Below are 122,130 nucleotides of genomic sequence, written 5' to 3'. Positions count from 1 at the left end.
ATTACCTATACATAGCTCCATACATCATTTACATTTAGCACATATTTTACACTCTTTGCATCTCTTTTTCAATGTTGTGAGGAAACAGACATTTACACTCAAGTTTATTTTTTTAAGTCTGGTTTGAACAAAATGGATTTGTAGTTTCTAATTACAGTGTGGTTTAAATCTCTAAATATAACTTCTATATTGTCTCCATTTCTGGAGCCAGGGGAGCTGCTAATATGCAAAACAGATGATCTCCTAAGTCAAACATGCTTAATATAATTTGAAGTCTGTGCCCTCCCTGCTTTCAAATCACTATCAAATCAGTGGGAGCCAGGCTGTGTTTGTGGCTATCTGCATCATGAATGTACAATATATATGTGAAGCGCTGCGAAAATTGATGGCGCTATACAAGTACCTGTAATAAAAATAATAAAATGTTTAGGAAGAAAAGTTCCCATTGATTCATGAAACCTTTAAATAAAGTAAATCATTCATTTAATATTGTTACCTTTAAGCTTTATTTAATAACTTTTTTTTACATTGGCCAATAAATGGTATCACTTAAACAACACCAAGCTTTCTACATGAATCGATAGCTAACATGGTACAATAATACTGGCTTTGAAAACGCCTAATGCCTTGTACACACGATGAGAATATCAGACGAATGATCATCTGGGGTTTTTTGTGCATGCTAGTCTCTCATAGCTTACTAAAGCTAAAAAAAAGGATTGTAAAACAGAATACAAGGTCCCATGATGATGTAATGTATTGTATTTAATGTATTCTTTCATTTCCAAGAATGCACAGTCTTGGCCACTCAATTTTTTACGGACTAGTACTGTATTGATTACATGGAAATCATTTGTTCTGTTATCTTACAAGAAACATTTCCATGCTCCTTTCTTCAAATAATTTCACATGAACTGTTAGATCTGGAAAGCTGTGTACGAACAATCAGATTATCGGAGGATCGCTTTGAAAGTGGTATTTTTCATCTGATTGTCTCATCCGGTGTACTAGGCATTGGTATGTATGTCAGGACTAGGTAGATCCCCCAGGGCAGGGACTGATGTGAATGGTTAAAAGTAAATAAAGTACTGTAAGTAAACAACAGGTAATTGAACTAGAGTAGGTACAGCTCATCTTGCAAAATCCTGGCCTACATGCAATCCTTATGAACTAGACTTAGGAAACAATACCAGAAAATGTTAAACGAGAAGTTTGGCTTTTTTTCCCCCAATGTATACTTACCTAGGTGGATGCAGCTTCAGTCCAATGCTGCATCTGTCCCCATCTGTACTGCTTTAATGAGCATCAATAGAAAAAAAATTAACAGAACTAATATAACAATTTTAAATAATTAAAAGGGGATTGTTTTAAAATGGCACTACTTTACTGGTTTCTGTCACATGCATTTTCACAAAGACACACAAACTCGCACACTAAGGAAAGATAATTCCTGCCAGTCTCAAAAAAATGAATAAACAACATTTTCTAAGTAGAAAAACCAACACACAACAAATAAGTTTCACAAAATGCATGCCATATTCAATATTGCACATTATTTACAAAATGGAATGCAAGAAAAAAAAAACAAGAAATAAAAAACGCTTGTTTAATTAGCGTCAGCAGTAAATATATTTCCCCTTTAAAGCTAAATATTATTTAATATTTTATTGGAAATATGTGAAAAAAAAATACTTAAAATATAAAAATGTGTTCTGTACCTTGTTTAATTGAGAATAACGTACATGCGGTAAGTTTAATAAATTATATTTTATTATATAAAATAAACCCCTCACAATGTGCTCTCTGAACTTTGGCTACTCTCAATACCACCCACGTAATGTTGAGAATTTGAAATTGATATTCTTTTGACTTTCATAAATTATTATTTCAACACTATGATTTCATTGCAGGTGGAAAGACACATCGCATAGGAAAATTCTAAAGGTAATCAATATTTTGTAATGCCTCATGTTCATAAATATAAAGCTGGCCAAATTTCCCTTTTTTCCATTGCATCATTCCTATGGGCTTTCATTAGGTTTAGTTTTCTCTTAAAAGGACTAGTCTTATACCCCTTTCACACAAAGGGTCTGATTAGGTCTGCCTGTCAGTTTTTCAGGTGGACCTGATCGGACCCTCCATTCACCCCTAGGGACCAGTGGGTGTAAATGGACTTGTATCCTTTCCCACCTGCCTGCCTCCAATCCAAGCTGGTCTGCTAAAGAAAAATAGAAGGGGATCCATCTCACTCCATCTAGGCAGACTCGGCTGTCTGTTTTCTCCTGGCCTCCAATACCGCAGAGCGGGCTCTGTCCATGTCTGCTCTGCATAAACTGAGCAGACACAGACTTGTCACCCGCCAGCTCTCCTTTGATCAGCAAGGGATCAGCAGACAGATCCCCTGTTGATCAAATTGGAATCCATGTGAAAGAGGCCTTGTAGAACAGCTAAAGACCTACTTTAAAGAATAAGTTTACTTTTTAACAAAAAATAATTTTTTTGCAGGTAAAAAAAATGTACATTTACTATTTTTTGTTTTGGGAACATAAAAAGTATTACACCAGCAATCAGCTGGTTGCTGGAGCCATGCAGGACTCCTACAGACCTGTCAGTGTATCTGTCTGCTCGTACCTAGTATGGGCAAGCAGATACAAACAGACAGGAAGAATCAATGAACTACCACAGCATTCAAAAGGGCTGTGATAGTTCATTGAGAACTACAAGCCGACAGCCACAGAGGTTGTTGGAATTTGTAGTTTCCCATTCACAGAATAATGTGAATCAGTGATGCGGCCAGGAGGGCTGAGACCCACATGGCCACTTTTTTAAATTGTGACAGCTAATGTTGGGAGTGGATCCCCTGCCAGCTGTCACAATGGGGAATCGGGGGGATGTTACTTTGTAACATGTACTGAATATGGGTATAACATGTAACATGTTACAAAAGGTGACCTATCCTTTAATCTTCAGATCCGGCAGTGTTGCAATATATACATTTCAATTCAGTTTTACATCTTGTGATCTTGGTAGGTGTATGGTTGCCAAATATTTTAAAGGATTACTGGAGACTTTCTATGCACGTGTGTACGTCTCAAAAGAATTTATACATGTAATGCATAGGGCACAGAAACTGCCCACATTTCACCTTCCACATGCTTTATAAATATCCCCCACACATTTTATCAGCTGGGGACAGGATCACTTTTTAGAAAATAGGCTCTATTCACAAAGCTTCAACATAAGGCTAGCGTGACATTAATTTTCAAATCTCATTGGATTCAGCTGAAAATAACTTTTTCTTCAATAAGAATCCTTATCCCTAGACTGTTTATAAGGGAAATCTCAAAATATTACAGTATATATTAGAAAAGTAAACCGTATCTTGGCACTTGTAAACATCCACACTATGCTAGGTTTAAGAAGAAAACCTTCATTCTAAATGTCTTAAACTACCACTCTTCAAATAGACACTTTCAACATGTGTTCTATAAGCCCCACCTTTTCAGTTTGAAGGCCACACCATATATTTTACAAATATTTACAGGCCGAATAAAGGGAATAAGGGAATAAATACAATTTAAATGAATGAACATGTTTATATGGATCAGCATAATATGATTCAGAACAAAGGAGAAAACTTTCAGCAAAGCATAACAAAGAAATTCCAAATAAACATGAGCTATTAATAAAGGGTGAACAAAAATAAATCCAGTCTACATCTTTTTTTATCAGATTCTCCTTTATATCACAGACCCCCATCAGAATCCTTCTTTACATTAAGGTCCCCATCAGGATCCACATCAAACTCATCCCTCATGTCAGGAACCCCTAAATCAGAGTCCCCCTTACATCAGTTTCCTCTTCCATCAAAGTCCCCAGTCCTAGTGGTCCTAATAAACAATGATGGAGGCGATGTCAGTACAGCAGGGGGAACCTATGCTGGAGACTGAAGGGGGTAGAAGCAGACCTGAGAGCACAGAGGGCCCACATTAAGGATACAGTGACCCTAGCTGCAGGATGGATAAAATCTTGTAACGGGTTGGATTAGGCCCACAGGCCATAGTTTGGGGACCCCTGTTCCATATAAACCCCTTAAAATGGTATTAAATGTTCGGATTAAAAAAAAACAAACAAACACACTGGTTTTGCACAGCAGCCCCAATCCTCTTCTCAAATTCTCATGCTGGTGCTCCTGGCTCCTCCCCCTTGACCAGTGCCTCCAATAGAAAGCCGCTTGCTATGGGGGCACTGGTGCATGTTGGCTGTCAAGCCCGGCTGTATGCGTCCATAAGACACAGAGGCACGGCTCGGCCCCATCGCCTGCTCTCTCCTCATTGGCACACTGGCTGTGATTAACAGCAGTGGGAGCGCATGGCTCCTGCTGCTTTGTCAGCCAATGATAAGAGGGAGTCCAGGGATAGCCAAGGATCTCATGTACATTGCTGGATCGAGAGGGGGCTCAGGTGAGTATTGGGAGGGCTGTGGGAGGAGCAGCACACAAAAGGTTTTTTACCTTCATGCAAATAATGCATGAAGGTAAAAAAACCTTCTGCCTTTACAACCACTTTAACTTCTCTAGAATAACTTGAAAGTGGGGCTTTAGGATAATCATGGTGAACACTTACAATTTTAAATGTTAATTTTCTGAAATCCATCAGAAAAGTCTCCATTTATCATCACAAAAATTAATTTGAAAAAATGATGACAATTAATCATCATTTTTTTAAAATAAACAAATGGACACATTTATGATTTCTGAACCAACAGCACTTATACTGTATTAATAATATTGTCCAAACAAGTTACTGTATATCATTTAAATTTAGCACAGTAACTAATTATTGCAATTGTTAAAAAAGGATTAAACCAAACTATAAATAAAAAGCACAGGAAACCCTTTAATCAGCATCAAAACACTCAAAGTGTTATTAGTCATCTGAACAGCCCTTCAAAATGAAGTAACTTGCATATTCTCAAAGTATTCCTCTTCTCTTTGGCTAAAACATATATAATAATATATAATAACTCTTCAGTTTAGATGTCTAAGCTACAGCTTTATTTCACATAGTCAATTAGAAGAAACTTCAGTTACTATATTTTTTAGACAGAACATTCACAGGGTATTTGTGCGTGAAATTCCTTTAGGCAATTTTTTGAGAGTTCAAAGGAATTAAATGTAATAAGCATTACAACCAGTCAGATGTTTTACTGGGCCTAATTTAAACAAGTGTGAAGCTTGGTGAGGTGCGGTGAACCTGTGCGTACTTCAAACATTGAATGATGTACAGAAAGATTTGAAGCTGAAATCCAGCCAGATTTAAAAGATTGATGCAACTCTGTATTCAATATATCAGTCTCTTGCAACCCCTGAAATGTAGAGCTCAAACTGGAAGAAGGAGAAGTAGCAAAAATAGCCAATCAGATGTGGGTCAGTACTCATGAACTAACAAGACACGTGCTGTTAGAAAGAAAGTGACAAAGAAATGAGCTCATCAGTATGTTACTTCTCATTTTACTAACCAGCCACAGGCTAAGGGAGAGATAAGATCTGTAAGCTTTATTTAATTGCAGCAGAGAAAGACCAGGTTTCTTGCCCTGCCAGACAGGGTTGTGCTACATGACAGAGCTGTGTAAATCTCAGGACTAGATGAAAAAAAAAAACAAGTCCTTTGGCATGTAAAACAGCTCCCATATACACCGATCAGCCGGAACTTTATGACCACCGACCTAATGTTGACTAGGTCCCCATTTTGTCACCCAAACAGCTCTGACCTGTCATGGCATGGATGTCACTAGACCTGTGAAGATATGCCGTGGGATCTGGCACCAAGCCTTCAGTAGCAGATCCTTTAAGTCCTACAAAATAGGACCTCTGTGGATCGGGCTTGTCTTTCCAGCACATCCCACAGATGCTTGATTGGTTTAAGCTCAGGAAAATTAGGATTCCCAGTCAAGCCCTCAAACTCGTTGTTGTGTTCCTCAAATCATTCTTGAACCATTTCTGTAGTGTGGCAGGGTGCATTATCCTGCTGAAAGTGGCCACAGCCATCTGGGAATACAGTTTTCATGAAGGGGTGTACTGGGTCAACAACAATGTTTTGGCAAGACCCAAGATTTCCAGCAGAACGTTGCCCAAAGCTTTACGCTACCTCCACTGGCTAGCCTTCATCCCATACTGCATCCTGCTGCCATCTATTCCCCAACTAAGTGACACACACACGGCCATCCATGTGCTGTGAAAGAAAATGTGATTCATTAGATCAGGCCACCTTCTTCCATTGCTCTGTGATCCATTTCTGATGTTCACATGCCCACTGTAGATGCTTTAAGATGTAGATATGGGTCAACATGTGAACCCCGACCGGTCTTCAGCTATGCAACCCTATACGCAAGAAACTGCGATGACCATTTTTGTCCACTTTCAACACATCAGCTTCAGGTGCAACATTTTTACTTGTTGCCTTTTATATTCCAATTACTATCAGATGCCCTTATCAAGGGATAATCAATGTTATTTACTTAATCTGTCAGTAGTCATAAAGTTATGGCTGAGTGATGTATGTGCAGTATCTCCTCAGTGTATTTAGTGGAATCCCTAGAGTTAAAGTGAAATGTCACCCAAAAGTCAAAGTTCCACTTTTCCTCTTCCTCCCCCATATTTGGAAGGTATATGGGAAGGAAACAAGAGCACTGGCATTTTGTTAAGTTAGTGTGCATGGACCCCAAGTTAAAAATGACTGCATATTGAAAGTGAACTATTCATTCAGGTTCTCACTTTAGTAAATCTGACTACTGTTGTATCTGCTTTGAAACTTGATCTGGCTGTATATGCACAGGCTAAAGAAACACATTGCATTCAGCCTCGCTAAATCAGGCCCATTGCTTCCCACAGCAAAACATTAATAGGCTGCTGAAAAAAAATAAAAATAGATGGTGGTCTAGCCCTTCTTCTGTGAGTAACGAGCACATTCCATAGACACTTAGAAAATGATCTCTGTTGATGTTCTATAATGTAATTTTGATGCCTTTTCTCAATATTTGAATGGGGTACATGGCACGGGCTATCACAACAGATAAGACTGATAATGATGTTTGAAGTAAAAAGGGGTATCAGCTTCTTTAACATACAAAGATCATCATTCAGTAGGCAGCTGTCTAATGACCATCATGTCGTGTCTATGGGTACCTTTACTACAAACCTATGATAAATTCTTCTGCAAATTTACATTTCACATACTACAGGATATAATGCAATTTTATGAAAAAAGTAAAAAAACAAGCAACGCATAAAAAAATTCCCTTCTATGAGAGCTTTGTCTACTATTATAATACAAGGCACCATGTTATTAGCTAAGGTGAACCCTTAACCTTTGTAGAGATTAGGAAATATTGCAGGGGTATTCTATAAAAGTGGAAGTCCCAACAATGCATGTGCTGCCATTAGCAAACGAGCAACTGCCAATTGTTAAACCATAAGAAACTAATTTGGTTAGCTGATGTTGGCATCACATTTATTCCACTGTATAGAATAACCCTTTTTCCATCTTCATGTGTTTCAAATAAATATAAAATCTATGAAATAGCCTGCTTACTAGATCCAATTCTATGTACCCATAAATGCATTTATTATAAATAGTTATATTTCATGAATGTATATTAAACGTCAAATACTGCAGACAGTAAAAAATAGCAGGCAAAAATATTGAACTATTTAGTGAATATTATATATCATATTTAATATGCTAGACCAGGGGTAGGCAACCTGCGGCTCTCCAGCTGTTGCAGGACTACAAGTTCCATCTTGCCTCTGCAAGTCATAGCTGTAACTGTCAATTTTGCAATGTCTCATGGGAAATGTAGTCCCACAACAGCTAGAGAGCCGAAGGTTGCCTACCCTTGTGCTAGACTACCGAAAGTTATTTTAACTGCAGGTGCAGACTAATGACCTAGTTCACCCTCTTTGTCTCCATGTATCTCTTGTGTTCTCCAGCAGAGGGTAGTTCCCAGTGTCGCTCTTGATTACTGTCCACACCTGCCGCTAGAAAAGGAGCATGTTGACTCCTTCTGTTTCACTCCCCACAATAAAAAATAGTTTTGTAAACAAGAACAACAGGTGGGACCCCTCAGAATTGTCATAGAAGACCTGAGAGCAATTAACAGAGACACCTACACAAAAATGAATAGCAATTTTTAGTGTACTGGCCCTTTAAAAACTTTCCCAAAATGCAGAACTGTGGCTCTAGAATCAGTGAAATGCTAATAGAATACAAAACAGGCCATTACTGGCACAGTATTGAGTGCCTTAAAGTATACCTAAACCTAAAAATGAAGTCAAATATATTGCAGCTTACCAGTCCTTGCCTTGGCTGCATTTGTTTTCCTTTTCAGACTAACAATATTTTCAGCAAGTACAGAAAATACCTGTTGATCTTGCAGGAAATCCAGTGACCTGAACTAGAAGCCTTAGAAAATGTTATCTTCCTTCTTTAAACTACTGATTTCCACATCCCCCCATAATAGAGATGAACAAAGGCAGACATGTTTGTAGTCGAGCCTGTGTGACAACCCTGACTCCCTCCATAGATATAGTGGAATGAGTGATTGTAGCAACCCAGGGACAGCAAGTTTGTTATTTGCAGGATTAACAATAAAGGATAAAGAACAAAAAAGCTGAAAAAGAAACTTATGCAGCCACTACATCTAAGGGCTGGTAAACTGCAATATTATACATTTCTGTTTTTGGGTTTGGACACTCTTCAAACTAACATGTGCTTTGCCCTAAGTCCCAGAACATATGCTTACCTTTTCTTTAATCCTCCACTGCTCTGTTTAGCGCCAGGAGCTGAACGAAATATATGGTACTTTCAGGTATAAGAGCTTGCCACGTGGCGAATTCACAGCCTTGTGTATGCTATAGCTTACACAGGTCTCTCATTCACTCCGAATGGAGTAGTGAGTGAGAGAAAGGAAGGCAAGTATACACTTATAGGGAGGTCTACATTAAAGTTAACCTGTTTCTTTGCCCTACATGGTAAAACACGGGTTCACTTTAAACATGTTTATGGCACTTATTCAATGTTTGCAACTGTATAGTATTTGCTGCTTTTTCCCTTTTGTCCTATATCCATTTTCAGTAGTAGGTGTAAGAATATACATATGAGCTGCAGCATGGAGCAATTCAATCTTTGAGCCACTTGGATATAAGTTTGGGCATTGTGAAAAGCCCAAGCTTTACAAACTGCTCAACATAGATCGATCAGTGGATCAGTGGCACTTGCTGAAAAACGTTTCCACTCCTCCAGCTTCACACTACATTTATGCCCCGGTCATGTCCATCAAGCTGGATTTTCAGTTTGTGGAGCTCTTCAATTTCTCGGTGGTGGCGCTCGGTTTTGTGCCTCACCAACGTGCGATAAAAGTGAATGGTGAATATGACAAAGATGATACCAACAGGGACCATGATGATGGTGGAGACTAGTGCAGAGTTCCAACCCGCATTTCCACTTTGTTTTTGTGGGGTGGCTGTTTCATTGCGGATTTGAGGAGAGTCGATGGGTAAGAACTTTATCCAGCACAGAAGAACCACCTCGGCCAGAAAAAGAAGGATCCCAAGAGCTGTGGAGAAGCCCCAGGCCAGCTCAATATAGTAATGCATGCGATCATGTGGGGATTCATTGACAGAGTTCAGGTTGTGGATGTTACTCACAGCCTCAACATTGGGAAGGATGCATGTGCTGATCAGAAGTGCAAATAGGTGAACAGCCACCAGTACAGTAGTGCAAGCACTAAATGCCACAAGCAATGGCTGGGGGTAGTCATATTTCATTTCTAGTTGGACCTCCACCATCGCCACCTAGAAAAAAAAAACACATGTAAATTACAGCCATAAAACTTTTAAAAAGGGCAAAGCAACTGCAAAAAAGCAGATATTAAAAGCAAAGCCTGCTTTGTTTTTACCACAAATACTCTATTTTGCTGTTTTCATAAAAAAATAAAATCTATATACTGTATACCATAATTGGGCTAAAACTTTTCAAGAACACACCTCTCAGACAAAACAATACTATAAAAAATGGAATGCTCTGACTTCATAGTAATTATAGTATAAAAAGGATATATATATATATATATATATATATATATATATATACACACAGTGGGGCAAAAAAGTATTTAGTCAGCCACCAATTGTGCAAGTTCTCCCACTTGAAAAGATGAGAGAGGCCTGTAATTGGCATCAGAGGTAGACCTCAACTATGAGAGACAAAATGAGAGAAAAAAATCCAGACAATCACATTGGCTGATTTGGAAAGAATTTATTTGCAAATTATGGTGGAAAATAAGTATTTGGTCAATATCAAAAGTTCATCTCAATACTTTGTTATATATCCTTTGTTGGCAATGACAGAGGTCAAATGTTTCCTGTAAGTCTTCACAAGGTTGGCACACACTGTTGCTGGTATGTTGGCCCATTCCTCCATGCAGATCTCCTCTAGAGCAGTGATGTTTTGGGGCTGTCACTGGGCAACACAGACTTTTAACTCCCTGCAAAGGTTTTCTATGGGGTTGAGATCTGGAGACTGGCTAGGCCACTCCAGGACCTTGAAATGCTTCTTACGAAGCCACTCCTTTGTTGCCCGGGCGGTATGTTTGGGATCATTGTCATGTTGGAAGACCCAGCCACATTTCATCTTCAATGCCCTTGCTGATGGAAGGAGGTTTGCACTCAAAATCTCAGGATACATGGCCCCATTCATTGTGTCCTGTACATGGATCAGTCGTCCTGGTCCCTTTGTGGAGAAACAGCCCCAAAGCATGATTTTGCCACCCCCATGCTTCACAGTAGGTATGGTGTTCTTTGGATGCAACTCTGCATTCTCTCTCCTCCAAACACGACGAGTTGTGTTTCTACCAAACAGTTCTATTTTGGATTCATCTGACATTCTCCGAATCCTCTTCTGGATCATCCAAATGCTCTCTAGCAAACTTCAGACGGGCCCGGACATGTACTGGCTTAAGCAGGGGGACACGTCTGGCACTGCAGGATCTGAGTCCCTGGCGGCGTAGTGTTACTGATGGTAGCCTTTGTTACGTTGGTCCCAGCTCTCTGCAGGTCATTCACTAGGTCCCCCGTGTGGTCCTGGGATTTTTGCTCACCGTTCTTGTGATCATTTTGACCCCACGGGGTGAGATCTTGTGTGGAGCCCCAGATCGAAGGAGATTATCAGTGGTCTTGTATGTCTTCCATTTTCTAATTATTGCTCCCACAGTTGATTTGTTCACACCAAGCTGCTTGCCTATTGCAGATTCAGTCTTCCCAGCCTGGTGCAAGTCTACAATTTTGTTTATGGTATCCTTCAACAGCTCTTTGATCTTCACCATAGGGAGTTTGGAGTGTGACTGTTTGAGGTTGTGGACAGGTGTCTTTTATACTGATAACAAGTTCAAACAGGTGCCATTGTTACAGGTAATGAGTGCAGGACAGAGGAGCCTCTTAAAGAAGAAGGTACAGGTCTGTGAGAGCCAGAAATCTTGCTTGTTTGTAGGTGACCAAATACTTATTTTCCACCATAATTTGCAAATAAATTCTTTCCAAATCAGCCAATGTGATTGTCTGGATTTTGCCCCACTGTATATATATATATATATATATATATATATATATATATCCTATTTATACTTTTATACTATATTTACTTTGAAGTCAGGGAATTCCATTTTATATACTCTGTATATAAAATCACCTTTTATTATTATAAAATCTCATTCCTGCAGAAGATTATGACTATGCCACATATTACCAACATCTCTACCATGTACCCTTCTAGGGCTATACATTGGGATCTATCTAGACATTTTTTCATACATAAAATATGATGAACAACATCCACGCTGACTGAAAATACAAAGCAGCTAACACCAATAGGTAGTATACCCACCTATATAATAACTGGAGATGTGAAGTGTAGCATTAAACATTAAACATATATTGATCAAATTAAAGCGCATCAAAATAAAATAAATAAATGTCTGTGAGGTCAAAAAACAATGGTGCAAACAAAAATTAATTAAAAATATGCTGAAATGATATCCATCCACCATAAAGTGCTCTTTCTTATAGCAAATCAACTCCAATCAAAATTGCCGTCACAGTCTTCCACTGAATTGAAAACTGACCAGAAATGATGGCTGTCATTACAACAGCATAAACGCCCATATATTTAAGCAGGAATGCATATATCTTGACATGAGACTCTGTAAATATGTGTCATTCTGTCTGGCCGTGTTGTAGTGAAATAAAGCTCGCCAGGTGCAAAATAAACTTCCAATAGTGTAGTATTTATTAAATACCAAGTGAATAAAAGTACATAAAACCGAAGAACATATGGCAAAAGATGTCACAGAACTTTCACCCAAGATTCACACATTATTAAATGGAGTTGGAAAAATGTATGAATCCAGAGTGAAAATTGTGTGAATCATGTGTGAAAATATTCATAATTGGACCTCAGGATGCTACATACACCTGTAATGTCAGAACAACCAAATAAACAGGAATTTGAAGGACAATTATGTACCTAAAAATTGGTTTAAAATATAATCTGCAATTCATATTTTGTAAAGTGAAAGCTGGTGTCTTTTTTTAAATTGGATTCTCATATATGGAGTACTCTGTATCCCATGTAGCATGATAGTCATCTGATTTGGGTCCAAGGCAGGTGATTAGTCACTCTACCCTATAATTCCCAACACACTGATTGTGTGAGTGCATGACAAAGAGACATGAGAGCATGGCAAAGAGAGTATGTTCTGGTCACCAGTCCTCAGGAAGGATTTGCTGGAACCAGAGAGAGTCCAGAGAAGGGCAACAAAACCAGGGGACTGGAGACTCAGTTATAAGGAACGATTACAAACATTTAACTTCTTCTTGGAGAAGACATATGATAGTTTTATACAAATATCTTAATGGTGATTCCAACATTGGGAGGAAACTATTCATTCTCAGGTCACTCAAAAAAAAAACACGTGGTCACTCAATAAAGTTGGAGGAAAAGCAGTTTAACCTTAAACTGCACAGGGGGCTCTTTACTGTCAAAGCAGTAAGGATGCGAAACTCCTTTCCACAATCGGTGGTTTCAGCAGGAAGTGTTGCAAATTTCAAAAACCTTTTAGAGAGGCATCTTATTGAACACAATATACATGGATATGGAAAGTGGTAGAGACACAGATACGCACACTCAGGGCTGTGGATAAGGGGGTACCACCTGTCCTCCTGTACGGGGCCCAGGCTAGCAGGGGGTCACAGGCATCTGAGTGAATTGGATGTGGACAGGGAGGGTGATTACTAGAAATGATCCCCTGTATGGCTCTCTGCAGAAACTGAAAGCTGGATTCTTCTCCTCTTCCTCCCGCCATACCGGTCACCTCCCTGTGCACCATATGTTTCTCTCTTCTGCCCAGGCCTCCTGTGTGCCCCCACCCCTGCAGTGCTGCCAGCTTCCCTCCTCTCCTTCCCACTGGCAGCTGCAAGTACACAATATGATCCTTCAGGATGGAGAGTGGGGGAAGGGTCCAGTAAATATGGCACATTTACCAGCTACCTCCTTTCCAGAATGAACACAATGAGTGATTGGTACAGATCACTCACTGTGTTCATTCATAACTGAAGCACTGTAAACTGTGTTTATTTGTGAGGGCCCTTTCAGGTTGGCTGTATGGGGCCCCGTGGTTTCTAACAGCAGCCCTGCACACACTAGATGGACTGGTGTATTTACTCAACCTTACCAACTATGAAATTGTGAAAGTATGCATGTTTTTTTTTACCTGTCAGAAAGCAGCCTCCTTCTGTTTAGACAGAACAAAGGCTAAATATAATACCCCATCAGCCTTCCATAGTTCATGAACATTCCTAGAAATCTGGCCAGAGCCTGACTTGGCCTTAGGTTGGCTTATTGGGGCTCAGAACGGTTCATTAGCACATATTTTTACATAGTCAGAGTAGGCTATTTAAAAATACAAAAATACAAATGCTGTTGTAGCGTGCAGTCAATAGAAGAGTTCATCAGGTAGGTTAATTGGCTCCTGTCTAAATTGGCCCTATTAAGTATGTATGAATGTGAGTTAGGGACCTTAGATTGTACGCCTCTTAAGGGTTAGGGAGTGATGTGAATGTACAATATATATGTAAAGCGCTGTGTAAATTGATGGCGCTATATAAGTACCTGAAATAAATAAATAAGATTATTCTTATGAAGTCAACAGATGAAACATGTCAGGAATGCTAGAGCTGAAATTTGTAATTGTTTTTACTTTGTTTTAAATAAGACAGTTTCTGTTTCAACTCTGTGACTGTGTATCAAGTTCCTGATTGAAATCCTTGAAGCAAGGTGGAAGGTCCCAGGTGATTTGAAGCTGCAATCCTGTTTAGCTGTGCTGTTGTGGATTCTTTTTTGAGGCAGGAACAGAGGTCAGAATTTGTTGGCCTAAAAAGGAAGTGGATTGTGAATTTACCTCTCCATCACGGTGGCTTGTTGTCTGAAACTGTCATTCCTTGCAAGCATTCTTTGACCTCCTGTAATATAAGAGCACCATTTATGAGGGTAAGCATCCAGCTGTTATTACACATGTGGAGGTGCTGGAGACCAGAGGTGGTGGTGTTTTGGAGAAGACCACTGTTTTTCAATATTGTTGTGATTCATCGCTAAGTAAACAGTGAAAACGGATTCAGAGTTTTTTACTCTTTTTTGAAGTTTTTTTTTCATAGTAACCTGCTATGAGAAGGACACTCTTGTTTTCTAAGGACTTTGATTACACATTGGGAGCTTTGACTGAGCACTGTATTGGACAGTATTGGATGTCATTATAACTTCTATATGCAATTTATATGTGTGACACATAATTTGCATACTTGTATATTTGCAGTAATTTATACAAGTTTCTGAAGTGATATGAACATGCATATTTGACTTTATATTCAATTATAGGAAGTAAGGTCACATATATTGAAAGCTGCACTTATATACTGTATTCTTTTAAAAATTAAGCATTTTCTTGTACCATTCCATTGCATACAACCAGCAAATTAAACAAAAAGTTATGTACACCCATTTGTTAAACTATTTTGGGATCTTTGGAAATTTGTAATTATGTGACCAAGGGGATTCTGGTCAGTAGGAATTCATTTTTTTTTTGGTCTACTACGAAGTCTTTGGGCACACTGTAGCCAATCATTTTTCTCTACCCTTTGACACTAAAGCTGAAGTTTGGGAATGGCAATTTTTACTGTTTCGTTGGTGATTCCTGTTGGATCCCTCCTGAATCTAGAAAACACTGTAATAGTGTCACAAGTTAGCCTGCAGTTTCTTGTTTGTGTTCTTACCTCCTTGCTGCAATGCTGTTCCTGATCCCTTCACATGTGTGTTTGTCTGTGCTCACCTATGGGCGTCATCTGCTGTTCTCTGGGTTTTATTTCCTTCCCTTCCATCACTTCCTGGCCCGCCTCCTTGTTTGCCTGTCTATATAAGACATGCTCAGCTCAGGCCACTTTGCCTGAGCAACTTCCTAGTAGTCTGAGCGCCTGTGTGTTGCTATTGCCTGTATCCTGCATTGACTACTTGTGTGCCGACCCCAGCGGCGGTCTCTGACTGTGCTTGTTTTTCACCTGTCCTGACCTCAGCTAGTCTATCGGATTTCCGTTTGTCTCCTCCCATTGTACTTTGCTCCCACAAGTGGTCTCCTTATCCTCAGCTGGGCATACCTGGGGGCCGTGCCATGGTCCCAGCTTGCTGCAAGTCCATCTCCACCATCAGGGGCTCTGGTGAAGAAGCAGGCTGGGGCTTAGACTCTGCCTTGGGGAACCCCAAGTTGAGTATCTACAAGGGCTCACTACCACAGGTGCTGACAAATAGGCACTGCTACTACTGTGATCTACAGGTGAAACTCAAAAAATTAGAATATCGTGCAAAAGTTCATTTATTTCAGTAATGCAACTTAAAAAGTAAAACTAATATATGAGATAGACTCATTACATGCAAAGCAAGATAGTTCAAGCCGTGATTTGTCATAATTGTGATGATTATGGCTTACAGCTCATGAAAACCCCAAATCCACAATCTCAGATGATTAGAATATTACATGCAATCAATAAAACAAGGATTGTACATAGAACAATATCGGACCTCTGAAAAGTATAAGCATGCATATGTACTCAGTACTTGGTTTGGGCCCCTTTTGTAGCAATTACTGCCTCAATGCGGCGTGGCATGGAAGCTACCAGCCTGTGGCCCTGCTGAGGTGTTATGGAAGACCAGGATGCTTCAATAGCGGCCTTCAGCTCTTCTGCATTGTTCGGTCTCATGTCTCTCATCTTTCTCTTGGCAATGCCCCATAGATTCTCTATGGGGTTCAGGTCAGGCGAGTTTGCTGGCCAGTCAAGCACAGTAATCCCATGGTCATTGAACCAGGTTTTGGTGCTTTTGGCAGTGTGGGCAGGTGCCAAGTCCTGCTGGAAAATGAAGTCAGCATCCCCATAAAGCTCGTCTGCAGAAGGAAGCATGAAGTGCTCCAAAATCTCCTGGTAGACGGCTGCGTTGACCCTGGACTTAATGAAACACAGTGGACCAACACCAGCAGATGACATGGCTCCCCAAATCAACACAGACTGTGGAAACTTCACACTGGACTTCAAGCATCTTGCAGTGTGTGTCTCTCCATTCTTCCTCCATACTCTGGGTCCTTGGTTTCCAAATGAGATGCAAAAGTTGCTCTCATCAAAAAAGAGGACTTTGGACCACTGAGCAACAGACCAGGTCTGTTTTTCTTTAGCCCAGGTAAGACGCTTCTGACGTTGTTTGTTGTTCAGGAGCGGCTTGACAAAAGGAATAGGACATTTGAAGCCCATGTCCAGGATCCGCCTGTGTGTGGTGGCTCTTGATGCACTGACTCCAGCCTCAGTCCACTCCTTATGAAAGTCTCCAACACTTTTGAATGGCCTTTTCCTGACAATCCTCTCCAGGCTGCGGTCATCCCTGCTGCTTGTGCACCTTTTTCTTCCACACTTTTCCCTTCCACATAACTTTCTATTAATGTACTTTGATACAGCACTTTGGGAACATCCAACTTCTTTTGCAATTACCTTTTGAGGCTTTCCCTCAAAAAGGGTGGCAATGATGGAGGGTGGCAATGATGGTTTTCTGCACAACTGCCATGTCAGCAGTCTTTCCCATGATTGTGATTCCTACTGAACCAGACTGAGAGGCCATTTAAAGGCTCAGGAACTCTTTGCAGGTGTTATGGCTAAATTAGCTGATTAGAGTGGGACACTTTGAGCCGAGAATATTGCACCTTTTCACAATATTCTAATTTTCTGAGATTGTGGATTTGGGGTTTTCATGAGCTGTAAGCCATAATCATCACAATTATGACAAATCACGGCTTGAACTATCTTGCTTTGCATGTAATGAGTCTATCTCATATATTAGTTTCACCTTTTAAGTTGCATTACTGAAATAAATTAACTTTTGCACGATAATCTAATTTTTCGAGTTTCACCTGTATGTCCAGGGTCCTGTGCCAAACAGCTACGCTGCCGCACTAAATACAGGAAGTTGCCCGTTTGGCATAGGAGCCATTCAAAGAAAACTTTGCATTTTCTCAATGGATGCAAAGGATTCTCCATGTGGACATAGTGGAAAGGCAAGTTCTCTATCTTGTCCAATCAGTGAACACCTTGCATTGAGATGAGAGAGTGCTACAGTGATTTCCAGCTTTCACAGGGATTCTATAGGTATACATACATATTTGCATTGGTCCAAGCTGAACTAATGTACAGTTGCAAGAAAAAGTATGTTAACCCCTTGGGATTACGTGGAGTTTTGCATGAATTGGGCATAAAATGTGCTCTAAACGTCATCTAAGTCACAACAATAGAAGAACACAGTCTGCTGAACATAATACTACACAAACATTAGATGTTGCCATGGTTTAATTGCACATACAGTGGGGATCGAAAGTTTGGGCACCCCAGCTAAAAATGTGTATTAATGTGCATAAAGAAGCCAAGGAAAGATGGAAAAATCTCCAAAAGGCATCAAATTACAGATTAGACATTCTTATAATATGTCAACAAAAGTTAGATTTTATTTCCAACATTTACACTTTCAAAATAACAGAAAACAAAAAATGGCGTCTGCAAAAGTTTGGGCGCCCTGCAGAATTTATAGCATGCACTGCCCCCTTTGCCAAGCTGAGACCTGCCAGTGTCATGGATTGTTCTTAATCATCGTCTGGGAAGACCAGGTGATGTCAATCTCAAAGGTTTTAAATGCCCAGACTCATCTGACCTTGTCCCAACAATCAGCACCATGGGTTCTTCTAAGCAGTTGTCTAGAAAACTGAAACTGAAAATAGTTGACACTCACAAAACAGGAGAAGGCTATAAGAAGATAGCAAAGCGTTTTCAGATGTCAATATCCTCTGTTCGGAATGTAATTAAGAAATGACAGTCATCAGGAACAGTGGAAGTTAAAGCAAGATCTGGAAGACCAAGAAAAATATCAGACAGAACAGCTCGCAGGATTGTGAGAAAAACTATTCAAAACCCACGTTTGACTGCACGATCCCTCCAGAAAGATCTGGCAGACACTGGAGTTGTGGTACACTATTCCACTATAAAGAGATACTTGTACAAATATGGTCTTCATGGAAGAGTCATCAGAAGAAAACCTCTTCTACGTCCTCACCACAAAAATCATCGTTTGAACTTTGCAAATGAACATATAGACAAGCCTGATGCATTTTGGAAACAGGTTGTGTGGACCAATGAGGTTAAAATTGAACTTTTTGGCCGGAATGAGCAAAGGTACGTTTGGAGAAGAAGGGGCACAGAATTTAATGAAAAGAACCTCTGTCCAACTGTTAAGCATGGGGTTGGATCAATCATGCTTTGGGGTTGTGTTGCAGCCAGTGGCACAGATAACATCTCACGAGTAGAAGGAAAAATGGATTCAATAAAATTTCAGCAAATTTTGGATGGCAACTTGATGCCATCTGTGAAAAAGCTGAAGTTAAAGAGAGGATGGCTTCTACAAATGGATAATGATCCTAAACACACCTCGAAATCCACGGGGGATTACATCAAGAGGCGTAAACTGAAGGTTTTGCCATGGCCTTCACAATCTCCTGACCTCAACATAATTGAAAATCTATGGATAGACCTTAAAAGAGCAGTGCGTGACAGACAGCCCAGAAATCTCAAAGAACTGAAAGACTTTTGTAAGGAAGAATGGGCAAAGATACCTCAAACAAGAATTGAAAGACTCTTGGCTGGCTACAAAAAGCGTTTACAATCTGTGATACTTGCCAAAGGGGGCAGTACAAGATATTAACTCTGCAGGGTGCCCAAACTTTTGCAGAGGCCATTTTTTTGTTTTCTGTTATTTTGAAAGTGTAAATGATAGAAATAAAATCTAACTTTTGTTGACATATTATAAGAATGTCTAATCTGTAATTTGATGCCTTTTGGAGATTTTTCCATCTTTCCTTGGCTTCTTTATGCACATTAATACAAATTTTTAGCTGGGGTGCCCAAACTTTCGATCCCCACTGTAACATGTAAACATTCACAGTGCAGGGAGAAAAAAGTATGTGAACCTTTGGACTTAATAACTGGTTGACCCTCCTTTGGCAGCAATAACCTCAACCAAACGTTTCCTGTAGTTGCAGATCCGACCTGCACAACGATCTGGAGTCATTTTGGACCACTCCTCTTCACAAAACGGTTTCAGTGCAGCAATATTCTTGGGATGTCTGGTGTGAATCACTCTCTTAAGGTCATGCCACAGCATTTCAATCGGGTTGAGGTCAGGACTCTGACTGGGTCACTCCAGAAGGCGTATTCTGCGCTGTTGCAGCCATTGTTTTGTTGAATAATTGTATGCTTTGGGTCATTGACCTGTTGCATCACCCATCCTCTGCGGAGCTTCAGTTGGCGGACAGATGGTCGTACGTTTTCCTGCAAAATGTCTTGATAAACTCTGGAATTCATATTCCCATCAATGACAACAATCTGTCCAGGCCCTGAGGCAGCAAAGCAGCCCCAAACCATGATGCTCCCTCCGCCATGTTTTACAGTGGGGATGAGGTTTTGATGTTGGTGTGCTGTGCCTTTTTTTCTCCACACATAGTGTTGTGTGTTCTTCCCAAACAACTCAATCTTGGTTTCATCTGTCCACAGTATATTTTGCCAGTAGTGCTGTGGAACATCCAGGTGCTCTTTTGCAAACTTCAAACGTGCTGCAATATTCTTTTTGGACAGCAATGGCTTCCTCCGTGGTGTCCTCCCATGTACTCAATTCTTGTTTAATGTTTTCCTTATAGTAGATGTGTCAACAAAAATGTTAGCATGTGCCAGAGATTTCTGTAGGTCTTTAGCTGACACTCTGGGATTCTTCTTTACCTCATGCAGCATTCTGCTCTGTGCTCTTGCACTCATTTTTACAGGACGACCACGCCTAGGGAGAGTAGCAACAGTGCTAAACATTCTCCATTTGTAGACAGTCTGTCTTACCGTGGACACATGAACATCAAGGCTTTTGGAGATACTTTTGTAACCCTTTCCAGCTTCATGCAAGTCAACAATTCTTGATCGTAGGTCTTCTGAGAGCTCTTTTCTGCGAGGCATGGTTCACATCAGACAGTGCTTCTTGAAACCAGTAAACCCAAAACAGGTGTGTGTTTTTTAAGGGCAGGACAGCTGTCAGCAACACATCCAATATCATCACACTGATTGGAGTCAAGGTTGGCTCACTCCTGGCTCCAATTAGCTCTGGGAGAAGTCATTAAGCTAGGGCCTCACATACTTTTTCCTCCCTGCACTGTGAATGTTTACATGTTATGTGCAATTAAACCATGGCAACATCTAATGTTTGTGTAGTATTATGTTCAGCAGACTGTGTTCTTCTATTGTTGTGACTTAGATGACGTTCAGAGCACATTTTATGCCCAATTCATGCAAAACTCCACGTAATCCCAAGGGGTTCACATACTTTTTCTTGCAACTGTAACTATGTAAAAATACCTAAACTTCAGCTTTAAAGTGGAATTCCAGTCATACCCCAACTAAGCCTAAATCTACTCCCACCCTCATTCAAAGACTATTCCATCTACCCTGTAAAAGAAAAGATGTCTATAGTTACCTATTCTGAAGCTGTTCCAGTCCAGTCACATTAACGGGTCCCAGTGCCAGCTTCAGTGTAGAAGAGAGGCAGCGACAACGGCTGTAGAGCCTGTGCAATGACTTCACCCAAAGGTTTACTATGGGGCAGCCATTGTCAGTTGTCTCTCCTCTGCACTGAAGCTGACACTGGAGGCTGATTATTTGACTGGACTGGAGCAGCTTCAGAATAGGCAAGTATAAGCAGCTTTGCTTTTATAGGGTAGATAGAATAGAATGGGGGTGGAAGAAGATTTAGGCCTACTCAGGGTTTGACTGAAATACCACTTTAAGCAAAATGCAGAGAGATTAGGGGGCATGGTCAGGGAAAAAAAGCTCTGCTATAATGTACAGAAATGTGCTTTACAAATGTGTATTCGTCCACTAGCAGTCTGAACCTGAAGGAGTGGAATAATAATGAATGGAGGTAGGCAGTGGAAAGTACAAAATGCACTGGCCACAGGTAAACATTGCTGCAGAACTCTGGTGAGCTTGGTGCCAATGCAGGAGCAATCTCTCTAATTTCCCCCTGTACTTTAGCAACCAAACAACTTCTCTTTTTATTGCTGGAGAAAGATAAAACCTGCAAAGAAGACCTGAATTGTTTGCTACGATTGAAACATAGAATGTCAGTCAGATGCATCACATGAGATATAATATGAGTAAGAAAGATAGAACATTATAAAAATACAAACAGCCTGGTTGTGTAATGTACTCTTTTAGTAAATTTTGAAAAGGAGAACAGAGAAAACATGGTGAAAGGTAAAATGAGTTTCATTATACTTTGCTATGACAGGGGTCCTCCGTCATCTGTCACATCATCATATTTTTGGGTTCATGTAATAGGACCATCATGGTGTCTGCTTCTTCACAATCAAATGACCTATATTCACCCATTATGAAGAGCACATATTGTATACATGAATGAAGACAATTGAACATGGTCCATTAGGTCTTTTTTACCCTAGGTTCACACTTATGTGGATTTCAGTGCGTTTTCCAGTTTGCAAACACACTACAGTCCATTTAACATTTCCTATGGATCTAGTGCAGTTTTTTGAAAGAATCAGGGACTTTTGTTTCCCGCAATAGATTGTGTTTTTTTGTGCAACAGACTTCAATGGAACCGTACCAAAAACGCAAGTGTTTTTACACTCTGGCAATCAAGTAACATCAAAGTGGCATCAAAATCAATGCTTTCCTATTGACAAAAAAAGAAGCAAAACGTGTCAAATGCAAAACACACTTTGAATTTGCACAATCCACAATCTGCATAGATGTGAACCTAGCCTTAGTCAAACTGTTCAATATATACAGGAGGTGTGATATTGTAGCTTCTATAAAGTGCAGTTGTTGACAGTTAATGGATTAATAGGTACAAAGAGACACCCTAGATAAAATTATAATGTGACAGAATCCCATAGAAGTGTGTTGCACTCATCTTTGTCTCAAACTGCAATGGTAGATGACATAATACCAAGTGAGGCACTCAGCTAAAAATAAAATAAAGCATTGTTCTGTCTGAAAGGAAGAATCTTTTATACAAATCTGTGCCTTATTAAAGTGGAGCTATATGCAAATATATGGGAAATGTTTTGCCTGTCAAATGGTTCACAATTCTGTTTAGCCATTTTTGTGATTCACACACACCTTTGTCCAACTGCAAAACCATGCAAATGGCTACCTATTCCCTAATTGAACATTGCTGCTTCCATGGTCAGCCTCTGCCTTCAGCTTGCTTATTGGACATTGAATCAGCATCCTTACCGCTGTCCAATAAGCAGACAATTGGCACAGAAATGTGTTAACGCACATGTGTTGTGTTACAGACCAGAAAGAACCTTTTGTATTTAACACAGCATATAACAATATATGGTATTATGTTACTTTGAAATGCAGGTGTACTGTCTTTAGTGCATTGGGGTGCTAGTGAACATTAAAGGCATCACAAAGCATAGACATAAATACTCTACGTGACTGTGTATGTGTGTGCTGTGCAGCGCCCACCTAACGTAATGCATAGGTGTCCAACCAAAAAACAGCAAAGTCCCCTTTCTGGCTGTGCAGTGTACACCCATGCAACGGGCCATGCTTGCCCGCATGGGATTCAAGGGTGTTCCATGCATCTGTGTGCAGGCAGTTCCATTAATGTCATTTGGGAAGCAGTGGCTACATGGTCACTGCTCCCAATTTGACATCCATGCAAGTGTGTCCCTGAACTCACACTGTCTGCGTTCAGGGACACATACCTGCACCCACACGAATGTCAAGATGGAAGCAGAGGCCACTGCATCCCAAATGACATGAATGGGTCTGCCTGCATGCTGATACAAGGAACATCTATGCATCTTTTGAAGGCAAATACAGCCCTTCGCACAGGTGGACGCTTAAGTTCACCAATGTGAATAAGGCCTTAGGAGTTACTTTTTAAGACAGTGAATTCATTATTGACTTTAGATAGGATAGACTGGAAATGGATGAGAATTTCCTGTAGGTTTTTATTGTTTTCTCCTATTAGAGAGAGAATCTCTCTCCATATGTCCAGGTATGCATTGTCAGCAGGTTTGAAAATTAGGGAAAATCCAACAGAAGCTGACACCAGAGCAGGATTAAAGGGAAGATTCTGCAATGAGGACACCTGTCCCGATGACAGCTGTTTAAGAGGGGATTTCCCTCACTTCGTATTGTGTCTACAGGATAGACAGTGAAAGAAAATTTTCTGAATAGGAAATAACCTGAAATGGGTTTAAACCTAAACTCCAGGGAGAATTCAAAACTCTCTTTGCAATGCACCTCACCACCACTGCAAGGGTTAAATGCTCAATTTTGTCTAGGGTACCATTAAAAAGCAGTTTTACACACCTTCTCCCTCATTCCCCTGGCAGCTGGCACTCTCCTCTTCCCTCCAACGCTCTGGGTTGTGGTCTTATCCTAAGAGTCCTCACTTACAATGTAGAACTATATATAAATAAAAGTACAGCGCTAAGTAATAAATCTGAAAATTGTCCACTGTAAGTCCAGTTCATATAAACGTGCCAGGTGACAAATAGATATCCACAATGGTGATCCGTGAGGAAGTAGTAGAAATGCGCACTCACCAGAAGGTGGATATACATAAGCAGTATATATCAAAAGCCCACGGATCCTCGTTCAAGAAGAAACAGGTCTGGTCAGCATGGATTGGCCTTTCCTTTCCTTGCAAGATGGATGCCAGTACATGGAGCAGCATAACCTCTGGGAAAAGGAGTACCTCTTTGCAGAGTCCTTATTAGGAATCCAAGCATCCACCTAAGAGGAGGAAGAATTTTTGCTCTGCACCCTTAAAGAAAGGAAAGGCCAATCCATGCTAACCAGACCTGTTTCTTCTTGAACGAGGATCCATGGGCTTTTGATATATACTGCTTATGTATATCCACCTTCTGGTGAGTGCGCATTTCTGCTACTTCCTCACGGATCACAATTGTGGATTTCTATTTGTCACCTGGCACGTTTATATGAACTGGACTTACAGTGGACAATTTTCAGATTTATTACTTAGCGCTGCACTTTTATGTATATTATTCTGTATAAGTATTTATTGGTTACTTAGAGTGCCTAGCTGCTTTCTAGGATCAGCACTCACTTTTTTTTAAATTTTCCATACAATGTAGAACTGCTGGTCCTGCATTGGGCCTGATGATGTCTGAGTGCCTGTGGCCAACAGAGCGCCAAAGGGAAGCTGCTTCAGGGGACCGGCTGCAGAGGGGAAGGAACCTGTGGGAGCGAGGGATTAGGTAAGCAAAACTACTTCTTTATGCTATCCTAGAAAAAAGTACTGAACCTGTACAATGCAGAGGGAGTCCAATGTAAGAATGCAAGGGTAGTTTTGAAAAACGAAAAAAGTTTTGACTTTAGATATACTTTAATCTTACATCATCCTACTTTCAGTGTACAGAAGACTAAATGAAAAGTCACTAACCCTATAGCTTCTATTTCTAGAAAGAAATATATCTTTGTAAAACGTTACAAAGAAAACACAAGTGTTCACAAAGCATTCTAGGAGACATTACTTCTGACATTTAACTATGAAAGAAGTTTGAATGAATCCTGCTGATCTATCAACACAGGAAACATTATCATAATTTTTGGCAGAATGTTGTAATAAATCTGACCATCTCAAACATTCCTTGAGGATTTGGTTGTTCTTTCAAGTTTAAAATATTACTTTCCAAGACAATAAAATTCTCCTTATTTAGTGAGGAAATGTAAGCACTGCTTTCAGACTGTAAAAATTCCATTTCTCTAAATACTAGTAATATCCAAGGGATTTATACCAATAAAAAAAGAGACTATTTCATTCCACAAAAGTCTAAGGATGTATTTTATGTTTGGTGACTGAATAATCTAAAGGCAAAACCTTTTTATTTAGTTTTTGGTTATAGAATTTGTGTTTTTATCTGTGTTCCATTGAGGCTATTTCCTATCACTTCCTGTTCTAAAGGCACCAAAGGAAGTAAGGAAAATCTCTTCAAAGAGAAGGAGAAACACCTCTTGTCATTAGATCCATAGTCACAATACAAAGACTTTCCCTTACCTTCTGTTCATGAGACAACTGTAAAATTTGAGATTTTTCAGAAACATCATTATCTTTATTGGTGATCGCAAATAATAAGGATGAATCTCCCCAGTGACAATAAACCAGGGGTTTCAGTACGTCTGCTCTATCCAAAACTAAAGGAAAACTTGCAAATATACTTTAAAGGCTTTTTCTAATGATTGCTTACCTGAAAGCTGAACTGCAGTGAAAATAAAAATCCTCCCTTGCATTGGGGCAATTCCCACGCCTAAAATGGTTAAATGCTCATTTAAGTCTAGGACACTAGAAAAAGTAATTTTGCTTACCAGATCCTCCACTCCAGCAGGCTCCAGCAGACCATTCCTCACATTCTGTTCTCCCCTACGCTTCGGAGGTTGCAGGTCTTCTGATGTCTTCAAGTACATTACAAGGCCCATAGCCTTGCACTGGATGTAAAGATGCCAAGAGAACCTACCTCAAGAGTTTAGGGGAGAAGAGGAGAGTGCTGGCTGCTGTGGTTGGAAATATACAGTTAGGTCCATATATATTTGGACACAGGCACAATTTTAGCTTTGTTCAGGTATTTACCAAAACATATTCAAGCTATAGTTATATAATGGATATGGGCTGAAAGTGCACAATCTCAGGTTTAATTTGAGGGTATGTACATCCATACTGGAGGAAGGGTTTAGGAATTACAGTTCTTAAGAGTAGGCATCCCCTCCTTTTTCATGGAACCAAAAGTAATTGGACAATTGAATCAAAAGCTGTTTCATGGCCAGGTGTGGGCTACTCCTTCATTATTTCATCATCAATTAAGCAGGCAAATGGTCTGGAGTTGATTATAAGTGTTGTATTTGCATTTGGAATCTATTGCTGTGAACCTACATCATGCGTTCAAAGGAGCTGTCCATGCAAATGAAACAGGCCATTCTAAGGCTTCAAAAACAAATCCATCAGAGAGATAGCAGCAACATTAGGAGTGGCCAAATCAACAGTTTGGCACATTCTGAGGAAAGAAGAACGCACTGGTGAGCTCACCAACATAAAAAGGCATGAACGTCCACAGTGGTGGATGATTGCAGGATCCTCTGTATGGTAAAGAAAAACCCATTCACAACATCCAAACAAGTGAAGGATACTCTCTAATATGTGGGCGCATCATTGTCAAAGTCTACAAGAGAAGACTTCACGAGAGCAAATACAGAGGGTTCACCACAAGGTGCAAACCATTCATAAGCCTGAAGAATAGAAAAGCCAGATTAGATTTAGCCAAAAAACATCTAAAAAAAGCCAGACCAGTTCTGGAAAAGCATTCTTTGGATGGATGAAACTAAGATTAATCTGTACCAGAATGATTGGAAGAAAAAGTGTGGAGAAGGCTTGGAACAGCTCATGATCCAGAGCACACAACGTCATCTGTAAAACATGATGGAGGCAGTGTGATGGCATGGGCATGCATGGTTTCCAGTGCCACTGGGTCATTGGTGTTTATTGACGATGTGACAGAAGACAGAAGCAGCCGGATGAACTCTGCAGTGTTTAGAGATATACTGTCAGCCCAGATTCAGCCAAACGCAGCAAAGTTGATTGGACGGTGCTTTACAGTACAGATGGACGATGATCCAAAACACACTGCAAAAGCAACCCAGGAGCTTTTGAAGGAAAAGAAGTGGAATATTCTGCACTGGCCGAGTCAATCGCCTGATCTCAACCCAATAGAGCATGCATTTCACTTGCTGAAGGCAAAACTAAAGGCAGAAAGACCCACAAACAAAGAAGAACTGAAGACAGCTGCAGTTAGAGCCTGGCAAAGCATCAAAAGGAGGAAACCCAGTCTTTGGTAATGTCCATGGGTTCCAGACTTCAGGCAGTCATTGCCAGTAAATGATTCTCAAAAAAATATAAAAAAAATGAACATTTTATTGATGACTATATTCATTTGTCCAATTACATTTGAGCCCCTGAAAATGGAGGGACTGTGTAGTATAAAAATGGCTGCAGTTCCTAAAATTTGTACTTTACATTTATGTTCACCCCTTGAATTAAAGCTGAAAGTCTGCACTTCATGTTAATTTAGATTGTTTAGTTTTAAATGATTCTGGTGGCATACAGAGCCAAAAGTATGAAAATTGTGCCTATGTCCAAATACAGGTGAAACTCAAAAAATTAGAATATCGTGCAAAAGTTCATTTATATCAGTAATACAATTTAAAAGGTGAAACTAATATATGAGATAGACTCATTACATGCAAAGCAAGAAAGTTCAAGCTGTGATTTGTCATAATTGTGATGATTATGACTTACAGCTCATGAAAACCCCAAATCCACAATCTCAGAAAATTAGAATATTGTGAAAAGGTGCAATATTCTAGGCTCAAAGTGTCCCACTCTAATCAGCTAATTAAGCCATAACACCTGCAAAGAGTTCCTGAGCCTTTAAATGGTCTCTCAGTCTGGTTCAGTAGGAATCACACTCATGGGAAAGATTGCTGACCTCACAGTTGTGCAGAAAACCATCATTGACACCAACCATAAGGAGGGAAAGCCTCAAAAGGTAATTGCAAAAGAAGTTGGATGTTCCCAAAGTGCTGTATCAAAGAACATTAATAGAAAGTTATGTGGAAGGGAAAAGTGTGGAAGAAAAAGGTGCACAAGCAGCAGGGATGACCGCAGCCTAGAGAGGATTGTCAGGAAAAGGCCATTCAAAAGTGTTGGGAACTTTCACAAGCAGTGGACTGAGGCTGGAGTCAGTGCATCAAGAGCCACCACACACAGACCGATCCTAGAAGAGGTTTTCTTCTGATGACTCTTCCATGCAGACCATATTTGTACAAGTATCCCTTTATAGTGGAATAGTGTACCACAACTCCAGTGTCTGCCAGATCTTTCTGGAGGGATCGTGCAGTCAAACGTGGGTTTTGAATTGTTTTTCTCACAATCCTGCGAGCTGTTCTGTCTGATATTTTTCTTGGTCTTCCAGATCTTGCTTTAACTTCCACTGTTCCTGATGACTGCCATTTCTTAATTACATTCCGAACAGAGGATATTGACATCTGAAAACGCTTTGCTATCTTCTTATAGCCTTCTCCAGCTTTGTGAGCGTCAACTATTTTCAGTTTCAGTTTTCTAGACAACTGCTTAGAAGAACCCATGGTGTTGATTGTTGGGGCAAGGTCAGATCAGTCTGGGCATTTAAAACCTTTGAGATTGACATCACCTGGTCTTCCCAGACGATGATTGAGAACAATCCATGACACTGGCAGGTCTCAGCTTGGCAAAGGGGGCAGTGCATGCTATAAATTCTGCAGGGTGCCCAAACTTTTGCAGACGCCATTTTTTTGTTTTCTGTTATTTTGAAAGACTAAATGATGGAAATAAAATCTAACTTTTGTTGACATATTATAAGAATGTCTAATCTGTAATTTGATGCCTTTTGGAGATTTTTCCATCTTTCCTTGGCTTCTTTATGCACAATAATACAATTTTTTAGCTGGGGTGCCCAAACTTTCGATCCCCACTGTATATGGATCTAACTGTGTGTATGTATGTATATATGTGTGTGTATATGTATATGTATATATATATATATATATATATATATATATATATATATATATATATATCAGGTAAAAAAAAGCATTGAACATGACACCATTTTCTAGGTAAATATACTGTATTGCTAAACGAGCTATTGAAATTACATTTTCATCACATGTAACAACCCATGCAATACTTGCATACAGAGAAACCAAAACAAATAAGTTCAGAAATTAAGTTATGTTTAATTAGCTGGAATGACACATGAATTAAGGGAGGCATGAAGTAAGGGAGGCACTGACAGCAGCAGGAAGACCTGTCACTTATATGCTATTGATCCCCTATATGATAGCAATAAAATCATAAGTGACAGGTGCTCTTTGTAGGGGGGAGGGGATGGGGGGGCAGTGTGTGCAAGGAGGATACAGGAGAGGAACAATGTATACAGTGAGGGAGCAGTATATATAGACAGGCTCCCTCACTGGCCGCTGCTAAATGTAATAGCCAGTTTTTTAATGCAATTACTAGTTTTTTTCCTTCACTATAGCTCTGAGATGGAGCTGTCATTCATCCCGCCACTAAAGTAAATAAAGGAGCAGGGTCACTGGGTAATATCACTGGGTGACCCCGCCCCTTTGTTTACTTTTTAAAAAAAGCCTGAAATCGCATTTAAAAACGGCAGTGACATTTAGCGGCTGCAAGTGAGGTGGTCTATCTACATACACTGCTCCCTCACCGTACATACTGCTCCTCTCCTCTCCTGCCTTTCTCCGTCACCCCCCCCCCCATCTGCAGTACACACAGTCCCCCCAAAACCCCCAGCGAAATAGACAGTCTGCCCCTAATTGGGTCTCTCATTACCAGTACCTCTATCGGCTCACTTTTTCCTTTCGGCAAAATGCCAACAGGGCTATTTTCAGCCAATATGTTTGGGCCGCCTAAATTTCGGTGCTTTCCTAGTCACAATGAGTAAACTGGTACTGCAGACACCAGAAGAGGTGTATATAGACAGGAAGTGGCTGAAAAAGGCAGCAGCATCAGGATGAAAAAGAAGGATAAACATTAAAATATGCAAATCAGGAGCTGTGTCTTTACTATGACTTTCCTGATCGGAATGCTTATTCCAGATCAGTGAGTCTGTCCTTCTTCAGTATTATAGTATATGTATAATATACCTCTCCAACACAGTAGTACACCATCATCTACTGTTAGTACCAGAACAATATTACCCAATTTCTTGTTCAGAAATTGAACTTGTAAAAAGCCTCAAAACAACTTCCATCACTGTCAACTGAGCACAGAGCACAAGTACCATGTACAATTTATTTTTATACATGGGAGTTTATTTAAAGAGCAATTCCAAGCAACAAGCAAGCACACTGAGCTGCTAAATCTATCCAGTTAGTACACTTAAAGGCCACTTTCTTCGGTACACCTTGCTAGTGGCAAGAAAAAAACCCTCACACCATTACACCACCACCAGCCTGAACCATTGATACAAGGCAGGATGGATCCATGCTTTCATGTTTACGCCAAATTCTGACCCTACCATCTGAATGTCACAGCAACCAGTCTGCCCATTCTCCTCTTACCTCTGACATCAACAAGGCATTTTCGTCTACACAACTGCAGCTCACTGGATATTTTCACTTTTTTGGACCAATCTCTGTAAACCCTAGAGATGGCTGTGTGTGAAAATCCCAGTAGATCAGCAGTTTTTGAAACACTCAGACCAGCCCGTCTAGCACCAACAATTATGCCACGTTCAAAGTCACTTAAATCCCCTTTTTTTTCCCTATTCTGATGCTCAGTTTTAACTTCAGCAAGTCATCTTCACCACATCTACATAACTAAATGCATCGAGTTGCTGCAATGTGATTGGCTGATTAGCAATTTGTGCTACCAAGCAATTGATCAGGTGTACCTAATAAAGTGGCCGATGAGTGTACAGCAACTGTGCTTAAGTCAGAAAGTTAACTCTGTTTTCCTAATTTGAATTTTGGGTAATTCCTTGCAGAATAAGCACACAAATACATCTATGCAGGATCAGAAGAAGGGCAGTGGGAGTGTACTCCCTGGTGCCTATGCAGTGAACCATGTTTTTCCTGAATCTGAAGGCAGGCTTAAAGCCCAACTCTAGAAAAATTTAAAAATCCACCCTTAAGCCAGCTGGATGGAAATGTGTCAGGTTCAGCAGGGACTGCCTGAGATCCGCTCCATGTATGGGCAGGCTGATTTTACCCAAGCTGATCCATTGATCAACTTCGGTACAACCAGCTTGTCTGACTTTTTTACATTAGATTACTGTTAGCAGCTATAGCCCCTAGCCATGATCATTGTGTTCTGCCGGCCGGGAAGGCTCCCTGCGCCCCTCGACCGACAGAACATAATAGCGCTGCGGAAGGCATTCCCTTATCAACACTGACTGTGTTTCTGGGGGAATCAGGAGATTTTCCACAACTCATAATGGAAGGAAAGGAAATTTGAGTCATCTATGGGCTGCATTACAATGGGGCTCCCTGTATTGCAGTTAACTGCTCCTTAAGTCAAGGGGGGTATACAAGAGTTTCTTTTGCTTATCTAATTCCTTGCTCCAGGCAGCTTCAGCACTCTCCTTCTCCACCTGAAGCTCTGTTGTCATCAACACTGCATTACTGCAAAATGTTACATTTTACATCCTATATACAGGTGTAGCATGTACCATGTTACACAGGTGAGCCCTATAAACGTGTATATAGACTGCACTGCCAAAAAATGTGAACCAAAATTACTTTTTTTTTAATTTGCCACATGTGGAAATGCAAAAAATAGAAAAAAAATTATATAAATGACAACACAAGAAAATACAAATAATGTCCATTGTATCAGTAAGTCCCATTCAAATAATAGTTGCTTGAAAGCCAAAAGATAGGTGAACAGGTGCTGGTGCCATTAGTAACAGAAAAAACAGGTGAGCACTTCCAGGTGCTCCAGGTGACCCCACATGGATTTACACTCACCACAATGGATGGACCTTCTATTACTAGATAGGTCTCACTGAGCTTTTATTGGTTGGTTGGACCCACTGTGTGTCTTGTCACCAACTTGACAATTCACATATACCAGGAATGTGATTTTCTTTCCATGCAATACACTGCCACTCAAAAAACAGTATCAGGGAAAAGGTTCATTGTGCAAAGCAGCCGACTTTATTAAATCATATAAATCTGACAATTATATCATACTTACATGTATATGTGCCTAGGGACCAACACCAGGTACATACAGTGCTTGTTGTTAAAGCGGAGTTCCACTCACACTGTAAAAAAATAAACATCAGCAGCTACAAAAACTGTAGCTACTGACTTTTAAAAACAGTCACTCACCTGTCCCACGATCCCGCGGTGTCCTCCCCGCAGCCCATTTCACCATCTGTCTGGTGTTGCAGGCGCCGGCATCTTCAGTGTGGGTACCCGGCTGCGACAGCTTGCGGCTTCATAGCCGGGTGCCCACTGCGCATGCGCTAGTAGCGCTGCGCTGCGCCTCCTGAATGGCCCCACACACTTCTGGGACCTGTCACATGTAGGGGTAGGACGGTAGGAAAACAACTTCCGCTTCCGATAGCCTAGGCGATTGGGAGTGGGTACCTGTCAATTTCGGGTACCCGCGCCCCCCCCCCTCCCCAAAAGGTGCCAATCCTTAATGGGGAGCAAGGGACCAGTTTTTAAAGCGGAACTTCCCCGTTTGGGTGGAGCTCCGCTTTACGATGGCTGCCACCGGCCCAAAATCAGAAGCTGCTTTGCTCTCCAGGGATGGGATGTGATGTATCAACTGGGGAACACTGCTTCAACTAGTTTTGTCTGTAATTGGACATCTTCAGAAAGCTGGGTTTTTTTTCTATTTTTCGCGTTTTCATATGTGGCAAATTATTAAGTAATTTTGGTTCACGTTTTTGGCGCAGTCTATATACACATTTATAGGGCTCACTAATGTTGAAGTTAGACACATTTTGAAGACTCCAGCAGCCATAATCCCACTTATCTGTGTTTCTTTATTTTTGGTTTCTATTGGTTTTGCCTGTGGCACAGAGTTTTCGTTGTTACAGTTGTGACCAAAATTATTCAACCCCCACTGAAATTGAGTGTTTTGGCCAGTTTGACATTGCTTTTGATCATTCAGTCATCTTGCTTACATTTACATTAAAGAGGCACTTGTAGGTCAGACAAATATAACATAACAGTTATAATGAAATAACCACAAATGTCTTTTCTGTGCTCACAGCATTATCAGTTTTATTCAACCCCCAAGTGACATTCAATCTTAGTACTTAGTACAGCATCCTTTTACAGTTATAACAGCTTTTAAACGTGAAGCATAGCTTGACACAAGTGTCTTGCAGCGATCTACGGGTATCTTCGCCCATTCTTCATGGGCAAAGGCCTCCAGTTCAGTCACATTCTTAGGCTTGCGCACTGCAACTGCTTTCTTTAAGTCCCACCAGAGGTTCTCAATCGGATTTAAGTCTGGTGACTGCGATGGCCACTCCAAAATGTTCCAGCCTTTCCTCTGCAACCATGCTCTAGTGGACTTGGAGGTATGCTTGGGATCATTGTCCTGTTGAAAGGTCCAACGTCTCCCAAGCCTCAGGTGTGTGACGGACTGCATCACGTTTCCATCCAATATCTCCTGGTACTGAAGAGAATTCATGGTACCTTGCACACGCTGAAGCTTCCCTGTACCTGCAGAAGCAAAACAGCCCCAAAGCATGATTGACCCTCCACCATGCTTCACAGTAGGCAAGGTGTTCTTTTCATCATAGGCCTTGTTCTTCCTCCTCCAAACATAGCGTTGATCCATGGGCCCAAACAGTTCTAATTTTGTTTCATCAGTCCACAGAACACTATCCCACAACTTTTGTGGTTTGTCCACATGGCTTTTGGCATACTGCAGTCGACTCTTCTTATTCTTTGGAGACAGCAAGGGGGTACGCCTGGGAGTTCTGGCACGGAGGCCTTCATTACGCAGTGTGCGTCTTATTGTCTGGGCTGAAACTTCTGTACCCACATCTGACAAATCTTTTCTCAGTTCCTCAGCAGTCACACGGGGACTTCTCTCCACTCTACGCTTCAGGTAGCGCACAGCAGTCGAAGTCAGCATCTTCTTTCTGCCACGACCAGGTAGCGTTTCAACAGTGCCCTTTGCCTTGAATTTGCGAATGATGCTTCCTAAGGTGTCTCTTGGTATGTTTAACATCTTTGCAATCTTCTTATAGCCATTGCCCTTCCTGTGAAGAGAAATCACCTCTTCTCTTGTCTTCCTGGACCATTCTCTTGCCTTCACCATGTTTGTAACCACACCAGTAAATGTCTAGAAGGAGCTGAGTATCACAGTCATTTTAAAGCTGCCTAATTGGTGCTTATTATGCTTGATTGCTGCTCGGTGACATCCACAGGTGTTTTCAATACCTGATGGAAAGCACCTGTATGAACCTCTGTTCTTCAGAGTGGTAGTCTTTAAGGGGTTGAATAATTGTGGCAATGAAGAAACCACATAAGAACCATTTACTACTGTATTACATAAACAATTGATGTCATTTTAGTTGCATTTGGGTAGTTACAACGTCCTTGTAGGATTTGATTCTGAATACAATTCCAAATGTACACTATAGTCCCTAAACCCCTTTACAGCATTGGGGGTTGAATAATTTTGGTCACAACTGTATATGTTACAAAGGTGAACTTTTTTTTCAAAGAGTCACCAGATTACAGACAAAAGGGAGTGGAGTTGTCTGCAGTGATATTATCGCCGGATGAGAAACTGAATTACTTAGCAGGTACACTGTGCTCCTTGTACACATCTCAGTGTTTAATTTCCAATTTTGTGTACCTGTTATAATCAAGTGTTTGCAGAGACCTAAAGCAGCCCATCAGATCTCCGCTTTTTGACTACTCAGATCTGCACACCAAGTCACTGGAAAGCAAATTGCTCTGGCTGTGAAATTCCGGATTAAATTACTGCAGCTCACTGTCTGAGCGGAATCATCAAGCATTTGCTCAAGAGGTATTTTTATGCTTGTTAAAGTGGACCTTTCAGTAACTTTAGAAGTATGCATGAATAAATTCTAGACATGCTACTATATACAGAAACAGTATCAACTGTATAAAAAGAAGTATTTTTTATCATTATAAAATAGACCCTATTCTCCAGGTAAGTGGCTTTGTCTAGGATGTCATCAGTCTTCTGCAGGATAGAGGTAACATTTCCTTTGTCTTTTCTCCTCCACTAATCAGACTGCAACAAAAGTCACAAAGTGAGAGGCTGCAGCAGAGGGCTAATACTGTATGTATCAGACACTTGAACATACTTGTATTATCTCTGCGTCAGCATCTTAGTCCAGGAAGTAAAAGTTATCCTTGGATGATGCCCAAAGATGTTATCATCCTTCTGGAAACAAAGGAAGATGAAGGAATTACCACCAGATAATGTTGCGCTGCTTAAACTAAGCATTTGTACAAATCTCCGCAATTTTTTAACATCAAAACCAATTCATATAACATGCAAATATAATAAATGTGCAAATTAATAAATAAATACAATCTACAATCATAAACGTTCATGTGCGTAATAATGATAAAAGTTCTTTGGGGGGCGTATGCGCGACCAGGGACGATGGCGGCTGTGTAGTCCCTGAGCTCCGCTCATCCCCGGCCAGCACGGACTCACCCGCCACGCGCCACTTCCTTCTTTCAGCTCCGGGTGAGTCATACACCCTCTGCACCCGGCACGGCACCAAAACGAGTCCTCTATGGGGAAGATAGGGCGCTGGAAGCCCCCCTCCCCGCAGCCACAGGATCTGCGGCGGTCACCGCTCCGGCGGTTCTTATCTAGGCCGCAATCCCCGGCCTCTGGCATGTCCAGGAACCCAGGGAGCGATCCCGGACCCCCAGTGGTCACGGAGGGTACTGCATCTTCCAGCATCACAGCTCCTCTGCCTGCCTCTGCCCTGATCCAGCCCCAGATGCAGGATCATGATCCCCAGATTATAACTGGGGGGGCAATAGTTCACCCTGCCTCAGGGAATCAACAACCCTCCACCCAGATTTCCCAGCAGGCCGTCACATCATCATCTCTCACAATTTCAGCGCTAGATGATAAATTGCAAATATTCTTACGCAATATCACCACATCCATTTCCACAGAAATTGGAAAACTGGCGTTGGATCTCAGAGGGGAAATAGCGCAGATTGGTGACCGCACGCATAAATTGGAAAATGAGTTTGATGATTTGGTGCAATACGTTCATGTTCTGGAAGAGGACAACGCGTATTTGAAACATTCCATGTCCCAAATGCAGCTCCAACAAGAGGATTTGGAAAACAGGGAACGGCGCCAAAATATCCGTATACGCGGTATGTCCGAATCCATCGATGATGCACAACTACACCGTCACCTATTATCCTTTTTCACCGCAACTGCTCCCTTGGTTCCAGAAGCTGATTGGCGTATAGACAGGGCTCATCGCTCCTTGGGCCCAAAACCTGTTGAAGGCACCAGACCTCGCGACGTCATTGTTCGCTTCCATTTTTTTCAAAGAAAGGAAGCCTTATTATCAGCAGTTCGCCACAAGCCATCTCTAGAATTTAAAGGTGACAGACTCCAACTCTTCTGCGATCTGTCCCCGATTACCCTGGCCAAGCGGCGAGCTCTGAAGCCGATCACCTCACACCTTCAGCAACACCGTGTCCTTTATCGGTGGGGGTTCCCCTTCAGGCTGATCGTAACTAGGGACAATACTCAAGTTGTGCTCCGTGATCTTCATGAGGCGGATTCCTTTTTTAAGCGCCTGGGACTTCCACCTTTGTCAGATGACATGACCCCTCTGCCACCCACTCCAGCCCGTCCATCTGCCACCCCCAACAAGATTTGGACTCCGGTCCGCAGAGGCCGGAGGAGGCTCTCACGTACCCCACAACGTCCACGACATCCTTGGACAACTGATCCGCCTGTCTGATGACTCCCTGGGGTGATTCTCCGTTGTGAATTCGGTGCTGATCCTTCCCTCCTGGTTTATACATGTTTTTTTCCACAGGTTTTTCATTTCTGGCCGGCTGAGCCATTGTTGGGTGTTTTTTTTTGGCCGGGTTTGGCGATCTTCCTGATGTCTTGGTTGTCATGTTGCTCCCGATTTTGTCTAGCCATAGGCCTAGACGACTTGGGCCAAATTGTTGCTCCCAAGTTTATATCCTTGCGGATACTTATGTCAACTACTGTGTTTGTTCTTTCTTGCGTTAGTTTAATGTTTTTTGTTCTTTATTCTTTTACATCGATGGTATATTATTCATTTCTCATGCTATTACATGTGCTTATTTCATTATTATTTTATAATGGCTTTGAGGTTTTTGTCATATAACGTCAAGGGTCTCAATTCCATTCAAAAACGTTGGATGGCTTTGCGGGAATTTCGATCCTCAGGAGCAGACATTATTTTTGTCCAGGAGACCCATTTCAAATCAACTGGCTCTTTCCGTTTTGCCTCGAGATTTTTTCCCCAAGCCTATTCGGCCTTTGATCCTTCCGGAAAGGCCGGGGTGGCAATTTTGATTAGGTCACACTGCTCCCTTCGGGTTGTTTCCTCCAGGGTTGACCAACAGGGTCGCTTTATTATTTTGGAATGTATGCTTGGTGACACTCCCCTTGTTTTGTTGAATCTATACGCCCCAAATTCGGGTCAATTGCAATTTCTTTCACAAACACTCGCCAACTTAGATTCCTTTTCCATTTCGCATGTGATTGTTGGGGGTGATTTCAATTTGGTCTTTTCCCTCCATAAAGACAGGAAAGTTCTTTTCGAGTCCACACCCTCGAAGCGGCAGTGCTCCTCTTCAAAATCTTTCCGTAGACTGATAAGGGAGCATCGTCTCTTCGACACCTGGCGGATTAAAAACCCCCTCCATAAACAATTTACTTTCTACTCCACCCCTCACCGTAGTTTTTCCCGCCTAGATAATTTTTTTATCTCTGCCCCACTTCTTCCACTCCTGGTCTCCTCTGAAATCAACCCCATTACCTGGTCTGACCATGCCTCTCTGACTTTGAACCTTTTTTTCCCTCCTATTATACCCAAACCATGTCATTGGCACCTTAATGTGACCTTTCTTTCCACAGAACATCTTAGGGATGAACTGTCACGGGGACTTGATACCTATTTCACCCACAATGTTGGCTCCATAGCTTCTTCCTCAACCCTATGGGAGGCTCATAAGGCGGTATTTCGAGGACTCTGTATTTCTATGGGTTCTCGTTTAAAAAAATCCTCAGCGAGTGCTAGGGCTTCTTTTATCCATCAACTATCTTTGGCAGAACGACGGTTGTTGGCCAAGCCGTCCATTTCTGGGCTCCGGAAGGTAACATCTCTACGTGACCGAATTAAAACTCTTGACTCTAGTAAGTCTGCACAATCCCTCCTATGAGTTAAGCAAAAATTTTACAAATTTTCCAACAAACCTCATCGTATGTTAGTCAATCGACTCAAAGCTCAGTCTCCTTCCACGATGCCTGATCTTTTAATCCAACTGAATGGAAGCCCTACCTATGATCTTCAGGTCATGGCATCCCTTTTTGGCTCATACTATAATAATCTTTATAACTGTTTGACCCCAGACCTTCACCCGCCCCTCACACAGTTATCTTTTGATAATTTTTTTGACCCCCTGTCACTTCCGAGTCTTTCACCCTCAGACATTGCCACCCTTAATGCTCATATTACGCCAGAGGAATTGTTTGACACAATTAAACATCTTCCCTCTCGTAAAGCCCCGGGACCGGACGGATTGCCCTACTCCTACTATAAATCTTTTATTGGTATCCTGGCTCCTCATCTCCTCTCCTTTTATCGAGATCTTTTCAAGGGGGTCACACCACAGACTGAATTCTCCCGAGCATATATCTCGGTTAAAGATCACTCTATAGTAGACAACTACCGCCCCATTGCCCTACTTAATTCCGATTACAAGATTTTCACTAAAATCTTGGCCAACCGACTGTCTGGAATTATTTCCAAACTCATACATAGGGACCAAGTGGGCTTTGTACCTGCCAGACACGCTGCAGATAACACCAGGCGATCCATTGATCTGGTAGACTTGGTTAACCGATCCTCCACTCCCGCTATATTATTAAGTTTAGATGCTCAAAAAGCTTTTGACCGTTTAAGTTGGCCTTACATGTTCATGGTCTTGGAAAGATTTGGTTTCAGGGGTCCATTTGTAGCAGCCTTGAAGGCCCTTTATTCTTCCCCCTTTTCGCAGGTCAGATTAGCCTCTTTTTTTTCACTCCCCTTTCAGATGTCAAATGGTACACGTCAGGGTTGCCCACTCTCTCCTTTACTGTTCATTCTTTGTCTGGAACCATTAGCCATCGCCATCAGGTCGAATCCGGATATTCGCAGGATACGATCCCATAACCATGAATACAAATTATCGCTGTTTGCTGATGACATCCTCCTCACGCTTGCGAGTCCTCATACCTCCCTACCGATTTTGCATAAGACCTTGAAACAATTTGGGGCCATATCTGGCTACAAAGTTAACACGTCTAAAACTGAGGCACTCCCGTTACATGTTCCTTCTGGCGTTTTATCCTCGCTTCAGGAAGCCTTTCCCTACCGGTGGTGCACCCACTCTTTAAAATATTTAGGTACTAATCTGACTTCCTCTTACCAATCCATATACGAGGCCAATTTCACTCCATTATTTATAGCAATTTCTCGCTCTCTGAAACACTGGGATGCCCTGCCCATTTCTTTTCTCGGACGCATTAACGTACTAAAAATGACCGTGTTACCCAAACTGTTATACCTGTTTGCGACTCTCCCCGTTCCCGTTCCAATGTCCAAACTTCACTCCCTCCAGAAATCTTTCCTGCATTTTATTTGGCACAACAAGCGGCACAGGATTGCACGTTCTGTTTTGCTTTCTCCGCGTTCTAGGGGGCACCGGATATAATAACATACTACTATGCAACTCATCTTCGTTTTCTCATGTCATGGTCTACTCACTATCCTCCCAACACGTGGGCTGAGATCGAATCTTTACAATTGTCTCCGGCTCATCCATGCTCCCTCCTTTGGTCGACCTCAGCAGTGGATGTCTCTTCTTTTCGCCACCTACTCCTTGGTCCCATGCATTTTTCTCTGGCTGTTTGGCAGAAATGTAAGGCTAAGTTTACACTGGCCTCTGATTGCTCCCCACTGACAAATATCCTCCATAACCCTAATCTTCCAGATAATATGGCCATATCCCGGATGTCTCTTTGGGTAGTAGCTAACCTTTTTCAATTGCGTCATTTGGTACACCCGGTGACTCGTAAGTTACACTCATTTCCAGAACTCCAGAAAAAAGCTCTTCTACCTTCTCAACACCTATATATTTACCTTCAAATACGCCACTTCTTTTCCACCTTATCACCCTCATTAACCCTGGGGAAGCCTACTTCCTTTGAACGTTTATGTATGCAGGGTCCCCACCAAAGGGGTATTATTTCTAACACATATAAACTACTTCTAGATGCCCCCTCCTTATCCAATGACACTCACCTTTACATATGTAGGTGGTCTCAATTTGTACAATGTGATATTGATCTATTAATGTGGAAGAAAATTTGGGAAAATGCATCTAGATCTTCTGTTTGTGTGGTTTTTAAGGAAAATATATACAAGCTCATGATGTTATGGTACAAAACACCTGAAGTTCTTCATGCTTATAATCCGAATGCTTCTCCTGCCTGCTGGCGCTGTGGTGGAGACCAGGGTTCTCTCTATCATATCTTTTGGACATGCAGCTCCATTACTCCTTTCTGGAAAGATGTTCTCTCCCTGTTACAATCACTAATGCGTACCTCTCTCCCACTTGATCCACTACATTTTTTGCTAGGTCTACCATTTCCGGGTCTACCTAAACCATCCGGAAAACTTGCTGTACATGTTCTGACCACGGCTAGGAGAAGCATTCCTATGAGTTGGTTGTCTTCTACCCCTCCTTCAATGTCGATTCTGTACAAACTTATTGCTGATGTTAGACAGATGGAATACTTGACTGCACTACATAATTGTTCGTTTGCTGTGTTTGAGACGATTTGGCTCCCATGGGATACCTTCATTGCCTCTATGCCGGCCCAAAATGTAAGGTCCTGATAACCTTCACACTGTTATTTTATGTTTTTGTTGGTCCTGTCCTTACGCAGTTTTGCCATCGATGTACCTTTCTGTTTTGCTTGTTTTCTTTTCTTATCCTTTTTTTTTTCTTAAACATACTGTTTGTATATTTTTGAAAATCAATAAAAATTGTTATTATAAAAAAAAAAAAAGTTCTTTACATCTTGTGCAAGACACCACACTATGTGCAGCAAGAAAAATCTTCAGTGAACTGACAAATCCTCCGTGATGGGATTCCTCCACTACATAAACCCCAGCCTCTTACCCAAATCCTAGACCCTAGGGTATGGCGCTCGTTCAAATTGGTTAAAAACTCAAAAACTCTATGATTCTGTCCATACTCAGCAGGAGACCGTGGGATTCAGTAACAGGATTCAGTGGTGGACCGGTAAGAGATAAATCATAGACACCACATAGTGTGAAACTGCTATCCAGCGCTTTTATTAAGATTAAAAAGATACTCACAATGTTCAGAATAAACATAGCAAACTTACAAACGGACTCACTGTGTGTACTGGAGCGTGACGACTTACAAACGGACTCACCATGTGTACTGGAGCGTGACGACTTACAAACGAACTCACCGTGTGTACTGGAGCGTGACGACTTACAAACGGACTCACCTTGTGTACTGGAGCGTGACAACATCAGCCTAGCCCTGCCTCACCTTTTTAATCTTAAAAAAAAAAAGTGTACATGGTACCTTTTCACTCGATGCAATCCCATCTTTTATAATTTACAAAAAATCAAGTATTATATTGTGTTTGTTTCTACTAAAATTCATTTAAGTGAATTTTTTCCCCAGAAAATATGCACTTGATAAACAGATGCACAAATATTGTGTAACATAAAAAATTGCAAAAGCCATCATTTTATTCTCCGGGGCCTCTTTTTTCAGAATATACATAATATTTGGGGATTCAAAATTATTTTCTAGTAAAACTTTCTGATTTTTACATGTGTATAAAATTTTAAAAACTGTCCCAGACACAAAATGTTTAACAGAAGTTAAAAATATTCCTTGAACATGGCACTAGGGCCTGTTTAGATCACTGCCGTGGTATGCAAATAAAGGGACATTTCTTTTCTATCTGTGCTGTGCTCTAGCACTATCCCAGACTGACGCCCAATTTATGGGCATTCCTATTTCCAGAACTACAGCACAGCATCGAAGCCACTGCTCTCTCTTCATTCTAATATCTGCAGCTCTGCTATCTGATCTTCCTGCCCTGTACTGCTCTACTCCTCTGCCTTGAACAGTGGAGGAAAGACTCAGCCCAGTCTCACCTGTAAGCTATTCTAAGAAGAGAGACTAGAGTAGTAGCTGTCAGCTTGTGTTGTTGTGAATGAAGGTGACATCATTCATTATTCACAAACACTCTCACTCACTACAACATGTCAGCAACTACTCTAATCTCTCTCCCCAGAACAGCTGGCAGGCTGGTCTGGGTTCAGTCTTTCCTTTGATGTACAAAGCAGAGGGGTAGAGTAGAAGAGGCACATAGCTGTGGGCTGTGCTCTGGTGTGTACAAGTCAAGAATAGTACTTTAACTGATATGCCACTCTCCCCCTGCATTCCCAGAGATAGTGCTCATCTTTGGCAGATGCTTGGCTCCAGAGAAAAACACCATCAATCAAATCTCATTTGCTATTCATCTCCTTGCCAGCTGTGTGGACAGACACACAGTTAGCCTTAGGCTACGTTCACACTAGCCTTGTGTGCAGGCGGCAGAGAGGCGTTTGGGAAGCGTTTTTACCGCTTCCCAAACGCCTCTGCCAACTCTGCACATTACAGCACATGGTGCTGTTCTAACAGGAGCGTTTGCGTCGCGTTGCGTCGCGGCAAAACAGACGCCACTGGTCGAGTCAGGAGGCTTTGAAGCCTCCTATTCTCGTCTATGGTGCCGCTCCGCAAACGCCCGGCCGGCGTTTGCGGTGCGGTTGCGACGCGGTTGCGGGGCGTTTGCGGAGCGGTAACACCACTCAAATGCATTATAGGCGTTTGTGGGGCGTTATTAACGCTCGGCAAACGCCTAGCAACCTCCGCTAAACAGCGCATGCGGCGTTTGGGGAGCGTTTGCCGAGCGTTAAAAACGCTCCGCAAACACCGGACCAACGCTTGCCAAGCGCTATAGGGGCGTTTGGCAAGCGTTGGCAAAACAGCCTAGTGTGAACGAGCCCTTAGGCAAGCCATAGATTAATCAATTTTCTTTATTTTCACCACGGGTCACTCAACCCACTCGAAAACCTCCTGCGAAGCTACTGTGTTCTGCAGGAAGGGGACGTGGGGAGCTTTCCCAGCCAACAGAATGCAACTATTACTGCTAGGAGCTATAGCCACAGGCAATAACTGAATGCAAAAAATCTGACAGGCTGGCTGTACCCAAGTCAATCGATGGATCAACTTTGTACAATCAGCCTGCCCATACATGGATCGAATCTCGGTCAGTCCATGCTGAAAGATTCAATCCATCTATGGCTGCCTTTGGACAGCATTAAGAAAGATGGGACAAAGTGCTACATGAATACGTAAAAAACAAGTCAGACTTCTTTAATTCCCATCACAGTGGTCACCAGGACAAATAGGTTCAACTCCCACAGCGAAGGCTGTTCCCTACACTATCCAAATCTTTAATGTACAACACTGTGCAATGCATTGGCACTTTATAAAAAACTGATGAGAAGCAATTAGTAAAATATTTTGTGTAAGGTTAGAAAGTCATTGGTAAATGGTTGCCTGAAACTGGAAAACATGCCTGTTTCCTTCTATATATAATGTGTAAATGTATTTTTTATACATAATTACTTCGTCCTTACCATTGCAAATCCGGAAAGCAGTGCAGAGGTTCTGCTGGAGGCTTTTAGCTTGGCTCTGCTGAGATAGAGTTTCCTCCAGGACAAGGCCTGCACAGAGTGATGATTGGACGTGACTAGCTCCAGGTAACTGCGTCTCACCCAGTCTCTGTAGTCCATGCCTTTGTTCTCCCGCTCAGAGACTGCAGGGGTGGAAGGATCCACCGGGATATTCAGTTCGGTACTCATGGTTGTTTCCAGCTGTAAAGACAAAAATAGTTCAAAACACATTAGGCCAGTGCCCAAACATGTGTCTCATGGGAATTACAAGGAACTTGGCATTGCCAATCTTTCAGTGCTTCAAGTGAAATACCACACGTCTGACAAATACAGAGAAAACAAACTTGCAAAAATATATCCACATAATACAAGGAGAAAATCTACAGAACCTCAAAGTGTCACTTAGTGTCCGATTGTCTGCCGCAATATCACAGTCCCGCTATAAGTTGCTGATCGCTGCCATTACTAATACAAAAAAAAAATTCCAATATAGATACAGCCATTTGTAGACACTATAACTTTTGTGAAAAACAATCAATACACGCCTATTGGGATTTTTTTTGTCAAAAATATGTAGCAGAATACATATTGGCCTAAATTTATGCAGAAATGTGATTTTTTAAATTTTTTTTAATGTTTTATAAAGGAAACGAAAAAATATATTTTTTTCAATTGTCTGCCTTTTATAAAATATGCAGTGGTAATCAAACAGCATCAAAAGAAAGCTCTATTTGTGGGGGAAAAAAATGGCATAAATTTTATTTGGATGCAGCGTTGCATGACTGTTTAATTGTCAGTTAAAATTCTGCAGTGCACTGCAGTTTTTATTGTAAAAAATGGCCTGGTCAGGAAAATCTTCCGGAGGGGAAGTGGTTAAAGAGTATCTGTTATTTTACAGTTCATACAAAAGTGACAGGTCCTCTTAAAGAACAACACTCTATTCACAAATACTTGCTTTTGCAGTGCTCCCCTGTCATTCAGTTGCTACATCTGAGACCTTGGGAAATACCTAGTAATTCTGGGTATGAGGGAGCATACAGTATGACTCCCCTCTATGTTCTACCAATATGCAGAGCTTAGGCCTAAGGACCAACTGCAAACTCTGAGCAAGTGAAGGAGAGGGGGGAGCTCATCAATCATGTGCGTGCTCTGATACTATCTAAAAGCCTAAGAGATGTCACAATGATGTTCTGACGTAATATAACAGTGGAAATGGAAGAAAAGCCTAACTATTCTTAAAATCTTCCCTCCCCCCCACTACCTATCCTGACAACACTGTATAAGAGAAGATCTGTGTACTTACCTAAGTTTAATCTTCTCCGATCCGGTCACATGATCCTGCAACTCTGGCTCAGAGAGCACTTGACCATTCCGGGAGCCGTGACATCACCCATAGGCTACCATGACTCAGCCGTTGTCTGCGCTCCCTCCTCTCCCCTGCAGCAACCGCTCACTAGCACAAGAGAAAAGAGCTGCGGGATCACATGATCAGAGCGGATTAAATAGCTAGGTGCACACATATTTTTTTATCCAGGTTAGGCTAGATAGGTAGAAGGGGGAGGAGGAACACTTTTAAGAATAGTTAGAGTAAGGCTTGATTCACACCTTTGTGGTCTGCGAGCCGCGTTTGCACGGGCACGGCAGCCCATTTATTTGAATAGGCTGCTGTGCCTGCATTTCATACAGGAAAAAGGTTTCCACATCTTTTTAAAAAAGTAGCGGCAGGGAAGTTACTCCACATTCCCACACGATTACTGTACTGTATGCGAACTCTCTAAAACTGCCAACATAAAAGCAATAGCAGAACAACAATAATCCAAACACAAAATGTGTCATCATTAGAAGTGTTGTCCATCCATCTCTGCTATAACTCTCCTTCATCATCATTATCTAATAAATGACCGATTAAACCTAAATGATGACTTTTCTTTGACATTTGTCTTTGCCTGTTCTGTCTAGCCCTCCTCATTTCTCCTAAACCTTCTACAAGAGACCCCTCTGATCAGCCACAGACCTCTCTCACCTGCTGCAGCCTATCTGACACCGTGATTCTGCACTCATCTTCTTGAGTCGGCAGGCTGTGGCATACCACTCCTCATCATAGGCCTCAATGGAGAAGCTGTATGCCTGCAGCCTAAATTTATCATTTCATCTCATCTGCTCAACAGATGGCCAGTGTTACTCAGTGCAAGAGGTTCTGCTGCATACCCATGATGTACCTTGTACAGCTGCTCACAGTCAAGAATGAAACTAAATGCAATGAAGTTGGTTGCGTTGGAAGGATTATATTTCCCATAATGAAAAAACAATGCCCTTCAATTCCCAGTAGTTAAATTCTCTATGCATACTGAAGCCATCCTCTCAGCGCACCAGCTCATCAATACCAGATCACCTGCTGTATGCTTCCATTTGAAATTACATGACTGGAGGGCTGCTGAGTCACTATTGGGAGGGGGAGCAGGGGGAGCTGAGCTGCTGAGAGAAAAACCTGAAATCAGTGCATCGGCAGTGAAATTTGAAGAAACATTGCTCCATAATACATGCAGCTAGAGAAGTCATTGATGCCTTGTTTTAGAGCTCATTTACTATTCATTAAGAATGAGCACTGATGCCATTCTCTGAGTGCACCAGCTCATCAATACCAGAGAACCTGCTGTATGCTTATATTTGGAATTAAAAGACTGGAGGGCTACTGAGTTACTACTGGGAGGGGGAGTAGAGTAAGCTGAGCTGCACAGAAAAAAACCTGAAGTCAGTGCATCAGCTGTGAAATTTGAAGAATTGCTCCATAATACATGCAACTACAGAAGTAACTGATGCCTTGTTGTAGAGCTCATTTACTGTTTGTTAAGAATATGTAAATACTTCAATGTCCTATTAGGCATAGTTGGCATTTGTGGTTGGGCGGCAGTTTAGCCACATTTTACCACTATCTGAACACAATGCACAGAAATCCGCATAAAAAACACTTCAACACATGTGCCTTGGTGCGTCCTATAGATGTGAACCCAACCTCAAACTCCCCATATTTGGGTCTCAGTAACATAACAGTCACGGTCAAACAGGAAGGCTAGGGGACAGGAGTATAAAGTTATTTAGAATCTACAGAAATACAGTGCATCCAGAAAGTATTCACAGCGCTTACCTTTTGCCACATTTTGCTATGTTACAGCCTTATTCCAAAATGGATTAAATTCATTTTTTTCCTCAACATTCTACAAACAATACCCCATAATGACAATGTGAAAGAACTTCGTTTTGAAAACCCTTGAAAGTTATTATAAATAAAAAACAAAAAAAACCACATGTACATAAGTATTCACAGCCTTTACCATGACACTCAAAATTGAGCTCTGGTGCATTCTGTTCCCACTGATCATCCTTGAGATGTTTCCACAACTTAATTGGAGTCCACCTGTGGGAAATTCAGTTAATGGACATGAAACCAAGTCATGAAGTCCAAGGAATTGTCCGTAGACCTCCGAGACAGGATTGTATCAAGACACAGATCTGGGGAAGGGTACAGAAAAAATTCTGCAGCATTGAAGGTCCCAATGAGCACAGCGGCCTTCATCATCTGTAAATGGAAGAAGTTTGGAACCACCAGGAATCTTCCTACAGCAGGCCGCCTGGCCAAAATGAGCGATCGAGGGAGAAGGGCCTAATCCAGGGAGGTAACCAAGCACCCGATGGTCACTCTGAAAGAGCTCCAGCATTTCTCTGTGGACAGAGGAGAACCTTCCAGAAAAACACCCATCTCTGCAGCACTCCACCAATCAGGCCTGTATGTGGCGAGACGGAAGCCACTCCTCAGTAACAGGCAAATGGCAGCCCGCCTGGAGTTTGTGAAAAGGCACCTGAGGGACTCTCAGACAATGAGAAAAATAACTCTCTGGTCTGATGAAACAGAGACGGAACTTTTAGGCCTGAATGCCAAGCATCATGTCTGGAGGAAACCAGGCACCGCTCACCACCTGGCCAATACCATCCCTACAGTGAAGCATGGTGGTGGCAGCAGCATGCTGTGGGGATGTTTTTCAGCGGCAGGGAGACTAGTCAGGATTGAAAGAAAGATGAATGCAGCAATGTACAGAGACATCCTTGGTGAAAACCTGTTCCAGAGCGCTCTGGACCTTAGACTGGGGTGATGGTTCATCTTTCAACAGGACAGCAACCCTAAGCACACAGCCCACATAACAAAGGAGTGGCTACGGGCCAACTCTGTGAATGTCTTGGAGCGGCCCAGCCAAAGCCCAGACTTGAACCCGATCAAAAATCTCTGGAGAGATCTGGAAATGGCTGCGCACCGCCGCTCCCCATCCAAACAGATGGAGCTTGAGAGGTACTGCAAAGAAGAATGGGAGGAATTGCACAAAAATAGGTATGCCAAGCTTGTAGCATCATACTCAAAACGACTTGAGGCTGTAATTGGTGCTAAAGGTATTGAGAAAAGGCTGTGAATACTTGTGTACATGTGGTTTTTTGTTTCTTATTTTTAGTGAACTGCAAAGATTTCAAAATGAACTCCTTTCATGTTGTCATTATGGGGTATTGTTTGTAGAATGTTGAGGAAAAAAATGAATTTAATCCATTTTGGAATAAGGCTGTAACATAAAATGTGGCAAACGTTAAGCCCTGTGAATACTTTCTGGATACGCTGTAGATCTCCTTTCCTTCCTCAGTATCTGCAGCATATCCATCACCACTACAGAATAAATGTCAGAGGAGCCAGCTCTGTCCTTTATGAGCCCCTGTAGACTGTTTATATTTTTTAAATCTTATCTGACGTTAAAATGCGATATGCAGGTTTAATCACTGAAAGTTCCCCTAAAGATCCTTTCTTATAACATGCAGGAAATGAGGCTATTAAAATTCAAGTCACAGGATTCAAAACTGAGTGTAAAAAAAAAAAAACTTTATTTCAAAGTCTGTACAATCTGATATTCTCTGGGATTCCAGAACAACCTAAATCAATTTGTAAAGGTTAGTGATTTCACTGTTCAACAGGTAAAAAGTTTTGGGCATAAAATTAGCTAATCTTACATAATTTTGGGGTGCTGAAAACGAAAATGACCCTAAAAAATGTTGATTGGCTCTAGTTTCCATGATATATTCACCCATCTAATGACGTAAGCCATTCAAAATTATGATGCAACTTCAGCTGCATATTGCGCAATTAATACTGGTGACCAATAGAAAATTGCATGTATACTGAGATGATGCAATATTAGCCTTTAATTGCATCACTTCACTGCATAAAAGCTGCAGTATCTGTAGCTGATTGTAGTTCGACAGCGTCTTTACATTTCGTTTTATGCTTATATAGGCTACTCAGTAATGCCTCGAACTTGTGTGAATAAAGCAGATAATTTCTGCTATATCTGCGGTGAAATAACTTTTATCTCACAAAAAGGAGGATAACAGGAATGATTAAGAAAGCCTACAACTTGTATTTTGGCAGCAAGATAGGAGACCAGGACAAGAGCTGGGCACCACATATATGCTGCAATTCTTGTGGGACGGCACTGGAGCAATGGTTGAATGGAAAAACGGCATCTATGCCTTTCGCTGTGCCAATGATTTGGAGAGAGCCAACAGATCATGTTAGTAATTGTTACTTTTGTATGGTGCCTCCAATTGTAAAAGGGCTAAATAAGAAGAAAAAGTTATCTGTGCACTATCCAAATATTCCATTGGCAATACGTCCAGTTCCTCATGGAGAGGGGCTACCAATTCCTAAAGCACCAGAATCCTTTGTGGTTGAGTCAAGTGAGGAAGAACCTGAAGCGTGTAGTCACGTGCAATTGTAAGAGATAGCCCTTTCCTCGAATACAAGAGAAAAGCCAAGAGAAGCAAAACCGACACAAACTGAAGACAAAACTAGTGAGAATCCTAAGTATTAAAATGATTCAACTTAGCTTATGGCTATAATTTTTCTTGGTAATCCTATGCAATATATTATGCCATTTAGGCTTTGTTATGTAGTCAATATCACTTGCTTTATATTTGTGGAAAGACATCTATCTATATAATTATTGTGCATTATGTAGTCATTACGCCTATAGTAGAAAACTTTCCGTTTACAGAAAAACTAGAGCCAATTGACAAATTTCATTGTTATATTTGAACTCAGAATGTGAAATTCATTAAGAAATGGGTCCTTTTGTTTCCAAAACTGGCAAAAAATAAAAATTTGTTGAACAGTGTTTTTAAGCCAGTCACATGCAACAGCAGGAGAAGTAATTCTCAGATCTGACCTTATCAACTGAACCTGCTATGCACCAGTAACCAGCCCGGGGTAAAAGCTTGCTTTATGGGCCCATCTCCTGCTCACTGACCAAATGACTGGATTGGCGTAAACTGACCACGTTTTGGCTGCCATAAAGTCCTTTTATGTGCCATCTTAATCTCTGTATTCAAGGATATAATATAGATGCCTTTGTCTGCCGCATTTTATAGCAATTCCAATGTACACAGATATAATAATGCTATTAAATACAAGGCCACATATCAGCAATGAGCCCTGGTGCACACTTGTGCGGGCCACGCAGCCTGCGTTTGCGCAGGAACAGCAGCCCATTAATTTGAATGGGCTATCGTGCCTGTGTTTTCCACAAAAGAAGGTGCATGTACCTTTTTAAAAATGTGGCCACAGAGAAATCGCATAGTATTTTTGACAATGCAATTTCCCTGCGATTCCCACACCTGTAAATGACCTGCGGGCTGAGATTTGTGGGGGTGCCATTCAAAATGAATGGCAGCCCCATGCGTCTCGAAAGAGCAGCACAATTTGGCTGTGGGTGGTTGCGGGTGTGGAAACAGATGCGATTGCCACACTCGCAAGCAGCACTCACAGTGTGAACAAGGGCTTAGGCTACATTTATGGTTCTGAGCGGTTAGATATGGCTGCCAGCCCCTTTCACTATGACAGGTTACTGGGAGCCGCAGGTATTTGCAGCTGTCCACACAGCCAGTGATTACCTGCAGTGATCGCTGCTGGACGCACACAAATTGCATCCACCACTGGTAAACACTTCAGAGAGCCACAAATAGCTGCTGCAACCAATAACCTGTCATTATAGTGAACAGGGCTGGTGGCCGCACCTAGCCACAGCAGGAATCAAAAGATTCCTGGTGCCTCCGCTGTGAATGTAGCCTAAAGATATACATCAGCCAGCAGAGAGTATCAGGCAAAAAAATGACAGTGCTATGGACCAGCCCAGGATAGGGCACTAAACATCAAAGCTCACCACACACATTACAATCTTACTGTACAATCTCCTCTAAATCTACTAAAAACTTTGTAGTGCAAGGGCCTACCTAACTGGATACAAACTGAATGGTTAAATTAAGTACAGTATATGCTGCTCATATTACATAGAATTGGTAAATCTAAAGTAGAGTATACAAAGATTGTATGGTCAGATTGTAAATTGTATGATGCCCCTAATACACACAATCCCTTGGACCAGAAGTCTAGGTAGGAAGCAACAAGAAGTAACCCTTTCACCGCCGCCATGGCAGTGTGCGGGGGTTTACACACACTATAAATCTGACAGGTCAACTGTCGCCTGTTACATGGAAGCAATCCGGAGAATGTGCAAACACTTCCACACACCTCTGTAAGGGCCAGTTACTAGTCTCTCCTTCCTGCTAATGACCCAGAAGTGAAGTGTAAAGCGCTGCTTCCAGGTCCTCATGTCACTCTCCGCAGCCAGTACTGCCAGGGAAGAAGCTATTAAATCCCAATCTGCTCAGTGGAAGGCAGGCGAGACACTGGGGGTCTTTTACACTCATAAAAGAGAACCTGCTACCGAAAAAAAAAAAATCACAACATTGTAAAAAAACCAAAGTGCTTAAACCTCCGCCGAGAAAAAAAAGGAAAAAGTCTGCATCTTTTTTCCTATTTTTTTTGGACCTAAACTTGGCAGATCGGAGGTAAAGGATGAAAAGTGACATTCGTACCGTTTGGCACTCATTCATCAGGGGATCTGTACATGGATCCCTTGTTAATCAGAACAGAAGCTGTTCATGTTAAAAAAGAAGTGCAGGAAAAATAAAAAGCTATACTCTCTAGTTGGCTGCAGCATCATTTTGATGCTGCAGCTGTGCAGCTGTCCCCCATCATGGCTGGCTCAGGCTCTCAGTGGTGCACTGAGAGGCTGAGCTAGCTGCCGTTCCAGGCATCTGGGTGGATCCCAACATTATTGTCGATATCCTTACAGAACCTGGAGAGGCTCTGTAATGTCAGCCAACAGCAGGCATTAGCCCACTGTTGGCTGAACCTGGGTCATAGGACTGCAGAACTAAGTGTACTCCTATTACCAACGGAAGAAGTATGGCCAGAAAAGATTGACCATACTTCTCCTTTAAAGCCTGCTGTACCATGTACTTGAAAAAGTATCCTGTTCTCTTTATATGAAATCCCAGTAGCTCTGCTTTCCTATTTCAAACTGACCATGCTAGGCATGGCAGCACAAAGTCTCTTTTTTTTATTGTGGGTGTTGCAAAAATGCTTTTAGTAAGAGAAAATAAAAGAGAATTCAAAGTGGTTTTACAAGAGAAATAACACAGGAAGCAAACATTTCTTCATGTAGGAGCCACTTCTCTTGAATTGTATTGTAATTATACCGTCTCCCTTTATTTTGTAAAGTGCTGCGCAAACTGTTGGCACCATATATTTCCTGTATAATAATGATGCTTTGCATTAAAAATGAATGAATAAAAGTGAACAAGCAAAAATGTGACCATTAAGGTGGCTGTTATCCACAATCCATTCCATTGCAATTTTAGTAGAAGTTAGCAAATGTATTTCTTGCTGTTGGTGCCCTCATAAGCAGTAAAATGAGACAGGGAGAAACCTCCATTTTAGATGCTGCCAGAGTAGTGCTGTAAATATGTTAGGGCCTACGTACACAGGCTTTTGCTACTTTTCCCTCCACACAAGTCAATGGGGATTGATATACAGCATGAATGAGGTAAACTGCTGGTAAGTCAAAAGAAAGTCAGTTATACTTCTAAAGCAGGGATCGCTAAACTTTCTAAGGGTCAGTTTATTGACTTTAGGGGGACTGGACTGTGGCCAGTGGAAGAAGAAAATACCCCAGTGGGAAAAGACAATGGCTTAGGCTTGGTGGTCAGTGGGAGTAAAACAATTAGATAACGTCTGCGGTCCATAGGAGGAGTTACAGGGCCTCATCCTTGCTATAAGTTGGAGGAACACTGCCCCCTGGTTGGTGTTCAATGGGAGGAATAGTGCCCCTAGTTGGTGTCAATGGGAGGAATAGTGCCCCTAGTTGGTGTTCAATGGGAGGAATAGTGCCCCTAGTTGGTGTTCAATGGGAGGAATAGTGCCCCTAGTTGGTGTTCAATGGGAGGAATAGTGCCCCTAGTTAGTGTCAATGGGAGGAATAGTGCCCCTAGTTGGTGTCAATGGGAGGAATAGTGCCCCTAGTTGGTGTTCAATGGGAGGAATAGTGCCCCTAGTTAGTGTCAATGGGAGGAATAGTGCCCCTAGTTGGTGTTCAATGGGAGGAATAGTGCCCCTAGTTGGTGTTCAATGGGAGGAATAGTGCCCCTAGTTGGTGTTCAATGGGAGGAATAGTGCCCCTAGTTGGTGTTCAATGGGAGGAATAGTGTCCCTAGTTGGTGTCAATGGGAGGAATAGTGCCCCTAGTTGGTGTCAGTGGGAGGAACAATGCCCCATCATTGGTGACAGTGGGAGGAATGGTGTTCCATCATTTGTATCAGTGAGCAGAAATATGCCTCATTGTTGGTGTCAGTGGGAAGAATCATGCCTCATGCTTATAGTCAGTGGGAGGAACAGTGCCTGGTGTTAATGGGAGGAATAGAGTAGGATAAAGCCAAGCAAAAGGCCACATCAGGCCTGCACCCTGCAGTTTGGAGACCAATGCTCTAAAGCAGGGGTCCTCAAACTACGGCCAGCGGGCCACATGCAGCCCGCCGAGGCCATTTATCCAGCCCGCCGGCAGGGGCGTATTTTCTGTGCGGAAGGGACACTAAGTACAGGGGTGGGCAGGGGGCTGCTGTACCTTAGCTGGCTCCGGTCCCAGTACCACAACGATCCAGTCCAGGAAACGCTGCTCCTTTATTCACTCCGGCCACTCCCTCACTCCTGCTGCTCGACTCCGCCTCCTCGTCGGTGATTGGGCGCCAGAACTGTAGCTCAGGAAAGGCACACAGGCGGCCAATCACCTGCGAGGAGGCGGAGCCGAGCGGCAGGAGTGAGGGAGTGGCCGGAGTGAAGAAGGACAGCTTACAGGTAAGTGTGCCGTGCTGATGGTGCTGCTGCAACCAGGCATGCTGGCTGCAGAAGCACCATGCTGGAGCAGGGGTCAGCAAGTTAAGTGTCATTGGTGTCAGTGGGAGAAATAGTGCCCCATCATTGGTGTCACGGATACTATGATGATGGGGCATTATTCCTCCCACTGACACCAAAGATGGGGCACTATTCTTCCCCCCACTGACACCAACGATGGGGCACTATTCCCCCCCCCCCCACTGATACCAATGATGGAACACTATTCCTTCCCCCACTGACACCAATGATGGGGTACTATTCCGCCCACTGACACCAATGTAGGGACACTATCCCCCCCCACTGACACCAATGACGGGGCACTATTCCCCCCCAATGACACCAATGATGTACTATTCCTCCCACTGACACCAAAGATGGGGCACTATTCTTCCCACTGACACAAATGATGGGACACTATTCCTCCCACTGACACCAATGATGGGACACTATTCCTCCCACTGACACCAATGTTGGGACACTATTCCTCCCACTGACACCAATGTTGGGACACTATCCCCTTCCCCCACTGACACCAATGACGGGGCACTATTCCTCCCCCCACTGACACCAACAATGGGGCACTATTCCTCCCCCCACTGACACTAATGATGGGGCACAATTCTTCCCACTGACACCAATGATGGGGCACAATTCTTCCCAGTGACACCAATGATGCGGCACAATTCTTCCCACTGACACCAATGATGGGGCACGTATCTAGCCACTGACACCAATGATGGGGCACTGTTCCTCCCACTGACACTAATGATGGGGCACTATTCCTCTCGCTGACACCAATGATGGGGCACTATTTTGCTCCATAAGACACACTTGGGGGGAAATGTCTGTGCGTCTTATGGAGCAGCCCGCCCAGTATTCCCGCCGCCGTTGTATGTCCGCAGTCTCTGGTCATCCCATGTACTATGTCCGCAGTCTCTGGTCATCTCCTGTACTGTGTCCGCAGTCTCTGGTCATCTCCTGTACTGTGTCCGCAGTCTCTGGCCATCTCCTGTACTGTGTCCGCAGTCTCTGGTCATCTCCTGTACTGTGTCCGCAGTCTCTGGTCATCTCCTGTACTGTGTCCGCAGTCTCTGGTCATCTCCTGTACTGTGTCCGCAGTCTCTGGCCATCTCCTGTACTGTGTCCGCAGTCTCTGGTCATCTCCTGTACTGTGTCCGCAGTCTCTGGCCATCTCCTGTACTGTGTCCGCAGTCTCTGGTCATCTCCTGTACTGTGTCCGCAGTTTCTGGTCATCTCCTGTACTGTGTCTGCAGTCTTTGGTCATCCCCTGTACTATGTCTGCAGTCTCTAGTCATCTCCTGTACTGTGTCCGCAGTCTCTGGTCATCTCCTGTACTATCACCGCAGTCTCTGGTCATCTCCTGTACTGTGTCCGCAGTCTCTGGTCGTCTCTTGTATTGTGTCCGCAGCCTCTGGTCATCTCCTGTACTGTGTCTGCAGTCTCTGGTCATCTCCTGTACTATCACCGCAGTCTCTGGTCATCTCCTGTACTATCACCGCAGTCTCTGGTCATCTCCTGTACTATGTCTGCAGTCTCTGGTCATCTCCTGTACTATGTCCGCAGTCTCTGGCCATCTCCTGTACAGTGTCTGCAGTCTCTGGTCATCTCCTGTACTGTGTCCGCAGTCTCTGGTCATCTCCTGTACTATGTCTGCAGTCTCTGGTCATCTCCTGTACTGTCTGCAGTCTCTGGTCATCTCCTGTACAGTGTCTGCAGTCTCTGGTCATCTCCTGTACTGTGTCCGCAGTCTCTGGTCATCTCCTGTACTATGTCTGCAGTCTCTGGTCATCTCCTGTACTGTCCGCAGTCTCTGGTCATCTCCTGTACTGTGTCCGCAGTCTCTGGTCATCTCCTGTACTGTGTCCGCAGTCTCTGGTCATCTCCTGTACTGTCCGCAGTCTCTGGTCATCTCCTGTACTGTGTCCGCAGTCTCTGGTCATCTCCTGTACTGTCCGCAGTCTCTGGTCATCCCCTGTACTGTGTCCGCAGTCTCTGGTCATCTCCTGTACTGTGTCCGCAGTCTCTGGTCATCTCCTGTACTGTCCGCAGTCTCTGGTCATCTCCTGTACTGTGTCCGCAGTCTCTGGTCATCTCCTGTACTGTCCGCAGTCTCTGGTCATCCCCTGTACTGTGTCCGCAGTCTCTGGTCATCTCCTGTGCTGTGTCCGCAGTCTCTGGTCATCTCCTGTACTGTCCGCAGTCTCTGGTCATCTCCTGTACTGTGTCCGCAGTCTCTGGTCATCTCCTGTACTGTCCGCAGTCTCTGGTCATCCCCTGTACTGCGTCCGCAGTCTCTGGTCATCTCCTGTGCTGTGTCCGCAGTCTCTGGTCATCTCTTGTACTGTCCGCAGTCTCTGGTCATCTCCTGTACTTTCCGCAGTCTCTGGTCATCTCCTGTCCTGTGTCCGCAGTCTCTGGTCATCTCCAGTACTGTGTCCGCAGTCTCTGGTCATCTCCTGTACTGTGTCCGCAGTCTCTGGTCATCTCCTGTACTATGTCTGCAGTCTCTGGTCATCTCCTGTACTGTCTGCAGTCTCTGGTCATCTCCTGTACAGTGTCTGCAGTCTCTGGTCATCTCCTGTACTGTGTCCGCAGTCTCTGGTCATCTCCTGTACTATGTCTGCAGTCTCTGGTCATCTCCTGTACTGTCCGCAGTCTCTGGTCATCTCCTGTACTGTGTCCGCAGTCTCTGGTCATCTCCTGTACTGTGTCCGCAGTCTCTGGTCATCTCCTGTACTGTCCGCAGTCTCTGGTCATCTCCTGTACTGTGTCCGCAGTCTCTGGTCATCTCCTGTACTGTCCGCAGTCTCTGGTCATCCCCTGTACTGTGTCCGCAGTCTCTGGTCATCTCCTGTGCTGTGTCCGCAGTCTCTGGTCATCTCCTGTACTGTCCGCAGTCTCTGGTCATCTCCTGTACTGTGTCCGCAGTCTCTGGTCATCTCCTGTACTGTCCGCAGTCTCTGGTCATCCCCTGTACTGCGTCCGCAGTCTCTGGTCATCTCCTGTGCTGTGTCCGCAGTCTCTGGTCATCTCTTGTACTGTCCGCAGTCTCTGGTCATCTCCTGTACTTTCCGCAGTCTCTGGTCATCTCCTGTCCTGTGTCCGCAGTCTCTGGTCATCTCCAGTACTGTGTCCGCAGTCTCTGGTCATCTCCTGTACTGTGTCTGCATTTGTTCATAGTTTTTTTTTTTTTTAACTATAGTCCGGCCCTCCAAAGGTCTGAGGGACAGTGAACTGGCCCGGTTTAAAAAGTTTGAGGACCCCTGCTCTAATGGAACTTAAGTGGTTCTACATGTAATGTAAAACTGGTATTTTTGAGATCACAAGCAGCCCTCTTGCTTCTTTTTTGCAACCCTGAGAGGTTCAGGAATTTTACAGTCAGGTCCATAAATATTGGGACATCGACACAATTCTAACATTTTTGGCTCTATACACCACCACAATGGATTTGAAATGAAACGAACAAGATGTGCTTTAACTGCAGACTGGCAGCTTTAATTTGAGGGTATTTACATCCAAATCAGGTGAACGGTGTAGGAATTACAACAGTTTGCATATGTGCCTCCCACTTATTAAGGGACCAAAAGTAATGGGACAATTGGCTTCTCAGCTGTTCCATGGCCAGGTGTGTTATTCCCTCATTATCCCAATTACAATGGGCAGATAAAAGGTCCAGAGTTAATTTCAAGTGTGCTATTTGCATTTGGAATCTGTTGCTGTCAACTCTCAAGATGAGATCCAAAGAGCTGTCACTATCAGTGAAGCAAGCTATCATTAGGCTGAAAAAACAAAACAAACCCATCAGAGAGATAGCAAAAACATTAGGCGTGGCCAAAACAACTGTTTGGAACATTCTTAAAAAGAACGAACGCATCGGTGAGCTCAGCAAAACCAAAAGACCCGGAAGACCACGGAAAACAACTGTGGTGGATGACTGAAGAATTATTTCCCTGGTGAAGAAAAACACCCTTCACAACAGTTGGCCAGATCAAGAACACTCTCCAGGAGGTAGGTGTATGTGTGTCAAAGTCAACAATCAAGAGAACACTTCACCAGAGTGAATACAGAGGGTTCACCACAAGATGTAAACCATTGGGGAGCCTCAAAAACAGGAAGGCCAGATTAGAGTTTGCCAAACGACATCTAAAAAAGCCTTCACAGTTCTGGAACAACATCCTATGGACAGATGAGACCAAGATCAACTTGTACCAGAGTGATGGGAAGAGAAGAGTATGGAGAAGGAAAGGAACTGCTCATGATCCTAAGCATACCACCTCATCAGTGAAGCATGGTGGTGGTAGTGTCATGGCGTGGGCATGTATGGCTGCCAATGGAACTGGTTCTCTTGAATTTATTGATGATGTGACTGCTGACAAAAGCAGCAGGATGAATTCTGAAGTGTTTCGGGCAATATTATCTGCTCATATTCAGCCAAATGCTTCACAACTCATTGGACGCTGCTTCACAGTGCAGATGGACAATGACCCAAAGCATACTGCAAAAGCAACCAAAGAGTTTTTTAAGGGAAAGAAGTGGAATGTTATGCAATGGCTAAGTCAATCACCTGACCTGAATCCGATTGAGCATGCATTTCACTTGCTGAAGACAAAACTGAAGGGAAAATGCCCCAAGAACAAGCAGGAACTGAAGACAGTTGCAGGAGAGGCCTGGCAGAGCATCACCAGGGATGAAACCCAGCATCTGGTGATGTCTATGCGTTCCAGACTTCAGGCTGTAATTGACTGCAAAGGATTTGCAACCAAGTATTAAAAAGTGAAAGTTTGATTTATGATTAATATTCTGTCCCATTACTTTTGGTCCCTTAATAAATGGGAGGCACATATGCAAACTGTTGCAATTCCTACACCGTTCACCTGATTTTTATGTAAATACACTCAAATTAAAGCTGACAGTCTGCAGTTAAAGCGCATCTTGTTCATTTCATTTCAAATCCATTGTGGTGGTGTATAGAGCCAAAAATGTTAGAATTGTGTCGATGTCCCAATATTTATGGACCTGACTGTAACTGAAAGAGTACCCAGCTGCTCTTCATTTGACAAAAGCTACATTTCTCTATGTAATTTTTCTGTTAAAGGCTTCAAAAAATGGTTTATTGCCCTTCTCTGGTACATGTTGTAAGTTATAATTGCTGCTTTGATTTCAGTAGTTAAAATGCTATAATTTTTGTATTAAATTAAGTAAATGAGGATCTAAAGAAATATAATGTGCCCCCTTGAACATTTATTCCACCCACCATTTCCTTTCAGTCTGACATACTTGCTCAACATTGTATTGTGCCTGATCATCCACATGCTGCATGTACAGTAACAACAGTCTAGGTCAAGGCTTGACAAATTTGATTTGAATATAAGAGCCAGCTAAAAAATGTAGGAGCCAGGTTTTTTCAGCGTAGCATGGGTTGTCAGCACCCGGGGCAAGGCAACTTTTGAGCGACAAGCTTCATGCAAAACCACACAATGTTTTAGGTGCCATTGAAAATAATGGCACCTACACCTGTGTTTTGCTATTGCAGTGATACTGCCGTGATTTTAAAACACAGTTGTGAATTGAGCTGCCCTGGTTCACACATATGCAATTCTGGATGTGTTTTCAAACTCACAGATTCGCATGAAAGGCTAGATATTATGTGTTCCTACTGAGGTAGTTCACACTGATGTGATCCCCATAAATTGCGTTTTGAGTGCCATTATGAAAAGGGTCCTCTGCAAGTTTGTAGAGAAGCATTCCAGGCTCACAAGTGATAGAATAGAGCGGCATGTGAATAAGTGTTCGCATTGGATTGCTATTGACAAGAGTTTTTTGTTGAAGTCAATTGGTGGAGTTTTTGCATTGAAGTCAACGGGAGGTGGCCATGGAGAGAGAGAAAATCACACCTGTACTTCGTACAGAAATCGGAATGACATCAGGCATCAGCATGTAATTTCTAGTCACCATGGCGACCTGGCTCCTGGGATTTGTTGAGCCCTGGTCTACATACTCAGTGTGTGTTCCATGTCAAACAAAAAGGCTTAGGCCTCATTTATGCCTGCATTTGGGGCCAAATACTATTTCCTGCAGTAGATTTTGGGGTAGTTACATGCAAACAGCTGTGAGCGGTAAGCCTCATACAAAGCATTGAGAGGCTGGCAGCACCCACAGCTGTTAGCAGGTATTCGAACATGTAGTGATTACCTGTGGCTCATCAGACCTGGACAGAAACGGTCTGTGTCCAGGGTTAATCATCCGCAGGCTGTTCACTTGTCCAACTGCATGTAAACAGCCATGAATGACTGCGGGTGCTGCCAGCCTCTCATTGCTTTGTATGATGCTTTCCGCTTGCAGCAGTTAACAGGACACCCCAATGAATCACCCATCAGAATCTGTAGTTAGCCCCAAATACAGAATGAGACCTTAACCATTGGCACAATGAGGTGGGAAGAAATATATGGACATACAGTTGTGGCCAAAATTATTCAACCCCCAATGCTGTAAAGGGGTTTAGGGACTATAGTGTACATTTGGAATTGTATTCAGAATCAAATCCTACAAGGACGTTGTAACTACCCAAATGCAACTAAAATGACATCAATTGTTTATGTAATACAGTAGTAAATGGTTCTTATGTGGTTTCTTCATTGCCACAATTATTCAACCCCTTAAAGACTACCACTCTGAAGAACAGAGGTTCATACAGGTGCTTTCCATCAGGTATTGAAAACACCTGTGGATGTCACCGAGCAGCAATCAAGCATAATAAGCACCAATTAGGCAGCTTTAAAATGACTGTGATACTCAGCTCCTTCTAGACATTTACTGGTGTGGTTACAAACATGGTGAAGGCAAGAGAATGGTCCAGGAAGACAAGAGAAGAGGTGATTTCTCTTCACAGGAAGGGCAATGGCTATAAGAAGATTGCAAAGATGTTAAACATACCAAGAGACACCTTAGGAAGCATCATTCGCAAATTCAAGGCAAAGGGCACTGTTGAAACGCTACCTGGTCGTGGCAGAAAGAAGATGCTGACTTCGACTGCTGTGCGCTACCTGAAGCGTAGAGTGGAGAGAAGTCCCCGTGTGACTGCTGAGGAACTGAGAAAAGATTTGTCAGATGTGGGTACAGAAGTTTCAGCCCAGACAATAAGACGCACACTGCGTAATGAAGGCCTCCGTGCCAGAACTCCCAGGCGTACCCCCTTGCTGTCTCCAAAGAATAAGAAGAGTCGACTGCAGTATGCCAAAAGCCATGTGGACAAACCACAAAAGTTGTGGGATAGTGTTCTGTGGACTGATGAAACAAAATTAGAACTGTTTGGGCCCATGGATCAACGCTATGTTTGGAGGAGGAAGAACAAGGCCTATGATGAAAAGAACACCTTGCCTACTGTGAAGCATGGTGGAGGGTCAATCATGCTTTGGGGCTGTTTTGCTTCTGCAGGTACAGGGAAGCTTCAGCGTGTGCAAGGTACCATGAATTCTCTTCAGTACCAGGAGATATTGGATGGAAACGTGATGCAGTCCGTCACACACCTGAGGCTTGGGAGACGTTGGACCTTTCAACAGGACAATGATCCCAAGCATACCTCCAAGTCCACTAGAGCATGGTTGCAGAGGAAAGGCTGGAACATTTTGGAGTGGCCATCGCAGTCACCAGACTTAAATCCGATTGAGAACCTCTGGTGGGACTTAAAGAAAGCAGTTGCAGTGCGCAAGCCTAAGAATGTGACTGAACTGGAGGCCTTTGCCCATGAAGAATGGGCGAAGATACCCGTAGATCGCTGCAAGACACTTGTGTCAAGCTATGCTTCACGTTTAAAAGCTGTTATAACTGTAAAAGGATGCTGTACTAAGTACTAAGATTGAATGTCACTTGGGGGTTGAATAAAACTGATAATGCTGTGAGCACAGAAAAGACATTTGTGGTTATTTCATTATAACTGTTATGTTATATTTGTCTGACCTACAAGTGCCTCTTTAATGTAAATGTAAGCAAGATGACTGAATGATCAAAAGCAATGTCAAACTGGCCAAAACACTCAATTTCAGTGGGGGTTGAATAATTTTGGCCACAACTGTAATCTTGGAAAATTTCCATGGGTGTGACTCATCAAGGTACAACTCCTTGGACACCACTCCAGTACTGCTGAATTTTTAACCATAGTTATAGTACAAACTTAACTTTGTTGCCTTTTAGTTTTTTAAAAAGTCAAAGCAAAAACAATCAATAAATTAATACAGAAATGATTTTGTGATTGTCTAGATCAGGGGTCTCCAAGCTTTATAAACAAAGGGCCCGGTTTACTGTCCTTTAGACTTTAGAAGGGTTGAACTCTGGCCAGTGGGAATAGAAAAGGTCCCAATGTCAGTGGGGAAAAACAATGCCCCATCGTTGTTGTTAGTGGGAGGAATTGTGCCCCTTCACTGGTGTCAGTGGGGGAAATGATGTCCCATTGTTGATATCAGTGGATGAAATTGTGCCCCAAGGGCTGGATAAAAGGAAGCAAAGGGCCACATCTGGCCCCAGGACCGCAGTTTGGAGGTCACTGGTCTAGATTGCTGGACCCAAATTAAGGTAGTCCCTGCCAAGAATTGGAATGCTCTAAGTAAATAAGAACAAATTTAAGATTTAGGTGGCCTACAGGAGATCTAATATATTTTTTGATCCTGAAAAAATGAACATGGATACACTAGCAGCTTTATGCCGGTGCACTTCACTCATTTGTACAGAAGGCCAAAGTAAAGCACCTTTTGTTGTCAATGGTGGTTCATAGACCAAAGCCAAGGCAGTCACACAAATCAGGCCTCGGGGTCAGGTGTTTTGATGGCACAAAAGTCAAGTTGTGCTAGGAGGTGGCGTTGTGTTCCTCTAAAAACTAATTGCACTGCATAGGAAACGTGATGTTTCCTATGCAGTGCAATTAGTTCTTATAGGAACACCATGCCACCTCCTAGCATGACTTGACACAATCAGAAAAAAGCAGCAATGCTACATGAAAGGTTCTCATAGAATCCAAGACTGGCAATGTAGAAAAGGGCATACTACAGTTAGTGGTCACCAGAAACTGCTAGAAAGTATCTTATTTCCTACTGGAATCCTCTCACTCTTCTATAGTTTCTTAATACACAAGTTACAATTTATTAGTAATATGAGCTGATAAATTTTCAGTAGTTTTTTTGCTGTAGATACTGCAAAATATATTATATGACTTTTTAAAGAAAATATACTCACAACAAAACCACAAAGGCAAACATCTCTCTAAGAAGCTTCAGAAAGACCCAGCCATTGACCAAGTCATGACTAATAAATCCCAGTAGGGCTCCTTAGACTCCACTTCGGTACTGATTATAATTATTATACAGGATTTATATAGTGGCAACAGTTTGCTCAGCACTTTACAATAAAGGGAGACAATACAGCAATGATACAGTTCAATACAAGAGGGTTAGGAAAGCCCTGCTCCTTGCAGCTTACAAGAGGGAGGGGCTGGTGGTACAAAAGGTAATAACTGTGGGGAATGGACTGGTAGGAGGAATAGAAGATTCCATTATTAGCTGAAGGCGGGATAGGCTTCCCTGAAGAGATAGGTTGTCAGAGATCGCCTAAAAGTGGACAGAGTAGGCGATAGTCAGATAGATTGGGATAGAGTTCCAAAGGATGAGGGAGGCTCTGGAGAAGTCCTGGAGAAGAGCATGGGAGGAGACAAGGGAGCTAGAGAGCAGGAGGTCATTGAAGGAGCGGAGAGGACAGTTTGGGTGATATTTGGAGATAAGATTTCTGATGATTCTTTAAAGAAGAAATGCAGGTGTGGCTATTTTTACATAGTTACTTTGGTCACCGTTCCATCGCTCCACCTCATGCAATTACAGCATGCGTTGCATTCATTCAAAAAATGCAATACAATCTCTGATTGGCATCCATGCCAAGGGGCCGACCTCCTGTGTTCAGGATGCAGCAGGACAGCTACTCGACACAGGACCCAGAAGTTAATGGAGATAAGTGGAGTAGTGGTGTCCATTGATGTGATGTCTCAGCTTCCAGGGAAATCCCACAGTTATGGTATATATACTGTACATAGTTACCTTGGTCCAAGCTGGATTGATGTAACTGTAAAAATATCCAAACCCGGAATTCAGATTGAAAGTATAACTAACAGAAAAGCTTTTTTTTTATTTTTGGATAGAGGGAAGAAGGATTAGAACACCTGTCAGGTTTGTATTGATGTCTGTGCCCTCATGAGGGAGTTTCATCCTCTCTATTTGTCCTGTTTACCATCATCATTGAAAGTGAAAGTAAAGAAAGTCCCAAATTATGGGCTGTCCCCAGAAAAGTAACAGAGGGGAAATATTCCAATGGGAACACTAGTTCTTGGGACCTGGGGGTCCCCAAAAGAATCTCTTAATTTTCAGGGATTTCCTTTCACTTCCTGTTTTGTCTATGGGACAGGAAAGGAAGGTAAATCTCCCTACTGGGACAAAGAGGGCAAAATTAAACCATACATGGGTTACAACTCTCCATTACTCTATCCATAATGAAAATGGTTTTAATATAATCATCTTTATTCTTCAGTGTCTTTGTAACTCTCAAGGTTATCACAAGTCTCTTTTTATAACATTAGAGCAAAACCAATCACAGGAACAATGAAGCTGGCCATACATGGCTCGATTTCTGCTGAATAGGCCATCATTTTGAACCTTGGATAAGCTGTTGGCATCACCTGGCTCCACACAAAGAGATGGAAAAATAGAAATACCCAATTAGGAAACTGCCAGTTGAACAGTCACTATATCCTACCAGATGCAGTCACTGTTCAGGTGTTCATTGATGTCTGTCTGAATACAATATCTGGGAAGACTCCTTCATCCACATTGTTTTTGTTTTGGAGAGGATACAGAACCAAACACATTAGTTAGATGTAATGGTGTGTATCCCATTATCCTAGTATCTCTTGGTGGCTGTGGCTATTTTTGTAGTTTTAACTAGATATTAGTGTAGTTTTATTACCTGTGCTGTTTAATTTTGCCTTGTAATGATGGGCTTGCATGTTGTGGCTGCTGTTTGTAGTGTCATGGTTCCATCTATGTACATGGTTTGCTACAGCTAGTCTGTCCTTAATCGGCAAAGGGACAAGGGAATTTCATGTTCCAGGTCACAGGGTCCAGTGTGTGTCATCCACTCTGTGTTGCATCACAAATGTGAGAATGCTAATGTAAGAAAAAAAAAGCCTCTCCCAGATGCATAGCAAGCACTTGAATGTGCCTGTGAACGCTCTGCCTCCTTGTATCTATTAGATCTAATTAGCTCTCATCTGCACCAGCACGAGACTAAGAGGCTCAGGGATTGTGGGATATATAGTTTCTTCACAGGAAATGTTATTTCTCAGACTACAGACAGAGGTCACACACAAACATAAATTGCTGAAAACGCAATGTGAACATTTAAGCTGGCCATAGACGGATCAAAATTCAGCCAGTTTCAGCAAGGACCAGATACATTTCCAACAGTGTTTGGCCCTCCTTCTTTGACAGAAGTGGACCTGACAGCAGTGGCAGCCGGGAATATTGCTCCATTCAACTTTTTTGTGTGGATGGAGAAATCTGTTACATATTCTTTCATTCAGCATGGAATTATCCATGGCCAGCTATACTCTTCTGTGTTTAAAAAATAGAAAAGAGCTTTTGTGATTGTCTAGATCAGTGTTTCTCAACCTTTTTTCAGTCAAGGCACCCTTTTAAATTATGGACAATTTCAAGGCACCCTCTACAATTATGGACAGTCTTGAGGCACCCTTTAAAATTATGGACAGCCTTGAGGCACCCCATTCTAAAATGTAAAACACGATTTATTATTATATTATTATTATTGTTATTATACAGGATTTATATAGCGCCAATAGTTTGCTCAGCGCTTTACAATATAAAAGGGAGACAATACAGTAACAATACAGTTCAATACAAGAGGGATAGGAAGGCCTGATCCTGGGAGCTTACAATCTAGGAGATCATCTGTTCTGATCAGCAGGGGATCTGTGAACTAACCCCCTGCTAAACTGAAGCTGTCAGAATAGAAGTCGTTTCTTGTGTCATCTGTGTCTGTTCAGTTTTTTTCTCTAGCTTGTGATCATAGGCAAACAGACACACGTAAGGTCTATAGGCAGGCAGATGTATACAGACGTACATCCAAATACATCCTATAATCTTGAATCTTTCATACTTAGTTCAAAACCTTTTCCCTTTTCTTTTTGCACCTAGATGGACTCAGAGGTAATTGGATGCAAACAGATGCACGTCCACTTACACCTGTCTGCCCATAAACTAACACTGATCAGGCAGACCTGATCAGACCACTCATATGAAAGGACTCTAACTATAGTCGATGACTGCTTTTGCTCGCTTTGCATGGAATGTGCACCTAAGGACCTGAAACCCTAAAAAAGTTATGTCTAATCCCACACCTATACAATGGCTGACAGTCACTGTTGTAATAAGGCAGCAGATTTCTTCTCCTGGTTCACATCTCCTTCAAGATGCCAATCAGAGAAGGACGACTGGTAACAAAGAAAAGTTATGGATTTTTTGGACACTGCCTTAGGGTTCAATACTGTATGTAGTCATGTACACACAGCTCAACAATGTTATTTAGTTGTGAACTGGAACTGACGTTGTCCCCATAATGACATGATCTGCTTATCCAACAACTTTCTGTAGGTTCTTGAGAAGATTGGAATATAAATATTTTTATAACGCAGCAACATCCATACATGTAGGACACCCAATATTAGAGGTAATTTATTCTTCCAAAGCAAAGAGTAGTATTCCAATGTTTCTCTTCTCCCTTAGCTTTTCTCCATCACTGAGCTAATGAAACCCCAGCACTGATGGAGAGGGGCAGGGGAGGGTCAAACTAGGATGCTGTGCAGGCAACCGAAATCCTCCTTATCACTTGATGAAGTCATTGGTTGTAAGGTTGTTGGCACCCAGAAGGTTTTAATGGTGCACAATGAATGGTGCACAATGACAACCTGTGGCTTTGTGTAACTAAAAGGTTGTTCCACCCGCTGGTTTGTATACAAGTTTTGGGCAATTGTTAGACATTTTTCCAAGGCACTAAAGTAAAATAACTAGAAATTTGACTATGGTATGGTGTATAGTGGTAATGATTCTGTTGGTTGATGTAACTACAGAGAAGGCAGAAAGCTAATAGTAATGCATCGATATATCAGCTGGCAAAAATTATAGCCCGAAAATAGGGTTATTGGTGTTTTGCCGATAGAAAAAAAAGGTGCTGATAATGATAACTGACTTCAATGCAAAAACATGTCCCATTGACTTCAATGCATAATCAAATCTAATTGACTTCAATTCAAAAATGCCCCCTATTGACTTCAATGCAAAACTGCACTCCATTAACTTCAATGCAAAATCACGTCCCATTGACTTCAATGCAAAAACTCCCCCTATTGACTTCAATGCAAAAACCCTTCTAAGTTTTTTTATTTTATATATTTATTTTGTGTGTTACTTTCAGTTACTGGATTTTATTTTTTAAATTCACATTAATTTAAATTCTTGATATTAATTAAAAGTCGAATATAAAACAATTATATATAAAAACAATATTAAAAAAAAATAAAAAAAAACTGTCCATTTCGGTTTTCAGTCAAGTGCATCCTGAATTTTCAATTTTGGTTTAGGTTCAGAATTTCCATTTCGATGCACCACTAAGAGCTAAGTGTGAGCTTTCTTCAGTCTCCACCTGTCTCCTGTTGTTGTCAATGTTGGTTCATAGACCAAAGCCAAGGCAGTCACACAATTCAGGCCTCGGGGTCAGGTGTTTAGATGTCACAAGACGTTCAGTCATATGCTAGAAGGTGGCGTGGTGTTCCTATTAAAACTAATTGCACGGCATGGGAAATGTGATCATGGACACGATTAGACAAAGCAGCAATGCCACATGGAAGATTCTAATAGAACCCAGGACTGGCAATACAGAAAAAGGTATATTACATTTAGCCAACAGAAACTGCTAGAAAGTATCTTATTTTCTATTGGAGTCTCTCTCCCTCCGTTTATCATTTTTAGATGCACAAATGAACATTTATTAGAAAACAATATAAGCTGATAAAATCCAGGTAGTTTTTCTGCTATAGAAACTGAATAAGATATTTTTATAGAATATAAAATATATCACAAAGCCAAACATCTCTGTATGGCCTCACTTACATGGGGCGTACTAAAGCGTATGCTCATGGAGGGCCGCGTTTACTCACACGGGGAGGCACAGGTGTTCCGTGCATCCCCATGGAAGCAGTCCCATTGTTTTTAAAGTGAAACTTTACTTTGTACATGCAACAGAAAGCAACAGGGTCACTTAAAGTGTTACTAAACCCACAACAGTAAAATCAGTCTGTAGATGCAGTAAAGCATGCTTGGTATACTCACTGTGGAACCTAAGGGGTTTATCCTGTGCATTGTGTAAAAGGATGTTTGATCCTGACTTCTCTGCCCCTCCTCTTCTTCAAATGTCCACTCTGATAATACAGAATGAACCTGTAGCCCTTCTGCACATGATCAGCTTAGTGTATATTGCTAGAGAGGTTTTTTTTTTATCTTGGGAGAGTGGATGTGATTAGCACAGGGCCAATCAGCACTGTCTAGACAGAGGTCAGGGGTTTTGCATCCCCCTAGAGCAGAAAGAAAACTTCTCCTACAAGCTTTAACCAGTGCTCAGATGAAGTCACAAGACCGCTCTAACTGTTGATGAGAAAAGGTATTTAGCAGTTTATATTTACTAAAATAATTGCATTTCCATGTTCTGTGTACTGTGAACGACCAGATATAGTGAATGCCAGGTCCTGGGTTTAGTAACCCTTTAAGTTTCACTGTACTTTAAGGTATGAAAGAGAATATGACTTATCTCCCTTCTCCAGAATGGCAGAATGACACTGATCCCTGGTGATTGGCCCAATGATGTCACATGGGGTAGGAATAGAGTACTCAGCCCTGTGTAAGCTTTGAAAACTTGATTTGGAACTTTCATAGGGCTTTCTTTCTATGCTCCTGATGGGCGAATGGAGTGGGAAATAAAAGAAAGGTTATATGTTAGTGGGACAGTGGGGCATTGTATGGGCAACGTAAATGGTCATTTTAACTCTGCACTTCCCCTATTACATAACCAACCCAAACATTTAAACTATAGGTAAAGACCAAATGTTTTCTTTAGTTTTGGATACAGAAGATAATATCTAATGTTAGCTTTGTGTTCCATTGGGGAGATTTCCCTTTACTCCCTGTCCAGGAGACAAGGAAGAAAGTAAGAGATCACCTAGCTAGTTTTGGCTTTAATCACATCTTAACTCTTGACCCATTTCCTAATACTTATCATTGAACCCCAAACCAGACCCAAATACATTACCCCAAGACACTTAATTTGACCCAGAAAAATAAGCCCCTAAAATGTCATCTTCTCCCCAAAACCTACAACACATGTAGACCCAAAAACCACAAATCTCATTAAAAATGTAACATAATAATGGGATTTAAAAGTAGTTTTCAGGGCCGAAGTCTTCCGTATGTTATCCCTGCTCTTTGCAAAATCAATTTCACCAGACCAGACTACAGCCCTCCTAAATTTACGCCCTCCCAGCATCTCCAAGTCTCAATTTAAACTCCTCCTGCAAGTTACCACTGCAGCTAAGCAGATTATGGCCAAATCGTGGAAGTCTCCGTCCCTGTGTATTTTAGCAGTTAGGAACAAAGTTATGCAGACTATGATTCACGCCAAAGTAGAAGCCACCATCCTAGACACTGTTCCTAGATTTCTGTTAATATGGACCCCATGGGTGGAACGGTTCCTCCCACCGAACTTTGACGGCTCATTGCTCCTTCCTTGACATTTCCTAATCTCATATTGTAGCTACCCTGTATGTCAAGCTATACACTGATATGGCCTTGAGATTCTTTATTCTCTTCTGGAAGTCACGTGCCCTTTCTTTCCCTCCCCTACTTCTTTTTCCATCCTTCCTACTTTTCCCCCTCTTTACTGCTCCCCCCGTCTCACCCACCTTGTTTCATATGGAACCCTCACATGGTCTCTGGGAGAACAGCTCCCTCTCTGAAGTATATTCAGTTCCCACCTTCCTTTATACCATTGTATCCCTTCATGTTTTTTTTATGTTTCCATGTAACGTGCTTTTTTATGTTATTCCCCTGTTTCTGCAAGATGTTTTTACCTATTCTCTTCTGTATCCACATATGCACATGGATTGTCCTAAGTTTGTTTCTTTTTGCTTCTGATATACAATAAAATGTTTGAAAAAGAAAAGTAGTTTTCAGTAAAATCTGAAATTTTCATTAAATAATACCTGGCAAATCTACTATGAGAGTTCTGGTTTGCGCATTTTGTGTTATATGGTGACAACATTCTCTCTCCCAATCATACCCTTGCTTTGTCTCACTATCAACCAATGGAGACTACAAGCAGCTGTACTAATGTACATTACACATGCTTGGTCGACTGCTGTCATTAACAAAAACCCTTCTTGAGAAATACCATACAGCCATCATTTCATTATAGCGCCGTCAATTTACACAGCGCTTTACATCATATTGTACATTCACATCAGTCCCTAACCCTCAAGAGGTGTACAATCTAAAGTCCCTAACTTACATTCCTATACTAGGGCCAATTTAAACAGGATCCAAATAACCTACCAGCATGTCTTTGGAGTGTGGGAGGAAACCGGAGTACCCGTAGGAAACCTATGCAGGCACAGGGAGAACATGGAAACTCCAAGCAGGTGGTGCCGTTGTTGGGATTCAAACCAACAAGCCTACTACTGCCAGGCGGAAGTGCCAACCATTTAGCCACTGTGCTGCCCCATTTGAACAGGAAGTGGCTACAAAGAGGCAGCATGAGATTAGAAGATCTTTACTTCTAAATGGTTTGTTCACTTTTTCACATAACACTCTCCCCACACCCCTAGTCCCTGCTGCACCTACCACCAGGCATTTAAAAGCTGTGCTCTTCTCCACCCTTTCTTCAGGGATGCCGTCCTGGAACAAAGAGGACTTGCATTGGTCAGCATAGATACGTGCTGATACTGACCAATGCCAGCTCAGCATTATGAGCATTATGATACGACAAAGACTGAATAGCTACACCGGCTTGTGTGGGTGGCAGAAAATGATTGAAGGCGATAAGTGCAGTGGTAACCAGGGAGTGTGTATTGGGTGAGATAGCTCTTTTTATTTTTTTTATGAAAAGGTGAACTAACCCTTTAAAGTAAAATCCATGGCTGCGAACTAGTAGAGAACACTCTACTCTCCAGGCCCAAGGGCTGTTCTCTCACCTCCGGAGGGCCAGGGCACCTGCAGGTGGTTTCACATCACTGGGCCCATCACATAACTGTACCTACAGTTGTGTTCAAAATAATAGCAGTGTGTTGAAAAAAGTGAATAAAGCTCAAAATCCTTCTAATAGCTTTTATTTCCATACACACAAATGTATTGGGAACACTACACATTCTATTCCAAATCAAAACATGAAGAAAAATATATCACATTTGTGTTGTTCCTCTAAACAAATTGAAGAAAAGTGAATATTAGACTGTTCAAAAAAATAGCAGTGTTTGTATTCTTCTTTACAAACTCAAACATTCACTATAGAAACTGAAAAATGTTTGAAGATTTTGCTTTCCTTTGAATCACTTAATATGTAGTTGTATAAGCACTGTTTCTGAGAACTGCTGTACATCTGTGTTGCATGGAGTCAACCAACTTCTGGCACCTGTGAACAGGTATTCCAGCCCAGGATGATTGGACTACATTCCACAGTTCTTCTCTATTTCTTGGTTTTGCCTCAGAAACTGCATTTTTGATGTCACCCCACAAGTTTTCTATTGGATTAAGATCCGGGGATTGGGATGGCCACTCCATAACGTCAATCTTGTTGGTCTGGAACCAAGATGTTGCACGTTTACTGGTGTGTTTTGGGGTCGTTGTCTTGTTGGAACACCCATTTCAAGGGCATTTCCTCTTCAGCATAAGGCAGCATGACCTCTTCAAGCATTCTGATGTATTCAAACTGATCCATGATCCCTGGTATGCGATAAATAGGCCCAACACCGTAGTATGAGAAACATCCCCATATCATGATGCTTGCGCAACCAAGCTTCACTGTCTTCACAGTGTACTGTGGCTTGAATCCAGTGTTTGGGGGTCATCTGACAAACTGTCTCCGGCCACTAGACCCAAAAAGAACAATCTTACTTTCATCAGTCCACAAAATGTTGCGCCATTTCTCTTTAGGCCAGTCAATGTGCTCTTTGACAAATTGTAACCTCTTCAGCACATGTCTTTTTTTCAACAGTGGGACTTTGCGGGGGCTTCTTGCAGATAGCTTGGCTTCACATAGGCGTCTTCTAATTGTAACAGTACTCACAGGTAACTTTAAACCTTCTTTGATCTTCCTGGAGCTGATTGTTGGCTGAGTCCTTGCCATTTTGGCTATTCTTCTATCCATTCAAATGGTAGTTTTTCGTTTTCTTCCACGTCTTTCAGGTTTTGGTTGCCATTTTAAAGCATTTGCGATCATTTTAGCTGAGCAGCCTATCATTTTCTGCACTTCTTTATATGTTTTCCCCTCTCCAATCAACTTTTTAATCAAGGTACGCTGTTCTTCTGAACAATGTCTGGAACGACCCATTTTCCTCAGAATTTCAGAAAGAAATGCACTGTAACCAGCATGTACATTTGCTGCCTTCCTTCCTTAAATAAGGGCAATAATTGCCACCTGTTTTTCAAAGAATGAATGACCTCACTAACAGAACTCCACACTGCTATTATTTTGAACATGCCCCTTTCAATTAGTGATTCAATTACACAGAATCAGCAGCATGCATGTCATGACTGTTGGGTCTGTTGGATTTCTATTACTCTACTACACCTGCTAGTAAATTATTTGCCATGTAGAAATATCATTTCTACCAAAAACAGTGTTTGGTCAGGTTAGTGATGTCTGACTGCTATTATTTTGAACACAACTGTACCTTAGGCTTTTCTCATTAAAAAACTGAAAAAATATATTTAAAAAATTGTTCAAGAAACATTGGGGGAGATTTACTAAATCTGGTGCACTCAGAATCTGGTGCAGCTGTGCATGGTAGCCAATCATCTTCCAACTTCAGCTTCTTCAATTACACTTTGACAATAAAACCTGGAAGCTGATTGGTTTCTATGCAGTGTTGCACTCTCCAGTTTTAGTAAATAATTCCCATTGTGCTTTAGCAAACTAAAAATGTCTCCTAGTTAGGGCTTACATATTCTTTAAGTAGAAACTAAACATAAACCTGATTTAAGCTAAACCCCAAAAACTCTGACCTTAAGGGCTCATGTGCATGGCTGGTTTGGCCCATCAGTGTGACATCCTGGCATTTTCCGGCACCTGGAAGGCTCAGGTGCAGCACCCAGCCCCACTGAAAGCAGCTTGTCAAAATCTGAGACTGGCTGAAATACAAAGCTACTGCAATTGGCACCAAGCAGCACTAGGTACAGTGTTCAGCCACAGCGTATTTCAGACTTTCATAGATTTTGACAGACTGCTGGCAGTGGGGTTGGATGCTGCAACTGAGCTTCCTAAATGCCTGAAAACACTGGAGTGTGATGCTGATGGACCAGAGCACCCACTGCCATGTAGCCTAGCACTTAGCTAACTTAGTGATTGTAAACTTAAATTTTTTTTACTTTTAAAACAACAAACATGTTATACTTACCTGCTTTGTGCAGTGGTTTTGCTCCTCTTCTCGGGTCTCCCGTTGCCGCTCCTGGTTCCTCCCTCTTGCCAAGTGCCCCATAGCAAGCCGCTTGCTCGTTCTCCCTCCTGGGCTGGCTTTGTGTGGCTTAGCCCCGCTCCTCCCCAACTCACTGGTTGTGATTGACAGCAGCAGGAACCAATGGATCTTGCTGCTGTGCCTGAGCCAATAAAGAGGGAGAGCGCTGAGAGAGCCTCTGCTCTCATACATATCACTGGATCGAGACTGGGCTCAGGTAAGTATAAAGTGGAGCTATGTGGGGGGAGGGGGGATATACCATACCTGTGGACCCTGTAGACCCCACTACAACAGTGATCTCCACTAACAACATAGAAGGTCGGTCACTCAGCACAGGCGGCATTCAAAGAATGCTTTGCATTTTCTCAACAAATGCAAAGCATTCTCTGATTGCAGGAGGTGGAGAGCATGATGTCACACCCCCCCCCCCTCATTTAATCAGAGGACACTTTGCATTCATTCAGCAGGACCCAGAAGCTAGTGGAGATCACTGTGGTCACAGTTACTACTACAGTGTTTTCCAGCTTCCAGGGGGATCCTAAAGGTATGGTTTATGTAGAATTACATGTAAGTACGTAAAAATATCCATACCTAGAATACTTCTTTAAATCGGGAGGGTCACTGAATATTGGGCTGTTTATAGCAATGCACAACCTGGCCCTCCCATCAACAGAATAGTCCGTACTATTTATAAATGGACCTCATCTGACACTGTAAACTATCAGTCTGGATATGTAATTAAGTGACTCACACAGGCAGCAAGCAGACCCTTTATGATGAGAAAGACCATAATGAGGACTCTGCTGTGATGTGTAGTTGATATGGATCTGTTCTTGTTTTATTACCAGATAGACAGGAGCTAAAAACACTGGAATACAATTTATTCCAGTACGGTATTTTATTTTTTATTTATTTCAGGTACTTATATAGCACCATCAATTTACGCAGCGCATTTACATATATATTGTACATTCACATCAGTCCCTAAACCTCAAGGGGTGTACAGTCTAAGGTCCCTAACTTACATTCATACATACTAGGGCCAATTTAGACAGTTTAGACCAATCCACCTACCAGCATATCTTTGGAGGGTAGGAGGAACCGGAGTACCTGGAGGAAACCTATGCAGGCACAGAGAGAACATGCAAATTCCAGGCAGGTGGTGCTGTGGTTGGGATTCGAACCAATGACCCTAGTACTGCCAGGCAGGAGTTCTTCCCATGGTATACAGTATATAAAAGTTATTTTTCTTGTAAGGCTTCATTCAAACGGGTGTTGACACCCATTCTGCGCACTTGTTATTGCGCTTGCATCCACCCCGAGCTGCGTGCAGAACCCTATAGAGATGGATGCAGACACAGAAACTGCACAGACACAGCCACATATCAAAATTTGACATGTGCAGGGGCGGGTACACGGATCCAGACGCACACTGCCTGTATATGAATCCATGCACCCACATGTATGTCAGATTTCGACATGCGGCTGTGTCTGTGCAGCCTATTTGTTCTGTTACCATTATCTTGGAGAGTGAAAGTAAAAAGTTCCAGCTTTTGGGTTGTCATCAGGACAGGAATAGAGGAGAAATCTTTCAATTGGGATTTCCTTTCACTTCTTGTTTTGGCTATGGGACAGTGAAGTGAAGGGAAATCACAGATGGCAAAAAAAAACCTGACAAGGGTTATAACCCTCCCTTGCTCTATCCAAAATGAAAAAAAGTTCTTTAGTTCTACCTTAAATACAAAATGTGTACTCACTGAAAATACAAAAAAAGGTAATTGTGACATGTTCACTGTATTCTAGAGATATTTATTTTACTATGAATGTGTTTGAATAATGAGACTTCATATATTAGTTCTAAGGATCGGAGAGAGTCAACTCATTTTGAGGCGTTTATTAACCTTTTCTGCTATTACTATTTATTTTATGTTTTTGAACTGATGAAAGGTTATTGCTCTCCCACTCTTTTAGATGTTTCATAGAGATAAACAGGAAATTCAGTGAGGACAAAGTATAATTACTGTAAATCTGCACAAATCTGCACAAAATAGCAACCGGAGCCCTGAGAGGATTTAGTGAGGCAATCTATACATTCAAGAGCCAAAAAGACAGAGGAGGCTACCAGATGACTCATTCTACAAGCATTCCGTATACTGTGACCACCCAGCCACGGGGCCTTCACACTTCAACTGAACATAATACATTAGAAATACAAAGTCTCAGTCTGCTATGGAAGAAAAGGCTACACAACAACATACCTGTGAAATCTTGCTTCCCCAACACTAATCACAGACATATTTTTACTTAGACTGCTTTCACACTAAGGGCTCATGTACACTGCAGGTGATAAACTCACGTTTAGAAGCTGTTCGGCGTTTTTTTCAGCAGCCCCTGAACTCACCCTAATGTTTTCCTATGTGTCCATGTACACATCTTTGTTTACAGTCGTTTACAGGCATATGGAGCAGCACAAGCCCTGAGGAAAGGTAGGACCTTGACAGTGAGGAAGATGTCCTTATATGAAGGTCATTGTTGTAGGTCATGGCCATTCCAGTCTATACAATCTCAGAATGCACTGCATACATCTTTTCTAATACACCAGGTACCACATCACTACAAATAAACTCTCTGGTTGAGAACCCCAAATGATGACCCTGAATCAATTCTTCAGGTTTTTAGTCCATCAGAAATACAATTTGTTCCAAGAGTATTATGGTCTTGCTACAAAGTCAAAGCGATAGCCAAGGTTCAAATAATTTACTTGGATGCGGTAATCTCTATAAACTAATTTTTGTTCAACATTTAAAAGTTCTGATCCACAGGTCATGCCTCTTTGCTTTAGATTGTTATGAATTAAAGAATGGAAATAGGAAAGTCACATAACTAAAGCTGGACACAGAGATCAAAATTTGGACGATTTAGCTGGGACTGGCCAAACTTTGATCCATTTATGGTTAGGCTGGTTTACTGAAGTTGATCTATCAACTAACTTCAGTAAAAACATCCTGTCATTTTTTTTTCGTACTGTTATAGCCAGCAGTAGTAACCATTGTTTTCTGATAGTGGGGAAACCTTCCGCTGTCAAAATATGATAGAGCAGAGGGAGGGTTGATGGGGGAACCTGTGGTTGAAGGAAAGAGAATTGCATAATCTATGGCCTGCCTAAGGATCTTTTATTCATTTACAAAACTAAGTAAAAACTTTACTCGTCTTTCACCGATTATTTATGACACTTTTTCAAGCTCATAGAAATACTCAGCTCCCTGAAATTGGAAAAAGTGTCCATCGTTACAATCTTTGCTCCAGAGTAAATATATTTTGTATCTTGCAGAGTAAATGCTTTTAAAATAGATCCATGTCAAATATTTCAGTGATCTTGAGAAGTAATTGAAAGGGACATGTGTTTGCGCTATTTCTACATATTAATGCTCATTTACACATATGGTGCCCTCTGAAGTCTGATCCATGTTCAGAGGCTTATTTCATAGGGTTAGAATGGTTAAATGTGGACATTGGGCACACTTTACCTTTTCCTATACATTAATACATTATTAAATGTATTTTTAAATATAGGCAGTGTAAGTACCCTAAAGTTATTGTAAATGCATTTTTAAATAACAAACAGGTTTATACATACCTGAGCTGTGCAATGGAATTGCATAGAGTGGCCCCGAACCTCCTCTTCTCAGGTCCCCCACCAGCACTCCTGGCTCCACCTCTTCTTAGTATGCCACCAAAGGAAGTTGCTTTCTATCATGGCACACCTGATGTCCTAATCCCAAGATGCGTTGCCTGTGTTAATAAAAACAGACAGCACGGCTCGGCCCTGTCTCCTCATCACAGGATTTGAGGGACAAAAGCAGGAGCCTCAGTAAAGCCTGTAAGATCAGGAATTGAGGGGACAGAGCCACTGCAGACAGGCAGAGTTGGATCAAGTCAGGACTCGATCACACACACAATATCCCAAAATATCACACTCAACAATGCTTGTCCAAAACATCGGTGGCTATAGTTATGGCGTGGCATGTAGGGGATCCCTCACAGATTATAACTGGCATACTGAGACCTCACCAGACACCGACATGTTCGGTCTTAGAGTGAGACTTCATCAGATTAACACTAACCAATAATCAGCATATCCTGCCGCAACCAACCAACAAGGTACCCCATAGAAACCAATCAACAAAAGAAATCAAAATAACTTTTTAAATAAAGTTCCAAGTTCCAGTTCCATTTCCAACCATCCACTCCATTCTAATGCTCCATGCACACTAGGGTTTTTTATACGCTAAAAAAATGCTAGAAAAAAACACTGAATGAAAATCTCCAATTACAGCATTTTTGTGATGACTTGTAGTAGCATTTTAAAAGCGTTCAGAAGCGTTAGTGTTTTATTAGCGCTTTTACAGTACATGAAAGAAAAAAAAAAGCTGTTAGGAGCGTTTTAGTAGCTTTTAGAAGTATTTAGGAATGTTCAACATTTTGTTTTCTGCCAGGAATGCTCCCAAAAATTCTACAAAAATTACTTTTTTTCTGCTCCTAAACGCTGAAGCTTGAAAAAGGCTGATAATAGCTTCTAGGAGCTTAAAAAACACTAGTGTGCATGCAGCCTTCTTTTCCTTTCCCCTTCTGTTTTATCATCAATTCCACTTTCTCCTTTCCTTTGATTTATTGGAAATGTATCTTTTTGTCATGTAGATAAACACCTATAGTTCTTCACTGAGCTTGGCCTGGTACACAAATGGTCATTTCTATATGAATACATACACTCACCGGCCACTTTATTAGGTACACCTGTTCACTTTTTTGTAACACAAATTGCTAATCAGCCAATCGTATAGCAGCAATTCAATGCATTTTGCCACCTAGACATGATGAAGATGACTTGGTGAAGTTCAAACCAAGCATCAGAGTGGGGAAGAAAGGGGATTTAAGTGGCTTTGAACGTGGTATAGTTGTTGGTGCCAGACAGGCTAGTTTGAGTATTTAAAAAACTGCTGATCTACTGGTATTTTCACATACAACCATCTCTAGGGTTTACAGTGAATGGTCCGAAAAAGAGAAAATATCCAGTGAGCAGCAGTTGTGTGGATGAAAATGCCTGTTTAATATCAGAGGTCAGAGGAGAATAGGAAGACTGGTTCAAGATGATAGAAAGGCAAAAGGAACACAAATAACCACTCATTACAACCAATGTATGCAGAATACCATCTATGAATACACAACACTACAAACTTTGCAGCAGGTGGGCTACAGCAGCAGAAGACCACATCGGGTGCCGCTCCTGTCAGCTAAGAACAGGAAACGGAGGATGCAATTCGCACAGGCTCATCAAAAGTGGACAATAGAAGATTAGAAAAACGTTGCCTGGCCTGATGAGTCTCAATTTCAGCTGCAGCATTCAGATGGTAGGGTCAGAATTTGGCATGGAAGCATAGATCCATCCGGCTTTGTATCAACAGTTCAGGGTGGTGGTGGTGGTCCAATGATGTGGGGGATATTTTCTTGGCACACTAAGTTAATACCAACTGAGTATTGTTTAAAAATCACGGCCTACCTGAGTATTGTTGCTGACCATATCCATCCCTTTATGACTACAATGTACCAATCTTCTGATGGCTACTTCCAGCAGGATAATGTCACAAAGCTCAATTCATCTCAAACTGGTTTCTTGAACGTGACAATGAGTTCACTGTACTCCAATGGCCTCCACAGTCACCAGATCTCAATCCCATACAGCACCTTTGGGATGTGGTGGAACGGGAGATTTGCATCATAGATGTGCAGCCGAAAAATCTACAGTAACTGTGTGATGCTATTATGTCAATATGAACCAAAATCTCTGAGGAATGTTTAAAACACCTTGTAGAATCTATTTAAAAGGGGGTCCAACTCGGTACTAGCAAGGTGTACCTAATAAAGTGGCCGGTGAATGTTTTCAATTATAACAGCTATTATATCAGTGGACCAGTAACTTCAATATAAAATTTAGACAATTTCTTATTATTGATGACAGCCACACATGTGAGGTGGGCCTTCTCTCAATCTGCCACATATTTTGGTGCCTGTTTTTGTGCTGGAAGCACGCTCCCAGCATGGAAGCTGAGCTGTCACTGACAGTTCCTATTCTCATTCTAATGATCATCAGCCAAGAGGACCAGCTCCCGATCACATGATCGCTGCAGTAGGCTATCACAGTGCTCATTCAGTAAGTCTATTTCTCCTCTGAATGTACTATATATAGTTATATAAATTGAGGGAAATTTACTAAGACTTACAGAGGTATTAAACCTCAGATATGAAATATGAAAAAAGCATATCCCTCCAAGTCTATAGTGTGTGCTTGTCTCAACTAAGAGTACTAAGTGTCATTTCTGTCTGCTGCTTTGTTCCTCTGCTATCAAAATAAATCACTTCTGAAGAGTTTTCCTGACACCAAGAGAAAACTGACTGCTGCAGAAGGCTGACTGACAGCCTCCGACTGGCTTCTGTGTGATGTGTGGAGGGGTGTGTCTCTTCCCTCCAATCAGCTCTCAGAATCCACCTCCTGTTTTATGAACACTCAGACAAGGTTTCTAAATTCAGCACTTGGAACAGCTGTAGCGAAAAGAAGACTGCAGATACACAGGTACAACTTTTGTAGTAGTATTTATTTAATCTCTGTGTATCACCTGAGGCCAGTCACTTCACTGGCTTTATGTAAGGGTTTACAACCACTTTAAGGAATCTGGAGCACATTATCTGTGAATGATTGTCTGCGTCCAGGGCGGATCATTCCTAGGTAATCACAGCCACTACTTAAAGGAGAATTCAACCTTTTGCAAAAAATATTAAATGCACCCATATTTCAACAAGTAAAAATGTGCATTAATTATTTTTATGCATTTGAGCCTGCACAGCATCGCAACCACAGGTAAAATGCTCTGGCTCGTGCAGACTATTTCTCTAGCTCAGGTCCATACCGCGTGCAAACTTGCATTTTTTTTATTCTGCAAGAGGATGATGCGGCTATGCGGGTGGAGTACATTCAAATTCAAATTTGGCAGATGGCGGAGAGAAGAACCCCTTAATTCTGTAAGAGGGGGTTGACTGTGGACCAGGGGCGGACTGACCATTTGGAAACTCGGGCACTGCCTGAGGGCTTGGGGTCAGTAGGGGGCCCCATGAGATGCCCCTGGTACCTTTTTCATAGGCTTTTTTTAGTTTGGGCAAGGACACAGGGGCCCCATGATCCCATATTGCCCGGGGGCCCCATGAGTTGTCAGTCCGCCCCTGCTGTGGACTTTGACCATGTTTCATGTTACACCCTAATAATGGCTTTTGTGTGTTAAAAAAATTGAATAATTTTTCTTATAATAAAGAATACAAAACAGGAACTCTACATCAATGCCTGATTGAGTAAAGAAACATTTTCTTGTCCTTAAAGTAAACATGCAGTGACAGTTGTTTAGTTGTCACTGCTATGCTATATAATCAGTGATGTGTTGCACAGGTGTAACCTATGATTGTAGGCTAACCTGTACTATGAAGATGACACTATTGTCCCGCAACCATGTAAGCTGGGTTCACATTTGTCACGCGCACACGCACATTACGACAATTGAGGCCTAACCTGAATAGAAAGTGCATGATTCCCTAATTCTAGAAAGTTCTTGATGTCACAATAGTATTCCAGGTTCACACTTTTCTGGTGTGTTAATGCATGCTGCAGCACACCTGCTTTGTCTTTTTGTGTTATGGTGCGATTTCAAATGAATGGTACGCCCAATCCCCCCATGTAGCAGCCCTTATTATTATTAATATTACAGGTACTTATATAGCGCTGTCAATTTATGCAGTGCATTTACATATATATTGTACATTCACATCAGTCCCTAACCCTCAAGGGGCTTACAATCTAAGGTCCCTAACTCATAAACATACTAGGGCCAATTTAGACAGGAGCCAATTAACCTACCAGCATGTCTTTGCATTGTGGGAGAAAACCAGAGTACCTGGAGGAAACCCACGCAGGCACAGGGAGAACCCCTTATCTCTCTATTTCCCAGTGATCACACCTCTCACCTGTGGGTAATCACTATTTTTTATAACATATTAAATGGAAATGCAGTTTTCTCCAAATCTAATGCTATGTGTAAATGGGAAGCATAGTTAGGGGACTCATTTTCTGACCTTCCTTTGAAAAAAGTGCTTTCATTCAACTATAAGACCTCTTGATATTCATATCACTGGAAACTCCATCAGGAAGGAATACACCATTGGTAGCCTACATCTTACAGGTTTTCAAACTTTTACCTGACTCTTAAACCACTTAAGAAAGATTAAACACTGCTCCGGGTCGGAACCCAGTTACACCACAACTCACTCACTAGCAGGCGTTGGCCCTTTCCATAGTCTTCATAGAACTAAAGGAAATCTGGTTGGCCGCACATCTGATAAAATCACCTTTAGTCCTGTTCGCATGATTTCAAACTTGGATGGAAATGCAACTTCATAGACATCTGTGCGACTTCATGTCTGCCGGTGGAGGATCAGGTAAATAAAAGTGCCCCCTAGACCAGTGTTTCTCAACCTTTGTGAGCCTAAGACCCTGTAAATCCTTTCAAAAAGCTGCCATGCCCCATCAGTAAAAAAAAAAAAAAAAGTTTATACTTTTTGATTTCATGATTATGTAATGTACAAAATGCCACATAAGATGTAAAGGCCCTTTTCACGTCCTCATAGAACTAAAGGAAATCTGGTTGTCCGCACATCCGATAAAATCACCTTTAGCCCTGTTCACACTGGATCCGACTTTGAAATTGTGAGACTTCACCTGAAGTCGCACAATTTCAAACTTGGATGGAAATGCAACTTCACAGACATTTGTGTGACTTCATGCACAGATGTCTATGCAAGTCACACCCCAAATAGGGAAAAGCAGTGCAGGAACTACTTTTTCAATTAGTGTGACTCCGACAAAGTCACCGATTAGAACAGTTCCATTGCCGATCTTTTCATGTGAATTGAAGGGTCAAATCGCATGACAATTCATATCAGTGTGAACCAGGGCTTACTGATAACCCTTCATTTAAAAACACCACCACAACACATAGTAGGGGAATACAGCAAGCAGCTAATGCGTTTCACGCTAAACCAGTGCTTAGTCATAGCTCATGCACAAAACAAACTTAAAAAGGCCAACAATAATGTCTGCTGTTTGTAAGTGGACAATGTTAACAACATACAGTTGTGTCCAAAATTATTCAACCCCCACTGAAATTGAGTGTTTTGGCCAGTTTGACATTGCTTTTGATCATTCAGTCATCTTGCTTACATTTACATTAAAGAGGCACTTGTAGGTCAGACAAATATAACATAACAGTTATAATGAAATAACCACAAATGTCTTTTCTGTGCTCACAGCATTATCAGTTTTATTCAACCCCCAAGTGACATTCAATCTTAGTACTTAGTACAGCATCCTTTTACAGTTATAACAGCTTTTAAACGTGAAGCATAGCTTGACACAAGTGTCTTGCAGCGATCTACGGGTATCTTCGCCCATTCTTCATGGGCAAAGGCCTCCAGTTCAGTCACATTCTTAGGCTTGCGCACTGCAACTGCTTTCTTTAAGTCCCACCAGAGGTTCTCAATCGGATTTAAGTCTGGTGACTGCGATGGCCACTCCAAAATGTTCCAGCCTTTCCTCTGCAACCATGCTCTAGTGGACTTGGAGGTATGCTTGGGATCATTGTCCTGTTGAAAGGTCCAACGTCTCCCAAGCCTCAGGTGTGTGACGGACTGCATCACGTTTCCATCCAATATCTCCTGGTACTGAAGAGAATTCATGGTACCTTGCACACGCTGAAGCTTCCCTGTACCTGCAGAAGCAAAACAGCCCCAAAGCATGATTGACCCTCCACCATGCTTCACAGTAGGCAAGGTGTTCTTTTCATCATAGGCCTTGTTCTTCCTCCTCCAAACATAGCGTTGATCCATGGGCCCAAACAGTTCTAATTTTGTTTCATCAGTCCACAGAACACTATCCCACAACTTTTGTGGTTTGTCCACATGGCTTTTGGCATACTGCAGTCGACTCTTCTTATTCTTTGGAGACAGCAAGGGGGTACGCCTGGGAGTTCTGGCACGGAGGCCTTCATTACGCAGTGTGCGTCTTATTGTCTGGGCTGAAACTTCTGTACCCACATCTGACAAATCTTTTCTCAGTTCCTCAGCAGTCACACGGGGACTTCTCTCCACTCTACGCTTCAGGTAGCGCACAGCAGTCGAAGTCAGCATCTTCTTTCTGCCACGACCAGGTAGCGTTTCAACAGTGCCCTTTGCCTTGAATTTGCGAATGATGCTTCCTAAGGTGTCTCTTGGTATGTTTAACATCTTTGCAATCTTCTTATAGCCATTGCCCTTCCTGTGAAGAGAAATCACCTCTTCTCTTGTCTTCCTGGACCATTCTCTTGCCTTCACCATGTTTGTAACCACACCAGTAAATGTCTAGAAGGAGCTGAGTATCACAGTCATTTTAAAGCTGCCTAATTGGTGCTTATTATGCTTGATTGCTGCTCGGTGACATCCACAGGTGTTTTCAATACCTGATGGAAAGCACCTGTATGAACCTCTGTTCTTCAGAGTGGTAGTCTTTAAGGGGTTGAATAATTGTGGCAATGAAGAAACCACATAAGAACCATTTACTACTGTATTACATAAACAATTGATGTCATTTTAGTTGCATTTGGGTAGTTACAACGTCCTTGTAGGATTTGATTCTGAATACAATTCCAAATGTACACTATAGTCCCTAAACCCCTTTACAGCATTGGGGGTTGAATAATTTTGGACACAACTGTACAATAGAAGGTGAGTAATGAGAACATCAGAGTACTTAAAGGACCAATCCACTCAAAATTATACTGCAGCGATAGATGAAGGTGAAACTTCCATTGGCTTTGTATGTCTAGTAGATGCTCTAACAGTGAAACGTCCCAGTGATAATTCCCCTTTCTATTTTCCAGTACCTAGTATTACAACCTCTATAATATAAAAAGAGTGTGGGAGGGAGTGTACCACTAATAATGAAATTATGCAATGGAAGATGTGTAGACCTAGAAACTTAAAGCTGAACTCCAGGAATTTTTTGTCATACTTACATTGGACCTGCTTAGTTCGATGTATGTAAGCAAATCTGATATCAAGACGGCTGTTGGGGGTTCTGTGCGTGCCACTTTGTCTTTGCCCACTGAACACGGGGGGCACTCATTCAGCACCTCTACCATTCATAGAAGTCCTTGTAACTTTTTCATTGAATATAAAGTGTTCTCTGACTGGATGAGGTGGAATAAGGGGTAGTGATGTCTTCATTTCAGTTCAGCTGAACTCCAGAGAAAGTAAAAATCCTCCCTTGCAGTGGGATTGCCACCCCCCTCCCCCTCCGACAAATGCGGGGGCCCTAACCCTGTACTGGACATGGACCTAGGAACAATCCACCCGCAGAGCGTAGTGGAATGATGTCTGCCGGTGGAGGATCAAGTAAATAAAACTGCTTTTCCTGCCCCCTAGACCAGTGTTTCTCAACCTTTGTGAGTCTAAGACCCTGTAAATCCTTTCAAAAAGCTTCCATTCCCCATCAGTAAAAAAAAAAAAAAAAAAAGTGTATACTTTTTGATTTCATGATTATATAATGTACAACATAAGAAGTAAAGGCCCTTTCACTTGTGCTTTCCGATCAGGTCTGTTAGTTCTTTAGGAGGACCAGACCTGATTGGAAACTCCTTGCAGCTCTCTTCTCAGGCACATGTAAACAGACGTGTGTCCACTCAAACTCGCCAAACTCTGAGTCCATCCAAGTCCAAAAAAAAAAAAGAAAATGGAAAAGGATTGTGTCAGCACAGTCTGTTTACATTCAGCCGCCCATAGAGCTATCATGTGGCTGACCGTGTCCACTGGACACAAACTGAACATGCACAGATTTCAAACATCTGACATCTTTCCCATTTAGCTTTGATTCACCAGGGGATCACCTGCTGATCAGAGCGGACACCATTCCATGTGAAAGAGTTCTAACAGTCAGAATGAAGGTTGAGGATTATCTAATTGCACAGCACAGCTTACAGAATGCAGTAGTCAGGAGTGAATGTACCCTTGTATTACACAGACTCAGCATGCCCCCTTACTCTTGTTCTCAGCATGCCCCTTTATGCTGGTGGCCATCTTGCCCTCTTTTGCTAGTGGTCAGTGTGCCCCAATACATTGGTGGTCACTGTGCCCCCTTATGCTGATAGGCAGTGCACCCATTACATTGGTGGTCACTGTGCCCCCAGACATTGTGATCAGTGTGTCCCCTTATGCTGGTGGTCAGTATGCCCCAATACACTGGTGGTCACTGTGCCCTCTTATGCTGATAGTCAGTGCACCCATTACATTGGTGGTCAGTGTGCCCCCACACATTGTGATCAGTGTGTCCCCTTATGCTGGTGGTCAGTGTGCCCCAACACATTGGTGCTCACTGTGCGCCCTTATGCTGATAGTCATTGCAACCATTACACTGGTGGTCAGTGTGCCCCCAGACATTGTGATCAGTGTGGCCCCTTATGCTGGTGGTCAGTGTGTCCTAACACATTGGTGGTCACTGTGCCCCCTTATGCTGGTAGTCAGTGCAACCATTACATTGGTGGTCAGTGTGCCCCAGACATTGTGATCAGTGTGTCCCCTTAGGCTGGTGGTCAGTGTGCCCCAATACATTGGTGGTCACTGTGCCCCCTTATAGTGCAAACATTACAGTGGGGGTCAGTGTGCCCCTGACATTTTGACCAGTGTGTCCCCTTGTGCTGGCGGTCAGTGTGCCCCAATACATTGGTTGTCACTGTGCCCCCTTATGCTGGTAGTCATTGCACCCATTACATTGGTGGTCAGTGTGCCTCCAAACATTGTGAACAGTGTTTCCCCTTATGCTGGTGGTCAGTGTGCCCCAATACAATGGTGGCCACTGTGCCCCCTTATGCTGGTAGTCAGTGCAAACATTACAGTGGGGGTCAGTGTGCCCCTGACATTGTGACCAGTGTGTCCCCTTGTGCTGGTGGTCAGTGTGCCCCTGACATTGTGACCAGTGTGTCCCCTTGTGCTGGTGGTCAGTGTGTCCCAATACATTGGTTGTCACTGTGCCCCCTTATGCTGGTAGTCAGTGCAAGCATTACATTGGTGGTCAGTGTGCCCCCAAACATTGTGAACAGTGTTTCCCCTTATGATGGTGGTCAGTGTGCCCCAATACATTGGTGGCCACTGTGCCCCCTTATGCTGGTAGTCAGTGCAAACATTACAGTGGGGGTCAGTGTGCCCCTGACATTGTGACCAGTGTGTCCCGTTGTGCCGGTGGTCAGTGTGTCCCAATACATTGGTGGTCACTGTGCCCCCTTATGCTAGTAGTCAGTGCACCCATTACATTGGGGGCCAGCGTGGCCCTGACATTGTGATCAGTGTGTCCCCTTAAGCTGGTGGTCATGGTGCTCCCTTATGCTGGTGGTAAGTGTATCCCTTTATGCTGGTGGGAAGTGCGCCCATTACAATGGTGGACCCTGGGAAATACCTAGCATCAAATGTGAGGCACGGAGGGCAGAGTACTCAGAACACACCACCACCCCTTTCCTGCATGGGTAGCTGTCTAGCCTACGAAGCAGGCATCACCTATCAGCGCAGAGTTTGTAATCAAACAGCACAGTGCTGCACAGACTGACAGCAGTAGCTATCAGTAGCTCGGCAGGGGGAAGCAGTCATTGCCGGCCTGCTGTTGAAATACACTGTGACCACTGTAAAACCACAGACCGACAGAAGGAAGGCTGGCGTAACTCTCCAGCATCTACAGAAAATTAAAGCTTTGGGTGGACTGACTCTATGGAAATAAAGAGGTGTCCCTTAACCAATACAGTACAAGATGACTCTTTTGCAAAACAGAACTGTCTGTCACTATTTTACAACATTAGGGGATAAAGGGTTAATGAAACACGAACTTACATTACCAGACAGAATTATATTGCAAGGTATGTGAGTTTATGAATATGTGTTCTAATTTGACTAGGAAACACTGGTACAGGGCAATTGTGGTAACAGCAATATGTCATGCAAATAAATCCGCAGGGAGAGGAAGGCGTTGGATCTCTGGCTGGTCGCTTGAGCTGAGAAGATGCTGAATAACTTTCGAAAGATTGTTTAGTACGTACGGCTCATCCCAGCAGATGAGGACTTTTTACAGCTCATATGAATACAGAGTTTTATGCAAAACACAGGATGTGTCTATAGTGGAGTGATTTCTCTGAAGAGCCAGACGTCATTTTATTACACTGGATGAGTGACATTCATGTATACAGAAACAACCGCAAACAGCAAGAAGTCAAAATGAGAAATCCTGCGCACTGTCAAAATGTTTTATGAACTGTTCAAAAATAAGCACAGTTCAAACTGTTTCCACATGTTCACAGATGCTTTGGCATAACAATGTTAGGCTGTCATCAATCTCTGTCCAATCACTATGTCACCTTTAATAACAATAGTGTCATTTCCCATGTCCTTGTCTAGTTCCTTATTCATAGCTCTTGATCCTGCCAGTTCTACAGTTAGCAAGAAGTCAGGTGCGCACTGTAAACGCAGACTAGAGGCAAGCACTGCCAAGAGGAACAGAAGAGAGGGATGGGACACTGACACATACACTATTTTGCCAAAAGTATTGGGCCAGCCCTCCAAATTATTGGATTCAGGTGTTCCAATCACCTCTATGGCCACAGGTGTATAAAATCAAGCACATAGGCTTGCAGACTGCTTCTACAAACATTTGTAAAAGAATGGGACGCCCACAGGAGCTCAGTAAAGTCAAGCGTGGTACTGTGATTGGTTCCCTCCTGTGCAATAAGTCAATCCGTGTAATTTCCTCGCTACTAAATATTCCATGGTCAACTGTTAGTGGTATTATAACAAAGTGGAAGCAACTGGGAACAACAGCAATTCAGCCACAAAGTGGTAGGCCACGTAAAATGACAGAGCCAGGTCAGCGTATGCTGAAGCGCACAGGGCGCGGACGTCGCCAACTGTCTGCAGAGTCAATAGCTAAAGCCCTCCAAATGTCATGTGGTCTTCAGATTAGCACAACAACAGTGCTTAGAGAGCTTCATGGAATAAGTTTCCATGGCCAAGCAGCTGTATCCAAGCTTTACATCACCAACTGCAATGCAAAGCGTTGGATGCAGTGGTGTAAAGCACGTAGCCACTGGACTCTAGAGCAGTGGAGAAGTGTTCTCTGAAGTGATGAATCACGCTTCTCTGTCTGGCAATCCGATGGACGTATCTGGGTTTGGAGGTTGCCAGGAGAACGGTACTTGTCTAACTGCATTGTGCCAAGTGTAAAGTTTGGTGGAGGGGGGATTATGGTGTGGGGTTGTTTTTCAGGGGTTGGGCATGGCCCCCTAGTTCCAGTGAAGGGAACTCATAAGGCATCAGTATAACAAGACATTTTGGACAATTTCCTGCTCCCAAATTTGTGGGAACAGTTTGGGGATGGCCCCTTCCTGTTCCAACATGACTGCGCACCAGTGCACAAAGCAAGGTCTATAAAAAGACATGGATGAGTGAGTTTGGGGTGGAGGAACTTGACTGGCCTGCACAGAGTCCTGACCTCAACCCAACAGAACACCTTTGGGATGAATTAGAGCAGAGACTGTGAGCCAGGCCTTCTCATCCGACATCAGTGCCTGACCTCACAAGTGCGCTTCTGGAAGAATGGTCAAATATTCCCATAGACACACTCCTAAACATTGTAGATAGCCTTCCCAGAAGAGCTGAAGCTGTTATAGCTGCAAAGGGTGGACCAACTCAATATTGAACCCTACAGACTAAGACTGGGATGCCATTAAAGTTCATGTGCGTGTAAAGGCAGGCGTCCCAATACTTCTGGCAATATAGTGTATCTCTTTCCTCCAGCAGGTCTGTGGGCTGGTTGACACTTGTAGTCCATATCTCAGCAGGTCTGTGGGCTGGCTGACACTTGTAGTCCATATCTCCTCAGGTTTGTAGGCTGGCTGACACTTGTAGTCCATGTCTCAGCAGGTCTGTGGGCTGGCTGACACTTGTAGTCCATGTCTCAGCAGGTCTGTGGGCTGGCTGACACTTGTAGTCCACATCTCAGCAGGTTTGTGGCCTGGCTGACGCTTGTGGTCCATATCTCAGCAGGTCTGTGGGCTGGCTAACACTTGTAGTCCACATCTCAGCAGGTTTGTGGCCTGGCTGACACTTGTAGTCCATATCTCAGCAGGTCTGTGGGCTGGCTGGCATCTGGGGCTGGTAATCCCCACATTCATGGCAGCTGTGTTTGTTCCGGCTGCAAAGCGGGCTAGGTGGTACACGTGCTAAGACTGTGGGCGCTGAACTTCCCGGGTTGCCATAGAGCTGCCAGGACGCTCTGTGACACAGGAATCTTCTGTTATCTGGAGTCTGTCTCTCTCTCTCACGTTGCAGCTCTGTGGCTACTGTAGAGGCTGCTGTGTCTCTATGAGCTCCACCTGTTTACCTAATCACTCTACTGCTCCAGCCTGGGTCTTTCTGCTGCTCTGCTCCCTCTAGGTCGCCTCAGCTGTTTACCTTGGATGAATGCACATGTATTATGACTCTGAGATGTGGGTTAGGTTATATTCCCACTTAGGCTGTTGCTAAAAGCTGTAGCTTCAAGCACTGAAGATCTAATGGAGAGGTATTTTTTTCTTTTTGTTTTTTATTTATTTTTGTTTTGCTACTTTTTAAAAGAGTTCTATCTGTGTACCTTTTTGGCAGAAAGAAGACTCCAGCATGGAATAAAGCATTGGTCAAGAGCTCGGTCCTAGGCAAACCTGTCTCCTGTTGTCCAGGACAAGTTGCTTCACCAGAACAGTCCAGGGTGGATTAGACATCCACCAAGTGGTTGTTCTAGGACGCCATCGCTAGTGGCCCATTGCAGTTTACAGAAATGTGACAAGGAAAATCTAGTCACCGGAGAAGGTCTTCTACCTCTTCCAGAGCCTCTTCTCTAACCCACCCTGAAGTGGTGGCTTGTTGGGGCTGTTCAGCTGAGGCATTGCTAAGCGAGTTGGTGAGCAAATTGGTGTGCACATCCTATCTTAGGTAGGGGGCACGTGACAAAGCTGCAGACGCACATCAAGTACAATTGTTCATTAGAAGAGGTGGATTACGCAGAGTACCTATCTGCCTAGAGTTAGTAGCTTCCCAATTCCCACCCAGTCTCCGTCACAAGGAGCAATATGTTGAACGCTGAGTGAGGGGAGACAGCCGCTCTTATAGGCTAGGAAAGAGGTTGTCCTGGAGGGGTCAGAGAGGGTGGAGGTGACCCATGGTAGGCTGACATGGGGAGGATCCAGGAAAATAAATTTATGGAAAGTATGGAATACAATGGGCGGCACAGTGGCTTAGTGGTTAGCACATCTGCCCTGCAGTAAATGGGTCATGGGTTCAATTCCCAACCATGGCGCCTCCTACATGGAGTTTGCATGTTCTTCCTGTGCTTGCATGGGTTTCCTCTGGGTATTCTGGTTTCCTCCCTCCCTCTAAAGACATGCTGGTAGGTTAATTGGCTCCTGTCTAAATTGTCCTAGTTTCATCCCTGGCCATGCGGGATCTCCTGCATGGTAGGGGTTGGGGAAAGATCTGGCAACCTACCCTGTAAAATATTTCCTAAGAGAATTCATGGAAAAAGTTGCTTACGAGTGACGGTCCATGCAATCGCCAAGGGTCGGATACGACTGAATGGATAGATAGATAGAGATGGAATACAATGTTCCCTAATGTCGTCACTTTCACACCTGCAAATCATGTAGAGTTTCCATATTTTTGTCCAACCCTGATTATATATATATATATACACACTGTATATACACTATATATTATATATAGTTGACACATCTTGTATTGGGGAAGGATGGACATTGGAGATGCTGTGTTCATCATGGCCAGGTAATGACAGCCAATCATATATGTTGTCACTTTCACACCTGCAAATTATGTTGAGTTTCCGTAATTTGGTCCAACCCTGGTATATATACTGATGAAGTCCACATTACCAAAATACAAGCTACAGTATATAAAACATATATACATAATATAATGGTAATGTCCATCCTTCCCCTATACAATGTATATAAAACGACAACTGACATCTTTACCCCAATACAAGGTACATAATAAAAAAAAAACACGTAAACTTCCATTCTCCCCCGAATACAAGGCAATACGATGACATATAACTACACATACATGTATACTGTACAATGTCCATCCCTCCCCCTAATACAAGGTATATATACGATGACATATAACTACACATACATGTATACTGTACAATGTCCATCCCTCCCCCTAATACAAGGTATATATATACGATGACATATAACTACACATATATGTATACGGTACAATGTCCATCCCTCCCCAGTACAAGTATAGAATATACAGAATGATAACTTCCATCCTTCCCTGACCCCAGGTATATATTATTATAGTGTATATGAAGGTACGGTCCATCCTCCCCCAATAGGAGCCTGCTCCTGCACTGCTGGCAGTGATCGGACTTACCGGACACACCCTGGTCAGCAGTGATCGGAGGCCGGATCTCGGTCCGGGGGGGTGTCGGCTGTGTGTGTTCCCCGGTTACTCTCCGGCCACAGTACCATCACCAGGTGTGATCGGGGGAGGGATGGAGGAGATCAGCTGACAACGGGCACACCGCACACACATCGTTTCCTTCCAGCTGTGCAGTGTCATGTAAGCGGAGCGCTGATTGGCTGGAAGAGCGTCTTCCTCAGTACGGCTTGTCTCCGCCCCTCTGATATAATGTGTCTCCCCAGTGACAGTACAGTGAGTGCTCGGTGCTGAGAGCTCGGTGTTCTCATACGTTGTACGCGCTGAGCACCCGGCTACACGGCATTCCTACTGGCCGCCTCCCAGCCAGGTTATTTTGTCTGCTCATAGAATAGAATGTTTGCTTTAGTCAGTCACCGTATCCTGTCAGAGCACAAAGCCTACAATTCTCTATAGTATCCCTTCATAGAGTCCACAGGCAGCATGAGCTCTGGGACTAACCCTTCGTGTGCTGGGAGAGCTGACTGATGGTCTGGGGGGTTCCCTCACACACAGTGTCCTAACATCCCCCCTACTGTACCCTCAGCCATGGCACACTGACACTGATCAGGGATTGCAATGAAAGAGGTCCAAATAAAAAGGCAGAAGAGGTCCAAATAAAAAGGCAGAAAAAGTTCAAATAAAAAGGCGGAAAAGGTTCAAATAAAAGGGCGGAAGAAGTTCAAATAAAAAGGCGAAAGAAGTTCAAATAAAAAGGCGGAAGAGGTTCAAATAAAAAGGCAGAAAAGGTTCAAATAAAAAGGCGGAAGAGGTTCAAATAAAAAGGCGGAAGAAGTCCAAATAGGCGAAAGAAGTCCAAATAAAAAAGCGGAAGAGGTCCAAATAAAAAGGCGGAAGAGGTCCAAATAAAAAGGCAGAAGAAGTCCAAATAAAAAGGCGGAAGAGGTCCAAATAAAAGGGCGGAAGAGGTTCAAATAAAACGGCGGAAGAGGTCCAAATAAAAAGGCGGAAGAAGTCCAAATAAAAAGGCGAAAGATAGAAGTCCAAATAAAAAGGCGGAAGAGGTTCAAATAAAAAGGCGGAAGAGGTTCAAATAAAAAGGCGGAAGAGGTTCAAATAAAAAGGCGGAAGAGGTCCAAATAAAAAGGCGGAAGAGGTTCAAATAAAAAAGCGGAAGAGGTCCAAATAAAAAGGCGGAAGAGGTCCAAATAAAAAGGCGAAAGAAGTCCAAATAAAAAGGCGGAAGAGGTCCAAATAAAAAAGCGGAAGAGGTTCAAATAAAAAGGCGGAAGAGGTCCAAATAAAAAGGCGGAAGAGGTCCAAATAAAAAGGCAGAAAAGGTTCAAAGAAAAACATTTTGTTGGATAATACTCATCCTTGCTAAAATCTAAAAAGAAAAAAACTTTGTGCGCTATCCCTCCCCAATACTACCCAAACAAAGCTGCACAATCAATGTCTCACTAAATGAAAAAAAAAAACAAAAGTTGCTGCTAACACACCATTTCCCTTGTACACACCATAAGAAAATCGGATGACAAAAATTGCTTTCGGAGGGATTGTGTGATAATCTGATTGTTAGTACACAGCTTTCATCAGACGATCACAACAGTTTGTTTATTTGTATGTATTTCAGGTACTTATATAGTGCCGGCAATTTACGCAGCACTTTACATATATATTGTACACTCACATCAGTCCCTAACCCTCAAGGGGTGTACAATCTAAGGTCCCTAACTCACATTCATAAATACACATACTAGGGACAATTTAGACAGGTGGGAGGAAACCAGAGTACCCAGAGGAAACCCACGCAGGCACAGGGAGAACAGTTCATGGGACAATATCTGAAAGAAGCCTGTCTCACTACCTGCCGCCTGGATCCTGTCCCCTCACAGCTACTATGGTCACCCTCTTCTTCCATCCTATGCTCCCTCCTCAGATCTTCAATCTCTCCCTCTCTAAGGCTACGTTCACACTAGCCTTGTGTGCAGGCGGCAGAGAGGCGTTTGGTAAGCGTTTTTACCGCTTCCCAAACGCCTCTGCCAATTCTGCACATTACAGCACATGGTGCTGTTCTAACGGGAGCGTTTGCGTCGCGTTGCGTCGCGTCGCGTTGCGTCGCGGCAAAACGGACGCCTCTGGACGAGTCAGGAGGCTTTGAAGCCTCCTATTCTCGTCTATGGTGCCGCTCCGCAAACGCCCGGCCGGCGTTTGCGGTGCGGTTGCGACGCGGTTGCGGGGCGCTTGCGGAGCGGTAACACCACTCAAACTGCATTATAGGCGTTTGTGGGGCATTATTAACGCTCGGCAAACGCCTAGCAACCGCCGCTAAACCGCGCATGCGGCGTTTGCGGAGCGTTAATAACGCTCCGCAAACGCCGGACCAACGCTTGCCAAAAGCTATAGGGGCGTTTGGCAAGCGTTGGCAAAACAGCCTAGTGTGAACGAGCCCTAATGGTGCCTTCCCCTCCCCTCTAAAGCATGCGCACATCACTCCCATACTTAAAAAGCCCTCGTTGGACCCCACCAATCTCAACAACTTAAGACCCATCTCCCTGCTGCCATTTACCTCTATACTCTTAAAACGCTTATTCTACAATCGCCTGAGCTCCTACCTCAATGACAACAACCTTCTTGACCCTTTGCAGTCTGGCTTTCGCTCACTACACTCCACTGAAACTGCCCTACTAAAACTCATTAATGATCTGCTAACCGCCAAAACCAATGGCCACTACTCCATACTCTTACTACTTGACCTCTCTGCGGCTATGATACGGTTGACCATCCCCTCCTCCTCAAAAAACTCCACTCTCTTGGCCTCAGAGACTCCGCTCTCTCCTGGTTTTCCTCCTACCTATCGCAGCGCTACTTCAGCGTTACCTATAACACTGCCTCCTCCTCTTCACTCCCTCTTTCTGTAGGGGTCCCTCAAGGTTCTGTCCTTGGACCCCGTCTCTTCTCCATCTACACCTCCTCCCTTGGTCACTTGATAAATTTACATGACTTTAAGTACCATCTCTATGCTGATGACACACAAATCTATCATTCTACTCCTCACCTCACCCCTTCAGTCTCCTCTTGCATTACTAACCTACTAAGTGACATATCAGCATGGATGTCACTCCACTTCCTCAAACTCATTCTTTCCAAAATGGAGCTCTTAGTATTCTCCCCAGCCCGTGCCCCCTCCCCTGACATCTCCATCAAGACCAATAATACAACCATCAGTCCCTCCCCTCATGCCAGGGTACTAGGTGTAATCCTAGACTCCCATCTGTCCTTTCAGCCCCAAATCCAATCCCTGTCCAAATCTTGTAGACTTCTCCTCCGCAACATCTCCAAGATACGGATCTTTTTAACCTCGGAAACTTCTAAGCAACTTATTCACTCCCTTCTTATCTCTCATCTTGACTATTGTAACTCCCTCCTCATTGGCCTACCTCATCGCAGGCTAATCCCTCTTCAGTCAATCATGAATGCTGCTGCCAGACTCATCCACCTTACTAACCGTTCCATATCTGCCACCCCTCTCTGCCAATCCCTCCACTGGCTTCCCATTGCCCAACAGATACAATTTAAAACATTAACAATAACATATAAAACCATTTATAACTCTGCCCCCAATTACATCAACGATCTTGTCTCCAAATATCACCCAAACCATACTCTCCGCTCCTCGCACGACCTGCTGCTCTCTAGCTCCCTTGTCTCCTCCTCCATTGTCTCCAGGACTTCTCCAGAGCTTCCCCCATCCCCTGGAACTCTCTACCTTAATTTATCAGACTATCGCCTACTCTGCTCACTTTTAGGCAATCTCTGAAAACCTATCTCTTCAGGGAAGCCTATCCTGCCCTCAGCTAATAATGAAATCTTCTTCTCCTCCTACCAGTCCATCCCCCACAGTTACTACCTTTTGTACCACTAGCCCCTCCCTCTTAGATTGTAAGCTCCAAGGAGCAGGGCCCTCCTAACCCTCTTGTATTGAACTGTATTGTCTCCCGTTATATTGTAAAGCGCTGAGCAAACTGTTGGCACTATATAAATCCTGTATTATAATAATAATAATAATAAAAAAGAATAGGCACAAACATTTGTCTCGTACGCAAACAACTTTCATTTAATCAGTACAATATTCATTTGAAAAAAATCCAGAGACCAAGACCACGCATGGTCAGAAAGGAAAGAATACATTACAATACAGTACATGACATTACTTCCAAAGCTGTATTCTGTCCTGGAAGAATTTTTAGAACTTTAGTAACCTCTTCATTTTTGATATGAGACTAGCATGCAACAAAAAACGAGCGATAAGTCGTTCAATTACCTGATCATGTGTACTAGGCATTAGGCTCAGTTCACACTACTGCGACTTGATGCGACTTTGACGTGACTTTCATGCCATGTGACTTTGCCTGTGGCCAATTAGAATGTAATATCCTGTAATGTCAGATCCAAATCACATCAATACAGATGAGGATCTGACTTGGAGGTGACTTCCATACAAGTCTATGTGTACAAGTCAGATAGAAGTTGCCTTTAAGTAGTACAGGAACCTTTTCTAAAGTCGGAGCGACTTCAGTATCGCCAATTAAGGCTCGATTCACACTACTGCCACCTGAAAGTCACACGACTTACAGTGCAACTTTGCCAGGTGACTTCCTGGAGATGTTCTGGTGACTTGATGCAAATTCAGTAGGACTTTGATGCAGCTTGATGTGTGACTTTCATGCCATGTGACTTTGCCTGAGTGATCTTCCTGTAATGTTGGATCTAAATCACTTCAATATAGATGAGCATCCAACTTGGAGGCGACCTCCATTAAAGTCTATGGGCACAAGTCGGATAGAAGTCGCCTTGAAGTAGTACAGGAACCTTTTCTAAAGTCGGAACGACTTCAGCGGTGCTAATTAGGACACCTCCCATTGACCAACATGGAATTTTGCATGTGATGTGACTTGGGGTCTTACAAGTCGAATCCCAAGTCACGGCAGTGTGAACCGAACTTAAGACGGCTCTCATTGACTAACATGGGATTTCACACATCATGCGACTTGCGGCCTCACAAGTCAGATCCCAAGTTGCGACAGTGTGAACTGAGCCTAAATGCATCACCACATTCAATGTCTAATCAAATAAAAATATTGTTACGCTACTCAGTGATATAAAATAAAGTAAACTAATATACTGTCAGTGAAAAGAAACAAATATAATGAGCAAATAAACTCTTCACAACAAACAGTATGTCAGATAATAAATCCCATGTAACTAATAAATTCAATATTCTTATCAGTCTCGTGTTCCAGTCTTGCTTGTGACACACTGTGACAACATTTTCGTGCTCCACCACATTTAGAAGTTTACCATCACCGGGAACATTAACTGTTCACCTGAACAAATGGGCCCATATATAAATATATACAGGTCTTAAAAGGCATAACAGAGGACTCCCAAGCAGGTCTCCAGGCGGCAGCCGGATCCTTTATAACAGTGTTTCTCAACCTTTTTAACTCTGAGGAACCCCAATATAATTTTCAGGTCTCTGGGAACCTTACTTAAAGAAGTGGCTTGCTTTACGGCGCTGCATTACTTTAACTGAAAATTGCGCAGTCATGCAACACTGCACCCAAATAAAATTTAAGTCCTTTTTTTCCCACGAATTGAGCTTTCTTTTGGTGGTATTTGATCATCTCTGCGTTTTTTATTTTTTGTGCTGCAAAAATTAAAAAAGACCGACAATTTTGAGAAGAAAACAATATTGTGCACTTTTTGCTATTAAACATATCCAGTAAAAAATTTTAAAAATCAATTTTCGTCATAAATTTAGGCCAAAATGTATTCTGCTCCATGTCTTTGCTAAAAAAAATCCCAATACATGTAAATTAATTGGCTTACGTGAAAGTTATAGCGTTTACAAATGGTGATATAGATACTGGAGGGTTTTTTTTTTGTACTAATAATGGCGGCGATCAGCGACTTATGGCGGCGATCAGCGACTTATAGCAGGACTGTCGGACTGCAGCAGGCATTCTGACACTGGGGGGAACTAACTTGGTGTCATTGACATCCCCAGTGACACCTATACATTGATCAGTGCTAAAAAAAAAAAGCACTGACACTGTACTAATGGCACTGGGGAGGAATGGGTTAACATAAGGAACAATAAAAGGGTTAACTGTGTGATGGGAGTGTTTTAATAGGGGGCGGGGTGGTGTTCTTCAATATAAGCACACTGCTGTCGATGGCTCTGCTCAGCCATCCAGAGCATTGTGCCCAAACAGACGGGGAGGAGGACTGTTGGTAAACAAAGCAGCTCTACTCCCTGTCGGTGATCGCCGTTAATCACAGGGTGCTGGCAGGTAATTACCAGCCGGGACCCAATGATTGACACCCACGGCCACGAATGGTGGTGTGGGTAGGGCGTGCGTGAAGCTCGCGCGTACCCCCTACCCGGAAATGCAAAATTACGTATATAATACATGATTTTACGCACAGGGCACACCCTGTAGCAGTATATCTGCTATAGGGCAGTCCTTAAGCAGTTAAGCCAACTTTAGGTGGTTAATGGCAAAAATTCCCTTTGTGTTGGTGGTGTGCCCTTACAGTGGTGGCCAGAATACCACCCTTACAGGCAGCTTATGAGGTAACTGGTGGCTTTGTCAACTGCTGCAGGTCCTGGAACCATACAGCCACCATCAAATGAGAGGTCAATGAACCAGACCTTAAGGAACCCCTAGCTACGTTTAGAGGAACCCTGGTTGAGAATGACTGCTTTATAACCTCTTGTGTACTAACTGGTTCATTTTAACTCCAAGGCACCAAAATCTCCATTACAACAAGCAGCACTCAAGGAAAGGAAGAAGAGGGGAAACTCCCAATGGTGTAATAACGGTTTTACTCAAAATACATTAAAAATAGCAGCATAATATGCACTCACAATGTAGAAGTACATCACCAGCTTGTAAGCAAAAGAACTTCTGGTTTTTGGCTCCTGACCGGAAGTGACATCAGCTGGCTCCTCCCTAAGCGTTTCACCACTAATCCACGTGGCTTTGTCAGGTGAGCGATTAATCTATCATTTGGACCATTCATTCCTTTTTCTTCCAGTTAACGGGCACAAATAGAAAATCAGTTTTGACTTTTCTGAGCCAAAAAACTTAAAGTCACAGGTTGAAAAACGTCTCCCGAATGTACGATGAATTGAAAGGTTAATGTGTTTTCTGCCCGTTAAAAATCAAACTGTTCATTCTGCACATACAGTATGTGACAAAAAGAAGCAAAAAACGGATTCACTTATCTTCATTGAACAATTTATCGATCAAAATTCAGTTGTATAACTATCAAAAGCATATCAAAATAACATATATCAAAATCTCATTGGTTCATTGCTTTACCTAAAGAGAGATATAGCTTATATATATTCAAACTGCTTGTTAGAGATAAACAGCATGCTACTTTGCATTTCCCCATATTTATCTCTGAACTCTTTGCTCATCAGGTATAACTACATTTGCAGTTTTTTACAAATAAACAATTCTTTTTGCACAGACAACTTTGTTCTTGTATGGTGAAGATGAGATTTTACTATAGTCAGGGCTTTTTTCTCAGAGAATAGGTGCCGGAACTCCCCCTTTCTGAGTCCTCCTTTGTCTCTGCCCAGGGGCGGACTGACCATTTGGAAACATTTGAAGGGCCTGGGGTCAGTAGGGGGCCCCATGAGATGCCCCTGGTACCTTTTTCATAGGCTTTTTTGAGTTTGCGCAAGGACACAGGGGTCCCATGATCCCCTATTGCCCAGGGGCCCCATGAGTTGTCAGTCCGCCCCTGTCTTCGCCCCTACCCTCCTCTGAGCACAGTCCCTTGGTTCCACCCCCTACCCACCTTCCAGTCCATACAATACAATACCAAGCATCATTTTGTGGTGCAAAATAATTTGTACGAAATTTGTCAATGATAACAAGAAAAGCAGTAAAATAGATCCCCTGCAGCCAACAACAATAGACCCCACCCCAGTAACAATAGACCCCACCCCAGCAACAATAGATCCCCCCACAACAACAGTCTCCCCAAGCAACAATAGACCCATCCCAGCAATAATAGGACCTCCCTTCAACAATAGACTACTCTAGCAACAACAGATCCCCCACACAACAACAGTGGACCACCCACAACAAAACTTCACCCCCAGAAACAAAAGATCTACCCCAGCATCATTAGATCTCCCTCAGCAGCAACAGCAGGTCTCCCAGCAGCCAACAACCTTTCCCTCAACCTTTTTTCAGTCAAGGCATTCTTTAAAATTCTGCACAAACTTGAGGCACCCATTACAAAATGTAAAAAAATAAATGAATAGTTTTACAGAGCACAGCAACATCTGCACATGAAGGACACCCAGCTTTAGAGGTGATTTATTCTTCTAAAGCCAATACACCTTTGCACACTGGTACTGACTAGTATTCCAATGTTTCTCTTCTCCCTCAGTTTTTCTCCATCACTGAGCTAATGTGACCCCAGTGCTGATGGAGAGGGGCTGGGGAGGGGCAAGTTAGGATGTTGTGGAGGGGCCCGATGTCCTTATCAACTGATTATGTCATTGATTTTCTTTTGTCATCAGGGCTAGAAAGTTGTACTAGTGCACAATGAAAACCTTTGGCGTTGTGTTACTAAAAGGCAGACTTGATCCATGGTCTAGAGTACTCTATTGTTGGGGGAACACTATAAACTGTGAATTTTTCAACTTTTGGATCCTAAAGTGATTGTAAAGCCTAATTGTTTTTCTCTACTTAAAAGAAAAAAGGTGTTATACTTATCTGCTCTATGCAATGGTATTACACAGAACAGTCCCTTACTATTCCTTCTGGAGTCCCCCACCGCCTCTATCAGCTCCTCCTCTTCTAAGTGCCCCGCAGCACACACAGATACACACAGTGTAGCCACGCCTCCTGCTTCCAAGTGAGGTGTGTGCATCCATAACACATAGCCACGCCCCCTGCTTCCCCACCTCACAGGATATGATTGAGAGCAGCGGGAGCCAATGGCTCCCGCTGCTCTCAATGTGTCCTCTGAATCCAGGAAGAAACAGCAGTGCTGCAGACAGGACGGAATTGGGTAAGCCCTGGTTCGCACCAGTGCAACTTCAGGTGCAACATGCGGTTTAAAATCGCACCTGAAGTCTCATCTAATGTATTTCTATGGCACTGTCTTAATCAGCACGATTTCAAAAATAGTTCCTGCACTACTTTTTTCCGATTTCATTGTGGCTTGCATTGACTTTGGTTAAATTAAAGTGCAAGTCGCAGTGGAATCAGAGGTAGAAATCGCATTGATCTGCAACCTTGTAATTGCACTACTTCAAGTGAAGAAGTGCGATTTGCATTCAGTGTAAACCAGGGATAAGTGTTTAGGGAAGGGGGCCGGGGACCTATATTGGAAGGTTTTTAATCCATGCAGAGAATGCATTAAAGTAAAAATTTTTTGAGTTTAGAAGTATGTTATTTATATTGGGCAGAGGATTACTTAAAAAAAATGATTGAATATATTGATCACACTCTACAACCTTTCATTTTGAACTGCCCTTCGTATGTGAGTTATACCACACATCTCCACACCCTTTTGAATAATATTACAATCTCTTCTGATACCCCCTGCTTACTCTGGATATAGGAGCTCTCCGTTCATCTATCCTGTACAAACGGGGATAGAAATAGTTCAGAAAACTCTGGTAACAAGAAGGTCCTTGGATAAAAAGAAACATAGCCAGTTCCTATTGGATTTAATAATATTTCTATTAACCCACAATAAATGTTGTTTTGATAAAATACACTATTGCCAGATCCAGGGCACAGCCATGGGCGCTCAGTGTGCCACAGACATTGCAAATATATTTTTGAGTGAGCGAGAATGAAACTTGTTTGAGGATATGACCTCACTGGTAACGTTTCCAGGTTTCTAACCTGGTACAGGTACATCGATGATGTATTAATCCTCTGATTCAGTACAGTGGTGGAAGCAATGGAATTTTTGAGGTTTAGAACTGAACAACAACAATTTGAAATTAACAAGTTCCTATGGCTCCAGGAAGGTCAGGTTTCTAGATATTACCATAGAAGCTGGAGAGAATGAACATCTAAAGATATTTTACAGAAAACCCACTGCCATAAATACCTTCCACTATGCCACTAGCTTTCATCCTCAATCACTGGTGAGAAGAATGTTTGTTGGGCAATATATGCAAGTCCTTAGAAAGTGCTCACGACCACAGGATTTTCAGATGGAAGCACAGACTTCAAAGTCAAGATTTTTAAACTGTGGGCACAGAAGAATTTGGTTACATGAGGCATATCACAAGGCTAAAAATAATGGGAGTGAAGATTTCTATATGGACAGAATTGCCAGAAAAAAGAAAAAGTTAATAGACTGAACTTAAAATTTCAGATATTTCATATCCTTTCATCTCCTGATAAATACGTTTATCCCAAGCTGAGCAATAAGCCTTTAGGAAGGCCCAATCACTACTATGTCCCGGAATAAGCACACAGTGGAAAGAAGAGACGAAAGGCTATAGATGGAAAAATGTAAATACTGTCCTTTTATGATTGAAAGACAAATGATCAGGTTGCACACAGGAAGACTCTTCAAGTGCACGGGCCATAATTATGGAAACACGAAAGGGGTAATCTATATCCCAATATCCCACAACAAGACATTTTTTGTTTGGGCACCATGTGAGTGCCAGATGGGTAAATTGCTGGGCAATAGAATGAGTACACAAAAATCCATGTGGCATGCTGTGTGCCATTATATTTAACTTGTTGTTGACTGCCCATCTACAATGTACTGTGGATGGGTGGCCCGTAAAGGCACTGCGCTGTACCTGTAAATTACTGGCCTCTTCTGGACACAAGGCACACGTACGAACCCCCCCTGCCGACTCCCACTGTGATTGTACACAGTGGGAGTTTGTCAGCAGGTCCCAGCCAATGTTTCATGGCTAGGACCTGCTGATCAGCTGTGTACAAAGGGAACAATTTCTCTGTTTTTTTCTCACTGCAATCCAGAGAGAACAAACATAGAGATATTTAGTAAAAAGCAGCACACATTATGCAAATTAACACTTGTTAGGTCTACACTAAATCCTTTGATTACCTGAGATGTTAACCCTTTCCCAGTCAGTGTCATTAGTACAGTGACAGTATATAGTATTATCACTGATCACTGTATTTAGTGTCACTGGAAATTTCAGTGGCAATTAGTCAGTTTCCACCCCATGTCAGTTAGTGTCAGATTGCCCGCCGTACTATCACAGTCTCACTATAAGTCGCTTATCATTAGTAGTATATAAATAAATAAAATTCCAGTATATACATCATAATTTGCAGATGCTATAATTTTATGCAAACCAATCAATAAACACCTATTGGGTTTTTTTTTTTTTACCAAAGACGTAGCAGAATACATATTGGCCTAAATTTTTGAAGAAATTAGATTGTTTTTGTATTTTTTTTATTGGATGAATTTTATAACAGAATTTAAAAAAATATTTTTTTTCTTTCATTTTATGTCTTTTTTTTGTTTATATAATAAAAAATAAAAAACCCAGTAGTGATCAAATACCACCAAAAGAAAGCTCTATTTGTGTGAAAAAAATGATATAAAGTTTGTTTGGGTACAGCGTTGGGCACATTTAAGGTAGCACAGTGCTAAATAGCAAAAAATGGCCCAGTCATGAAGGGGGCAACCTGGTTGAAAAAGGCTGGTCTAAACAACTGGGGTTAGGAGGTTTAGAATAATGATTTTACAGTCCTGAGAGACACCTAACCATGTTTTGAATGGTTAAATAAGATTTACATGTTTGAGATGTGGAGTTAAGCAGTATATTATTATTTTTATGCAACTTGTTAATTACAGTTTTCAAAAGGATCATGCTTATCTGGGAACCCAATATCTCGTTCAAACATCAAGAAGTTATATCTATTTTACTGATACAGGCTCATCTCAGATTTTAGTTGGTCATTTTTTTCCCTAGCTCCAACCCACTTGAACAAAGGGACTCTAGCTTTTAGTGCAACCTGAGATCATGGCTAGATTTATTTTTTTCCTTAACAATTATTTCAAAAGAGAAGAGATGTCCTTTTGAAATTCTCCTACCAAGCTGGCAAACAGTCATAAAAATCCAGTCTGAATTGTATTGCATATTGGTTTGTAATTGTTGCTGAACCTTCCCATCTTCCAAAAAATTGTTATTATTTCTTCATAACCCTCTACCTATATCGGGACATTGTACATTGAGTCTCCACAACCCTCTACCTAAACTAGGATATTGGACATTGAGTCTTCATAGCCCTCTACCTATATCTGGACATTGTACATTGAGTCTCCACAACCTTCTACCTAAACCAGGATATTGGACTTTGAGCCTTCATTGCCTTCTACCTATATCTGGACATTGGACATTGAGTCTTCACAGCCCTCTACCTAAACCAGGATATTGGACATTGAGTCTTCATTGCCTTCTACCTACAGTTGTGGCCAAAATTATTCAACCCCCAATGCTGTAAAGGGGTTTAGGGACTATAGTGTACATTTGGAATTGTATTCAGAATCAAATCCTACAAGGACGTTGTAACTACCCAAATGCAACTAAAATGACATCAATTGTTTATGTAATACAGTAGTAAATGGTTCTTATGTGGTTTCTTCATTGCCACAATTATTCAACCCCTTAAAGACTACCACTCTGAAGAACAGAGGTTCATACAGGTGCTTTCCATCAGGTATTGAAAACACCTGTGGATGTCACCGAGCAGCAATCAAGCATAATAAGCACCAATTAGGCAGCTTTAAAATGACTGTGATACTCAGCTCCTTCTAGACATTTACTGGTGTGGTTACAAACATGGTGAAGGCAAGAGAATGGTCCAGGAAGACAAGAGAAGAGGTGATTTCTCTTCACAGGAAGGGCAATGGCTATAAGAAGATTGCAAAGATGTTAAACATACCAAGAGACACCTTAGGAAGCATCATTCGCAAATTCAAGGCAAAGGGCACTGTTGAAACGCTACCTGGTCGTGGCAGAAAGAAGATGCTGACTTCGACTGCTGTGCGCTACCTGAAGCGTAGAGTGGAGAGAAGTCCCCGTGTGACTGCTGAGGAACTGAGAAAAGATTTGTCAGATGTGGGTACAGAAGTTTCAGCCCAGACAATAAGACGCACACTGCGTAATGAAGGCCTCCGTGCCAGAACTCCCAGGCGTACCCCCTTGCTGTCTCCAAAGAATAAGAAGAGTCGACTGCAGTATGCCAAAAGCCATGTGGACAAACCACAAAAGTTGTGGGATAGTGTTCTGTGGACTGATGAAACAAAATTAGAACTGTTTGGGCCCATGGATCAACGCTATGTTTGGAGGAGGAAGAACAAGGCCTATGATGAAAAGAACACCTTGCCTACTGTGAAGCATGGTGGAGGGTCAATCATGCTTTGGGGCTGTTTTGCTTCTGCAGGTACAGGGAAGCTTCAGCGTGTGCAAGGTACCATGAATTCTCTTCAGTACCAGGAGATATTGGATGGAAACGTGATGCAGTCCGTCACACACCTGAGGCTTGGGAGACGTTGGACCTTTCAACAGGACAATGATCCCAAGCATACCTCCAAGTCCACTAGAGCATGGTTGCAGAGGAAAGGCTGGAACATTTTGGAGTGGCCATCGCAGTCACCAGACTTAAATCCGATTGAGAACCTCTGGTGGGACTTAAAGAAAGCAGTTGCAGTGCGCAAGCCTAAGAATGTGACTGAACTGGAGGCCTTTGCCCATGAAGAATGGGCGAAGATACCCGTAGATCGCTGCAAGACACTTGTGTCAAGCTATGCTTCACGTTTAAAAGCTGTTATAACTGTAAAAGGATGCTGTACTAAGTACTAAGATTGAATGTCACTTGGGGGTTGAATAAAACTGATAATGCTGTGAGCACAGAAAAGACATTTGTGGTTATTTCATTATAACTGTTATGTTATATTTGTCTGACCTACAAGTGCCTCTTTAATGTAAATGTAAGCAAGATGACTGAATGATCAAAAGCAATGTCAAACTGGCCAAAACACTCAATTTCAGTGGGGGTTGAATAATTTTGGCCACAACTGTATATCTGGACATTGGACATTGAGTCTTCATTGTCTTCTATCTATATCTGGACATTGGACATTGAGTCTTCACAGCACTCTATATGACACAACAACAATGGCAGCAATGTTGTGGCTTGTTCTCTGACGTTCATCACCACAAGTTGCCGGATGGTTTAAACATTTCGGCATTTTCAGGGGTTGAGCTCATTGAAGGTCTTCCTGATCTCTCGTCATCTTCTAGTGATGTTCTTTCGCTCTTAAAGCGCACATGCCACTCCAAACACATCGAACAACACATTGCAGCATTGCCATAAACTTGACGAATCATGTCAAACATCTCTGTGGCAGATTTGCGCAGTTTCACGCAGAATTTTGCTCTTTGTTCTAACTTGTTGTCCACAATGAAATAGCAGATGTGCTAACACACATGGCCAGAATGGAACCAGTTGCACAGCTCCTGATGTACACAGGATGATTTCTTTTGGCGCACTGACTTATGAAGGTATGTGCACCCTGTGACTGTGTGTGCAGCCTTTTGGCATGTTACAAAACTACTCCCGGAATTTATGGTACCACCTCATACCTATATCAGGACATTGGACTTTGAGTCTTCCTAGCCTTCTACCTATATCAGGACATTTGACATTTAGTCTTACAGTCCTTCAGTCATCTCAGGATGCTTACAGGCTCTCACACAAAAGCATAGGGCCACAACTATGTGAGTAAAGTAACACCTCCTCTCTCATATTGGTTACTAAATCCATAGGACTCACTAATGGAAGATCTCTTCTGCTCTTCTTCTCACCATGTAAGAAGGTGAAGCCTGATTTCTTACAATTTTGAGCAAAAAAATTAATTTCCGCCAGCTTCCATAATCATGGAAACAGATGTAAAAAGATAAGGTTTCACAAAAATAAACAACCCCATTCTTGTAGACTTTGTCTAGACCCATATATGTAAAGAAAAACCTGCTATTAGTGCTGGTTCACACCACAATTTCTGCGTATAGGAAGAATTTTTGCATATGCGTTTACATGCCTCCTTGATGTTTTTGATGTGTTTTCAATGCGTTCCAGTGTGTTTTTCCTCTTTTTTTAGACACTTGAAAAATTTCAGAAAAATGTACATTCTGGTGTGTATTTGGTGTGTTTATATGTGCTTCAGTGTGTTTACATGTTTTTTGCTGCATACCAGATGCATACCAAACAGGAAAAAATGCAACAGGTTCTACTTTTGTTGACTGCACTGGAACTGACTGCACTGGTGTGAACTAGGGCCATTGGAATACATGGAAAACACTGTGCATGCATTTTTGATGCAGAGGAAAAACATGCTAGCCTTGATCTGGTGTGAAGCAGCCCTTACAGCAAAGAGCAGCAGTTAATGGATGCCATAATTATAAGACACAATCTCTCCGCTGACTACAAGTTTCTATTTCTGAAAAGCAGAACAGTGGGAGGAGGGCGTGACAGCCTTAAAGTGGGCGAGCCATTCTCTAATGACTGGTCTTATCCCCAGCCCCTCCTGTAGTTTTCTGCGTGTAGCCTGAAGTGGGTGGACCTGCTGTGCCCCTCCTACAGTTCCTCTCAGGCTATGTACAGCACATTGATGATGTCACTGCTACTTTTACAAGGTAAAATCTGGGTTTTGCAAAGGCACACTGAACGTTTTTACAGCTGCTGTTTTTGTTTTTTTTCTATAGCCAGTAAACTCCCCAGCATGTTATCCTATGTGTTCATGCACACATAGGCTTTGGCAGGAGCGTTTTCTGGCTGGAAAAAAAAAAACAGAACTAGGGGGTTTCAAGAGGAGTTTTTTAGCTGTAACAATGCTCTAATGCTGATAAAAGCTGAAAAGCACTGATAAAAGCTGAAAAACACTAAACAACACGGCTATCCGGCGTTTATGAGCGTGTTTGAGCCTGATGATTTTGTGGAAGTATAATTTTGCTAAAAAACACAAATGCTGAAAAACACTAAAAAAAGCTAATGCAAAAAACACTAAAACGCATAAAAACTCACGTTTTTATTGCAGCCTTCTATAGCTAACACTACTGGCGTTTTTATAATGTCCAGTGTCCATGAGGCCTTAATCAGCATTTTCTGGCTGGAAAAAAACCCCCGAACTAGTGGGTTTCAAGAGGAGTTTTTTAGCTGTAAAAATGCTCTAACACTGATAAAAGTTGAAAAACACTTAAAAAAACGCAGCTATCCGGTGTTTATGAGCGATTTTGAGCCTGAAGATTTTGTGGGAGTATTTTACCCAAAAATGCAAAATGCTGATAAACACTAAAAAATGCTGAAAAAAGATAACGTAAAAAGGGTTTTAAAAAAAATGCAAATAACGTATGTTTTTATTGCAGAATTCTACTGTTAACGTTACTGGTGTTTTTATAATCTCCAGGGTGCATGAGGCCTTAATCAGCATTTTTTGACAGGAGCGTTTTCTGGCTGGAAAAAAACCCTAGAATTAGTGGGTTTCAAGAGGAATTTTTTAGCTGTAAAAATGCTCTAACCCTGATAAAACCTGAAAATCGCTAAAAACCATGGCTATCCAGCATTTATGAGCGTTTCTGAGCCTAAAGATTTTGTAGGAGTATAATGTTGCTAAACAACGCAAAATGCTGAAAAACACTAAAAAAAGCTGAAAAAAGCTAATTCAAAAACGCTAAAAAACGCAAAAAAAACGTTTTTATTGCAGCATTCTATCACTAACGTTACTGATGTTTTTAGAATGTCCAGTGTGCATGAGGCCTTAATCAGCATTTTTGGCAGGAGCGTTTTCTGGCTGGAAAAACCCTCCAAAACTAGTGGGTTTCAAGAGGAATTTTTTAGCTGTAAAAATGCTCTAACCCTGATAAAACCTGAAAATCGCTAAAAACCACAGCTATCCAGCATTTATGAGCATTTTTGAGCCTAAAGATTTTGTAGGAGTATAATGTTGCTAAACAATGCAAAACGCTGAAAAACACTAAAAAAAGCTGAAAAAAGCAAATTCAAAAACACTAAAAAACGCAAAAAAACATTTTTAATACAGCATTCTATCGCTAACGTTACTGACGTTTTTAGAGAAACCCTGAGAAAACCTGAAAATCGCTAAAAACCATGGCCATCCAGCATTTATGAGCGTTTTTGAACCTGAAGATTTTGTGGGAGGATAATGTTGCTAAAACAACACAAAATGCTGAAAAACATTTAAAAAACACTGAAAAAAGCTAATACAAAAACACTAAAAAACACAAAATGTTTTTAATGCAGCATTCTACAGCTAACGCTATTGGCGTTTTTATAACATCCAGAGTGCATGAGGCCTTAGAGTGCACACCAGGCTTATCCACATCATTAGTATCAGCCACACCAGCATCGCTCCCATTATGAGCATTAGTGACCACAGCATTATTTTTATGCCGGATTCCACTTCTGTGAGTCTCATGTGCTGCAATTGCCTGCTGGGTTGAGCTGATGTGTCTGCTGCCTCCAGAGCTAGACATTCAGCAGGTAGGTTAGTCTCATCCTAGTTTTGCTTTTTTCTGTCTACCTGTGGCTGCAGTGATATTGCAGAAATGGAGTCTCCTTTCTGTTGCTGAATTTTTGTTGTTGCCAGAGTTTTTCCCTTTGGAAGAAACTTTTGGTAACATTATAGTGTGAACAAACTCGGTCCCGTTACTGCATTTTACCTTATGCACCTGAGCAATGCACAGGTCATGCTATAAAATGGTCTAGGCTTTCATTTTGCTTTTGCCGAAAGTGTATCCAAATTTTTTTTTTGCTTTGGACAAAGTAGACTTCTCCAAAGGGAGGGGAACTCAACTTGTACATAGTTGTCACCTTCATAACTTTCTCGATTTAAAGTGGTATTAAACCCAAAACCAAAAATGTAATATATTGCAGCTTACCAATCATTAGATGTGGTGGCTGCAATCGTTTTCTTTATTTAGGATATTTTCTCTGTTTTCACCTGAAAACCAGTAACACACCTCCTGTAACAGAGTGCCTCTACTCTGGATGAAGGAACACAGGGGGCACTTTTGGATTTGGACAGCAGCATTGTTAATCTGGTGGGAGTGTTAGATGTACTAGCAGATTTAGATACACTAACAAATTGAAGCCAATCTCCCACTCACATTTTACAAGCAGTTACAGTAATAATTCTGTTCTTTCTTTCTTTCTGGGATGAAGATTTCACACTAATGAGAAAAAAAATGTGATCATTGTAAACACCCCCGTCAGTGGTAAATGGTTTGTTACATCTGCAGAGCAGCTTGTTCTGTTGAAAAACAGACTTAAAGTGGTTGTAAACCCTTACCTATTCCTTGTGAAGTGACTAACCTCAGGTGATACACAGAGATGGAAGAAATCCTCCTACATAAATTGTACCTGTTTATCTACAGCAGTCTGTCTGCTACACCCATTCAAAGTGCAAACGTTACACAGGATCTCTCAGCTTTGAAAAGCAGGGGGTGGGAAACTAATGTTACATCAGTGAGGAGAGCTCTGAGAGCTGATTGGAGGAAAGGGACACATACCCCTCCACACAGATCACAGGAACAGACTTGAGGCTGTCAATCACAGGCTGTGCCCTCCCTTGTCTCCATTTTTCTCTTGGTGTCAGGAAAACTTGCCAGAAGTGACTGCTGATAGCAGAGGAATGAGGCAGCAGACAGAATTGATACTTAGTGCACTTGACTGAGACCAGTACACACTATAGAGCAGGGTTCTCCAAACATTTTAAAGAAAGGACCAGTTTACTGTCCTTCAGACTTTAGGGGGGCCGGATTGTGCCGAGTGGGAGTAAACAATGCCCAATCTTTGGTATTAGGGGGAGAAATAGTTGATGTCAGTGGGAGGAATAGTGTCCTATTTTAGTTGTCAGTGAAAGGAATTATGCCCCATCATTGGTGTGAGTGAAAATAATAGTGCCCCATTGTTGGTGTCAGTGGTAGGATTTATGCCTCATTGCTGGTGTCAGTGGTAGGAATAATGTCTCAAGAGCTAGATAAAGGCAAGCAAAGGGCCACAGTTTGGAGACCACTGCTATGCTTTGTTCATATTTTATGTCTGACCTTTAGAACCACTTTAAAGTGGAACTATGCTCACCTTGGATCCAGCGATGTGGCATCCCAGACCTCCCTGCTGGCCACTGACGTCTTCGGGAGGCCAGCTTCCAGATCGCCGACTGCTTTCATAGGCTGGAAGGGAGTGATATCACTCCCGCGCATGAGTGGGAGTGCAGTTAGCTTTGGCACTGCCCAGTTTCTACAGTGAGCTGCAAGTGCGGTATGAAGAGTGACTTCAGAGGACCAACCAGAACTGGAATGAAGATTGCAGGACCAAGAAGTACAGTGAGTATTGGGCTAGCCCATCCCCTTGTAAAAACATGCAATAAATTCTTTATCCGCTGGAAAAAGGGAAGATAGAAAAGGCAATTGTGGTTATTTTAGGTTAGCCATTTGGGTGCTATCCACAAAATACATTGATTCTTTGTGGGTTATTCTACTGGTTACAAATAGGGAACCCAATGCTACCACAGATGACATTTTCAGCCATACAGAGAACTTCCATTTCTTTTAGAAATCTCCTGTAACCCCTGGGCCAACATGATTCCATTGTGAGATACAGCAGCATGTAAATGTGATCTCATCTGCAGATATTTCCACCAGAATACATATTATCATTAATTGCCAAATGGTTGCCAGTATGCTGTGTAGGTGTGAGATTTTTATGTTCTTAGGGCATGAATTGACAACATTAATGGCAAGTATGACTCCCAGACTGGCCACACACATATTCCTGGAATCTTAGATGATTACATATTTGCTGAGTTGTTACAGAAGGATCATTAAAATTGACATTTGAACAGAATGGCATTGCTTGTTCTCTGTATAAACGTAGAAAGTTATTGGAACCAAAAATATTTAAAAATGCTTTTATTTTGAAACTTTTTTCATACATTAGTCAACCCTCAGAGGAAAAGGATACATTAATTTCACTATCATATATGGCTGTGGAAAAGCAAGTATGGAGAAGATTTATTATTCTTTCCTAACTTGGTGCTTTACACTTACATAATTATTTTCCTATTTCCTTGCCAGGAAGAGAACTGACATGACCCCTTGCTTATAACTCTAACTTTGAACATGTTGGTGTATTCACGTGACATTGTTTTCAGTCTACCAGCAAAAAGATAGCATATTATAGTTTAATATATTATTCTTTAAACTTTAAAAGGCAACTTCACTCAAATCTGGTGTAGCACTCTCCTAGAATAGTGTAGGTTGTCAGGTAAATTTAGTTAGCTCCTCTGTAATCAGTGGAGCAGGATTTGACTGTCTAGGCCTGCTCAGTGTCTCACAGGCTGCTGCTCTGATTGCTTCTCCCTGTATTCTAGAGGATTATAGTGAGAGGAAGAACGGAGTGAGGAGTCTGAATATTTATAGGAATCCAGCCAATCCCTGGGGAGATGTGCCCAGTAGGTGGCTGGAGATCCCATAAACAGTCTGAGGCCTGAATCAGCAGAGCAGTGTGTACCTGGGTCTAGTGTGTTCCTGGGTCTAGTCTTGCTGGTCCAGCTGTCCTACAGTGGTGTGAGTCTGTATCTCCCTCACTGAGGAGTGCCTGGTGGATATTGGAAGGAGGAAACCGATGATCCTATGGCTGTGTGAGTAGATGATACCAGTGATGGAAGTTAGTGGCTGCATGTAGCTTTCAATCTTTTAGGAAACTCTTAGTCATCTATCAGCATTAGAGACTCTGTGGAACATTCTTTGTAGCTCAGCAAGATAGAGAAGGAGTCCTCAGTTCACCAGTTTTTTTGGAGGGTAGCCCATGTTCCCTTCATGCCATCCAAGTTCAATGATAAAACCCTAACAAAACACCCCTAGAGTGTTCCATTTGAGCCAGCAGAAGAATGAAGATAATGCTATGTGCACGCTAACTGGGGGAAGAAAGAATGAGTTCACCAGTGGATGTTTAAAGGGTGTGCTACACTAACATGTTTTTTCTTGGTTGCTTACAAATTGAATCGCATGCTGGTGTCAGGAAAGTTGTGCTCAAGCCCTTGCTCAAAGGAATGCCCCTGTTCAAAAGAATGCCAGTGCTCAAATTAATGTGCATACTTGCAGAACAGTCCATATAACTGTACGCACCTGCATGTTCACCTATGCATGCCCGTGCACATGAGCATTAGCGTTCTGCACTTGCTCTCATGCGCAGGCACGCTTGTTTGATGGCACCTACTGGTCTACTTAAAGCCTTACAGATCTCAGGTTCTTTGCTGAGTGGTCATCAGTTCCTTTTTCTTGTGACTTGAACCTGTGCTCATCCATATTCTGGAAGAAGTACCAGAACAGAAGGCAGGAAGCAAGGTTGGGTCACAAGCCAGAGTAAACAGAGGTTCAGGAACAAGCAGGATCAACGAGCCACATGGCTCGCTGATCTTGCTTGTTACTGAACCTCAGTTTACTCTGGCTTGTGACCCGGGTTAAGTGTTTTCAAAAGCAAAGTAATGCTACTCCCAGACATCAGCCCCAATTGTTTTGGTGCAAATTCTGTACAGGGGCTCCCAGTTGTTTTGTTATTCTTGCTGTCTGTCTAATTCTTGCAGTAAAACTAATGAAACAACCCAGTAGATTAATGTGCCTTTACTTAACAAGAATACTGTGTATACAAACTATTTACAGCTACAGGAATACAATGCACAACATACAGAGTGCTAAAAATATGTAAACACAAGGCTTTTTTTCAGCGGGAACATGGGGGAACACAGTTCCTGCACCTCCAGCATTGAATGTTTGTAAAGGCAAGGATGTTCTTGGGTTTGCTGGAAAGTCTATTGATGCTGGCTGCTGGTGGATCTATAGCTGCTAAAGGGGATGTATTTTTGTGTTAGGGTCAATTGTGTTCGTGGGGATCTATTGTTGCTAGGGGGGCTTATGGTGCTGTGGGATCAGTTGTTGCTGGGAGGGATCTACTGTGGAAGGAAGAGGTCTATTGATGCTGGCTGTTGGAGGGTCTATTGATGCTAGCTGCTGGGAGGTCTGTTGAGGCTGTTGGGGGTCTATTGTTGCTGGGGTGTTTTTTTGTTTTGGGGGGGTCCTCCATTATTGCTGGGGGTTCTATTATGGTGCAGGCAGATCTATTGTTGCTAGTAGGGGGGTTTATTGATTCTAATGGGAGTCTGTTGTTGCTGGCTGCAGGAGATCAATTTTACTGCTTTTCTTATTATCATTAACAAATTCTATACCTATTACTTAGCACTACAAAATGTTACTTGGTCCTGAATTCTCTAAAAGGGGTCGTACTGGGAAGTGGGTAGGGGGTGGTACCAAGGGATGCTGCAAAGAGGTGGGTAAGGGGCAAAGACAAGGGGGTGACTCAAAAGGTGGGAGTTCCTGCACCTAATCTGTGAGAAAAAAAGCCTTTACATGCATACAACATACATGCACACAATACCTATACTTTCCAAACAAATGCACTAGTCTGCATGCAATAGGGGGATACACTAAAAGTCACTCAGCTTCCATTGTAGCTAGTCCACAATTTCAGTAGCACATAGAACTTCAATCAATCCCATGAAAATGGTTTTGAGGTCTTGGAAGTCTCTCTCTTGCCCCTTGCAATGCTACTTCTTGTGTTGTCCCTTGGTCTCCTGTCAGCTTGTTCTGCTGGCTTTTTGGTAGCCATTCCTACATGGCCGTAGCCTCTTTCTGCTTCCAACCTAAGTTATTTTGTTTGACGGAAGTTTTTCTGACTACAAACTCTAGACGGAAGCATAATCATTTAAATGCCATGGGTCTAGTATTTCAAAAGTTCAGGCTATTTTTGGCTCTTATTGACACTATGTTTAGGTCCGGTGTTTGAAAAGACCTCCTCTAAAACAATGGAAATGGCTGAAAAATGTGTACTTTCCTGGCCAATAGTTTACATTGCCCATACTGACCAATCAAAAGCGCTTTAATCCATCCCCGATTCCATAGAGAATGAATGAAGAGAGAGAAAAGTGGGATTTTAAATCCTTAAACCGCTACACTGGCTCCGTGGGCACTGACAGCGTATCACCCACGAGAGGTAAGTACAGAGGTGATCGGAGTAACGGGGGGGGTTGTGGTATTGGGGTGGGGGGAGGGGTGTAGGGTGTTAGTTCACCTTTTCATTTTTACTAAGGGTTGTGCTGATGGAGTGGGTAGGTGGGTAAATTAAATGATAAATGTATGAAAGTACAGTCATCCCATCCTGTAATTTCATGATACAAAATGATTTCCTAAATTGTTGGCAAAAACCTTATTTGTAGCTCGATGATTTAAATGTTCAACAAAATTGAATTTCAACTCATAGATACATTAGTAGCATGAGATAGCAATCACCTGTGCAGTTTTTATGCCCAGCAAGATGAAATGGCAAGGAAGCCCTCACTGCGTCGCTGTAATAATTATTTTTCTTGGCTGCTTGTTGCTCAGTGATTATATATATCAGCTTACTCCCATGAGATTTATTATAGCTTGTGCTATAACAATATTGTTTCAGTGACTATAAACCATACATACAGTATATCTGGAGAGTATTTATATCCTCTAAATCTAAATGATTTATAAACATGAGCTATATAGTTGTGATACAATGGGGAGCAATCAATTCTATTGAATTGTTTGCAGTTAAAATGGTGTTAAATTATTTTATATTAAGAAGGAACACAAGAGTATGTACAATATAAATAACACAAATTTTCATTAGATTGTCAATATGTGATTGCCATTCAGTTTTTTTGTTTTTTTAAAATATGAAATATAATTGTATATAATGCAAAACACGAACTGGAAGCATTATTAAAACATATTTGAAATGTATTTTGCTAATTTACAAGTTGGACCGATATAATTCAGTGAAATACACACATGGTGGGTATATTTGCATGTAAACATGATCTGCACCAAGAGCTTTCTTGAAAAGAAAACTGTACAAACAGAAGAACCAGGGTTGTTACTGATGACTTCTGCTTCTGAAAGTGCTATTTTGCCTGGTTGCTATATTGGTTTGTTTCTCTGGAATTAGGTACGGTAAGTCACTGTTAGGGTCCATTCACACTGGGCTTAAAAAAACGCCAGCTCCCTTGGCAGAAAAAACGCTCACAAAGAGCGTTTTTGTTGACTCATCTAGGCACATCCATGCATGCTTAGTGTTTTTTCCTACAAAAAAACTCCTCTCAAAAAGCAATCGAGAAGGGTTTTTTCTGCTTTTAAATGCTGAGCTTAAAATATCCCTCTCCTAATGTGCATGGACACGTATGATAACATTGAGCTGCTTCTACAGGCAAAACACAACACTTCTATAAAGGCTATTGCGCATGGACCCTGAATAACACCACAGCTGTTGGCTCTCCTGTTTGCTGATCAGTCTTGTAGCTGCACCCAGACACTGACCAACCTTCTGAAGGACACAGACAGACTTCGACCCCATCAATCTTCTTTTCTTGCAATGTATTGACTTAGTTGCCTAAGAGAGAATGGGTTAAGAGTACAGAATACCCCAAAACAGCAGCAAAATATCCCTCAGTGGATTTCTCAGTAAACTCTGTAGTTAATCTCTGACATGGGCCCTCTGTAGAACTCGTTATGCCTCTGCACAGGCTAATGTGAACTCTGTAAGCCTAGATGGGTGACTATCTTTAATGATCTTCAGTCTCTACCACAGACAAAGTTAGGACTTTTAAAACCTCTCTTACAGTTATGGACCTTTAAACCCAGACAGGCAATTGTCTAAGCAGAACTCTTTTTTGGCTTCCTCCCCCACACAAAAGGTGCCTGAGAAGCAAGAACTGTGGAGACTTGGAAGGGAAGAACTCTGGATTCCATTCTTTACACATATATTCTGCATGCAATGCTCATGATTTAATTCCCACCCAGGGTGCAAAGCGCCAGGCTGTACTACAGTTGCATCTACCACTGGGCACAATTAAATCACTCACCATGCCTGGGGAGTTTACCTTCACTTCAAATACTCTAAAAAAGTGAAATGTAGCAGATGTGACCAAACCACAGTGCAAAAAAAATAAACATAACATAAACATATATAATAAATAATCCAAAAATTATAACATGCTCAGTTTGGTGTGTTTTGCATTAGTTTTCTGGCCACCTTGCATTCAGACAATTTCTCCCCAGCAAGCATGCCAGGTATGGGGTCAAAATGTATAAGACCTGTGAGAGGGCAACATTCTATACATGTAATTTTCAGATTTACGAGGGAAAAGATAGTCATGTGGAGCCCCCTGGGTGCCTAGACTACATTGGGAGCAGTGGCAAAATAGTTTAGGACTTAGTGCACCTTTTTTCCACATGGGGTACCACTTATACGTGGACACTATTTTGAAAATAGTTTGTCACTATTTAGACATTTCTACAATCTTGGAATTGTCGCATGTGGCACCCTGAGACCTAATTGCCGGGGCTTCTCCCAATGGCTTGTAAATACCCATTTTAGAAAGGGGGAAAAGCCTGCTTGGAAAATTATGAATTGTTAGCAGTGAAGTGGAAGGACAAACTAGATGTTTTCATCCTGTCTTCCATTCACGCAGACACGGCCATCCAGATTTCCATGGTAGGTGTTGAGAAGCCCCTCTGTGTCCGTGACTATGACCTTAACCTTAACCTCAGCAACCAGATGATGAAGCTGTACTTAGTTTCCTGAAAAGCCAGACACTGGTACAAAAAAGTGTCTGTTTATTTATTTCAATTGGCTTTATATAACGCTTTTGTGCTTTACAAAGCAACTGGATGAAGTAGTTCCTTCCTAAAATTCCAGGAAGAGATCATCACGGCCCTTTTGTATCCAGAAGGTGCTATCGCCCAAACCCTCAACCCAGATGCAGTTAGCCGGCTGCATGAGAGGAGATTTTCCCGATGCCATTCCTGGTACCCCAACCAAAAGGACACCCCAAAAAAGATGACGCGTCTGCAGCAAACACGGAATTAGGTGTGACACCCACTTTTTTCGTGCCTTCTGTCCTGGCCAACCTGGTCTCTGCCTCAAGGACTTCCTCCATCGCTGCCATACACTAGTGGACTATTAGTATAGGGTACAGCACAGTCTAGGGCATACATATGCATAGGGTCTCGAAAGATGTTAGGTAGTCAGGAAAATGGCATTTTTGCATTTCGAGAGACCCTACCACTTGGAAGTTAAAAAAAAGTTTTAAAAAATGAAAAATAAAAAAGTAAAAACAAAAAGTAAAAAAATAAATAAAAAAATGTAAAAACCAAAAATAGTTGTCGTTTTATTGTTGTCAAGTTACTGTTTTACTGTTGTGGTTTTATTGTTACTGTTTTATTGTTAATTGTTTATTGCTGTGTTCTTTGCAGGAATGCCATTCAGCTACAGCACTGACCTGTTTATTCTGATAGCAACAGGGTCTTGCTCTAGGAATATACATAAGTGTGTGCATCGCTGTTGGATGAGATTTTTCATATGCAGTTAAAAACGAGCATATATGCCCAATCATGGGGGCCTGGAGTGGCCAGTGGGTGGATGGCCACTATGCTTCGGCATATATATTTAATAATATTTTTTGGCACAGATTTAATTAAATAAGTTGTTTTATTGAGTTACTGTTTTATTGTTAACTGTTGCTGTTTTCTTTGCAGGAATGCCATTCAGCTGCAGCACCGATCTGTATATTCTAACAGCAATAGGGGGGTCTTGCTCTCAGAATATACGTAAGTTTGTGCAGCGCTGTTGGATGAGATTTTTCATCTGCAGTTAAAAAAAAAATATATGCCCAAGCATGGGGGCCTGAGGTGGCCAGTGGATGGATGGCCCCTATGCTTCAGTATTTATTTAAAAAAAATTTGGGCCAGAGATTTCTTCATTCACATCGACTGATGTGAATAGAGGAAACTGTTAGGTTCTTGTGTGCCCACCATTAGAAGTAGGTGGATGCAGGGTGGTATATTCTAATGGTGGGCATACCACATACTTTTTCTGGCAGAGATTTCATGTAAAAGAAATCCTAGTGGCTAATTAGCTGCAGGATCGCTTTTACAAGCAGCGGGAGAAGATTCCCCCCCTTGCTGCCTTCCATGGCTTTCTCAGGCAGTCCCATGGTATCGTAGGAACTTGAGAATGTATCCAGTATTTCTGCCAGTTGACCATAGAGCTGATTGGAGACCGGAATGACACCAATCATCTCTATATTCTAAGAAACCAAAAGCTACGAGCATTTCATCACTGCAGTTTTGCAGGATATAAACAGCGCCATTTTTAAATTAGGAAAGCATCTGATCACACTGATCTTGGTGAGATCAGATGATGTAGGGGTAGAGGAGATATCTAGAGTCTAATAGACGCCAGATTTCTTAGAAAAGAATACCTGTCAATTCCTATTGCTGTCACAGGGGATATTTACGTTTCCTGTGATAACAATAAAAGTGATTAAAAAAAAAATGAAAGGGACAGTGTAAAAATAATTAAAAAAATCAAAATAACTAACCCTCCTCCCCGGGCGCGCATGTAAACAGTGGTTGCACCATGCAAGTGAGGTATCGCCATGAACATCATATCGAGGTCAGTAATTGTAGTGCTACACCTCCTATGTAAATCTAAAACGGTAGCCTGTAAAGGATTTTAAAATGTCGCCAGTGGATATTAAAAATGTATACAGTTAGTCGCCATAAAACGGTGCGTGTGCAGTTTTAAAGCATGTCATGTTTGGTATCTATTTACTCGACATACCATCATCTTTTATATGTTGCCAAACAATTGGCCAGTATATTGTTTTTGTGCATTAAAAGTAAAAAAAAGTGTATTTTTTTTTTAAATTGCTGTGTGAGTACTATGTGACATACAAAATTGCAGCACCCATCATTTTACTCACTAGGGTGTCTACTTTCAAAAAATATATAATATTTGAGAGTTCAAAGTAATTTCCTAGCAAAAAATACAGATTTTTTTCATGTGAACAAAAAGTGTCAGAAAAGGCTTGGTCTTCAGATGGTTAGAAGAGTGAGTGATATGTGGCATAAACTTCTAATGCTGGGCATAAAATGTACCCCCCCCCAAAAAAAAAATACCCCCTTTTGGAAAGTAGACACTGCAAACTATTTGCTGAGAGGCGTGTTGAGTCAATAGAAGAATTTATTTTTTTCCAAGTGTTTGAAAAAAAAATTTTTACACAAAGTTGTCACTTAAATTATATATTGCTTACACATGCCATGGGTATATGTGAAATTACTCCCGAAAATACATTCTGATACTTCTCCCAAGTATGGGGATACCACATGTGAGAAACTTTTTGACAGGCTAGCCGTGTACAGGACCTTAAACTCCAATAAGCACTTTCAGGCTTTTAAAGGGCTTCATTTCCTCATTACACTTCCTGGCTACCTTTCACAATTTCGGAGACCCTGAAATGCCAGAATAGTTCAAACCCCCCAAAATTACCCCTTTTTGGAAAGTAGACACTCCAAGGAATTTGATAAGAAGCATGGGGAGTATTTTGCAGATCTCGTTTGTTGACACATGTTTTTGGAAAATGAAGAAAGAGAAAATGAAAAAAAAGTTTTTCTTTTTTATTGTTCAAAACCTTGTGAGGAAAAAAAAGTCTCATGTGGTATCCCCATAGTCAGTAGACGTAGCAAAATGTATTTTGGGGTGTAATTCCGCATATACCCATGGCATGTGTAAACAATATACCAATTAAATGATAACTTTGTGTAAAAAAACCATTGTCATTTTCCAAAAAATTGTGGAAAAAAAATAAATCTTCCATGGACTCAACACACCTTTCAGCAGATAGCTTAGGGTGTCTACTTTCCGAAATGGGGTCATTTTGGGGTGATTGTACTGCCCTGGCATTTTAGCACCTCAAGAAATGTGATAGGCAGTCAGAAAGTAAAAGCTGTGTAAATTATTGT

The 122,130-nt window shown here is 42.2% G+C and overlaps 1 protein-coding gene across 1 annotated transcript; it reads right to left on the bottom strand.

The window, feature by feature from the left end:
* Positions 1 to 482: 482 nt before the first annotated feature.
* On the bottom strand, positions 483 to 93,327 carry ORAI2 (ORAI calcium release-activated calcium modulator 2). Its single transcript, XM_089683749.1, has 3 exons — positions 93,108 to 93,327; positions 44,314 to 44,550; positions 483 to 9,853 (listed from the first exon to the last, which is right to left on the bottom strand). The coding sequence occupies exons 2-3, from the start codon at positions 44,536 to 44,538 to the stop codon at positions 9,305 to 9,307; spliced, it is 774 nt and encodes a 257-aa protein (XP_089539875.1). The 5' UTR covers positions 44,539 to 44,550; positions 93,108 to 93,327; the 3' UTR covers positions 483 to 9,304.
* Positions 93,328 to 122,130: the final 28,803 nt, after the last annotated feature.

Source organism: Staurois parvus, unplaced genomic scaffold (assembly GCF_062004578.1).
Source record: "Staurois parvus isolate SC_StPar_1 unplaced genomic scaffold, SC_StPar_1.0 ptg000321l, whole genome shotgun sequence".
Lineage (NCBI taxonomy): Eukaryota > Metazoa > Chordata > Amphibia > Anura > Ranidae > Staurois > Staurois parvus.
This window is presented reverse-complemented; position numbering and strand designations above follow the sequence as displayed.

Excerpts from the sequence above, each read along its gene's own strand:
- ORAI2 (XM_089683749.1), bottom strand. The coding sequence starts at position 44,538 with ATGAGTACCGAACTGAATATCCCGGTGGATCCTTCCACCCCTGCAGTC. Across the intron at positions 9,854-44,313 it reads TGCTTTCCGGATTTGCAATG|GTGGCGATGGTGGAGGTCCA; the intron begins GTAAGGACGAAG and ends TTTTTTTTCTAG.